The 102,164-nt window shown below is 43.3% G+C and overlaps 1 protein-coding gene across 5 annotated transcripts; it reads left to right on the plus strand.

Moving 5' to 3' along the window:
• The first annotated feature begins 16,669 nt into the window (after window positions 1-16,669).
• On the plus strand, window positions 16,670-99,059 carry LOC140410901 (bcl-2-associated transcription factor 1-like). 5 transcript variants are annotated; one of them, XM_072499681.1, is made up of 13 exons: window positions 16,670-16,791; window positions 23,757-23,846; window positions 47,992-48,145; window positions 50,538-51,464; window positions 52,391-53,134; window positions 62,042-62,214; window positions 69,464-69,569; window positions 70,053-70,137; window positions 73,242-73,414; window positions 73,920-74,100; window positions 93,033-93,188; window positions 93,997-94,212; window positions 98,610-99,059. In XM_072499681.1, the coding sequence occupies exons 3-13, from the start codon at window positions 48,036-48,038 to the stop codon at window positions 98,622-98,624; spliced, it is 2,886 nt and encodes a 961-aa protein (XP_072355782.1). In that variant the 5' UTR covers window positions 16,670-16,791; window positions 23,757-23,846; window positions 47,992-48,035; the 3' UTR covers window positions 98,625-99,059. The 5 variants fall into 5 exon arrangements, with proteins under 5 accessions (XP_072355782.1, XP_072355783.1, XP_072355784.1 ...); XM_072499682.1 differs by having other exon boundaries at window positions 16,681-16,791; window positions 23,760-23,846; XM_072499683.1 differs by lacking the exons at window positions 16,670-16,791; window positions 23,757-23,846; window positions 93,997-94,212.
• The last annotated feature ends 3,105 nt before the right edge of the window (window positions 99,060-102,164 follow it).

Consider the following 102,164-nt stretch of genomic DNA (forward strand, 5'->3'; position numbering starts at 1 on the left):
TAAGAAGTAGGCTGGTCAGGACATTGTTTGGAATCATTGTTTTATTCACCGTGAGGCACTGGCATCGAAAGGAATTCCATCCAATCTTGAAGTGGTGTTGGAAGGAATAGTGAAAGTTGTGAATTTCATTAAACGCAGCCCACTCAATACCAGACTTTTTGACACTCTGTGTTCCGATATGGGGGCTGAGCACACACATTTATTGTTCCACACAGAAGTAGGTTGGCTGTCAAAGGGTCGGGTGCTACTCAGAGTTTACAAACTGAGGTATGAAATCCACGCTTTCCTCCTCGAGAAATTGCGGCCTCTGGCTGATTTGTTTGCTGATGAAACTTGGATGCTAGCAATGTCTTACCTTGCAGACATCTTTTCAATTCTAAATGAACTGAACATCAAATTGCAAGGGAAGGATGATGATTGCTTTCGGCACTGTGAATAAATCGAAGCTTTCCAAAAGATATTGAACGTTTGGCAATTGCGAGTGCGAAGCCAAAACTATGACATGTTTCCCACACTGCTACGACACATTGAAGAAAACAGCATTAGTAAGGAAACTGTAAATGAATTGGCAAGCCTTATTGAGTTGCATCTGGCTGCCCTGATCGACAATTTTGGTCGCGACTTTCCAGAGGAGAAGTTTAAGATTCTGAGAGAGGAGGTGGGTGAAAAATCCCTTTGAGTTTGAGACCCCAGAAGCAGTTCTTAACTTGCAGCTGCCTCCAAAAGAAGAAATTGAGCTTATGCGTTTCAGCTGTGACAGCATATTAAAAACATGGCACAAGTCAATGAGGCTGTCAGCATCCTGGAGTCGCATCTGAGGAGTATCCGGAGCGGAGTAAAACAAGCATTTTGTTGCTCTTGCCCTTCACAACAACCTACATGTGCGAGGTTGGATTTTCCGTCCTCACAAAGATGAAGACGCCACAAAGGAACCGGCTGAATCTTTCACCCGATATGCGCATAGCCCTCTCTTCCTGTGAACCTGATTGGAGTGAGATCGTGAGGACCAAGCAGGCTCACCTCTCGCATTAACGGTAAGAGAAAATGGTGGGTTGCGAAGGTCGGCCGGCGTGGATCGCGAGGGTCGGCCATGGTGGGTCGCGAAGGTCGGCCGGGGTTGGGTCCCGAAGGTTGGCCGGTTGGTAAAAATTGGTCCCCGGAAAAAAAGTTTGAAGAACACTGGTTTAGTGAGCTTGTGGGTTTAGTGAAGTCTCAATTGTAAACTCAAACATCAGTCATACTCCAGATATTTGAATTTAATTCAAGGGTGAGAGCTCCAAGTGAATCAATCATGGCGCACATTGCTAAACTGAAGCAATTATCAGAGTAGTGTGTTTGAAGTCACCCTAAATGACATGGTACGGGATAGGTTAGTCTGTGGTGTGAACAACGACGTTATTCAACACCGTTTGCTTGCAGAGGTTGAGATTAATTTTAAACACTCAATGCAGATAACACTGGCCACGGAAAGTGCTGAAAAAGGTGCATGATAATTGCAGAGCACACAAAATTGCACTATTCATCACTTAGGGCAGGAATCTGCAGTCATCATGGCGTCAAAACCACTTAAACAGCAATAAAGTGGGAAACAATTTCACTCACCAATGAGACAAAAAAGGTACAGAATAGGCAATCAGTCAGTAATGTTTAAAGGGGAATAGTACCTATTATAGTAGGTAACCACACTCCTGAATCATGTCGGTTTAAGAGGCTGAGTATTTTTATTGTCACAAAAAAGGACATTTGATAAAGCAATGCAGAGCTAATTCAAGATCGTCACGTAATCGATCAATCAAGATGTTTCAATGTGGAAGAGTCTAGCAACAATGATTCTGCCATTTACTCTCTGTTTAATCTAAAAACTGCCTAGAAAGATCCTATTATTGTAATGCGCCGGGTAAATAGTAAGCTACTAAAGATGGAAGTAGATACAAGGATATCAGCAACTGTGATGGGCGAGCAGACATTTCAGTACCTAAGAGAGGGAGTCAACCATTGAACTTGGAGATAATTTCTGCCGAGTTGAAGACTATACGGAAGAAGCAATAAAATAAAAGGTACCACAATGGTACCTGGTTTTTTTTTGCTTTAAAAAATAAAAATTTAGAGTACCCAATTACTTTTTTCCAATAAAGGGGCAATTTTAGCATGGCCAATCCACCCAACCTGCACATTTTTGAGATGTGGGGGCGAGACCCACGCAAACATGGGGAGAATGTGCAAACTCTACATGGACAATGACCCGGAGCCGGGATCGAACCTGAGTCCTTGGCGCTGTGAGGCAGCAATGCTAACCACTGCGCCACTGTGCTGCTCTTCTTTCACCTGGACCAGGCCCACCAGGATGCCTGGGCTGCAGGATCCATTGCCATTGCTGGCATGCTTCAGGCCTAGAGAGCGATCGATGGAACAAATGTCACCCTCCGAACACCGCTTGACAGGGGGTGTACTTCATCAGCAAGAACGGGTTCCACTCCTTGAACATGTAGTTGGTGCGCAATGACCAGCAGCACATTATGCACGTGCATGTTTTCCAGGCAGCATACACAGCACTTTTTTCCTGGTGCACTCTGAGGTGCCCCGCACCTGTGGGGCGCTCCCTCGTGAGGGGTTGGTTAGTGGGTGACAGGGCTTACTTGCTGAGGTCGGGGCAAATGAAACCTGTCCAGAGGCCCCAGACTGAGGTAGAGAACCATTATAATGAAGCCCACTCAACAACCAGGAGTGTCATTGAGCGGTGCATCGGGCTGTTAAGGATGCGGCTCCGCTGTCTGGACTGCTCTGTTGGGATTTCACAATATAGTCCCCAGAGGGTCTCGCAGATCGTGCTGGCCTGCTGCGCGCTGTGCACCTTGGTGCGGCAGCTAGGCGATATGATGGAGCAGGAGGATGAGGAACATCAGGCCTCCTCGGATGAGGAGGACCATGAGGGCATCCATGAGGGTCCTGAGGAAAACCTGGAGCAGGCTTGGCAGGCTGCGGCCAGGGTCCTACAGCACCAGGGAGAACCTCATCGAATTGAGATTCACCAACTAGGAGGCCCATTGTCTGGCAGCTCCATCACCATCACCCCCGCATCCCAGTCCTCAAACCCTACCTACCTCTGTAACCCCACCTTCCCATTCACGTTTAACCTAATCCCCTATCCCACAATCTGTGCCCCCCTCCCCCACTCTAAGGGTCATCTTTACATCACACCAGTGTGATGAACCTGGGTTGCACTGTCAGTGGGTCTCTCCTGCAGAACAGAGGATAATGGTGACTCGCTGTGGGAGGAGCTGTGGTGCTCCTCATTATCTGAGAGTCTAAATCCTGTCTTTTTGATAACATTCCACTGACCCATCAGCGAATAGAGCAGGTGTCTCCATGACTGGTGCATGTGTATCCGTGACTGGTGTATGTGTATCCATAGATGATGCATGTCTCTCTGTGACTGGTACATATCCCTCTATGAATGGTGCACGTCCCTCTATGAATGGTGCATGTCCCTCTATGAATGGTGCACGTCCCTCTATGAATGGTACACGTCCCTCTACGAATGGTGCACGTCCCTCTACGAATGGTGCACTTCCCTCTATGAATGGTGCATGTCCCTCTATGAATGGTGCACGTCCCTCTATGAATGGTGCACGTCCCTCTATGAATGGTGCACTTCCCTCTATGAATGGTGCATGTCCCTCTATGAATGGTGCATGTCCCTCTATGAATGGTGCATGTCCCTCTATGAATGGTGCACGTCCCTCTATGAATGGTGCATGTCCCTCTATGAATGGTGCACGTCCCTCTATGAATGGTGCATGTCCCTCTATGAATGGTGCATGTCCCTCTATGAATGGTGCACGTCCCTCTATGAATGGTGCACGTCCCTCTATGAATGGTGCATGTCCCTCTATGAATGGTGCACGTCCCTCTATGAATGGTGCACGTCCCTCTATGAATGGTGCATGTCCCTCTATGAATGGTGCACGTCCTTCTATGAATGGTGCATATCCCTCTATGAATGGTGCATGTCCCTCTATGAATGGTGCATGTCCCTCTATGAATGGTGCATGCCCTCTGTGAATGGTGCATGTCTCTCTGTGACTGGTGCATTTCTCTCTGTGACTGGTGCATTTTCCTCTGTGACTGGTGCATTTTCCTCTGTGACTGGTGTATTAGATGGGATTTACCCCAGAATATTGAGGGAAGCAAATGTGAAAATTGCTGGGGCCTTGACTGACATCTTTGTGTCCTCATTGGCTACAGGTGTGATCCCAGGGGACTGGAGAATAGCTAATGTGGTACCGCTGTTTAAGAAAGGTGCAGGGATAATCCTGGAAACTATAGGCCAGTGAGCCTCACATCGGTCGTAGGTAAATTATTGGAGAGAATTCTCAGAGACAGGATTTATACCCAATTGGAAACAAATGGACTCGTTAGCAATAGACAGCATGGTTTTGTGAAGGGAAGGTCGTGCCTCACTAACTTGATCGAATTTTTTGAGGAGGTGACAAAGATGATTGATGAGAGGAGGGCGGTGGATGTTGTTTACATGGACTTCAGTAAAGCCTTTGACAAGGTGCCTCATGGCAGACTGGTATAAAAGGTGAAGTCACATGGGATCAGAGGTGAGGTGGCAAGATGGATACAGAACTGACTTGGTCACAAAAGGCAGACAGTAGCAGTAGAGGGTGTTTTTCTGAATGGAAGGTTGTGACTAGTGGTGTTCAACAGGGATCTGTGCTTGAGTCTCTGTGGTTTGTAGTATATATAAAGTATTTGGAAGAAAACCTAGCTGGTCTGATTAGTAAGTTCGCGGATGACACCAAGGTTGGTGGAGTGGCAGATCGTGTTGCGGATTGTCAGAGGATACAGCAGGACATAGATAGGTTGGAGACGTGGGCAGAGAAATAGCAAATGAGTTTTATCCGGACAAATGGTCTAACGTAGAGGGGAAATATACAATAAATGGCAAAACTCTTTGGAATATAGAAAGTCAGAGAGATCTGGGCGTGCAGATCCACAGATCTTTGAAAGTGGCAACACAAATCGACAAGGTAATCAAGAAAGCATACGGAATGCTTGCCTTCATTGGACGGGTATCGAGTATAAAAACTGGCAGGTCATGTTCCAGTTGTATAGAACCTTGGTAAGGCCGCATTGGAATGCTGCTCACAATTCTGGTCGCCACCCTACCAGAGGGATGTGGAGGCTTTGGAGAGGTTGCAGAGGAGGTTTACCAGGATGTTGTCTGGTCTGGGGGGTGTTAACTATATGGAGAGGCTGAACAGACTCGGACTGTTTTCATTAGAAAGACGGAGGTAATTTAGAACCCAAATGTGATATTTTGGGGGGGATGGGGGGTGGCTTGAAGAGGAGGAGGGGGAGGGAAGCAGTTCAGCGCCAGGGGCAAAGGCGATGTACCTAGGTGGAGAAATTTCTTCACCCAGAAGTGTTGAATCTGTGGAATTCATCACCACAAAAAGTAGTCAAGCCGAAAACATTGTGTAATTTCAAGAAGGAATTAGATATAGTTTAGGGGGCTAAAGGGATCAAACGATATGGGGGGGAAGGCAGGATCAGGGTATTGAACTTGATTATCAACCATGATCATAATGAATGGCGGAGCAGGCTCGAAGGGCTGAATGGCCTCCTCCTGCTGCTATTTTCTATGTATGTTTCCAGACACCTGGCTGTCTGGAAGCTTTTTTATTCTCTTTGAAAGTGAATAGAAGCCTTGCAGATCAAAAGATCTGGGGCGGGATTCTCCCAGCCCTGGGCTGGGCCGGAGAATCCCAGTGACTGGGCCACGTCTCCCCGACGCCGGCACGCGATTCTCCGCAGAGCGGAGAATCGGAGCCATTGGCGCCGGCATGGTTGCCGCGGTCACGGGCCACTCTACGCAGCCCCCAGCCCGGATGGACCGTTCTAACCTGCTCTGAGCCGGCGGAACCTCGGCGTTGAAGGTTCTGGTGGCGGCCAGTGGGGGGGGAGTGGGTGTCCGACCCCAGGGAGGGCCTCCGATGTGGCCTGGCCCGTGATCGGGGCCCACCGAACGGCGGGCCAGACTCTCTGGCAGGGGGCCTCCTTTCCTACGCGCCGGCTCCTGTAGCCCTATGCCATGTTGCGTCGAGGCCGGCGCATTGAAGCATGTGCACATTGGCGCATGCGCATGCGCGGATCCCGCGGCGCATAGTTCACACCGGGATCGGCAACTGGAGTGGATCGCCCGTTCACACCGTCGTAAAATGCGACGCCGTTTACGACGGCGTGGACACTCTGCCGCGGGATTAGAGAATCCCGCACCTGATTTAAAGCCTTGTGACGTGGTTTTAGCTTTCTATGAAGTAACAGCTGCTGTTTTCTACATTTCTGTCTGAGGCAGCAGGTGTAAGGAACAGGTGAGTGAAAAGCAGTGGAGTAGAGGGGTATCTGGAGTGAGATCCATAAGCCCTGCCACCTTCTGGGGCTGGCACTCATGAATACCCACAAGTGCCTGCATCATGGAGTTGATGCCCTGTGCCATGCAGTTCATGCCCTCGACCATGGAGGCCATGAATTGGGCATCCCCCGCCGTGGAGTGAACTTCATGCTCCAAGGTCTCCTGGCTGTGTTGGCCAGGTTGCTTCAGACAGAAGGTGCTGCAACTCCTCCAGGCCGCCTTGCAATCGGAGGAGGGACAGTTACATCCCTTCCTGATGTTTGCGACTCTGCCTTTGTAGTTCCTGCAGCTGAGGGATGATCGAGTCCAGATGCACGTCATCTGACTGGAGTTTAACATAGTCCTGACCTCCATCAATCCTCCAATGGCCAGATCCCTGGGACACCCTGCTGTGGATCGTGACGTGCTCACCAGCGAGTAACCCTGAAACCTGTCTACCAATGATGCCCGGCAAAGTGTGAGTCTCTTGGAGCGTGCGCGTGACAACTGTGACGCCTCTTCCATGTGTTCGTCCGAGTATCCGTCCATGGAGCTGCTCCCCTCGGTGGACTCCAGAACCCTACTGGAGGATGGACCGGGCTTCTCACCTAATGTACGTCTAAGGGAAGGAAGGTTGCATTACTGAACAAAGGACAAAGAAATGTACAGCACAGGAACAGGCCCTTCGGCCCTCCAAGCCCGTGCCGACCATGCTGCCCGACTAAACTACAATCTTCTACACTTCCTGGGTCCGTATCCTTCTATTCCCATCCTATTCATGTATTTGTCAAGATGCCCCTTAAATGTCACTATCGTCCCTGCTTCCACCACCTCCTCCGGTAGCGAGTTCCAAGCACCCACTACCCTCTGTGTAAAATACTTGCCTCGTACATCTACTCTAAACCTTGCCCCTCTCACCTTAAACCTATGCCCCCTAGTAATTGACCCCTCTACCCTGGGGAAAAGCCTCTGACTATCCACTCTGTCTATGCCCCTCATAATTTTGTAAACCTCTATCAGGTCGCCCCTCAACCTCCGTCGTTCCAGTGAGAACAAACCGAGTTTATTCAACCGCTCCTCATAGCTAATGCCCTCCATACCAGGCAACATTCTGGTAAATCTCTTCTGCACCCTCTCTAAAGCCTTCACATCCTTCTGGTAGTGTGGCGACCAGAATTGAACACTATACTCCAAGTGTGGCCTAACTAAGGTTCTATACAGCTGCAACATGACTTGCCAATTCTTATACTCAATGCCCCGGCCAATGAAGGTAAGCATGCCGTATGCCTTCTTGACTACCTCCTCCACCTGTGTTGCCCCTTTCAGTGACCTGTGGACCTGTACACCTAGATCTCTCTGACTTTCAATACTCTTGAGGGTTCTACCATTCACTGTATATTCCCTACCTGCATTAGACCTTCCAAAATGCATTACCTCACATTTGTCTGGATTAAACTCCATCTGCCATCTCTCCGCCCAAGTCTCCAAACAATCTAAATCCTGCTGTATCCTCTGACAGTCCTCATCATAATCCGCAATTCCACTAACCTTTGTGTCGTCTGCAAACTTACTAATCAGACCAGTTACATTTTCCTCCAAATCATTTATATATACTACAAACAGCAAAGGTCCCAGCACTGATCCCTGCGGAACACCACTGGTCACAGCCCTCCAATTAAAAAAGCATCCTTCCATTGCTACTCTCTGCCTTCTATGACCTAACCAGTTCTGTATCCACCTTGCCAGCTCACCCCTGATCCCGTGTGATGTCACCTTTTGTACTAGTCTACCATGAGGGACCTTGTCAAAGGCCTTACTGAAGTCCATTTAGACAACATCCACTGCCCTACCTGCATCAATCATCTTTGTGACCTCTTCGAAAAACTCTATCAAGTTAGTGAGACACGATCTCCCCTTCACAAAACCATGCTGCCTCTCACTAATACGTCCATTTGCTTCCAAATGGGAGTAGATCCTGTCTCGAAGAATTCTCTCCAGTAATTTCCCTACCACTGAAGTAAGGCTCACCGGCCTGTAGTTCCCTGGATTATCCTTGCTACCCTTCTTAAACAGAGGAACAGCATTGGCTATTCTCCAGTCCTGTGGGACATCACCTGAAGACAGTGAGGATCCAAAGATTTCTGTCAAGGTCTCAGCAATTTCTTCTCCAGCCTCCTTCAGTATTCTGGGGTAGATCCCATCAGGCCCTGGGGACTTATCTTAATATTTTTTAAGACGCCCAACACCTCGTCTTTTTGGATCTCAATGTGACCCAGGCTATCTATACACCCTTCTCCAGACTCAACATCTACCAATTCCTTCTCTTTGGTGAATACTGATGCAAAGTATTCATTTAGTACCGCGCCCATTTCCTCTGGCTCCACACATAGATTCCCTTGCCTATCCTTCAGTGGGCCAACCCTTTCCCTGGCTATCCTCTTGCTTTTTATGTACGTGTAAAAAGCCTTGGGATTTTCCTTAACCCTATTTGCCAATGACTTTTCGTGACCCCTTCTAGCTCTCCTGACTCATTGCTTAAGTTCCTTCCTACTTTCCTTATATTCCACACAGGATTCGTCTGTTCCCAGCCTTTTAGCCCTGACAAATGCCTCCTTTTTCTTTTTGACGAAGCCTACAATATCTCTCGTTATCCAAGGTTCCCGAAAATTGCCGTATTTATCCTTCTTCCTCACAGGAACATGCTGGTCCTGAATTCCTATCAACTGACACTTGAAAGCCTCCCACATGTCAGATGTTGATTTGCCCTCAAACATCCGTCCCCAATCTAGGTTCTTCAGTTCCCGCCTAATATTGTTATAATTAGCCTTCCCCCAATTTAGCACATTCACCCTAGGACCACTCTTATCCTTGTCCACCAGCACTTTAAAACTTACTGAATTGTGGTCACTGTTCCCGAAATGCTCCCCTACTGAAACTTCTACCACCTGGCCGGGCTCATTCCCCAATACCAGGTCCAGTACCGCCCCTTCCCTAGTTGGACTGTCTACATATTGTTTTAAGAAGCCCTCCTGGATGCTCCTTACAAACTCTGCCCCGTCTAAGCTCCTGGCACTAAGTGAGTCCCAGTCAATATTGGGGAAGTTGAAGTCTCCCATCACCACAACCCTGTTGTTTTTACTCTTTTCCAAAATCTGTCTACTTATCTGCTCCTCTATCTCCCGCTGGCTGTTGGGAGGCCTGTAGTAAACCCCCAACATTGTGACTGCACCCTTCTTATTCCTGATCTCTACCCATATAGCCTCACTGCCCTCTTAGGTGTCCTCCCGTAGTACAGCTGTGATATCCTCCCTAACCAGTAGCGTAACTCCGCCACCCCTTTTACATCCCCCTCTATCCCGCCTGAAACATCTAAATCCTGGAACGTTTAGCTGCCAATCCTGCCCTTCCCTCAACCAGGTCTCTGTAATGGCAACAACATCATAGTTCCAAGTACTAATCCAAGCTCTAAGTTCATCTGCCTTACCCGTAATACTTCTTACATTAAAACATATGCACTTCAGGCCACCAGACCCGCTGTGTTCAGCAACTTCTTCCTGTCTGCTCTGCCTCAGAGCCACACTGTCCCTATTCCCTAGTTCTCCCTCAATGCTCTCACCTTCTGACCTATTGCTCCCGTGCCCACCCCCCTGCCATATTAGTTTAAACCCTCCCGTGTGACACTAGCAAACCTCGCAGCCAGGATATTTATGCCTCTCCAGTTTAGATGCAACCCATCCTTCTTATATCGACCTGCCCCAGAAGAGCTCCCAGTGGTCCAGATAATGGAAACCCTCCCTCCTACACCAGCTGTTCAGCCACGTGTTTATCTGCTCTATCTTCCTATTTCTAGCCTCACTGGCACGTGGCACAGGGAGTAATCCCGAGATTACAACCCTAGAGGTCCTGTCTTTTAACTTTCTGCCTAGCTCCCTGAACACCTGCTGCAGGACCTCATGCCCCTTCCTGCCTATGTCGTTAGTACCAATATGTACAACGACCTCTGCCTGTTTGCCCTCCCCCTTCAGGATGCCCTCTACCCGTTCAGAGACATCCTGGACCCTGGCACCAGGGAGGCAACATACCATCCTGGAGTCTCTTTCACGTCCACGGAAGCCCCTGACTATAGAGTCCCCTATTACTATTGCTCTTCTGCGCTTTGGCCCTCCTTTCTGAACATCAGAGCCAGCCGTGGTGCCACTGCTCTGGCTGCTGCTGTTTTCCCCTGATAGGCTATTCCCCCGACAATATCCAAAGGGGTATACCTGTTCGAGAGGGGGACAACCACAGGGGATTCCTGCACTGACTGCCTGCCCTTTCTGATGGTCACTCATTTCTCTGCCTGCACCTTGGGTGTGACCACATTTATATAACTGCTATCTATGACGCTTTCCACTTCCCTGCATGCTCCTAAGTGCATCCAATTGCTGCTCCAACTGAACCATGCGGTCTGTGAGGAGCTCCAGTTGGGTGCACTTTCTGCAGATGAAGCCATCCGGGACGCTGGAAGCCTCCCTGACCTGCCACATCTCACATCAGAGCACTGCACCCTTCTAACTGACATTGTGTCAATTAATTAGTAAATTAAAGTTAATAGTTATAATTTTAAAAAACAAAGTTACTGTTAACTATCTGTTTCCTAGCACTAGATTTCTACTATAAATGTGAAAGCTAAATATAGTACTCGCCGATCTCTGGCTTAGATACCCCTCTAAATTATAATTAAGTAATTATATTTAATTAGTTACCAATGCTTAATTTTTTAATTTATTGTAGATTCCCAACCAGCCACTCAAGTCACAGCTTTTCTGTGATGTCACTTCAGTTTCCCCCCCCCCCCCACCCCCACACACAATTTGAAAAGGTAATAAAAGTAAAAATGAGTAATAATCACTTATTTACCTTCTGAGGGTCTCAGATGTTCTCAGGTTCTCTCCCTGCTGATTAAAAGTTACAGGCCCGAAGAAAGAGAGAGAACAAAGCAGTAGGGAAAAAGCACCTTCTCCCACTCTTCACCGAATTACTTCACTGCACGAAATTACTAAGTTTCAAATTCTCACTCTGTCTGTGTCTCATTCACTCAGGCTGTGTCTTCTTGACCTGCACAATGCTTACTAAGTGCGCTTTCTGTCTGTCTTTTATACAGACTTTAGGATGACTCACACTACTTAAACTTCAAAGAGAAGAATACAATGTGTACCTTTGTGCCCCTAAACAGGCCTCAGGAGACTGCCACATAACTGCCTCTCAGCAATTAGGGTGGGGGCAGCTTCAGCCAATCAGACACTAATCTACACTGCACTTTAACTGAAAAACAACAGAATTAGATTTATCACTTACCTTTCCTGGTTACCTCAATGCACCAAATTACCAAGTTTCAAATTCTCACTCTGTCTGTGTCTCACTCACTCAGGCTGTGTCTCTTTGACCTGCATGGAAGGGGCATAAGGATATGGGAGACATAACTTGGGGAGGCTGACCCTATGGCTGCATGTATTGAGGGTCCCCACTTTTGTCTCTTGCACCCACCTTGTCCTCGGCACAGGTGCGGTCCTGCTCCTCTCTGGCAAGCTCCAGGGCTCTCTCCTCGAAGGAAGTGAGCATTTTGAGCTTGGGCATCACATTGTTCTGCAGTGCTTTCCCCTTTCCATTGTGAGCCATCTCGTCTTGAAATGAGGCAGATGAGTAGAGTGTAAACAGGATGCGTGCAGGGTCAGATGGTAATGATGCCTGGCATGTGTGCTTCACGAGTGGGAGCTGGGACATGGTGAGGAAAGGAGCTGCAGGGGGACATAAAGAGGGGTGTGAGAGCGAGAGTGGTGGGACCCCGCAAGGTGGCAGTGAGTGAGCACCCAGTGGAAGTGTGATGGGTGTGTGAGTAGGTGCATGGTGACAAATGAAAAGGCTGCCTTACCCTGGCTGCACGAAGGAGGACATTCTTCCTGCACTGTATTGCATCCGCCTTGCAGTGAACTGGTGCTCCACAGCACTGCCACTGCATCCCATGTGGAGCTGGTGACCCGGCCTTCTGCCCATTTGAGGGCAGAGGATGTCTCGCCTCTGCTCCACCCCACCCAGTATCTTTGTGAGGGCTTCCTCAAAGAACCGTGGGACTGTCTTCCTGGCCGCTATCCCCCCGATTGGACTTGGTGCTGCGGAGGCGTTTAAATAGTACGCCTCCCTGATTGATGAGCTCAAGTGATGCAGGGCAGGTGAATCAGAGTCAGAACATCATGGCGTGAAACTTGTGCAAAAATAAATGTTTTTAAGTGCCTGAAGATAGGCCGTGATTTCTTGTCAACAATGCCAGTGGGGTACTCACCACCTTCTGAAGGGAAACTAGGGATGGGCAATAAATGCTGGCCTAACCAGCGACTCCCACATTCTGTAAATTAACTTTAAAAAATACTCTCAGGTTTTATCTCTGAAACTGACACTTACAATTCTGCCTAATGTGCTGTCGATTGAATGGAGGAGTTCACTCATATTGAGTCCATCTGGTGTAAAGCTCCACGGCACTGGAGTTCTCTGCATGTGTGACAGCTCGGGGTAGTTTTCAGTAGAAATGACCACCCTCAAGTGTAGCTGGGGCATCCTCCATGGATATTTAGGCTATTGCCATAGAAGGTAGGGGGGCGGCATCAGACTGAAGTAGATTCACTTCCATCATCCAAATGATTCGGGCTTTACTGATATCATTTTTACATTGTGATTTGTTTTCTTGCAGCCTTGTAGGAGGCAGGAGCATGGCAAAAAATGGCACAGAAGATGATGCGCTTAGGATGGCAACACATGCAGGCCCTCCATTTAGATAAGAAGAACTATTTAGTTTAGCACCACATTGGTATTCGTGGGATTTGATGGATGCAAATTGATTGTGACATTACAATAGTGGTTACCCCACTGAAAAAATATTTAATTGGCATCAAAGAGCTTTGGGACTTCCTGTGTTCACCAAAGGCATTATATAAATGCAAGTTTTTCTTTATCTCGTTATTTTGTTGTCTTTACATTGTTCCTTTATTTTGCTACCCTGGTGTCGCCCAAGGATCACTTCTTGGCCTCCTCCTATTTCTCACTTACATGCGGCCCCTCGATGCCATCTTCTGAAAGTTAAGTGTTAGTTTGCAAATAGAAAGCGAAGGTGCTGGAAAAGCTCAGCAGTATCTACAGAGAGAGAGACAGACTAAATGTTTTCAAGTCTAATGTGACTCACCTTCAGAACTGAAGAGATACGAAAATGTGATTGGTTTTATGCTGTTGAAAAGCGGGGAGGGTCAAGTGGAGCAAAAAGAGGTAGAACATAGAACATTACAGCGCAGTACAAGCCCTTCGGCCCTCGATGTTGCGCCGACCTGTGAAACCACTCTAAAGCCCATCTAGGGTAGGGGACAGGTGAGAAGGCAGGGGAGATTAAGTTACAAAGACTTCATGGAACAATTAAATACTCAGAAGATCAAATCTTTTGTCTGCAATATATATCTTATTTCCTGGCTATCAACACCGTCCCTCTCTTAACTGTCTGAGTTTGAGGTAGGCTTTTTGCAACCTTGGTGTCATATTTGACTCTGAGTTAACGTTTCAACCACACATCCATTCTATCACTTTCCACTGTGACATTCCCCAACGCTACCCTTTGCCTCAGTAGAAACCCTAATTCATGCCTTTGTTACCATTAGACTTGCTATTCCAATGCAATACATTCTGCCTGTCATACATTTACGGTCATTAAAAACGTTGTTGCCCATGTCCTAACATGTGCTACATCTTTGTTCTGCTGATCTACCCTGGCTCCCACCTTGGTTTTAAAATTCTCATTCTTGATTTCAGATCCCTCCAGATTTCACCCTCTCCTTACCTCTGAAAGGTTCTCCAGCCCCACAGCCCTCTGAGATATCTGTGCTTGGCTAATTCTGACCTCTTGTGTACCCCTGATATGAATTGCACCACCATTACTGGCCATGCTTTCAGCTGCCTAAATACCTTATAACTCTGGAATTCCCTCCCTACGTTCCCCACCTCTCTACCCCGCTTTCCTTCTCTAAGATGTCTACCTCCTAACTAAGCTTTTGGTTATCTTGCCTAAAGTTACTTATTGGAAAGTACATGTCTAGATGGATAGAGAAGCAAAGGGATTGCAGAATACAAAAATACCAATCACTAACGTTTACGTCACAGGTAGGTAAGGGCATAAAAAAACCACTAGGCTTTATTTCTAGCGGGATATAATTGAAAAGTAGTAAAGTTATGCTGAACCAATATTGAACCTTGTATGGACCACAATTACTGTGGTACAGTTCTAGCCACCATATTATATATTGGAAATAGCAGAACTGGAGAGGGTGCAGAGGAGATTTACAAGGACAATACCAGAAATGCGCGGGTATACATTTCAGGAAAGGATTAACAGACTGGGTCTCTTCTCTCTTGAAAAACAAAGGCCCAATGGATGACCTAGTAAAAAATAGTGACAGGTTTTGGTTTGATAGAGTGGATACAGAGAGAATGTTTCCTCCTGAAAGCTGCATATCTATACGTCATCAATGCAATAATAATAATCTTTATTATTGTCAGAAGTAGACGGACATTAACACTGCAGTGAAGTTACTGTGAAAATCCCCTAGTCACCACACTCTGGCTCCTGTTCAGGTATTCTGAGGGAGAATTCAGAATATCCAATTCACCTAACAAGCATGCCTTTCAGGACTTGGGGGAGGAAACCGGAGCACCTGGAGGAAACCCACGCAGATACGAGGAGTACTTGCAGACTCTACACAGGCAATGATCCAAGCCGGGATTCGAACCCGGGTCTCTGGCGCTGTGAAGCAACAGTGCTAACCACTGGCTACAGTGCCACCCAAGATAGCCAAGAAATCCAAGAGGGAGTTCAGAAGAAACGTTTTCATCCAAAGTTAGAATGTGGAACTTGTTACTACTACAGGGAGTAATTGAAGGGAATATTTATGAGGAAACTAGATAAGAATGAAGGGAATAGATGGTTATGACAGTAGATGAGAAAAGATGGGAGAATGTTCCAGAGGACCATAAATATCCGCATGGATTTGTTGAGTTAAATGGCCTATTTCTATGCAGTATATATACTACTGCCTTATGCACATCACATTTTGTTTTATAATGCTCTGTGAAGTGCCTTGGGAGGTTTTATTATGCCAAAGCCCCTAAATAGATTTGTTGTTGTTTATAATTGCATTCTGATATGTAATATTCTTGTCGGAGGGCCTGATTTATGTTGCAAAACACGGGTAGCTAAAGCTATAAATGATTTAACATTAACTGTGGGTCAAATACATACAAAACAACAGATGAATAACAATATGAATATGCACACGCAACCTCTCTCTTCTGCTTCCTCCAGCCAGTCTGAGGGGGTCATCTGACTCTAACATTCACTTATATGACGTGGACATGCCGGCGTTGGACTGGGGTGAGCACAGTACGAAGTCTTACAACACCAGGTTAAAGTCCAACAGGTTTGTTTCGATGTCACTAGCTTTCGGAGCGCTGCTCCTTCCTCAGGTGAATGAAGAGGTGAATAAGACGCTTGTGGGAAGACATTTGCTTCCTCCCACCGCCCCCCACCCCCCCAAAATAAACATGAGCATTTTATCTTGTCTGTCGGAGCATCGACTAATTTCCATTTTAATTTCATTCACCTGAGGAAGGAGCAGCGCTCCGAAAGCTAGTGACATCGAAACAAACCTGTTGGGACTGTAACCTGGTGTTGTAAGACTTCATACTGTATTCACTTATATACTAGTGAGACTCCTAGTGGTCAGTCGGTGAATTACAACACAACCATGATATCACTCCATGATACTTAACAAATGTTTGTCCTTTGCCACATTGAGGGCACTTGACTTTACATTTGGAAGACCCGGTTTGATCTTGACCCTGAGTCACTCTCTGTATGGAGTTTGCACATTCTACCCATGTCTGCATGGGTCTCACCTCCCCCCCCCCCCAAGCCCAAAATGTGCAGGGTAGGTGGATTGGCCACAAAATTATCCCTTAATTGGACAAATGTTTTCAAAAAAAATTACATTTAAAGCAAGAAAAAAAAATCACTCAATGCCTCAATGTTTTTAATTTAGCAGGACAGCACCGCGAATGGCAGGACCAGGGGGTGCTTTATGAACGCCGGGGACATCGCCCTCTAATGGCAGGAGCAGGGAGCGGCCTGTGAACGCCCGCGATAGCGCCACGTGCGGTAGGAATGAGAATCTGATTATAAAATGTCCTGCACAACACCGCCCCCTGTGGCAACGTGCAGTGGGCTGGGTGAAGGAGAAGCGATGCTCTTTGACCCTGTTTGCTCAGGAAACAAGATGGAGTCGGGTTGCGCCTGATAGATGTCGGCAGGTTTGCGAGTCGAGGTGAGGGGGAAAAGTAGATCGCAAGCGGCCGGGGGATGCGGGGCGGTACGAGCCGGTGAATGGGGCCGGGTTGTGGGGAAGAGGCCGCTCCCCTCCCCCCTCGGTCCGGGCGCAGAGCCGTGCGCTGCAGAAGGTTCAAAATGGCTTTTCCTTCGCAGCTGGGGCCTGAGCTTCAATAAAATAACCAGGATCTGGGCCCGTGCCGCACGTCCGGATGGGGAAAACGCCTTGAGCCCTCAATAAGACGCTTGTGGGAAGACATTTGCTTTCCCCCCCCCCCCCCCCCAAATAAACATGAGCAGTTTATCTTGTCTGTCGGAGCGTCGACTAATTTCCATTTTAATTTCAGCTGCGATGGCCCAGGCTTGGGGTTGGTCTCAGTTTAGGAGCTGATCGTAAATCACCTCCTGTTCTATTGGAGCCTTCCGCGACGTTGCTCAACAGACCAAAGTTGAAATGCTCACTTGCACTACCAATATATAAAATCTCCCAAATGATATTTCTTTTAAGTAAATCGATTGCGTTTTATTCGTCAGTCCTGATTGCCCGATATGAGTTCACTGAGACTGCATGTCATCTTTAGCGCTTCAGATTCGCTCTCTTGACGGTAAATATGATTTTTTTAAAGCTACTTGTATAATTCATAGACTAGCTCATGCCCTTACATGAATTGGCAGTCGTGAGCTGGTTTGTGACAGAAGTGATGATAAGCCAGCAGTCCCACCTACAAGTGAAAGCTCACATCGTGAAAATAAACTTGTATAACAAATGGGAAGGGTGTAATTGTGAAGGGAGTGATTGTATTAAAATAATATCATTTTCCCTGCATCGGGTATCTTTATTTAAAAAAAAACGTAAATTGTGACATACATTGCCTCCATCTACACTCAGCTGCATTACCATGTACTTACTATATCACTTTTAAATCAATTTTCTGTCACTTTTATGTTTTACAATCTTAACGCATTGAATCTTACTCTGGCCAATTTTGTCCAATAAATTAATGACTAGTTCACCTTTTATGTGTTTGTTGGTAAAAATAGTAAGCTGAAAAGCAATGTATGAGAATTTTCTTGAATGTTGTATGCAGTCCTTTGCTTACTGCAAATTAGTTACCTGCTGGAATGATGCCTGATGTGGGTGAAAATACTGGTCATGAGCACCATGGAAACATGAGCAACATTCTATGGAGAGGAAACTCATCATTATCGGTTAGACCAATAGGAACAACTGCTGCAGGCCAGCAGAAGAAAGTTAGATCAACCAATAAAGAACTGATCTTGGCATATCATGATCAGGAAAAAGCAACATTGAACTTCATTCTAGACGGAGAACAGCAGCAGGACTGCAGTGTGTCACTGAGTCAACATTCTCAACAATCTCCCTGATAAAGTCTTGTTCACAACTTTTGGACAAAAATGTTGAAGCTGCATGAATGTGTATGAATGTTTCTATTTTGCAGATATTTAATGTATAAACCCATACTGTACTGGGTAACACTGGTAGAATTACTTAAATAATAGTAATAAATACCATGTCAGAATTCCAAACTTTAGCGAAAGATAAAGACAGTTTTATAATGAATGGTGATAGATGTTAAGAAATATAAATGTGAAGTACAGTTACAGGTAATATGTATAAGGTGGTTTCTACTAAAATGTGCATGTCAATAAAATTGTGCTGTGGCAGTTTGACTAGTAGATGGTTATTAATTTCTATTGGACAATACTACTAGGATGTGATTCCACGGATGTAACTCTCCCTTTGGCACTTTCTCTATGGCTGTTATTTATGTGTGAACATTGTCAGTAAGAAGAACAGGCTGTTTAATTGTGGATCATTGCCCAGCCTAATTCTGTTTTCACTACATAAGGCAGTCACATGCATATTAGAGGTGGTCAGAAATTGATTTTGCCCACTAAACTCCCAAATCTCCTTAGTTTGTGAAAGTTTTTGATAGACTATTCTGGTTGGTCTTAGCACTACCCCTGTCTGGAGCAAAGTTGTAAAGGCCATTTCATAGATTTCATAGAATTTACAGTGCAGAAGGAGGCCATTCGGCCCATCGAGTCTGCACCGGCTCTTGGAAAGAGCAACCTACCCAAGGTCCACACCTCCACCCTATCCCCATAACCCAGCAACCCCACCCAACACTGGGCAATTGTGGACACAAGGGCAATTTAGCATGGCCAATCCACCTAACGTGCACATCTTTCGACTGTGGAGGAAACCGGAGCACCTGGAGGAAACCCATGCACACACTGGGAGGATGTGCAGACTCCGCACAGACAGTGACCCAAGCCGGAATCGAACCTGGGACCCTGGAGCTGTGAAGCAATTGTGCTATCCACAATGCTACCGTGCTGCCCACTGTATTTGAAAGCTCAAAAAAGCCAATGAAACAGATCCCTGCTGAAATTCTGAAACATGGCAGAGATACACTCCTGGCACGGCTATTCAATCTCTTATCCATCATTTGGGAAGAAGAGCATATGTCGGGAGCTGTGACCGGGACCATATTGAAGAAGGGCAAAAGACCGATAACGGTAAACACAGGTGTCTCCCTGCTCCTTGCTGTAAAAAAAGATGGTTGTGAGCATCCTCCTCGGCCACTTCCTCCTGTTGGCTGAAGAGCTTTTTCCAGAGTTGCCTGAGGAGGTTTTACCCACCAAGAGGCAGCTCAACCATTAACTTCACTGTCCAATGTCTTCAAGAAAAATGCAAGGAATAGCACCAATGAGTGCCCTTTTTTGACTTTGTCAACTCCCAAGAACTTGTGGAGTAGCTTTCTTAAAATTTGGCTGTCTCAGGTATTTGTCACGATCCTCTGCCTATTTTGCGATGATGTACAACCGTGATCCTCACCCATGGAATCACCACAGACCCTATGAAGACTGGGGTCAAACAAAATTGTGACATTGGGTCAATTTGTTTCTCCAATTTTCCTTGCTGCAGTACTGCACCTCACCACGAGCAAAATACCCATAGGTGTGGACAGGAAACCGATCAACCTATGCCATTTTGAATCCAAATTCACAATGATCACAGCCTCCGTCATTGAGCTGTGTGTGCTCACTCAGAAATTGAGCTCCAGGTTTTGATTAAACACTAGATAAAAGCAAATTACTGCAGATGCTGGAATCTGAAACCAAAGAGAGAATGCTGGAAAATCTCAGCAGGTCTGGCAGCATCTGTAGAGCGGGAAAAGAGCTAACGTTTCGAGTCTAACCGTTTTGTTCTCTCTGGGGACTGCAATTAGCACGCTTCCCCTTGGTTTCTGTGGCTATTAGCACCCCGTTTCCCTGGGTTTCTGTGGCTATGATTCATCTTTCATTCTCACGCCACAGTATAAATATTTCCCACCTTCTCTGTCTTTTAGCTTTGACTAAGGCTCATCTGGACTCAAAACGTTAGCTCTTTTCTCTCCCTACAGATGCTGCCAGACCTGCTGAAATTTTCCAGCATTTTCTCTTTGATTAAACACCCTTTCATTATACACCTGGGAAAACAAGGGTCCTCTTCTCACCAGCTCTCACAGCACAACACCGAGCCAAGATGAACGGCAAGATCCTGGAAAATGTGGGTAATTTTCTCTCTCTTGGGATTCGGTTCTGAAGGCAGCAATAGATAATGAACCCATTGAACTGGCATGGAAGCAAGACATTCCTGATTCTGAGGGACTGCCGAAGAGGAAAATATAAAATCGGGAGATCTTTTTAAAAAAAATGAATATCGAAATGATACACATTGAATTCATGTGAAGAAGATAAAAATGTGATAATTATATACGTACCTTCCAACATAAAGCCCCATTGAACAGGAATTGAGGTTACATCCTTCGAGGAGCATGTTAGCATTGTTGGTTGATCTGTCTACTTTTGTGCTCCAGTTGCTGTATTTCAATATATCAAATTACATTTTAAAGAGTAATCCATTCGGGAAATAGACCGTATAGGAGGCCCTGTCGCTGGCCCAGATGCTTCGGGTTTGAGTCCAATGTCAGGAGGGAGCCACGTTGGCCACGGAAGTATTCCTATCGCAATTCAACAGTTTGATAACTCCGGAATCCTGCCACCACTTACCCCACTACTTCCCCATAGGGTAAAGAAAAACTGTGGGTCTGAAGATGAATTAAAAAATATATATACAATGTGCTTTATTGTCCATATGTCAATTCTGGCAATCAATTGTACCTTCACTTCATAATCCTATCACGTTGGCAGCATGGTGGCGCAGTGGATAGCACCGCTGGCTCACGGCACCGAGGTCCCAGGTTCGATCCCGGCTCTGGGTCACTGTCTGTGTGGAGTTTGCACATTCTCCCCGTGATTGCGTGGGTTTCGCCCCCACAACCCAAAAGATGTGCAGGTTAAGTGGATTGGCCATGCTAAATTGCCCCTTGGAAAAAATTTATAAAATAAAAAAAATAATCCTATTTAGTTCAAAATCTTAAGTCCTATAAGTGCACTGTTCGTATAGTTAGTTCTTCCCAAAACACGTCACCCACATCCTTGCATCTGTAAAATGATGGACAATGCAGCAAGTCGAACCCATTGGGTATGGGGTCGCTTTGTGTAGTGCAGTTTCAGTGATGGCTGAAGAGACCAATCTGTGAGAGGCAAAGTCTACCACAAATTAAGTGGTTTTCAAGTTTTTTGTGGATTGTTATTTTCAGTGTTGGCACCTATTGGCAAACTGCTGTAGCCACTGATCACTCTGGTAGTGCATGCTGGCCTGTAGGTGATGTTGCCATTCTCAGGTGTGAAATATGTATATTTAAGGCTTCATGTCACACTAGCAAGCATCCTTGCAGAAGGGGGCATCCTACAGGTCTTCTGGCTCCAGTTACCTCGCCATGCAGAAAATCACCTTCCAGCTTGTGAATGTGCCCAAAATATATCCTTTCGCTGAATTTCAATGGATAATTTCTATAAGAAATGCATTAGGATATGGAATACTTAGGGAAAGAGTGAGTTCAATTTGTAGGTTTTTAAAATTATATAGCCATAGCCAATGTATTTCTCATCAAGTATACAAAGAACATAGCACAGGAACAGGCCCTTCGGCCCACCAAGCCTGCACCGATCCAGATTCCTTATTTAGACGTACTACTTATTGCCCAAACGATCTGCAAACCTCCAATCCCCGCCCCGGCATTAATTGTGGCATGACTTTAACATAATTACATAAAAATAGCACCATTGAGGTTTTTTTTTCTTTTTATGCAAATTTTGAAAGACGGTTAAACCTCTAATTGGAATCTCTCAAAGATAACACTGGAATATTTTGAAGTGTCTGGAATGGTCACAAATACTGTTTTCCAGTTGTAAATTCAACTTGTCCTTTGTTCTTCTGATTGAATGGAACTAGATTGTACCAGGAGTGGTAGTTTTCATTTAATACTGTGAATATTGATTTATAATGGAAAATCACTGAGCAGATAAAGTGTGTAACAATTGCAAACTTTCTTTTATAGTCTGTACGCTGCCCTAGTTGGCAGATACTTGTGATCAAGTTTTGAAATCCTACAGCATGGTCTGTAGTTATTCCTGTAGACTAATGATTAAGTCAGCAGCTATTAATCCTTTTTTTTTTTTGCTAAGGGATGGTTTGTTATAATGCTACCAAGTCCATTTCTTCTCATCAATCAATTGACATTTTTTTCACCTGGTTTTAACCAAGCTTGATAAGTATTCTCATTTGACATCATGCTCCTTCCAGAAAATGAATCTGGCCATTGTTATAGATTCTTCCCTGTGGTATCCCAAGATGGTGCAGTGCTCTCAAGTATTTGCTGATGTGACCTGAAAGCATCACATTCTTTGCCCCTTTAGTGGGGATTAATTATGGTGGCAAAAAAAAAATCATGCATGGGGATAAATTGATTGTGGGAGTGATGTTATTGGATTCACCCACCCTGCATGCTTAACAAATTGAAGTGATAATGAAGTCGCTTATGGATTTACATCAAATCATAGATAACTTCTCCGGAGTTCCTTTCAAAACTGGTTGTTCTCTGAACCGTTATTTAATGGAATCTACATATCGTAGTATTTCCCTTCAGTTTCTGTTGTAAGGAGTTTAATGAACATTGCTTACAATATGATGTTTTCATTTGAAATCAGTAGTGCTCATCAAATAAGTGGTTCAGGTCCAGTAAAAATTGAAAAACCACAGGGAAAGATTGTTTTGCCTCCAGTGTTGTTGCATGACTTGGTGGTCACAGTGCTTTGTGCTCCATCTTAGTAAATGGAAACAATTGTTCGCAAGCAAAAAGGATACTATTTAAGCTGACTTTCCGTTCCTAAACGGAATCTGATGATGCCTTCCAAGTTCTTTTGCCTCCGTGCTGCCTGAGGCATTCAATATGAAGGTCACATCTCAGTAATTATTGCAATGCTTGATATTGACCAATTGAACTCCTTCGAATGGTCAATGCATAATATAGCTTCAGTTGAAGGTGGTGGAAAGTGATTGGTGAATGCCCCTATATCGGAGTATACTGTTGGCTAATTTAAAGAAGACCATTCTAAGCCAGCATACTCTGAAAAGCTACACTGTACATGTAGATGTGATTAATTTAAAAAATAATAATGTAGTTTGAAGTATTCAGATGAAAATGTAATTGCACATTTTTGCTTTCCCATGTGATGTCTTGGACAAAGTGATATTTTGGTGACATGTCAGCCCATTTTGGTAAGTGGGGTTTCTATTTGATGCATTAGTTTTTTTCCACCGAAGAGTTAGGACTTGTAGCTGTAATGCCCTTGTTGTTTGTAATGCCCTTGTTGAAGGTAGCCTATTGTATTCTTTCTTAAATTGATAATGAGATGGAAGTGAAACGTAACTTAAATGGTGTAAAGTGGAAATGCAGACTGACCTATTGAATAGCTCAATTAGCTAGAAGCTTCTAATCATGTATCCCAGCTACAGAATTTAACTACAGAATTTAACTTTTTTGACAGAAGTAAAGGGAAAAGATTAAAAAGAAAACTGCCGAATTCTTCAAATTGGAGCAAAACATTGTGTGGATCTGCAATAACAAAATTAACCAGGTGTGTTGGAACTAACTTCTATCCAATCTGTGTGTTAATAACAGCTCTTCAGTGTTTCTAAAGTAAGAGAATGTCTCTGAGCCAAGCATGTAATACAATTATTGTGAAAAGCTCCATTCACTGCATTTTTTAGAATGATCCTTTTGAGCTTACTAAGAGTGATAAATCTTTCAAGGTTAAAGCAAAACTGAATTTAAAACTGAGGCTACAATACTTGTCATTTGGTGTGTCATTATCACTGAACAGGATTGAGTTTATGAGTTAACCATTTTAGTTTTGGAACAGTCTAACTGTTCCAGATGGCTGCATTTTGTTTTTATCTCTGTATTCCGAATTACATATAATTAAGCTGTGTGTTCTTATTTGGCAATTTTAAACCACTGGTGGAGCCAAAGTGCTGCAAAACTTCCTGAATTGTGATTCAAAGGACATCATGGTGAATGCTGATTAGGCCTGGTGCTAGCTTTGTTTCATGGCTGTTATACTTGTGTTTTGTCAGCTTATAGTGATGGAGTAATTAAGTTTCCATTTCTTTTCACTGAATTGGGGAAGCCAAAAATCAGGTCTCATCTGTTATTTGTGCAGTAATGTTTATTATTATGCTAAACAAAAGTTATGCAATGTGTTAATTTGGCCATGGTTTGCTATTATAAATGATTACAATTCGCTTCTGAATTTTTAATTCCCTATTTAGCTTTTTCTTATGAACAATTTAATGCACAATACTGAATTTGAATGTCAAGCTCACTTCCAGTTTTGTTGCTTCTGAAATCTATTTAGAATTTTAAACATTGCAAATTTAATAACCTTGCCTGTTTGTTTTTATTCATTCATGAGATGAGCATCATCTGGCAAGGCCAAAATTTGTTGCCCATCTCGACTTACACTTGCAAAGGTGTGACGGTGAGCGACTTCCTTGAATCCCTGCAGTTCACGCGGTGCAGGTATGCCCCCAGTGCTGTTAGAAAGGGTTCCAGGATTTTCACCCAGCAATAGTGCAGAAACCATAATAACTATTTCAAATCAGGATGCTGTTTGACTCCGAGGGGAGTTTGCAGGTGGCAGTATGCCCATGTGCTTGTTGCCTTTGTTTTTCAGGTGGTAGGCGGTCATAAGTTAAGAAAATACTAACAAAGGAGCATTGGCAGCTTGCTGCAGTGTATTTTGTACGTACTGATGCCAAGGTGCACCGGTGGTGTGAGGAGTGAATGTTTAAGGTGGTAACTGAATGCCAATCAAGAGGGCTGTTTTGTCCTAGATGGTGTTATGATCCTAGACTAGACCCCAAGGTTTTTGCAAGATCCTATTGGGTACTAATAATGTTTTCATATAAAGTAGACAAAGTTTGAGAATCAAACCACTTGCTCAGTGACGGCCACAAGATTCCATTGGTTTTGAACAAACAAAAGTACATTTCATTTAAACAATTTTCAATATCTATCTTGCATGCTAATATTCAGGTTTAATGTGAATAAACAAGCAAATTGTGGTGAACACACCACACTGCACAATAAGTGGCAGATGTGACCAAGACAGAGTTCACAGATTTCTCAACAACCCACCCAGAGATCAGTAACACTGAGTCAACCAATCTCTCAAGAAATTCTGACTCTCATGAGGGATTCCAGTCTTCACCTTCAAAGATCTAACCTGGGACTTCTCTCCAAAGGTTTTTCCCACTCAGCGGCATCAACAATAACCCATCTTGCAGGGTTCCTATCTCATCTTCCCAGATCCTGTTCCCTGGATTTCTGACTATGCGCCCAAGTGCCAAGTCACAAGCACTACTTCACAAACACAATTTCAGATCTTTGGCTGTGCGAACAAAACATTACTGCTTCAAAGGGGTACATTTGTCTCTGTGGACCATAGAATGCAGTCACTAACCTTTGGCTGCCTTCTTCATTTAAAGTGTGCTCTCTGCGGCCCTTTTCTGATTTTCAGCCTGTTTGCTGTCTTGGGGACCGTTTCCTATCCTTGTCCCCTCTCTGGACTCTTGGGACATCTCCTTGTCCCTTTTTTAGTTGCCTTCTGCACCCGGTCACCTGACTAGCATTTTTACACTTTTATGCACATGTACACTGGAGCCAAAGAACATAAAAATGTCAATTTGCAAGTTTGCAGCCTGCTTCCAGTCTGTACATGCGTAATAGCTCCATGGCCCATGAGGGACTGGTTTAGCACCGGGCTAAATAGCTGGTTTTAAAGCAGACCAAGGCAGGCCAGCAGCGCGGTTCAAATCCCGTACCAGCCTCCCCGAACAGGCGCTGGAATGTGGCGACTAGGGGCTTTTCGCAGTAACTTCATTTGAAGCCTACTTGTGACAATAAGCGATTTTCATTTCACTTCATTTTCAAAGTTCCCAACCTCTGCTTTAAATGAGATAAGTATAGTTTTTATAACAATGGTGTTGAACTTGTTGGATCTGCACTCGTCCAGGCAAGTGGAACATATTGAACACTGAACTTGTGCTTTGTAGATGGTAGCAGGCTTTTGGGGAGTCACAAGGGGAGCTACTCAGCATAGCATTTTTAGCCTCTGACTTGCTATTGATAAAATGCGATAGGCCAACTGCCAGAATTGGACACCGACGTTGTCAATCTATCTGACTTGCGCTGCCGTTTTGAAAGATTCTTATACACCATTTTTCTTCCCTGTTGCTATCTCTTGGAGGCAGACCAAGCAACTCTGAGTTGAAACATGTATGTCCAGCAGCCCAATTTAGCACATTTAAGGTAGAATAGGGCAGAAGTGGTTGAAGCAAATAATATTCATGTTTTGTTTTCCCATTCCCTTCTGTCAATTTAGATATTTTGTTCATGTCTTTATTTAGTTATGATGTTGACTGTGAGATAGTAATCAATTTTGTCAGGGAACAAAAGGTTAAAGTAATCAATATTTGCACTGTTAAATATTAGAAACCAAGTATGGATTTAATTGGGTTTAATTTAGTGTTTTGTGAAGAAAAGGGTACAACTCTAGTTGGATTCATGTTAAACAAAGGTGTTTGCATGTATGGGGGTTTTGGTTTCAGTTCAAAATATATTTCTATTGTGCTGATATCATTTTGTGACGTATGAAGTAAATAAGAGATTGGGGGAAATAGTTTTTTTAAATTTTTAACTGGAAGAGTAGAAGGGGCTTAGGAAGGAGAGGGGGAACATCTCTCACAGCTTTGCTAGAAGAAATGCAATACAATGGAGTAAGGGGCAAGGAAACAAGTGCCAGAAATCTAAAGTGGGGGATTGTCCTTGAAATTTGTGTACATTTGTAAAGATAAGGGGATTGAAGGAGTATTGATTATAGTCAAACTTTTCATATTTAATAGTTCTTTTTTGTTAACAGCTAATTGGCATTCCTGTGATTTCTGATCCTCCTTGTTTTCTTTAAAAAAAAAAGTTAAATTTAATTTTATAAATCTTTGTCACAAGTAGGCTTACATTGCAGTGAAGTTACTGTGAAAAGCCCCTAGTCGCCACACTCCGGCGCCTGTTCTGGTACACTGAGGGAGAATTCAGAATGTCTAGATTACCTAACAGCACTTCTTTCGGGGCTAGTGGGAGGAATCCGGAGCACCCGGAGGAAACCCACGCAGACGTGGGGAGGAGGTGCAGACTCTGCGCAGACGTGGGGAGGAGGTGCAGACTCTGCGCAGACGTGGGGAGGAGGTGCAGACTCTGCACAGACAGTGACCCAACCAGGAATCGAACCTGGGACCTTGGTGCTGTGAAGCCACTGTGCTAACCACTGTGCTACCGTACTGCCCAGTCCCTGGTTATAGATGTTTCAATAAGATTAGGGAGGGTGGTAAAAGAGGTGGGGGGGTGGCATTATTAATTAGAGATAGTATAACAGCTGCAGAAAGGCAGTTTGAGGAGTATCACCCTATTGAGGTAGTATGGGTTGAAGTCAGAAATAGGAAAGGAGCAGTCACCTTGTTAGGAGTTTTCTATAGGCCCCCCAATAGTAGCAGAGATGTGGAGGAACAGATTGGGAAACAGATTTTGGAAAGGTGCAGAAGTCATAGGGTAGTAGTCATGGGCGACTTTAACTTCCCAAATATTGAGTGGAAACTCTTTAGATCAAATAGTTTGGATGGGGTGGTGTTTGTGCAGTGTGTCCAGGAAGCTTTTCTAACACAGTATGTAGATTGTCCAACCAGAGGAGGGGCAATATTGGATTTAGTACTGGGTAATGAACCAGGGCAAGTGATAGATTTGTTAGTGGGGGAGCATTTTGGAGATAGTGACCACAATTCTGTGACTTTCACTTTAGTAATGGAGAGGGATAGGTACGTGCAACAGGGCAAGGTTTACAATTGGGGGAAGGGTAAATACGATGTTGTCAGACAAGAATTGAAGTGCATAAGTTGGGAACATAGGCTGGCAGGGAAGGACACAAGTGAAATGTGGAACTTGTTCAAGGAACAGGTACTACGTGTCCTTGATATGTATGTCCCTGTCAGGCAGGGAAGAGATGGTCGAGTGAGGGAACCATGGTTGACAAGAGAGGTTGAATGTCTTGTTAAGAGGAAAAAGGTGACTTATGTAAGGCTGAGGAAACAAGGTTCAGACAGGGCATTGGAGGGATACAAGATAGCCAGGAGGGAACTGAAGAAAGGGATTAGGAGAGCTAAGAGAGGGCATGAACAATCTTTGGCGGGTAGGATCAAGGAAAACCCCAAGGCCTTTTACACATATGTGAGAAATATGAGAATGACTAGAGCGAGGGTAGGTCCGATCAAGGACGGTAGCGGGAGATTGTGTATTGAGTCTGAAGAGATAGGAGAGGTCTTGAATGAGTACTTTTCTTCTGTATTTACAAATGAGAGGGGCGATATTGTTGGAGAGGACAGTGTGAAACAGATTGGTAAGCTCGAGGAAATACTTGTTAGGAAGGAAGATGTGTTGGGCATTTTGAAAAACTTGAGGATAGACAAGTCCCCCGGGCCTGACGTGATATATCCAAGGATTCTATGGGAAGCAAGAGATGAAATTGCAGAGCCGTTGGCAATTATCTTTTCGTCCTCACTGTCAACAGGGGTGGTACCAGGGGATTGGAGAGTGGCGAATGTCGTGCCCCTGTTCAAAAAAGGAACTAGGGATAACCCTGGGAATTACAGGCCAGTTAGTCTTACTTCGGTGGTAGGCAAAGTAATGGAAAGGGTACTGAAGGATAGGATTTCTGAGCATCTGGAAAGACACTGCTTGATTAGGGATAGTCAGCACGGATTTGTGAGGGGTAGGTCTTGCCTTACAAATCTTATTGAATTCTTTGAGGAGGTGACCAAGCATGTGGATGAAGGTAAAGCAGTGGATGTAGTGTACATGGATTTTAGTAAGGCATTTGATAAAGTTCCCCATGGTAGGCTTCTGCACAAAGTAAGGAGGCATGGGATAGTGGGAAATTTGGCCAGTTGGATAACGAACTGGCTAACCGATAGAAGTCAGAGAGTGGTGGTGGATGGCAAATATTCAGCCTGGATCCCAGTTACCAGTGGTGTACCGCAGGGATCAGTTCTGGGTCCTCTGCTGTTTGTGATTTTCATTAATGACTTGGATGAGGGAGTTGAAGGGTGGGTCAGTAAATTTGCAGACGATACGAAGATTGGTGGAGTTGTGGATAGTAAGGAGGGCTGTTGTCGGCTGCAAAGAGACATAGATAGGATGCAGAGCTGGGCTGAGAAGTGGCAGATGGAGTTTAACCCTGAAAAGTGTGAGGTTGTCCATTTTGGAAGGACAAATATGAATGCGGAATACAGGGTTAACGGTAGAGTTCTTGGCATTGTGGAGGAGCAGAGAGACCTTGGGGTCTATGTTCATACATCTTTGAAAGTTGCCACTCAAGTGGATAGAGCTGTGAAGAAGGCCTATGGTGTGCTCGCGTTCATTAACAGAGGGATTGAATTTAAGAGCCATGAGGTAATGATGCAGCTGTACAAAACCTTGGTAAGGCCACATTTGGAGTACTGTGTACAGTTCTGGTCGCCTCATTTTAGGAAGGATGTGGAAGCTCTGGAAAAGGTGCAAAGAAGATTTACCAGGATGTTGCCTGGAATGGAGAGTAGGTCTTACGAGGAAAGGTTGAGGGTGCTAGGCCTTTTCTCATTAGAGCGGAGAAGGATGAGGGGCGACTTGATAGAGGTTTATAAGATGATCAGGGGAATAGATAGAGTAGACAGTCAGAGACTTTTTCCCCAGGTGGAACACACCATTACAAGGGGACATAAATTTAAGGTGAAAGGTGGAAGATATAGGAGGGATATCAGAGGTAGGTTCTTTACCCAGAGAGTAGTGGGGGCATGGAATGCACTGCCTGTGGAAGTAGTTGAGTCGGAAACATTAGGGACCTTCAAGCAGCTGTTGGATAGGTACATGGATTACGGGAAAATGATATAGTGTAGATTTATTTGTTCTTAAGGGCAGCATGGTAGCATTGTGGATAGCACAATTGCTTCACAGATCCATGGTCCCAGGTTCGATTCCAGCTTGGGTCATTGTCTGTGCGGAGTCTGCACGTCCTCCCCGTGTCTGCGTGGGTTTCCTCCGGGTGCTCCGGTTTCCTCCCACAGTCCAAAGATGTGCGGGTTAGGTGAATTGGCCAATGATAAATTGCCCTTAATGTCCAAATTGCCCTTGGTGTTGGGTGGAGGTGTTGAGTTTGGGTAGGGTGCTCTTTCCAAGAGCTGGTGCAGACTCAAGGGGCCGAATGGCCTCCTTCTGCACTGTAAATTCAATGATAATCTATGATTAATCTAGGACAAAGGTTCGGCACAACATCGTGGGCCGAAGGGCCTGTTCTGTGCTGTATTTTCTATGTTCTATGTTCTTCTGAGCCAGGGTTCCATTCGAGGATCTCCCCGTTTAGTTATGACATTAACTGGGATCATAATTTAATGCTGTATTTTCACTTGTAATTCTATACAATGCACATGGTGGAGCGGAATTCCCTTTATTTCACTTTAATTTGGGCTCTACTTGGGAGAATTTTGCTTTTCCTAGTTTAAAAATAAAATCACAAGCAATTCATTAGTGTAGATTCAGAAGTTGGCTGTTTGAATAATGCAGGCTACTGTTAATGATGCATTGGGCTAAATAGCTGGCTTTTAAAGCAGACCAAGGCAGGGGCTGGTTTAGCACACTGGGCTAAATAGCTGGCTTTTAAAGCAGACCAAGGCAGGGGCTGGTTTAGCAGACTGGGCTAAATAGCTGGTTTTTAAAGCAGACCAAGGCAGGGGCTGGTTTAGCACACTGGGCTAAATAGCTGGCTTTTAAAGCAGACCAAGGCAGGCCAGCAGCACGGTTCAATTCCCGTACCAGCCTCCCCGAACAGGCGCCGGAATGTGGCCACTAGGGGCTTTTCACAGTAACTTCATTTGAAGCCTACTTGTGACAATAAGCAATTTTCATTTCACTTCATTTTCATAAGCAATTTTTATTTTCATTTAGTTACTAGGTAACATTGTAATGTTTTTATCATGATCATGCCAATAATATTTGAGCTTTGGAAGTTTAAAGGGCTGGCTTTCCTTACAAAGTCATATTTGCACTAACTCGTGGCTTGTTTCTAGTTGTATATTTTGTGCTCCGACTGGGACTATTTTGCTGTAGAACATAAGGATGTTATTTTAAATGTATTCATAAGGAGTAAGATCTATATTTGCATGCACTTTGTTTACTTTGGTTCAGATAATACACTATGATTCTATGAATCCAATGTTGCTGTCGAATAGACATTTCTGTTTTTTAAAAAAAAGTATGAAGTAACAAATGTAGCGATTTGCAGTATAGAGAAGAAAGTATCAACAGGAATGTCTGCATACTCTTATCTTTCCACAAATAAAGCCAAGGTCTGATCTCTAGTTGAATAGAAAATAATATTTGAAAGATAGCGCCCAGATTCTACAGTGACCTTGACTAAAGTATCAGTGAGACCTTGCCAATGCTTATCACCTCTTGGCACAATTTATCCAACACCATCTTGGGCTCCCAATTTGTCCAGGTCTCAGCTATTTGCATTAAACACTACCCATAAGCTCTCTCCCTTTTGATTTCTGATGGGTTTTCTCTCCATCAGAAACTGATCTGGACTAGCGATATAAATATTGTGGCTACAAGAGCAGGTCAGAGACTGGAATTTTGCAGAGAGTAACTCCCCTCCTGTCTCCCCAAAACCTGTTCACCATCTAAAAGGCACATGAGTGTGATGGAATGCTCTCCCCCTGCCTGGATGAATCCAGCTCCAACAGCGCTTCAGCATGACACCATCCAATATAACGCAGCCTTTTTGATTGGGATCCCACTCCCTGATCTTAACATCCACTCCCTCTATTACTGAGGCACAATGAGCACCAAGTTGCTTGTTCGACGGCACCTTCCAAACCTACAACCACTGCCACCTAGAGCAGCAGGTGCATAGGAACACCACCATCACCACCTGCAAGTTCTCCTCGAGGCCACACACCATCTTGACTTGGAAATATATCGCTGTTCATTGATTGTTGTTGGATCAAAATCCTGGAACTGCCTTATTAACAACATTGTGTGGGTGTGCCTGTGCCACATGTCCTGCAGCGGTTCAAGAAGGCAGCTCCTGACTGCCTTCTCCAAGGGCAGTTGGGGCTGGGCAATAAATGCTGGCCTACCCAGCAACTCCCACACCCTGTGAAACATTATATTAAAACGGTGCATTGAATGTAAATTGTTCCCCCTAATTTACAGCCTTTCCCATTACCCAAATCAAGAATTTTCAAAAGAAACGATGTGATGTGCGAAAAAATGTTTTCACACACAACGAATGGTCAGGTCTGGAATACACGACTGATCGTCATGATTTAGATTTATTGTCACGTGCATCGAGGTTCTGCGTGCAGCTAGGCAGATCATTCTATACATGAAAACTAAGGACAGACTATAAATACACACTGTAAATACAGGCATGCAAAGCTTTTTTTTTTAAGCCACCAGGGAAATCTTTTGGACAAGACCAATGGTCAAAATCCCCTTTGCTTGATTATGTCACTGCTGGAAAGAAAATTTCCAACAACTTCTCAACTGAATCCACAGTGGTAGTTTATACTTGCCAGGCTAGATCCTGTGGTTGAACCCATGGATAAACCACCAAGAAAGAGAGAGCTACAACAAGCAATCAAACAGTTGAAAAAAACAACAAAGCCTGCAACCTGGGTGTAATCCCAGCTGAGACCTTCAAACTGCAGTGCTTTTGCTTCCATCAAAACACCTTGCGCTCATACTAATGGTTTAGGGGAAAAAATAATTTCCTCTCCTGACTTCAGGAACGCAGTAAAGAAGGGAGATAAATCATGTTGTGGAAACTATCAAAGTATTTCCCTCTTGTCCCTAGCAGGGAACGTCCTGAACATGTATTCTGTGGAATCGTCGACTTCCTGTGGCTGAGAAATCCTTCCAGAGACAGTATGGCTTTTAACCTTCCAGAGGAATCTCTGACATGGTCTTTATTGCTATGCAAAACCAGGAACTTCGCATTGCATTCATCAACCTGATCAAAGCATCTGACTCAGTAAATCTTGAGGTTCTGTGGAATGTACTTCAGAGATTTGGATGCCCAACCTCACAGCAATCCTGCTACTGCTCCATGAGTGGACGATCTGAAACCGATGCCATCAAAATACGGTCTGATGTCAAGCAAGGCTGTGTGATCGCCCCCACACTATTCACAAAGACCAGCTGCCATCTGATGTGTGCATCAAGTACTATCTAGATGGAAAACTCTTAACTTCAGTTTCCTATCAAGTACTATCTGGATGGAAAACTCTTTTTTAACTTCAGTTTCCTCCATGCCAAAACTAAACTGAACTCCATGGATATGCAAGATTGCAGTATAGAAATGACTGAAGTGCCGTCGTCCACTCTGCACCAGATTTGCAAGCCATTCTTGATCACTTCAATTCTGCATACAGGAGATTTTAGCCTGACCTTGAATGTTGCCTAAACAAAACTCCTAATCAATCCAGACCTGGTCTGTCAAATATTCCACCTCCCATGTATGTTGAAAGGAGAGCCTTAACACCTGACATTGACCAGGAGATCCAATATCACATCAGCTGCGCCAGCTCAGTCTTCTACAAACTACGGCAGGGAGTGTTTGATAGCAGAGATTTCCTCCACAAGTCAACAAGTCCTAGTGTACAGTGCAGTTGTTACCACATTCCTGTACTCCTAAGAATGCTAGAGAATTTCCAGCAGTAATGTCTCTGCTGCATCCTCTGGGTTCATTGGAAGGACTGTCGAACAAACACAAACATGTCCACAAACATTCAGAGAAAATTCCTGCAAAATCAACTATGATGGACTAGGCTCTGTGTCTGGATGGCTGAAAAGCATTTCCCTCCAGGTCCTGTTCCTGTTTTCTCAACTCAAATGGCCAGTGTCCAGCGGAGATCTAAAGAAATGTATCATTGACAGTGAAGCATGGCAGCATTTACTCTTAAGGCCTGGGAGGAGCTGGCTCTCGATTGCCAAAAATGGTAACAGCTTGCCAATCAAGCACAATCTTGAGTCCAAAAGCCTGAATGATGCAGAAAAGGAAAGAAAAGAAAGCAAATCCTGCTCTTTGGGTCCCACTGCCTCATGGGATATCTGGCCCCACGTGCCCAAAGATCTGCAAATTAAGAATAAGACTGTTCAGTCACGAGACTCATGGCAGAAACTTGCGACCTGGAGTATACTTCATCCTCTAACTGAAGGCAGCTGATGGTGAGCCTATCCAATTTTGGCACCCTCAACCAGTCTTGCATCCCCTTCTTGGCTTAAGGTCCTCTGACTTTGGCCTGCTGTGCATTATGTCCTCCATCTGATATCCCTGTTTTCTGGAATTCTATAGTTTAACTTGTTTGCTTTTTCTCTCTCTGCCTTTTTAAATGCAAGTCTGTGCCCAAACTTTGCTGCTCAATTATCCCAAGAAGACTGAAATTCCATTCCTTCCTCCGTGTGAAGCACCTTGAATTTTTATTTTCCACTTTAAACATGTTATATGACTGGGGAGGTGGTGACGTAGTGGTAATGTCACTGGGCTAGTAATCCCGAGGCTCCGGCTAATTCCCTGGAGTCACAGATTCAAATCCCAATATGGCAGCTGATAGAATTTAAATTCAATTACTAAATTCGGAATTATAAGCTAGTCTTTGTAATGGTGACCATGAAATCCATTGTTCTAAAAACCTATCTGGGTCTCCAATAACCTTTTTAGGGAAGAAAATCTACTTGCTGTTACGACCAGGTGAGAATGGTTGAACTGGCTTTCCTCGATTCAACCTTCTCTGTCAATCACAACAAATATTTCATTTTTTTCCCCACATGGATATGCCTTTCCAAGAATGTATTTAACTAATAAGAATCCAGGATTATGGGGATAAAGTGGGAAAGTGGAGTCGTCATGATCTCATTGAATGACGGAGCAGATTCAGTGGGCCGAATGGTCTATTTCTGCTCCTATGCCATATGGTCTTATTTAAGCTGTGTGTAATTAGGAGCAAATCTCAAAAGAGAGAATTTATTAATCACAAAACCTGAGAAAAATAATAAAAACGTGACATCAAGTATTCGGCAGCCATTTGGGTGAGCACGTGCATCTGAAATAAGGGGAGTTAAGTCCAGTTTTAAAAATAGTAAAAGAATATGCAGTTGTGTCTTTTTATTTTTCGAGGTGTATATTTTTAAACATTGCGGCTGATTTGGTTAGTTGGATTCTTGGATGCCATCAGATATCGAAAAATGTTGCAATTACTGTGAGATCTCAGTTCATCAGTAGATTTCTGATAGTGTTGGCTCCTTGAACTGGTTATTCCAAGAGGGAGAGTGCAGCCTTCAGCCTGTTTCCTCTGCTAAAGACCTTTTTGACATCAGCTGTGTAACTTGGAAGTGTTTTGTATGAGGCTTTGGGTGAATCCGTCAGCCATCGAGTACTTTGCCTTTTTTTATGTGTTTTCCTTAGACAGTTATGAGTTTTAATGGGTGTCTGGTTATAGAAAGTGTCTCTCTCTCCACTCTCCTGAGGGTGATTTATCTGTTTCTCATCTTCACCTCAGAATGTGGTCTTGCATTTTTATACAACTTACTCTGTCTCCATGAAATTTGCAGCTATTGAAAGTTGAAAAGTCATATTTATTAAAAAATAAATAGGCATAGCCTCGTGACATTACCTGGCCTCGCCTACATGTAACTCCAGACCCCATCAATGTGGTTGACTTCACTGCCCTCTGAAATGGCCTAGCAAGCCACACTGTCAAACTGCTCCAAAGTCTAAAAGGAATGGAACTGAATGGACCAGCCAGTATTGACCTAGACATGGAAATTGCAACGCCGCAAACAGCCCTGTTGACCCTGCAACGTCCTCCTTGCGTCTTGAGGGTTTGTGCCAAAATTGGGAAAGCTGTCGCTGAGACTAGTCGAGCAGCAGCTTCACTCATTTATACCTTGCAGAAAATTTATACCTTGCAGAAAATGTACTATCCTTTCCTGGTAGGATAGACTTGCTAGAGATGGCGGTATAGAGGGATACAGTGGGGAGAGAGTTTCCCTGGGAATGGTACATCCACTCCAGAAAGTCTCATAGAATCATGGGAAATAAATCTCCTAATTGCCATGTACCATTCCCCCCTCACGTAATGAATCGGTATTCTTCCATGTTGAACACTGAAGTACGTGGCTGGCAAGGGCACAATGTGTCCTGGGTGGGGTACTTCAATGTCCATCACCAAGAGTGACTCAGTAGTACATAGCTGCTAGACTGCGTTTGTGGCAGATGATGAGGGAATCATCAAGAGGGAAAAAACAACACCTTTGCCTCGGCCTCGCCAATCTACCTGTTACGGACTTATCTGTCCACGATAGTTATTGGTAGGAATGACCATCATACAGTCCTTGACTTGAGGAGACGAGGTCCCACCTTTAATATTGAGGATTACACTCTATTGTGTTATGTGACACTACAACGTGCTTGATGGAATAGAATTGGACAGATCTAGCAGCTCAGAACTGAGAATCCATGAGGCATTGTGGGCCATCAGCAGCGGCAGAATTTTATTTTCCACAAACTATAATCTGGTCCAGTCTATTCCCCCTGTCCATCTATCATTTACCATCAAACTGGGAGATCAATCATGATTCAATAAAAGAGGCCTGGTGCTGCTCCATGCATGCCCTTCTGCACATGTAAAAATTGAGGTGTCAACCTGTGCCAAACAGTGGGAATAGCATGTGATATACAGCTATGCGATCTCACAATCAACAGTTCAGATCTGAATACAGTCCAGCCACATCCAGTAGTAAATGGTTATGGACAATTATACCATAAACAAGAGGAGGGGGTGCTCCAAATATCCCCACCCTCCATGATGGGAAATCCCAGCACATCAGTGGAAAAGACCAGGCTGAAGCTATTGCAAACAATCTTCAGCCAAAGTGCAGAGTTGGTGATCCACTTTTGCCTCCCCATCATGCATGCCAGTCTTAAGCCGATTCGACGCTCCACGTGATATCAAGAAATCATAGAATCATAGAATTTGCAGTGCAGCAGGAGGCCATTCGACCCATCGAATCTGCACCAGCTCTTGGAAAGAGCACCGTACATAAGCCCACACCTCCACCCTATCCCCGGAACACAGTAACCTCACCTAAACTTTTTGGACACCATTTAGCATGGCCAATCCACCTAACCTGCACATCTTTGGACTGTGGGAGGAAACCTGCACAGACACTGGGAGAATGTGCAGACTCCGCACAGACAGTGGCCCAAGCCGAGAATAGAACCTGGGAACCCTGGAGCTGTGAAGCAATTATGCTAACCAGTGTGCTACCGTGCCGCCCCAAATGTCTGCAGTTACTGGATACTGCAAAAGCTGTGGGCCCTGACAATATTGCAGCAACAGTACTGAAGACTTGTGCTGCCGAACCAAACTGTTCTGATACAACTACAAGACATCGGCATCTACTCAGCAATGTGAAAAATTGTCCCAAGTATGTCCTGTCCACAAAAAAAACAGGACAAATCCAACCCGGTCAATTACGACCCATCAGTCTACTTCCGATCAGCAGCAGTGATGGGCAGTGTCATTGACAGTGCCATCAAACAGAATTTACACAACACTAAACTGCCATTCAGTTTGTGTTCCACCGGCTACTTTATTCCTGACCTCATTACAGCCATGGTTTAGACATGGCTAAAAGAGGCAAGGTGAGATACTGCCCTTATGGAAACAAGTGTGGAATCAAGAAGCCCGAGTAAGTCAAAGAGATTCGGGGGCGGGGGGGGCTCTTCATTGGTTGGAACTATACGGAGCACAAAAGAAGCTGAAGGTAAAGGGAGCCCAACATCAAAGTTACCTTGACTGGAGGGATTGGGGAAATGGTTATAGTTTTGAAGGTCAATTATCTCAGCCCTGGGACATCACTGCAGGAATTCCTCAAAAGTAGTGTCCTTGGCACAAACAAGTTCAGCTTCTTCAACAATGACTTTCACTCCATTAAAGGTCAGAAATAGGGGGACTTCTGGCGGCGGCATGTAGGAGAAGGTCGCACGTTGGATGGCTCTTGCTCGAGGCTTGATTTTTTTTTTTAAAGAATTGAATACCCCCAGGAGCAATTTTTTGTTAAATAAGTGCAAGAAGACATAAGGAAGGAGGATGTCCAAAACTCAAAGGAAAGCTGCCGTGAAGAAGGGGGCGAATGATGGTTCGCCGTTAGTGGAACCATCTGTTGCCGTTAGTCTGTTCGGCAACTGGAAGGATGGCAGAGGCTGGGTCGCTGGGTGGGGCCGCACTGTTCGCGGCGGAAAAGATGACCAAAGTGATAGTTGTGGAAGGCAAAATGCATGGAGGTGATGAGGAAGCAGATGATGGCAGCATTGAAGGTGCTGGTGGAGGGGGCGATTGCCCCGGTGAAGTTGGCTGTGTTGAGGACGGGGAAACAGTGATTATTTGTTTCCGTAGGTACCGTGTGAAGGAGAAGGTCATGAGTTGGGTGAAGCAGAAGCGGGAGGTGCAGTGGGCTCTAATTAATATGCGTACATACCAGTTTTACTGTGGAGCTGGTGAGGCAGCCTTCGGCTGAGTGAAGACGGCATTGTATAACAGCAGGGCGCGGTTCAGCATAGTGTATCGAGGGTGACCCACCACTCCAAAAGATTGTTATTTCGAGATGGTGGAAGCGGCGGAGGCATATGTGAAGGCAGAAGGACTTGGGCAGAAGTGCGAAATGGGACTGAGAATTGGTCTTGGACTGAGGGTTGGGAGGGGGGGGGCGAGGGGGAGGGGGGGCGGGGTGGAGGGGGTTGGAGGAGTGTATGTAGCTCTATTTTGTATTGCATGTCGTTATATGTGCTAAATGAGTTGAAGTTGCCTATTTGGATAAGGTAGGAGTTGGGATTTTCTTTTGCAATGATGTCTCTTTGAGGTTTGTGGGTTTACACTGGGGTTGTGTATTGAAGGGGATTTCTTTGTTTTTCCTGGGACCGGGTTTGTGGGGGGGGGGGGAAATTGAAGGGGTGTGAGGCCTGGGCAGGGGCCGCCACACTGGCTAGCTCAAGCTGGCCAGTGAATGGGGATGTGGTGAGGGGAGGTGCTGTGGCCATCGGAGCCTGGTAGAACCGATTCCGATCAACCTAGATGTGAAAAGTGGGGGTAGGAGACCGATACTGGGTGAGGTGTTTTCCAGAAGAAGTGGATGGGGGCATTCTGGGAGGGGGAAGGGGCTCGATGGTAACAAGGGACTGGGCGGACCAAGCCCAATGGCAGGGCCCACAGTTGTGATGATGGTGTATTGGAAGGGATGGGGGGAATTAGAATAGGTACGTGGAATGTGATGGCATTGTTGGAGGGAGGTTATCAGGGTCATCTCGGGGGTAGTGCTTGTGAACTTGGAACCAGGGCCCTTGGAAGCCATTTTCGGGGGGGTTGGACCAGCTTGGGTGGTAGGCGGGTGCGGGGGCAGATGTTAGCCTTCGCCTCGCTGATTGCCAGGAGGTGGGTCCTGTCAGGGTGGAGGTTAGCTTCTCCATCCTGTGTCTCGACTTGGCGGGGGGGACCTACTTTAATTTCATTGACTCTCAGGAAGGTGAAGTTTCAGCTGAAGGGGATGAAGGAAGGGTTTCACAATTCATTGGGGTTGTTTATAATGCACTTCCGAGACTTTGTTGCCATTGAACATTTGTGGGGGGTTGGGGGGGTGGTTGGTGGTATTGTTGTTTTTGCTTACACTGTTATGGATTGGTAATTTGTGTTTTCTTTTTATCTGGAATGTATGGGTGGATGTTTTGGTCTGTATATTGAGCGGGGGGTGGTTTATGGGTGGGGGATTGTTATGGTATTTGTTTTTGTTTGTTTTTTGGATGTTTATTGATGATAAATGAGAATTAGAAGATTTTTTTTTAAAGGTCAGAAATGGGGATGTTCACTGTGCAATGTTTCACTTGCAACTCGGGTGCTGAAGCAGTTGTATGCAATAAGATCTGGATGACATTTGGGCACAGACTGACGAGTCGCAAGTAACATTCACCCTACAGAAGTTTCAGATAACGACCATCTCCAACAAAAGAGAATGTAACCATCTCCCCTTGACATTGAATTATATTACTAATACTGAATCCTCTACTATCAACAGCCTGGGCTTTACCATTAACCAGAAACTGAACTGGACTAGCCATATAAATACTGGGCTACCTGAACAGGTCAGAGGCTAGGAATTCTGCAACGAGTAACTCTCCTTCTGACTCCGAAACCGGTCCACCATGTACAAGGCACAAGTCAGAAGTGTGATGGAATATTCTCCACTTACCTGGATGAGTGCATCTCCGACAAGAAGCTGGACACCATCCAGGACAAAGCAGCCTGCTTAATTGCCACCACCTCCACCACCACCCTCAACGTTAATTTCCTCCAGTGGCAGCACCTTCTAACCTGTGACATTTGCCACCTAGAAGGACAAGGGCAGCAGATGCATGGGAACACCACCACCAAGTTCTCCTCCAAACCACATATCACCCTGACTTGGAACTATATTGTTGTTTCTTCACTGTCACTGGGTCAAAATCCTGTAACTTCTTCCCTAACAGCTCTGCGGCTGTACCTACAACACATGGATTACAGCAGTTTCAGAAGGCGGCTCACCAATGGCTTCTCAAGGGCATTTGGGGAGGGGGCTACAAATGTGGTCTAGCCAGTGACACCCACATTCCATGAACAAATTAAAAAATAATGTAGGTTATGGTTTTGAATTAAAATAGTTTTTAATGAAGGGAGACACAATTACACTTTGGTAGCTGCATTACATTGTGTAATTGTCCAGCTTTGTAAAACCGGGTCTGAGTTAGTTTGGCTAATTTGATCTCCGTTTTGGCTCTGGACTCATTATTATATGCTATGCTCCATTCTAGGATTTGTGAGCAGTACTGGGATATCATTGAAGTTACAGTCCTTTAGTTGAATTTAAGGTTTCACCAGCGTGTTCCAGATTTCCTGTACTAGTTGAAGAGGAGTACTGAATTACCCAGACTAGCAGCCTTTCTTTAACTAATTCCACCCCAAAATAACCAGATTTACTGTGTTGCAATTAGCTGTTGTACTATGTATCTGACAGGAGTAAATACTCTTCATAAGTTTTCAATGTTCCAGGAAATCTGATAGTAAGAAACACAAATATAATAATGTTAATACTCTGACTGTCACACTTAATACTGTCATATTGCAAAGTAAAACTATTTAAAAATAATTGGTGCTTCTAAACTGCAATCTGAAGTTGACAAGCCCTTTACAATCTGCAGGGGTTTCCTGACCAAATAGCAATTACGTTTTGAGATCTTGGGCTGTGCGTCCTCATATCAATTAGATTTTCTGGTCTTCAGGAATAGGTAAGTAAAACCAGCTCCAACTTAACAGCAGAATCATACAACATTTATCATTTACTGTGATTGGAGATGTATTATCCTTACCTGGTTCCCTCTTCTCAGCCAGAGAATCAATGGCTACAATGGCGGCACAGTGGTTAGCACTGCTGCCTCAGTGCCAGGGACCTGTGTTCAATTCTGACCTCTGGTGACTGTGTGGGGTTTGCATTTTCTCCCTGTGTTTGCATGGGTGTCCTCCGGGTGCTCCGGTTTCCCCCCACGGTTCAAAGATGTGCAGGTTAGGTGAATTGGCTATGCTAAATTGGGCCTCTGTGGAGTTACGGGGATAGTGTGGGGTTTGGGCCTAGGTAGGGTACTTTTTCAGAGGTTTGGTGAAGACTTGATGGGCCGGATGATCCCCTTTTGCATTGTAGGAATTCTGTGATTCTATGAATGGCTTTATCAATAGATTAGCCTTTGCCCATTAAAAAATGACTGAAAACTACATCAACTGAATGGGAAGTGGTCAAACAAGGGCACGGTGGAGGCTGAGAGAGAGACCAATATGGTTGGTGTCCAGAGCAAGGCGCCGACAGCCCAGCCTACAATGGAGCAGCTGCTACAGGCCATGCAGGAGGGCTTTTTAGCTCTGAAGTGTGATAATTTGGAGCCACTCCAGAAGTCGATGGACCGATTGGGGGAAAAAAGGCTGGATGATCAGACTGGGAAGCTCCAGAAGCTGGAGAAGATGGTGGAGGAGCAGGCAGACTTTCAAACGGTGGCAGACATGGAGATCCGGAGGCTGAGGGATCAGCAAAAAATGCTTCTGGAAAGGCTGGAGGACCTGGACAACAGATCTCGCCGGCAGAATGTAAGAATTGTTGGCCTCCCAGAGGGGGCTGAGGGGCTGGATGCCGTCGCGTTTGTGGAGGGAATGTTTCAGAAGCTGCTGGGGAACGAGGTGTTCCCTTGCCCGCCGGTGGTGGACCGGGCACACGAGTACAGGTGAGGCAGCTGCGACGAGGGGGTCCCGCACGAGCAATGGTGGTCCGGTTCCGCAGGTACCTGGACAAGGAGCGGGTTCTGCAATGGGCGAAGAGCACACTAAGCTGTACATGGGACAATAGCACCCTGCGTGTTTTCCAAGACCTGAGCACTGAGGTGGCCAGGAGGAGGGGAGGCTACAGGTAGGTGAAGGAGATTTTGTACAAGAACTAGGTGAAATTCGGGCTGCTTTTTCCGGCGCGACAGTGGGTTACGTATGAGAGCCAGCACCACTATTTTGAGGAACCCGAGGAGGCGATGGACTTTAAGAATCAAGGGCTGGCTCTGAGCTGAGGACTCTTGGACTCATGGTAGAACTTTTAAGTCTATTTTGTTTCTCTCTCGCTTTGAGAGATGCCTGCTGCTTGGATCCATTCTTTTTGTTTTTTCGACCTTTTTAGGTTGATGTATTTTGGTTGCGATGTGTTTTTCTTGTTCTTTTTCGTGGTTTCCCTAAATGTTTCCTTTTTGGGGTCTCTTGTTGGGTTGAAGGTTTGGTAGGGGGAAAATTAAAAAAAGAAAATCGCTAAAAAGGTGTGGCTATGATGGGGGTTTCGGGGGAATTTTTTGCAATCTTTTTCTGTGTGTGGAGGGGAAGGGCTGAAAGTGCCTGGTACTACTTATCTCTATCTTTGATCTAAATTGCACTATTGTAGGGGATGTCTGTGACTTGTATAGAGTATGTGTTTAAGCAGGACTGGTTTGGGGAAGTGGTATGGATGGGCTGGGGGGAGGGGATCCAGGGAACAATGGGTGAGAGACGTGCTGGCCCCGAAGAGGGGAGCCACCAGGCTAGCTGGGTGGGCTAGTCAACGGAAGCCAGGTGGGGGGGGGATTAATACCGTTAGACTAGAGCAGGGATTGGGTGGTAGGATGGTGTTACTAGGAGGGGGGGGGGAAGTTGATCTGCTGACGAAGATGGAAACTGGACATGGCAACAGTGAGGAGGTCATGGGTGGAAGCGAGCCAGAGGAAGCGCGACACATGGCTGGGGGGCTGGCCAAGGAAAGGGGATGGCTGATCGGCAAAAGTGGGGGGGGGGCGGGGAGTGCTCTCCCGACCAGGCTGATCACCTGGAATGTTAGAGGGCTAAATGGGCCAGTGAAGAGGGCGCGTGTGTTTGCGCATTTGCGTGTTCTGAAGGCGGACGTCGTCATGCTGCAGGAGACTCGCCTGAAAGTGGCAGACCAGGTTAGGTTGAGGAAGGGCTGGGTTAGCCAGGTCTTTCATTCGGGGCTCGACACTAAGACTAGGGGAGTCGCGATCCTGATTAATAAAAGGGTTCAATTTGAGGCGGAGGGTACAGTTGCGGACGGGGGCTGCAGATTCGTTATGGTTAGGGGTAAGCTCAAAGGGGTGAGAGGAGTCTTGTTCAGTGTGTGTGCCCCTAATTGGGACGATGTGGATTTTATCAGGATGCTGCTAGGGAAGATCCCCGACTTGGACTCACGCAAACTGATCATGGGTGGGGACTTTAACACAGTCCTGGACCCCAGCCTGAATCAGTTGACTTCAAAAACGAGCAGGTTGCCAGCGATGGCAAAGGAACTGAGAGGGTTCATGGAGCAAATGGGGGGAGCTGATCCGTGGAGATTTAGCCGGCCGTCGGCGAGGGAGTTTTCGTACTACTCCCACGTCCATAAGGTGTATTCCCGAATTGATTTCTTTGTCATGAGTAGGGACTTGCTGGCCGGGATGGTGGGGGCAGAATATTCGGCAATTACCATATCGGACCATGCTCCGCACTGGGTGGACCTACGGATTTGTAAGGATAGCTTCCAGCGCCCACAATGGAGGCTGGGAATTGGATTGCTAGCGGACGAGGCGGTGTGTGAGAGACTCAGGAGATGCATGCAGAATTACCTGCATGTAACTGATACCGGAGAAGTCTCAGTAGCGGTGCTCTGAGAGGCACTGAAGGCAGTGGTGAGAGGGGAGCTGATCTCAATCCGGGCCCATAGGGACAGAACAGACAGGGCAGAAACGGACTGACTGGTTCAGGAAATTTTACGGACGGACAGGAACTACGAGGAGTCCCCAAGGCCAGAGTTACTCAGGAAATGACAGAGGCTGCAGGCCGAGTTCGGGGTGCTGACTACAGGCAAGGCTGTAGAGCAGCTCAGAAAGGCAAAAGGCACGATATATGAGCATGGAGAGAACGCCAGCAGAATGCTCGCGCAACAACTAAGGAAGAGAAGCGGCTAGGGAGAAAGGAAGGATAGCGGAGGGGGAGGGAAATCTGGTGGGGGACCCGGCAGGGCTGAACAAGGTGTTTAGGGACTTTTATAGTAAGCTATTCACTTAGGAACCCCCCCCCAGGGGACCGGAGGGGATGAGATGATTCCTGGACGGACTGACCTTCCCAAGAGTGGGTAGGGCGTTGGTAGACGGACTGGGGGCCCTGGTTGGGATCGAAGAGGTACTGGGGAGCCTGAAGGTCATGCAGTTGGGTAAAGCCCCGGGGTCGGATGGGTATCTGGTGGAGTTTTACAAAACGTTTGCCGAGATAGTGGGGCCGGTGCTGGTCAGGGTTTTTAACGAGTCAAGAGACCGGTGCTGGTCAGGGTTTTTAACGAGTCAAGAGACCGAGGGGTCCTACCCCCGACGATGTCGCAGGCCACTATTTCGCTTATTCTGAAACGGGATAAAGACCCGGAGGCCTGTGGGTCTTATAGGCCGATCTCTTTGACTAACACAGACTGGCCAAGATCTTGGCGACTAGAATTGAGGACTGTAATTGCGGAGGACCAAACTGGGTTCGTAAAGGGTAGGCAACTGGCGGACAATCTAAGAAGGCTGCTTAATGTGATCATGATGCCCCCGGAGAGCAGGGAGGCAGAGATACTGGTAGCTATGGATGCGGAAAAGGCTTTCGATCTGGTCGAGTGGGACTATCTGTGGGAGGTGCTGGGAAGGTTTGGGTTCGGGGAGGGGTTCATTGACTGGGTTAGGCTGTTATACCAGGCCCCAGAGGCTAGTGTAAGGACGAACAGGACAACATCAGATTACTTATTTCTACACCGCAGGACAAGACTGGGTTGTCCTCTCGCCCCACTGCTGTTCGCGCTGGCCATAGAACCGCTGGCAATTGCTCTGAGAGCTTCAAAAGACTGGAAAGGGCGGGTCCGGGCGGGCGGGGGGGGGGGGGGGGGGGTGGAACATAAAGTCTCGGTATACGCGGATGACCTGTTGTTATACGTAGCAGACCCAATGGTGGGGATGGACGGCATCATGGAAATCCTGAGGGAATTTGACCGGTTTTCAGGATATAAATTGAACGTGGCTAAGAGCGAGTTGTTCGTAATTCAGGCGAGGGGGCAGGAGAGTAGGCTGAAGGGGTTGCCGTTCAGGCTGGTAGGGGAAAGCTTCAGATACTTGGGGATACAGGTGGCACGGGACTGGGGCAGGTTGCATAAGCTCCATCTGTCCCGATTGGTGGAATGAGTGAGGGAGGAGGTTCGGAGTTGAGATGCGCTCCCGTTGTCACTAGTGGGGAGGTTGCACACTATCAAGATGATGATTCTCAAGAGATTCTTATTCATATTTCAGTGTCTCCCCATTTTCATCCCAAGGTCCTTCTTCAAGAGGCTGAATAAAATTATCCTGGGATTTGTCTGGGCGGGGAAGTCCCCACGGGTGAGGAAGGTGATGCTCGAAAGGAACAGACGGGAGGGGGGGGGCTGGCGCTGCCGAACTTTAGCAACTACTACTGGACGGCCAACATAGCGATGATAAGGAAATGTATGGTGGGCATGGGGTCGGTCTGGGAGCGGATGGAGGCTGCTTCGTGCGGTCACACCAGTTTGGTGGCCCTGGTTACGGCGCCTCTGCCGCTCCCGCCGGCGCGGTACTCCACCAGCCTTATAGTGGTGCGGCTTTGGGGATCTGGGGCCAGTGGAGGAAGCATATAGGGAAAGTGAGAGCATCGGTGTGGATGCCAATCTGCGGCAATCACTGATTTGCCCGGGGGAACATGGACGGTGGGTATCGACTGTGGTGGAGGGCGGGGATTATGAGGATGGGTGATCTGTTCCTGGAAGGAAGCTTTTCGAGCATGAGGGCGTTGGTGGGGAAGTTCGGGCTGGCTGGAGGGAATGGCTTTAGTTACTTACAGGTGTGGGATTTCGTGCGCAGACTGGTGCCATCCTTCCCACGCCTCCCGCCAAAGGGGAGGCAGGACAGGATAGTTTCTAGGGGAGAGGTAGGTGAGGGTAGAGTCTCAGATATTTACAAAGAACTAATGGGAGCATAGGATATACAGACTGATGACCTGAAGCTTAAGTGAGAGGAGGAGCTTGGGGGTGGGGGGGGGGGGGGGGAGGAGAGAGAGGGAGAAGATGGAGGACGGTATTTGGGCAGAAGCTCTGGGCAGAGTAAACACGACCGCAACGTGTGCCAGACTCAGTCTGATCCAGTTTAAGGGTTGTGCAGTGGGCCCACATGACAGTGGCCCGGATGAGTACATTTTTTGGGCTGGAGGACAAGTGTGCCAGATGCGCCGGTGGGCCGGCTAATCACGTGCACATGTTCTGGTCGTGCCCTCGACTCGGGTACTGGCAGGGATTCGCAGACAATATGTCCTGGGGTTTGAAAACTGGGGTGGTAATGAGTCCTGAGGTGGCAATCTTTGGGGTGTCGGAGGACCTGGGAGTCCAGGAGGAGAAGGAGGCCGATGTCTTGGCCTTTGCTTCCCTGGTAGTCCGGCGCCAAATACTGTTGACATGGAGGGACTCAAAGCCCCGAAGACCGAAGCATGGCTATCGGACATGGCGAGCTTTCTCGATCTAGAAAAGGTTAAGTTCACCTTGAGAGGTTCACTGTCGCGGAGAATTAATCATCAGCAGGGGAGGGGGTGGCTAGGGTAGTGTAGAGTAGGGGGTGGTTTAGGCAGGTCCTTGCGCGAATGGAGTCGTGGTTTGCACTATGTGTTACTTGCTTTTCCTTTTGTACGGTACTATGCAATGTCATTGTTTTATATGCCAAAAATACCTCAATAAAATTGTTTATTAAAAAAAAAAGAAATTTATCACAACAGGAAGAGAGGTTAAGTGGATAGGAAGTGCATCCTGCAAATAATTTAATGTCACCCAGAGTTGAATCTTAAATTGGCATAATTTGAAGCATGTCAATATAAGATAAGTAGAGCTGTTCAATGAGATTATTTCAAGTACAGTGAAAGTTTTATTAAATGTGATTCTGAGCTCATTGAAGATAAGCAATTATAAAATTTTATCTTTTTCAGGATCTGCATTTTAAAAAAAAAAAAGGTGACATTTGAAGATCAAAATGGTTCGATCAAACTCTCGATCTCATTCGTCGAGATCAAGGTCTCGTTCTCGCTCCAGCTCTCGGTCAAGATCTCATTCTCGATCACGTTCCAGGAAAAAGAGATACAGGTAATGGTTTTGGATGCAGTTTACTCTGATGCAATATCTTAGTATTTTATCTCTATAGTAATTTGTTTTTGCAAAATATTTTTCTATGTACTATTCTAGTTTGTATACATAAAGGTGTGGATACTGAGAATAGAATGGCTTTGCATTTTCAGTGCTCAGGATCAGCATGAATACTCTTAAATCAGATACTGTACATACAGATGTAATTAACATTTCCATCTGCTCTTTCCTGCAATGCACAGTATGTCCAGAAGAATATTGCTGACTGAAAAACCTTGCTCGCAGCACAATAATGGAAGCATAATCAATAATTGCTTTTAAAAGCAAGGTGCATAAATATTTGAAACAGTAAAATGATGTATGGGGAAAAGACAGGAGCATAGAATTTAAAAACAGATAGCTCTTTTCAGGGAACTGGCATTGGCATATGGGACAAATAGTCCGTGATGTAAAATCAGTGATTCCAGCAATGTTCACTGCAAATGCAAGTGAGTCTGTTCATCAGTGGTTAGCTTCATGCTCTGGATTCAGACCCCCAAACAACTAAGTTTGAGACTGATTTCTGTAAGATGCTTAAGTCTGATCTGATGAGAGTGGATTCAAATATCGGTCCCAAAGGTGAAAGTCTCCACTCGTGTCATACAGTAACTTTTAAAATTTCAATTCACACAAACTGTTCTTGAAAAATATAATGATTATTTCTTCACATTGCATTTTTTTTAGAGTTTCAGTTTTTAGAGTTTCAGTTTTTTTTCTGTGATTCAGGAATATTTTTTAGGAATCAAATCAGTTTTTTTTTTTCTGTGATTCAGGAATATTTTTTAGGAATCAAAAAATAATGTCAGAATCCAAACATTTAAATAGTAATTTAAAACTCATCTGTTTGGTTAAGCACAGCAGTAGTATTTTGATATTTTAAGTCTTTGTTTCGTATCCAAAGCACCCAGGTTTTTGCACTGTTACTTTTGGTCAGAGGAATGTGTTGTAGTAAGTCGTTCTACTAGCTTTAATAACATTGAGACATCCATACATTCGTTTTTGTTAATTGTGTGAACATGAGTAGTATGGCATTCCTTATGTTAGATGTGCAATTGCCAACTTTTTTGTTGAATATTGTAATTTGAAGTATTACGCAAGTGCTCGTTGATTAAATTTGATTACGTTTATACTCTGATTCAGCAATGCAATAAGGAAGCTCTTTTAGCAATTACACCAGAATGTAATTTATTTTCATAGCTTTATTAAAGTTCACAGATTATATAATTGTGTGCAGTACATAATTTCCAGGATTGAAGGATAAATAGCATAGCGACTTGTGTTAAATGTTTGAAACTTTTTTTTAAACAGTCAATTCTTTGCAAAGTATAACCATGTTTGATCTTCACCACCTCACTCATTATTTTCAAGGCATCATACCCAATAGTTATATGAAAGGGCAAGAATAATAATGGTCATACTAGAAGCGAGCATTTGGTGGCATGAAAAGCCTCCAGCCGGGTGAGGTTTGTATTATTGGGTTTGCCTTTCTTTGAAAGTGTTTAAGCATGTAGAAATACTGATATTTTGTTTGTATAGTTGCTCAGGATGAAAAACTGGATCAATTTCTGTGACAAATCCAGTAACTTAGGTCTCAGTCAGCTGCCTTTCTCCTGTCTGTTTTTTTTTCCAGAAGTTGAATTTTGAAGATTGAGTGGGTTGAGTAGAATCCATCATAAAGACAAAAAGCGACTTGCATTTATATAGCATCCTATCACTTCTCTCAAACATCTTAAAGCACTTCATTTCAATGAACCACTTTTTGAAGTGCAGTGACTTCTAGGCAAATACAGCATCCTTTTTGTGCACAAGATCCCAGAAACCGCAGTGAATCTGATAGGCCAAATTATTATGCAGTCTGTGGAAGGAATGAGCCTGATGGTTTGAAAACAGTATGCTATTAAAACAAAATATATTCTTTGATTTAAAAGTCATCTTGTATTATTTTCACATATATTTGTTTTTGAATGTGTTAATTTATTTGAGTTGATTTTTCAGCACAATGAAAAGTTAAAAGTAATTTTTTTTTTTATACAACATTTTGGTTGCTGGTAGTATGTTGAATGAATGTTTCCCTGAGTGATTTAGCTGCTGTTCATCAAATTTCTCTGTAGTAAATCTGGTTAAGAACTTTCTCTGTACTTTAAAACATGTTTCTGTGACCGTTAATATTTGCAGCTTTTAATTGAGTTAAAAGGGGACATTTTTAAACTCTTAAATGAGCTTGAATTTCTGTAAATTCATTATACTGTAATAGAAAACTTATTGTTTTTTAATTAACATTTCTTTTTGTGATCTGGACTTTGTGGAAAAGATAGTGCTTTTGTTGTGACACTCTTTCTGTGCATTCTTCCAGTTCTAGATCTCGTTCCAGATCCTACTCTCGATCTCGCAGTAGAGATCGTAACTATTCAAGAGATTATCGGGATTATCGTGGTAACAGAGGAATGAGACGCCCATATGGCTATCGTGGAAGAGGAAGAGGATATTATCAAGGAGGGCCACGATATTATCGAGGAGGCTACAGACTTAACTGGCAGAATCGAAGACAGTCTCGTAGTCCACGACGAGGCCGTTCCAGGTCAAGAACACCAAAACGTAGATCAATATCACAACGTTCCAGGAGTCGATCTCGACAATCGCACCGATCTTCCTCTGCTCGATCGCGTGGCTCATCGTCTTCCCGTTCCTCATCTCGCCACAGTCGATCCCCAGTGACTTCAAAACGACGGAGGTCCTTGGACAAACGTGCAAAGAAAACCGAGGGCACAGTTTCCCAGGATGAACCTGGAAAGATCAAGCCAACGGAAAAAGATTTAAAATGTGAATCTGAATCCACTAAGGTGCACAGTGAGTTTCGTAAAACTCCTCCAATTCGAGGGGAAAGCTGGGCAGGACTTTCAACCTACAATGACAATAGTCCGAGATCTCATCACAGTCTATCTTCACTTCCCAGTCCAACTAGCCTCAGCCCAACACGTTCTGTTCCTTCCCATCACAGTTTGTTGCAGGCTGCGCCACTTCGGCTGAGCTCATCACAGACCAGTCCACCGTCCTCCAGTTTGCAACACAGTCCTGAACAGCATAGCTCCTCTGGGCATAGTGCATCACAATACAGCCCTTCTCAGTGCAGCCCAATACGAAAAAGTCCTATGAAGAAAAGCCCTACAAAGGTTGTTTCAACACAACACAGTATTCCAAGGGAAGAAGCTCGGCTGAAACTGTCTGCATTTTCTGGTGATACTGTGGATCAAGAGCTCCCTAAAGCCAAGTACCTGAAAAGGTAAGTGTATTTCTAAAATAGCTTTCTGGAGGCAATTATTGTCCTCAGCAGTAGTTTAAAAGATTAATAGTACTATTTGAGTAGTTGAATCTTCAATTTTTTTTAGAACAGAGTAACTGCATAAAAATTGCAAAGTGAGTTTGGAATTTGCCAGCCCCACACCCAGAGAGAAAGAATTGGCACTCTCCTCACGGTCCCCCGCTTTGCCAGATGGACTCAAGGGAGAGGGAGGTGGCACCTGAGGCAATATGAAATAAAGGGGTTACAGGAACTGAGATCGTGGAGCATGTATGTGCAAATCATTGATGGTGGGTAGGACAGATTACAAAAAGTGGTTATAAAGATTAGGAATGCGCTGACTAAGTGAGTGGTGGAAGCAGATTCAATTGTGATTTTCAAAAGAATTGAATAAACACCTGGAGAAAGAAAGTTTGCGAGGTTACAAGGAACTAGCAGTAGCTGAGTTGCTCTTGTGCAACTCTAACCCCTCATTTTGTTCTGCCATTGACCTCACTGGAATTCATACTAAACTTGATTTATTAAGTGTTAATATCTGTGGCTGAAATTAATCAAGTTACTTTCAACAAAAATGTATAAGATTGATCATTTGGTTTCAGCCTGTTTGGGAAAAATGAGAGAAGTTGACATGGCACCAAACTGGCAATGGAGAAGTTAAACTGGCTAAAGAATTCCATAAAATCACAGCAAATAAATAAAAAATCAATTCATTTTATAATTTTCCTAAACGCCACTTGTGGATAGAATACATGCTGATAATACTGATTTATAATAATAATATAATTTAGGAACATTCTGTTCTGGCGCTTCCTGTTTCAATAACAATCAAGATTTTCATTAAATTGAATATTCAATTGCAGAAGAGTTTTTTTTGTTGCATTTCACATTGTTTTTAATCCTCTAAATAGGTACACCGAGGATGAGGAGAGTAGGACTTTCGTTTTGGACAGAGGAGATGGAAGAGAGAAAGATCTCGAAAAGGAAAGGGCACTGGAGAAAGATAAGGCTAAGGGGCGGGACTGGGTGGATAAAGCAGGAGTTGATTATGGTAGTTCTAAAGGTGAGTACTTTAGAAAGGAAGCTGAAAAAATGTCATACTTAACTGAGTCCCCAGAAAGGCACAGACAGGGTGTTATGGATGCATTGTCTGATGAATTAGACCATTACAGACCTAAATATCAGTACAGTGTGACCAACCAAGCAGAGAAGGAAAAGGGCTATGGAATGGAGTCTCATTGGGATTTTGACTATGAGGAGAGTAAATATAAAACAAAAATTGTAGTCAAAGGGACAAAAGACCATGATAGGTATGTAGATGAGAGGTCTTACAAATTTAATGTGGCTAGCTTTTCATCTAGTACAGTAAAAGAGAAGCTTAGGGAAGAAGACAAATATGCAGAAAAGAAATATGAAGAAAGAACAGCACCAAAGAAAGAACCTGTCTCTCCTGAGCCAGTAAAAGGTGAAAAGTTCAAAGAGCTCTATGATCCAAGTTCCACATTGCCACAACAAAAGAACACCGATGTCAGAGAAAGGGATAAAACGTCTTTCACAGCGGAAAGTCCCCCCAGAATCAAGCCTCTAGCCACTACATCCTGCCAGCCTGAAGTGAAATTGAAAATGACTGCATCCCAGTTTGAAGATTCTATGCGGTAAGTTGGTGTGCATTTTGTGGTTTTGGTTCTTTGTAGAATATAGCCTTCTGTTGAACTGTTGTCTACGTGCTTTAAAATTTAAAAAACATTTAAAATTAATGTTTGTGATCTTGTACATAAGATTTGCTGCTAAGTCATAATGAGTGCATACAGCTCTCTCTCTCTTTCCCCCCCACCCCCATTAAAAAAAAAAAATCAATTTTCCAGATGAGGTTCCAAAACGCAAGTCAATTTTGTTATAAACAATGGATGCCTGAGAATGATATAAATGAATGCTTCTAATCCGTTGTTAATTTGTTTAATTTTTAAAAAAACTTAAGCTAACTGGGAAAGTACTGAAATATAATCTGTACCACATGATTGCAAAAGAAAGGTGGGTGATCTCTGGATTTGATCTGAATTATTCAATATCTTCTGTCCTCGCCATTCAGTGCTTCTGTATAAACATAAATTGACAGATCTCCCAACAATAATTTTTCTTGCTTGGCGTTTCAAAAATTACCCCCAGGCAATATAAAGCTAATTTGAAATCTACACAGATACAAAATTTAGTCGATTGGGCCCACCATACACCATAATAGCAGGCCCCAATCATGCCTGAACACTTTCTCCCCTCTTTTACTCCCACTCCCCCAAAGCCCTCCACCTCACTTCCTATGTAATCTGCTGGGAGAGGCAGTAGGGCCGAAGGGAAGAAACCGCTCGTAAAATTCCTCTCCGACTGGCTTTGGTGAATCTATTCAGCAGATCACAAGATGTAAATGTTTCTCATAAAGACACTCCTCTATATAATCCGATTTCAGTCAGGAACCCTGAGAGTCAGCAGCGTCAAACTAGCTGGCGGTGTAGTTTTGGAGGCTCTCTCTTAGAAAAGAAGAACTGCCTAATGTACATTCTGTTTCTGCTTGGTCATCCCCAATCTGTTAAATTGTCAATAGGGATGCCATCTTGTCATTGAATTATTTTTGAGATCTTCGGAATGAAATACTACAATTTTCTTTCTTGACTATTATGGGAAAAATACCTTTCATTAAAGCTTTTTGTCCTACACTCAGCACAATAATTGCAAGAATCCCAATATCAAGGGAAACAACAACTCTACACTGCATGAAAAGAGAGTGCTAATTGGTTGGCAAGTGGGACTCTGCTTGGTAGAGGCATTGTCATGGAGCATGCACCAGTTAATGTTATCTGTCAGCTAAATTGTCCTTGGTGTCCAAAAAGGTTAAGTGAGGTTACTGGATTACGGGGATAGGGTGGAGGCGTGGGCTTGAGTAGGGTGCTCTTACCAAGGGCCGGTGCAGACTTGATGGGCCGAATGGCCTCCTTCTGCACTATAAATTCCTATGATTCTATGACGGTTAGCTGCCAAGCATTGTTTGAAAATTCAGTCAACATTGACTGGTACAATCTCTATGGCGATGCTTCTACCAAGCAGAGTCCATAGAATACAATTCCCAAAGAATCCCTGCAGTGCTGAAGGAGGCCATTTGGCCCACCAATTCTGCACCGACCCTCTGAAAGAGCACCCTACCTAGGCCCACTCCACCACCCTAACCCTGTAACCCCCCCCCCATCGCGCACATCTTTGAACACTAAGGGTTAATTTATCATGATCAATCCACCTAACCTGCACATCTTTGGACTGTGGGAGAAAACCAGAGCACCTGGAGGAAACCTACACAGTCACTGGGAGAACGTGCAGACTTCACACAGTCACTTGAGGCTGCAATTGGATCTGGTGGTGAGAGGCAGCAATGGTAGCCACTGCCACCATGCCGCCCAATAAATCTGCACTGCTTTCTCACGGAGTATAAAGTTGTTGCTTCCCCTGACACTGGCATGTTTGTGATTGTCTTGATGTGCAAGACAATGAGCTTCAACAAAATTACTTTGTTCAGTATTAGTCAAGGTCTGTACTACCAAATTACCTTCCTTTGCAAATAAGTCAAGTAAGGCTTTGGAAGGCATCCTAATCCAAGGCAGCCAAGCTCCATTTCAAGTAGATTTATCGCTATGGTTTAAAAGATTCCAGATAGATTAGCATGATGATGTTTTGGACCGAGAAGCCTTGGACTAGCAATCCGAAGGCATGAATTCTATTATGAATTCTATTGGATAATTTAAATTCAGTAAATTAAATAAATCAGGAATAAAAATCTACTGGATGTTGTTCTCCAGCTGGTTTGCAAAAATCGTTTAGGAAAGGAAACCTGCCATCTTTATCCAGTCGGGCCTATATGTGACTCTAGATTGTTAAGTGTCCTTTGAAATGGCCTGTCAAAACCACTACGATGGACTGCACCTGTTAGCGAGTAACTTGCCCTCCAGGACAATTAGGGTGTCCAGTGATGCCCACATTGTGTGGATGAAAAAATAATTCAAGGAGGGAGTGACCGTAAGGGGCTAGAAATAAATGCCCTTCACTGCTTCAATAAATTCACTTCAGAGATTTTCATTGACTTCTAGTACCAGTGGAAACTGACGAGATGGTTCCTACTTTGGATGAATATAACTGCTCTTTTGAACATACATAGAACATACAATGCAGAAGGAGGCCATTCGGCCCATCGAGTCTGCACCGACCCACTTAAACCCTCACTTCCACCCCATCCCTGCAACCCAATAACCCCTCCTAACCTTTTTTTGGTCACTAAAGGCAATTTATCATGGCCAATCCACCTAACCTGCACATCTTTGGACTGTGGGAGGAAACCGGAGCACCTGGAGGAAACCCACGCAGACACTGGGAGAACGTGCAGACTCCGCACAGACCGTGACCCAGCGGGGAATCAAACCTGGGACCCTGGCGCTGTGAAGCCACAGTGCTAACCACTTGTGCTACCGTGCTCCCCCGTGGTGCATTGAATGGAGCTATTTTGTTCTCCGCTTCATGTCACACAGCCTTCTCATAAATTCAGAGCAGTTATTTCTTTGGGACGTTTAGTCTACAAAACTATTCAAAGAATTAGATGTTCTTGTGCTAAAATTTAGATAAGGCCCTAGAAAAACCTGGATTTATGTTACTATTCATTTAGCATTCCTGAAGGATGGGGAGATTCAGACCTATCCAGGAGATTTTGGCCACCTAAATGTTGGACATTGCAATATCAGTACTGTAAATATTTGTGCAAAATGATGGGGGCTGGTTGACAAATGTGGCTTGCAATTAATGTACCTCAAAATATTTTCCCCTTTGTTCTCAGTTGAATCAAATGGCGAAGGAGCAAATTAAGTAATGTTGATACCAAGCTACTCTCATGGTGTTGGAACAAAGAAGGAAAGTTTGCCTGTAATCGGAACCTTTCCAATTCTAAAAAATTAGTTCAATGACCAAAGCTGTTTTCCAATTATGTCTCTTCCCCCATGTTTTATGCCATAATATCTGCTTTTGTGCTTCCTTCATTACAAGAAGTTTTGGCATGGTTCTAGATGGTGAGTAAGACCAACTGACCAAAATGGCTGCAGATGTGACAAAATATTATTTCTTGCACATTGTGTTCCAGACATCTGCTTGGTAATCTGATGCAGGCAAGACACCATCATAGAAGGCCAATGATACAGTGAAATGGTGTGGCTTTTGCTTTCCAGTCTATCATTGGCAATTTAAAAACATTTTTGTTATAATCCTATCAGAAATCTATAACTTTTATAAAGAACTATACATTTTCCAAGATCGAAACAAAGTATTATACAAGATTTCAAATTTTAAGACTTTTGCAGTAATAAACATATTAAAATCAACATAGACTAAATATTCCAGGAAAGATATTCCCTCTTGACCCCTATGCCATGTCTATTTGTTATGCCACACTCTCAGCAGAAATGGAACTTTGTGTTTAGAAATCCCAAGCTCCTCCCAGCTTTCACAGGATTTCTTCTCCCTGGCCTGCCTAGGTAACTCTTCAATTGTCCTTTTGAACAAAGTTTCTTTCACTGAATCGTCTGTACATAATCAATGGATTTCTAATGGCAAAGTACCCTCTGGTGGTTCCTTGGTTTTTGACTTTTTTTTCTTTGGACAGAACTTCTATCCTCACTAGCACTTCACTTGGTGAGTTAATTCAAAAGCAGTTATTTTCTTCTACTTGGCAGAGCAGCACCTGCTTTTGGTCCTTCCCCCAAATCCTCCTATCTATAAGACAGAGAGTAGAGAGTCTGGGCAGCAGTAAGACCAGCTGCTACCTCCTTTTTTCCCCAAGTATTAAAACTTGCACCCCCAAACTATTCTATTTTACCTTGAAGTAAAGGAACATAGGAATTAAGAGCAGGAGTTGGTCATTCAGCCCTTTGAATCTGATCCACTATTCAATAATATGGCTGACTTGATTGTGGTCTCAACTCCACTTTCCTCTCTGCCTCCCATAACCCTTGACTCCATTCTCTATCAAAGATCTATCTAACTCAGTTTTGAATAAATTCAATGATCCAGCTTCCACTGCTTTCTAGGGAAGTGAATTCCACAGATTAACGACTCTGAGAGAAAAAAACTCTCTCTAATCTCCATCCTCAATTTTGTGTTCCCTAGTTCTAGTCTCCCCACAAGAGGAAACATCCTCCAATCCCATCATGACATTGTATGTTTCAATTAGATCACCTTTCATTCTTCTAAATTTCAACCTTTCTTAAGATAAGCCCTTCACCCCAGATATCAGTCAATTGAGCCTTCTCTGAACTGTTTCTAATGCAATTGTATCCCTTTTCAAATGAGACCAAAACTATACATAGTATTCCAGGTGTGGTCTCAATAAGGCATTGTACTGCTGCAGTAAAACTTCCCTATTTCATATTCTATTCCCCTTGCAATAAATGCCAACATTCCATTTGCCTTTCTCATCATACTTGTTGCACCTGCATACTAACATTTCGTGATTCATATACCAAGATGCCCAAATCCCTCTGTACCATGGAGTTGTGCAATCCCTCTTCATTTAAACTGTATTTTCTATTCTTCCTGCAAAGGTGGCAAGTTCACATTTTCCTACATTATACTCCCAACTGCCAAATTTTTGGGCACTCGCTTAACCTCTTTATAACCCCTTTGCAGATTCTTTACCTCATCTTGGCATCTTCCTTACCTGAGTTGGTGTCATCAGTAAATTTAGTACCATACATTCCGTTAGAGACGGTTCAAAACATAACTGACGTATAAAATCCAGGATTTGTAATTTGTTTGTGGGACATGAGCAGCACTGGTAAGGCCAGCATTTATTGCCTATCCCTAGATGCTCTGGAAAATGTGGTGATGCGCCACTGTTGCAGTGCATGTGTTGCAGATACTCTTGAGTGTTGTTCGGTAGGGAGTTCCAGTGTTTTGACCCAGCAACTTTAAAGAATTGACAATATTTTCCAAGTTGCTATCCTTAGAGGAGAATTTGCAGGTGGTGTAGTTCCCATGCACCTACAGTATCTCCACTTCTAGATGGTTGTGGTTACAGGTTTGGAAGATGCTATTGAAGGCACCTTGATGAGTTACTCCTCCACATTTTGTGTATGGTGCATGCTGTAGCCATGGTGAACCAGTGATGGAGTGAATGTTTAAGTTGCTGGATGGCATGCCAGTCAATCAAACTGCTTTGTGCTATATGGTGTTGTGTTTCCTCAATCTTGGAGCTGTACTCATCCAAGCAAATGGGGAGTATTCCATCAAAACTCCTGACTTGTAGGGCGCGATTCTCCGCTCCCAAGCTGGTTGGGAGAATCGCCTGGCGCGCCATTTTTCCCCGCAACGCCGGTCCGACGCCCTCCCGCGATGCACCCAAGCGGCGGGAACGGCCCCGTCGAGTTCTGCGCGGTGCAGGCCGGAGAATCGCCCGGGAAACCCAAAATGGCGATTCTCCGCTACACCCGCTATTCTCCGGCCCAGCTGGGCCGAGCGGCCTGCCCAAAACGACGGCTTCCTGCCGGCGCCATCCACACCTGGTCGCTGCCAGCGGGAACAGCGCAGGAACGCTGTAGGGGGGTTCTTTCACCGGGGGAGGACTCAAAAGGGGTCTGGCCCGCGATCGGTGCCCACCGATCGGCGGGCCGGCCTCTCTGAAGGAGAGCCTCCTTTCCTCCGCGCCCCGCAAGATCCATCCGACATCTTCTTGCGGGGCGGCCTCGGGGAGGACGGCAACCATGTGGGTGACGGCAGTTAGGTGGCGGGCGACTGGGCGCCACTTTTATGCGGCGCCAATGCCCGGCGCGCGCTGACAACGCTGCTTTAGCGACACGCCCCCCCCCGAGTTTCTCACGGCCCCGATCCTAGCCCATTTTCGGGCCCTGAATCGGTCGTGATCGGGGCCGTTTAGCACCGTCATGAACCTCGACGGCATTCACAATGGCGTGGGCACTTAGTCGCGGGAGCGGAGAATCACGCCCATGGTTTGTTGAGACACTGTTGAATCATGAGATGAATCACTTAGCAAAGAATACCCACTCTGAATGGCTCTTGTCGGACTGGATTCTCGGGTCTCGTCCATGGCGGGACCTGTTGTGAATGAGAAGGGAAAATTTGGCGTACCAGCCAAAACTCATTCATTCTCAGCAGCACCGGAAAATCCCAGCCGCGAACGAGGACGGAAGATTTCAGCCACTTTTATGTATTTGTCAGGTTCAGTTAAGATTCTAGTCTTTAGGGATGGATTTCCTATCTTCTGGTGTGGAAGATCTTGTCACATATGCAGGGCTGTTGTTTGACTGCTGATAAGATCTTTTATCTGTAATGACTTAATTGCGCAAGTGGTAATTGCCATAGTATGTTTGTTTAAACTTTGAATATAGGATGAAAGACCAAGCACAAGAATGTAGGATGTTGTAAAATGTAAATTGGGAAGTTGCGGTAAGAAATAGTGAGCATTGCTTTTAAAAACCTGAAGTGTCGGTGGAAGAAAATATTGAAGGATATAATTAATTCTATACAATTGAGGTTCTGTGAAACAAATGTGTTTTAGCCTTGTGTCAACGTAAGGAGCAAGAGTAGATTACCAATATGGATCTTGGGAAGGAACAAAACTTTTGAAATCACAAATTTCAGAAGGAAGGATGACAAGAGACTGTAAAATGGTACTTTTTAAAGGGGCTATAAGAACAAAGATCTGCGTTTTGCTTGCACACATCCTTGAAGATGGCAGAACAAGTTGATGAGGTTTTTTCGAAAAAAGGATACTTGAATTCCATGCCGCAGTTAAAAAATAAAATGAGGAAGTTGTACTAAATCTTTATACATTACTGGTTAGACATCAGCTGACACGTTGTGTCCAAATCTGGGCACCACACTTTGGGAAAGATAATGCCTTGGAGAGAGTGCAGAGTAGATTTACATGGAATGGTACCGGGGTTGGCAAACTTTTGGTTTGTGGAAAGTCGAGAATAGCTGTTCTTAGAGCAGAGAGGACAAGTGGAAGATTTAAATGGTGTTCACTATAATGAAATATGTTGGTAGTAGTGAATTGAAATGAATGGAAATGAAATGAAAATTGCTTATTGTCACGAGTAGACTTCAATGAAGTTACTGTGAAAAGCCCCTAGTCGCCACATTCCGGCGCCTGTTCGGGGAGGCTGGTACGGGAATTGAACCGTGCTGCTGGCCTGCCTTGGTCTGCTTTAAAAGCCAGCGATTTAGCCCTGTGCTAAACAGCCCCTATTTGGGGTGAAATTGCTGCCACTAGCAAGAAGGACAACCGCCAGAGGACATGGATTTAAGCTAATTAGCCAAAGAACTAGAGGGAATGGTGCAAACAGATTCACTGATGGTTTTCAAAAATGAATTGATATGTATTTGAAAAGGATTAATTTGTTGGGCAATAGGGAAATAGCAAAAGGTGTGGGAGTGATTGGCTAGCTCTTTCAAAGAGACAACACTGACTTGATGGTCCCAACGACAACCTGCAGTACTGTTAAATTCTATATAATGAGCAAAAATCAGAACAATATGAAAAAATTCACCAAGAAAGTGAGTTTGGAGGGTTGAGCTGGAATCAGCTGTTGGGCAACAAGCTTTTCTTGTATCCTATTCAGAAGAATGAGGATGTTGCAGAGCTTTCTTTATGCAAGTAATATTCAAGTCCTGAACAACTTAGATTTGACCAAGAGTTAACAGTTCGTATAACAAAATTGGTTTGGCTTAAAAAAACAAAATCTGGTTTCTTTGAAGTAGCTTTAGCGAAAGGTAAAAAGTGGAAGTTCTATTTCAGGTCAGAGGAGAGAGAGAGAGTTTTGAGAGGTGTGAAGTACTAGGTGGAGCGAAAAAAAAAAAAAAGAGGCTTGAATGTAAGTACAATTAACTTTAGGGAAATTTTCTCTTAGTTTCTTGCTGTGTAATATGAAATTAGTCTTATTTACAAATTAATGTGTTGCCTTTCTCAATTTTTGGTTTACATTTGCATGGCATATTCTAATAACTCCCATGTTCTTCTGGCTACCTTTCCTCCTCTGTTCCTCTACTGCTTCACCCAGGATAATGCAGTGTCACAACTTAATTCGCTCCATAAATGCAATTGGAAACAACATTTCTAAAAAATATTCTTGAATGTAAGTGACACCAGTAACTGTCCTTGCTTAGTTGCCCTGGGGCCATTTAAGGAACATCCCCATAGTGTGGCACGAGTCATGCATAACTCCATATCAGATGTGGGATGGCTGGTTCCCATCCTGAAGGGCATTGCTGACCTGAGTGAGATTTCATAGCAATACAGTTTTGTTGATCATAGCCCCTAAACTACTATCTTCTAGAATTCAATTTTGCAACTATGCATGGTGGAATTTGAATTCACAACCTCTGGATTGCTATTCATGTGCCAAATACACAAGTCTGCTGTGTGCCTCTTGTTCTTGAGTAAGGAGGAAAGTACATTGATTGGTATCTTTTCTAAGGACAGTGCACAGCAAAATGATTACAATGCAGTTTATCTTTCTTTTCAGACCCGGAAGCTCTTTGACAACGGAGAGACTGCTTTCCTGTGCTCTTGTCCATTCCAGCAAGAAAGAGTATGGATTCCGCTCTATCTTTGACCACCTTAAGTTGCCTCAGTTTTACAGAAGCTCTTCAGAGTCATTTATTCAGCATATCGTGGCCCTGGTTCATCATGTTAAAGGTACGTTGGTACCTGGATAGATGCATAATTGTAAAAAGCAGGCTAGAATCATATTGATGATTTGTTTGATAGTGTCTCCTGATTTTGAATCAGCCCAAGAGTAATATAACTAGATTTGTGCTGCCAATCATGGCATCTTTTTATTTCTTGGTGTACAGATTTGCAATTATTTTTTGAAAGATGCAAAACAAAGCTTTCAATTTTGATATTGAGAATTGTCCACTTTGTTCTGAAATATTACTGAACCCCCCAAAAATACTGCAATATAGAAATAAAATAATATTTCATTACTTGTATTTGTATTGAGTACAGTGACCTGACGATGGTTGTTAGGATAATATAATAGTAAAATTTACATACCTTATTGCTCAGAGCTTGGGGGTTAACTATGAAAAAAAAAAGAGCACTTTGTATTTTGCTTCTCTTCTCTCATAGTGCTGAATTTTAAAAGAATCCTGTTTCTGTGTTAATTTTCTATTTTTTTTTCTTAAAAATTATTGATTCAAATCAAGCTTGTTTCCATGGATCTGGACATCCTCCTTAACCCCACCCAAATTCCCATTGCTAACTTATAGGGAAATGCAGTACATCTTGGTAGGCTATTCTCTATGGGGGAAGGTGGGTGGGGCAAACTTATGAGTATGTGAACTTCTAGTAGGGGTTCCTGGTTAGTGAAATGAAGAAGGAATCTTAGTTGCCATTTTACCACCTACTCCTTCCTTACCAAGAGTTTTAAGGATAGTTGTAGTACAACTACAGATCGACAAATCCCTTGCCTGTCAAATGTGTACTATTTTAAACTGGTGAATCCTCAGAGAACCTTGAGTATTTAAAGTTTTTGTATGCAAAGTTTAAATAAGTAGTACAGCTGAACAGCATTGACCTAATAATGGAGGCTAAGCACTGTTGGTGTGTCTTTCCATTCTGAATTTTAATTGGCCCGTCAAAAGCTAACTTAAATTGAATACAACCTTTTTGAGGCAGTACTGTTTTATAGCTTTTTATCTGCAAAGAACTAGTCTTAATATTTACGGCATTTAATCATTTATAAATGGGGGGCATAAATCAAATCTGAGGCCTAAAAATCTTGAGATAGTATTGAAGTTTCAATATTGGGTACTTCAGTAATTTATTGGTGATGTGTAGACTTCAGAATGCATTGGTGTAGACTTCAGAATGCATTGGGTTAAATTGATTCAGCATTTCATTTCAGAAACATGTGCCAACTGTCCTGTGAACCAGCATCATGGTTGGGTCGTTGCACTTCCAAGCAGATAGAACTGTTCTTGGATCCTTGCAGATATTGTCAGTTTTTTTCCTAAATAGCTTGTTTAACACTGAGGGGAGAAGGTAATTTGAATTTTTTACTCCCTTTGTGGAGTAAAACGGGCTCAAACATTTCTCTCATGATCTACATATGTATAATTTAACTATCACACTTTGATGCCTTATTGTTTCAATTCATAGATAATCCATAAATGCTCTACGGTGCAGAAAGAGGCCATTCGGCCCATCAAGTATGCACCGACCCTCTGAAAGAGCACTCCACCTAGGCCCACTCCCACGCCCTATCCCTGTAATGCTGCTGCGCATTGATCATGGCTAATCCACCTAACCGCTCCTCTTTGGACTATGGGAGGAAACTGGAGCACCCGGAGGACACCCACGCAGAGAAATGCAAACTCCATACAGTCATCCAAGCCGGATTTGAACCCGGATCCCTGGCACTGAGGCAGCAGTGCTAACCACTGTGCCTAATTAATTTGTTGTTTTGAAATGGCATACTTTTTACTTCAAGGAAATTGATTTTGTACAGCAGAAATCAAGCTCCTGAGGCTCAATATTTGAAGCTAATGTTGAACTCTATTATGTGTAGTGATTTCACTTTTCCAACCCACAAAATCATAGTTAAAATAATACCATTAGATATATAATTTGCTATGATGGGCAAAAAGGTTACTTTATTACCAAAAGAAGTTAGTGCTATATGATAACGGCATTTTATGTGTCTTGTTAATAAAACAAAACAATATGATTTCTGCCATTTTAAAAAAAAGTTTCCACTTTTTTTCCAATTAAGGGGCAATTTAGTGTGGCCAATACACCTACCCTGCACATCGTTTTGGGTTGTGGGGCTGAGACCCACCCAGACATGGGGAGAATGTACAAACTCCACACAGACAGTGACCCGAGGCTGGGACTGCACCCGGGTCCTCGGTGCCGTGAGGCAGCAGTGCTAACCACTGTGTTACCGTGCTGCCCTACATGATTTCTGAGACTTAAGCATTCATCTAAGTCTTAACCATTCGGGGCAGCAATGTGGAAGTGCTTTATCTGACCTCTTGGGTTTATGTAAAAGATCCCATGGAAATATTTGGGAGGAAAAGCAGGGAAGTCTTGCAAGTGTGCTGGCCAACATTTATCCCTCAACCAACATTATAAAAACAAATCATTTGTTCATTTATCTCTCTGCTGTTCTGGAACGTTGCCGTCCATTATTGGCTGTTGTGTTTCTCCACAGTTAATAGAGTGTAATCACTGCTATAATATGATGTCCTTTGGGACACCATGAGGTTATGAAAGGTACTATAAAAATGCACATTATTTTCTCTGACAACAGGTAATAAACTAAAATGCCTCAAGTGGTGATTGCAACCTCGTGTAAATAATTTATAATAAATGAAAGAAAATCAGCATGTTGGCATTCATAACATACCACATGAAAATTATTTGATAAAATTAATGAGAAGCCCAAGGTTCTGTTAGCAATCACATTCTATTGGAAATAGTTTTGGCAACCTTTTCGCAGTATGCATTTTTGAAACAATTAAGTGGTGATTTTTGTTTCTGCTGTATCAAATGCTTTTACTATATTAATTGACCTCCAATTAGCTGCATTTCTAAGCTGTAATTTTCAGTTTTCCTCATTCTTCCCAGGAAAGTGACTTGAAATGGAAATATATGCTTTACATGAAATTGAAACTTTTGATTTGAAGCGTCCTGAGATGTACACTCAACAGGATGTGGGAAGAGCATAACCTTTCAAAGTATTTGTGTTCATAGAATTGCTAAATATAGTTTGAATATTTGTTAATATAATTGCCAGATATATTGAGCATCTGGGTACACGGCTGTAATTCATAATCATTCAGAGATGTTTGTCTTTTAAAATCAGTTTAGTTTTGTAATCTGAATAATTGACAGATGATTAGCTGGGAGTAATTTCATTAACGTTCAGAGGATAGATAGATAACTGGGTTAGCTGATTAATTACTCCCAACATTCTAAGGCTGGGGATATATTATTGGTACAGAGCAGAATGTGCTTTCCTTTGTATCTGAATACTTGATGCTGACACAAGTTGCTCAGTAGTAATACCATTTTGACTTGAAAAGGGAAGTACAGGAAATATTTAAAAAGCGTTAAAACTCAAATATATTATATTCCACCATCTGCACTCAAACATGACGTACCAACTTTAAATCCTTCCTGTTTAGCCATTATTTTTACAAGTGTGATTCTAGTTATGGGCCGGTGTCTTTCAGGGGGATGCTGACTCGTCCCTAACTATTGAACCTAGTGTAGCTGACATAAGATGTCTGCACTGCAAAATTTTTTTTGTTACAGAACTAGTGCCAGGTTTTTGAATGCTGATTCATATTTCATTAGCGGGAAATAAATCTGTATGTATTGTAATGTGATCCCTAGCTTCTGTTTAATTGTTTGTTTTCTCATTGATTCTGGGGATTCTTGATTGTTATTATTTGTCATTTTAAATGCCACAGCAAATTGTTCCTCCTCTTTCACTTGGCCCTTTGAAATGTCCATACATTTGTCCTATCTGAATATCGGAGGCCATCAATGTTAAACTTCGATATTGATACATCTTTGGTTTAAAGTGTGGTGCCATTTGTAGACACCCTCTTTTGTATATTTCTGAAGTTTTAAAGCTATCTTGTAGTAACAAGCTGTGTTCCACAGATTTTGCCATTGGTTTGATTAATACTGATACAGTTTCTTACACTTCCTTAATTCTCTACCAGTGATAAAAATTATGCATTTTCATGTAGAAATCCCTGGCTGCTACACACGGTGTATTGGTATACCCTTAAAGATAATTGCACATAGATTTTTCACACAGTCTAGAACTAAATTTTTTTACTTGGCCCAATGATAAATTAAGTTTGTGTTGTTTCATCTACTAGGTAAATCTTCATTCACAATGTTCTAGAGGCTATTGTATAGCAGGTTATAAGAGCTGAAAATTTAACTTGGTACATCTCATGCTTTTTGCAAACAAAACGGTAAGTTCCTGTGAGGTACTTTGTATGCAATACACATATCTGGACTTCTCTTTTAAACAGTTATATTTATTGCAGCCCTACAATATGTGCGCATAAATGCAAGTGATTCCTTTTTAAAATGTTAGAATATTTAAGTTAATTGCTATGTTACTATATGTGCATAAAATCACTAAGTAATCTCTGGGATTTATCTATAAAACTGCCATACAGCTTGATGTACTCTGCAATGTTTTGCTTAATATTATGCATAGTCTACAGAGCTAATCTGTGAGCTGAAATGCTTAAATCCATACTCAGCACCTAGTATTGCATCACAGATTGATCATTCTGCTTCATAAATTACTGAGAATATTAAATTAAGAATGTACATGTGCTTACTTCTAAAGAAAACGGTTTGCAGGTTTCTGAACATTTTCCTGGTTATGATTGGTTACAAGGACCTGAACAGTGTTCACCTGTATCCAGCACTTGATTTTTTTTTTGCACAAGATGAGGTGGACTATGTAGGCATCCAGTACTAAACTCAAACTTTCACTTTAATGGTGACACTAATGTAGAATAAATTACATTGTGCAATTTGCTTACTCATGCAAACTAGCAGCGTTTAATTGAGCAAAACAGTGTTCTATATATAGTGGATTCCTGTAATTTTCCACAATTTGTCATCTTAAACTGACACTTCACTGAAGTGATTGAGACTTCACTCCACACTCCATTGAAGTGATTGAGACTTCACTCCACACTCAGTATTAAAAGTTTTTAATACATTTTTATAGTTCATATATTTTATTTAGTGCTGTAGGCAAGTGTAACTGGAATGATAAGGAACTGATGACACACGTGGCTCAATTTCTAAATAAAAGTTGACCAGAATTGACTGATTTCAGTATAATTGTAATTGATTCTTGTAAGAGTTAGGTTTAAGGTAAAGAGCAAAAAAAATTCAACTGTCTTTTTAAAATTCACAGCTGTCGAGTAGTAGATCTTTGCATGCACTAAGTTGCAGAGAATTTCTTGTAAGAAACTGAAATGTAAACTCAAAGAACATCACAAAGTACTGTTTTTGCATTTTCAAATGTTGCTTTCTTTATCAAAATACTGCTGCTTGCATTTTAAATAAAAAGAAAGATAGTCTGGCAGTTTTAAGTGGTGCAACATACAGCTGTTAATTAGCTTCAGCCTGTATTGTAGTTTTAATGAGGAGGGTTGCTTATCTTGGGGTAAGGACTGTAGCGATCACTGTTCCCATGAATGAGCATATGCTTCATGGTGGATTAAGCAAGAACTGACTTTGACTCAATCTATGTATTTGGAGTGAGGTCTTTTTAACTTGAATATGGGAATGTGACTCCCATATTCTTAGGAGTGAGCTAATAATATTTTTTTTAATGTTTTGAAATAGCCAGAATGTAGCACTTTTTGTTTGGAATATGCTTTCTTTAAAGATTTACGAAACATTACTATAACTTTTGAGTGCCTGTGAAAGCTGTTCAACACGTGTTGCTAACTCGGAGAAAGGGGAGAAAAATTCTCATCCTCCCCTCTTTGCCACAATTATTGATCTTTTTCAATAGTGTAGTAATGTCCGGTTGATTGTTGGCAATTTTTAAAATTTATTTTATTTTTGAAAGTAAGTGTAACTTCATTCAGTAAGAAAAAAACAAGTTCTGATAAATCTATAACATCATGCAGTTTTGTTTCAAATGTAATTCAATTTAGCCATGAATTAGAATATCACCATATGCGCTTTATAACTTTGCTGTTTTTGAACATCATGCTTGACAAACTGTAAACCTACAGAAATGCAGAGAAAATTTGTACCTAAGAATTTCCCCATCTTTACCAGTATTATTAGTCAGAGAGGAATATATGTACATGAAATTGATTCTTAGAATTTTTGAAGTCCATCAGTCTTTAGTCACCATGATCATCTTTTAGTGAAAGAACTATGAAAATAAAATACATTATTATGTTAGTACACCAATACACTGTTACAGGTACAGTTTTTGTGCTGAGCTAAAAAGCCCAGTGATGTTTTCTTTTTCATTGCAAATAGGTCATGGCAATCCTGGGATGTGTTCATGTATTGAAATTCCAAGTCCCATGTTAAAAAATATAATAACGGTTGAAAGATACAGATGCAAAAAACACAGGCAAAGTTGAAGCTTCTGTCTTCCTGGAAAAAAGGCTTGTAACTGAATTGCTAACAACAAAATTCCTCTGCACTCCTTGTTGGGTTTCATGGAATTATGATCGAGGCACTACTGTTGTAGTGACCCATTGAAGTGTTTATGGTTGGTTGTGAGGCAGTTTCTGGAATTCAGGCGGTAAGTTTCCCATAGATATTGTACTTGTGATTTTATTAACCAGTTTCTTTCCATAGCCAAGTTTGAGACAGTTGAATAATTTTTCTTGTCAGATTGTTGATGAAATTGGAAAGGTCTGTTTGGCATTGCTAACTTTAAAAATCATCCAGGAGTGGGGAAAATTGTACATATAAATAGTCCAACTCCAAGATAAGCTTTCAGCAGTGTTTGGTGATAAAACTGTACCCATTGCTTCAAACTAGTATACAGTATGGGTATGGCAAAATACTTGTATTGTAAATAACTGTTTTGTTCACTAAAAATTCAAAATGCTGGAGTGTCACCTTACATAGTGCAGCAATTGAACTGAAGGCAGTTGTAACGCATATTTGCTGTTGCACTTAAGAGTTTGAAAATTGTACTGTCTTAAGGTGTATGAACATGGTTCAAATTACGACATTGAGTCTAACATGTATAGCTAAGAATGTAATCTTGCAGCCATTACATTTACTGCATGATTCCATCTATCTTTTACTTCTGCCAGGTTTCTTGAATATATACTAACATATCTTCTCAAGAATGGAGTATCTAATGTGAAAATAAATTAACTGAACAGTGTTTCTCCTCTAAAACCAACAGAGCACTATTTCAAGTCAACAGGAATGACCCTTAATGAACGCTTTACTATGTATCAGAAGACCGCAGAAGACCCCGGAGCCAGGCAGAAAAGTCCTGAAATCCACAGGTATACAGTTACATACTTTTACTTTTACCATTCTTAGCACTAAAATTTTAAAAGTCATTGGTATTTTCAACAGTAGTTAATTGTTGTATTAATCTGTCAGTATTTATCCAAGGAAGAAGTGTTTCGCATTTAAACTGCAGTATTGCACTTTTGTACACTGATGGGAGTAATCACCTTGAACAAGGTCTTTGTAAGATGGGGGAGGTGTGTGGATGAAATGAAATGAAAGTCACTTATTGTCACAAGTAGGCTTCAAATGAAGTTACTGTGAAAAGCCCCTAGTCGCCACATTCCGTCCATCGCCTGTTCGGGGAGGCTGGTACGGGAATTGAACCGTGCTGCTGGCCTGCCTTGGTCTGCTTTAAAAGCCAGCGATTTAGCCCAGTGTGCTAAACCAGGATGGATGTGGCGATATGAAAGGATGACTAACTTAATTTTTGCCATAACACTGAAGTCTCACAATGTATAATTGTTGACCTTTAGGAGAATTGATATTTCTCCCAGCTCTCTACGAAAGCATACTCTCATCACAGAGGAAGATGTAACCTCGAAAGAAGACAACCGAAAGGTGAACAATTACAATACAGACTTTCAGCTTTCAATCAGTTGTTTATTACATGATGTGTTCTAATTCTGTGTTTATTTGGTGGAGATTTTTTGAATGTATACTGGTAAAAATTGTTGGAACAGGCAAGGGTCATTAACCCAAAAATCCTGTCATTTTTCGGAGATAATCCAAGTTGTCTAAACCTATACCACCAATTATCTCTTCAACCCATTTATACTTTATGGTGTACTGCTCTTTCCTGTTGGCTTATTCCACAATCACTAGCATTTTGGTGGAAATGGTCTCCAAACTCCGGGCAACCAGGGATGGGCAATAACCTCCTGTGTTGCCTAAATTCCACATCTCTCGATCAAGTAATATTTTTTAAGAGGGCATAATAATAATAATTGCTTTTGTCACAAGTAGGCTTCAATGACGTTACTGTGAAAAGCCCCTAGTCGCCACTTTCCGGCGCCTGTTTGGGGAGGTCGGTACGGGAATTGAACCCGCGCTGCTGGCATGGTTTTGCGTTGCAGGCCAGCTGTTTAGCCCACTGCTAAACCAGCCCCGCCAAGCATACAGATGTTATCAATATGCTGTGTAACTTTGTTCCATTTAACTCCTATTCTTTGGTTCCTTACTGTTATTTATATTTAGTAAGCTTTCTTTTCATATCAAATAAAGGCTGAGCGCAGTGGAGTAGCAAAGGCTATGGGGTCTTGACAGCTTCCTGGCTGTAGTACTGAATAGGTACCACCAAACCTGCTGTGCCCCTAGCCAATCTGTTCCAGTACAGATACAACACTGGTATCTGCCTGACGGTGTGGAATATTGTCCAGGTCAGTCCTGTTCACAAAAGCGAAACATGCCCGGTTTAACTAATTACCGCCTCATCAGCAAAATAATGGAAGGTGTCGTTGATGGTGCTATCAAGCATCACTTGCTCACTAGTTATCTCACCCATACTCAAGTTTGGGTCTCAGTAGGACCACTTGGCTTCAGACCTTAATTCAGCATTGGTCCAAACGTGGATAAAATAATTGAATTCCAGAGGTGAAGTGAGAGTGACTGCCTTGACATAAAGCAGCATTTGACTCTGTGGCATCAACAAGGCCTGGTATAATTGGAGTAGAGGGAATGGGGGGTGGGGGGGGAAGAGAAAGAGGAAGACTCTTCCCTGGTTGAAGTTAACACAAAGAAAGATGGTTGTGTTTGCTGAAGGCCATTAACCTCAATCCCAGGTCATCACTGCAGGAGTTCTTCAGGGTCGTGCCCTAGGCCCTGTCATCTTCAGCTGCTTCATTAGTGACTTTCCTTTCATCATAAGGTCAGAAACGGGGATGTTAACTGATGATTGTACATTGTTCAGTTCTATTCACAACTCCTCAGATCCTGAAGTTGTCTGTGCCCGCCTGCAAGATGTGGGCAGCATTTGGATTTGGGCTGAAAAGTGCCACACAATTTCCTGGCAAAGATCATCTCATCAACACTGGATAAAAGCAAATTACTGCGGATGCTGGAATCTGAAACGAAAGAGAAAATGCTGGAAAATTTCAGCAGGTCTGGCAGCATCTGTAGGGAGAGAAAAGAGCTAATGTTTCGAGTCCAATGACTTTGTCAAAGCTTTGACAAAGAGTCATTGGACTCGAAACGTTAGCTCTTTTCTCTCCCTACAGATGCTGGCAGACCTCCTGAGATTTTCCAGCATTTTCTCTTTCATCTCATCAACATCCTGGGAGTAATCATTAACCAGAAACTGCCAGATGAATATGGGTATGAGAGCAAGTCAGAGGTTGGGTACTCTGTGATTGAGTACTCCATTCCTGACTCTCCAAAGCCTGTGCACCGTCTTCATGGCACAAGGCAGGTGTGTGATTGAATACTCTTCCCATCCCTGGGTGAGTATAGGTTGAACGACACTCAAGCTCTACACCATCCAGGACAAAGCAGCTCTTTCGGGTTTTTATCTCTTAACTTCCTTAAAAATTTACTCCTCCACCACTGATGGTGGTTGCAGTGTGTACAAGTTGCATTGCATCAACTCACTAGTGCTTCTTTGCTTGAACCTTCCAAACCTGTGACTATTACCACCTAGCAAGACAAGGGCTGGAGGTGCAGAGGAATATCACCAAATGAAAGCTGCCCTGCAAGTCGCACAATTTGAATTTGTTTATTGTCATGTGTACCGAGGTATAGTGAAAAGTATTTTTCTACAAGGCCCTCAAACAGATCATTTAGTACATGAAAATAAAAGAAAAAGAAAATACATAAAAGGGCAACACAAGGTCCACAGTGCAAATACATAGTTACCAGCATTGGGTGAAACATACAAGAGTGTATTATTGATCAGATCAGTCCATAAGAGGGCCGTTTAGGAGTCTGGTAACAGTGGGGAAGAAGCTGTTTTAGAATCTGTTTGTGCGTGTTCTCAGACTTTTGCATCTCCTGCCCGATGGAAAGAGTTTGAAAATTTTTGCTATTCCTTTGTTATTCGGGGTCAAAATCCAGGAACTCGCGCCCTAATAGTATTGTGGGAATACCTTCAATACATGGACTGCAGAGGTTCAAGAAGATAGCTCACCGCCATTTTTGCGAAGGCAGTTGGGAGTGGGCAGTAAATGACCTTGTCAGCAATGACCAGATCCTTCAAATTATTAAAGAAAAAGGCTTTTTTTAAAATATAGTTTGTCTGGCATTTCGTGAAATCTGCTAATTGCCTTTTCCCTCTTGACGGTGAAGTTGAGTGGGATGTAAGTAATTATGTTCTAACGCTGTCCTAAAATCCAGCTTGGGATCTCAATACCTGCTTTCACACTTGTTTATTGTTTGAAATTCTCTATTATTTGAGATTTCCTTTGCAAACCTGCAAATTATATCAATATAATTTACCATGCCTGTGTGGTTTTGAAAACATTTTCCATGTCTCTTAATGATTTGAAAAAAACAAAAAATTCTTCAGTAACTTTTTTGATACTGTATTAAAATTAAACTTTGTGGCGTGTTCATATATGTTTGCAAAATTATTATTTCAAATAATGCAACTGTTTAGCATCAAATTTATTCCAGCCACGTGAAAATTTTCTGTTGTTTATTACTTAGTCTCAGTTTTTTTGTAAAATAACTAGGCAGAAAAAAAATTGAAATGTGATCCAGTTGACTTGCGCCATGATATTGATCGGCGTAGAAAAGAGAAAAGTAAAGAACGTGAAGGTTCGCGAGAATCTACTGCATCAAAGAAGCTTTCCTTGGAAAAATCAGGGAAAGACCATAAAGATTACAAACTCTTCAAGGAAGAAAGGTGAGATTATCTTTTAAACTCTAATTTTGTTACTTTACTTTGATCAGTTTTAGATACTAATGCCATATTTAGCTTTAGTGAAAATATTTAATTTACAGTAGTAATTTGAGCATTTCTTTCTCAATAGCAACGTTTTCAGGATAAACAAAAACATGGACTTGTTCGTCAATTTTGAAAATGGAAAACTGACAAACGTTGACAGGGATTATATGAAAAGATGATTGACCTCAAATTTTTAATTACCTAATAGTGGTTTATGCAGTACAATACTTCATGTTAATAAGGTCAGAAGTCCAAATATTCCCTCATCAGCTTGCATTTATTTGTAGAAAAGGGAGGTGAAAGAAGAATGTTGTCTGCCTAGGTATTTTTTTCTTTTAACTGTTTCAGTTAGGTTTAACCTTTGATGTCTTATTGGCAACAGTAAGTGGATTGTCCAGCAAACAAACACTTTTTTTGGCTATTTGGTGTGCAGTAATAATTTTTATTAACATATTTCTTGTAGCAAGCATAAAAATAAAGATCGGGACCATTCCAGCTGCTCTTCATCTTCTTCTTCACCTGAACCCCACGAGGATAGAGAAGTCAGAAAAGAAAGGGATGACGGATCGAGTGGTTTTAAGTCGTTCCAGGGACATACAGATAATGCAGTTTTTCAAGGACGAGGAAGACCTAGGGGAAACTTTGTAAGTGCAGCATGATGCTGAGATTTTGCTTTTGAATAAGTTCATCAACTAATAAGTCAAAAAACTACTTTATTAAAGAAATATTAAATACTGAAGCAATTTGATACCTCCTGGTATCAGTTGACCGCTGAAGAACAAGATTGCTCCTATTTTCCTAATTAGGAGGTCACACTGCTGAATCTGACTGGCAGCATTTGATTTTACTAGTTGGGTTCTAGCTTTTAGAAATGATAATCTGGCACAAAGTTGGATATTTCTGGGTTAATTGGGGAAAGCCAGCACAGATTTGTGAAAGGCAAATCGTGCGTAATCAAGTCAGTTATTTGATTAGGTAATGAGGGTTGATAATGGTAATGCTGTTGATGTGGTGGACACAAACTTCTAAAAGGCATTTGAGAAATAGGTCTGCCAGCAAAATTGAAGCCTATGGAATAAAAGGGATGACTGCAGCATTGATATGAAGTTGGTTGAGTTACAGGGGTAAGCACATTGGTGAAATGCAGGATGGTGTACAAAGAGGTTCCTCAGGGGTCAGTATTAGAATAGCTGATTTTTCTTTTTTTTTTATATATATATATATATATATATATATATATAATATATATAAATAAATATATATATATATTTGACACAAACTTGGATGTACAGGGCACAATTTCAAAATTTGGAGATGACACAAACTGCTATCTCCAATGGTAAGGCGAATAGTTACAGACTTACAAAGGATATGGTTTGGCAGAATAAATGGATACATGGCAGACTTAAAATTACAGTAGTTAGACCTTATAAAAGGTAAAATGTATTGCAAAAATGTGTGAAGTGATACAGGGGGAGGGAATATAAACTAAAAGGGGGGGGTTAAATGGAGATACCTTGGGGTATATGTACACAGATTTGAAGGTGGCAAAGACAGTTTGAAAGATGGACATTGAGGCATAGGATGTTATAATAAACCTCTAAAACTGTGTTCTAACTCAACTGACATATTTGGGTACTGCACTTTATGAATGTATTTGAAGGCTTTGGAGAGGGTGTAGAAAGGTTTGAGAATGGTTCCATGGATGAGAAACCTCAGTTCTGTCAATAGATTGGAGAAACCAGTGGCGTTGTCCTTAGAGAAGGGAATATTAAGAGGAGATTTGATAGGTGTTTAAAATCATGACAGTGGATAGAAATAATTCCTATTGATTGAGAACCAGAGGACACCGATTCAAGGTGATTGGCAACAGAACTAAATGTGAAGTATGGGGAAACTTTTTTACATAGCAAGTGGTCAGGATCCAGAATACATTATCTGTAAAGGTGTTAGAGGCAGATTAATTTGTGTCTTTCAAAAGAGAATTGGAAAAACCTGGAGAGCCCCCCGCCCCCAAGATAGCACCTCCATTTCTTCCTACCTGTCTGCTCCCCCTAACCCCCACCTCTCTTAAGCTCACATACCCTCCTTCTCCCCCAAAACCCTGAATTGCTAGGATCCTTCGGCTGCCTTCTTAGGGCTGGTTGTAATCCTAGCAGCACCCACTAATAAGATCTTGGTGCTGCTGGGACTGCCAACAAATTGGGTTGGTTGACAGCTCTCATGGGTAGGACCTCTTTTCCATTGAGGGAAGGACGTCCCACTTGCCAGGCAATTTAGACTGCTGCAGCACCTTTTTGGTTGTGGAGCAGGCTGCCATATTTTCTTTCCAATATACAGCCCAGTGTTTTAAAAGAATATTGAGCAACACAACTTGTATTTATTAAGCACCCTCTAATACAGAAGTACATCCCAAGGTCTTTTACCTAAGTGTAATGAGAAAAATTGGATGCTGAACCAAAGGGGCATAAAAATTAGATGCTGAACCAAAGGGGCATAATAGCAGGCAAGGCAAGAAGCATGGGTGTGGGAATTAAGGATAATCTTAAATGAGAGAACAGAAGTTTTAGGAGACAATTCCAGAATGTGAGCTATAGATAAAAACTGAAATGTATTTAAGCTTTGTGTTTAAAGTGTTAGTTAAACTGGTAAATGCTGAACATCTATTTGTCATCTCACTAAGTATGTTTGAGTGTTACTTTAGGATTTTAGGTACTTTTATATTCTGCTACTGCTGTAGGATTCCTGAAGTAAGTGTTATACTGTATGCTGAAAGCTTGCTATAGAGTTGCTGGAACTGTCGAAGACCAATGGCCTTTGGGTTTTCTGGACAATCAGTAAGAGCTAGTCCTAGTAGTTTGACATTTTGGTTTGCACTGGATGTTGAAAGGCCTGCAGTTCTGGAATTCACTAGCACAGATCCATTACAGTATAAAAGTGCTGTACGTTTTTCTTGATTTATGATTATTTTTTAAATAATTCCAGTCTCCTAATGTAGTTAGGACTGCAGTGTGCAGTTTTAAGCATGCACAATGCCAGTATGTGGAGTATGTGTCCCAGTCAGTATGAAGTGTGACCACTAGCATTGTTAACAGTCAGTGAATTTGAGTGTTAATCGATAAGAGCATGGACCGATCTTGATATCAGACGGAGTTACATTCAACCTGCGTGGTGCTCACTGGCACAGGTGTTCAGGCCATAGTTACATTGGAGACTGAGTGATTTAAGATGGAGAAAACTGAGCTATTTTCATATTCAACAGAAGCCAAGAGTGTGTCTGGGGCTGGCTGCAAGCAGCTGTAAAACTGCTTGGAAATGCAGTAACATGTAAAAAGTTTAAACCTGTTTGTGGTAATAGCCAAGGATCTATTCAAGAAATGCTTAATAGGCAATTTATTTATGTACAAAATAAAATTATACTAAAATCGATTTTGTTTCCACTAACAACTTCTGCATCTCAAAAACTCTGCCACTCCACTGAACTAGCTTCCACGGCAAACATAATTGAAATAGAGATGTTAAGTTAATTAAGCAAATTATGTTTATATTATTGTTCATATTTTGATTAGTTCACCATTTCCGTATTTTTAGCAGTATTGAATCTGTGAGCCACCTCCAGTTATAAAGTGAAGCATTAATATGTAGCTTACTAACAAACCTATGGTTACAGATTTGGATCCAAATAATTATTTAGTTACACAAGCATGCAATATTACAGGAAATTATAGATGTGAACATTTTGGACCATTTTGTGTCACTTGGAGAGAATTAGTGTATTGTACTCATGGGACATCCTGCGTTTGCAGAAATTACCTTTTTCAAGAATAACGATTTGATTTTCTAAATTAAGGGTTTAAGAAATCATCAAGCCAGTCTGTAAAGATGAATCAAATAAGCGCTATAATAAAATGTACTTTTTTGAATCCTTAGATCTAGGTAAATGATTTTTAAACTTGACTGAGCAGACAAATATCGGTATATTGCTTGGTGACCCTGTCCAAATTTTTGACTGATATTGTCAGATATCCAACCAGCTCTTATGTTTCCAGAAAATATTTTTTTATCGAAGAGCCACAGAAATAATGTTAACCAAATCAACTACTACATTAGTGCACATCTCCAATGATACAAGGAATCTAGTTAGAAAACCCATGAATTTGGAGCACTGATGCTTTGAGTGTTTGTACACTTTGAAAGATTATATAAGTCTCAACATTAACATTTTATGGAAATCAAGAATCCTTGAAGTTCAAAATCATGTACAGCTTTCTCCTACAAAAACGGAATGCTATGGATGCTGGTACTCTGAAATAAAAACAGAAAATTCTGGAACTACTCAGCAGATCTGTGAGCATTTGTGGAGAGAGAAGCGATTAACATTTTGGGTCAATGATCGTTCCTCAGAACTGATTAAAGGTAGAAAGGTTTTGAGTAGGTCAAATGGTGGAGGGTGGAAAAAGAACAAAATAGTCTGCAATCAGGCAAAAGACCAGTGATGCTCTTCCTGAGCTTGTGCTAAGTTTCATTGAACGCTGCAGTAGGCAGAGGAAAGAGATTCAGCTCGAGAGCAAGGTGGAGAATTAAAATAGTCAGCCACTGGAAACCCAGGGTCACGCTTGTGTACTGAATGGTGGTGTTCCGCACATCGGTCACCCAATCTGTGTTTTGTCTCTGGTGTGGAGCTGACTATGTTGTGAGCAGTGAATACAGTAAGTAAATTGCTGTTTGACCTTTTGAGGAGAGAGGAAATAAAATTACAAGTTCAGGCTGTAATCTCTGCCCTCCCTATTTTGCTTCCCTTTGCATGATGCAGTTTTGATCTTAGATTTTCTTTCGCTTAGCAGCTGCTCATTATTCTGCCATTTATCCCTCCTTTGGAGACTTCTTTTATTTCTTTTCCCATTAATACTTTTCCCACCAGCATTTAATGTCTCCAATCTTCGACTTCCGGTGGTGGCCATGGAGGGGTAGGTCGCCCATTTGATAGCTCCCGCCTGTAACGGACCTTTGGACCTTTTTCCCCCCGGTTTTGTTCGGATTTTATGGGATAAATCAGTGAAGAGTGAGACAGTAAGGAGAAATCCCCCTCCAGTGTATGGAGAATTGGACCAGAAGTGGCCGGGTGAGATGACAAAGTCCTATAAGGGAGAAGGAAGCAGAGCTGGTAACACTGGACAGCATGGCGGAGGGCAAGGGCCGCGGGGAGACGGCGCAGTGGTCGACGGAGCAGCTGGTGACGTTTTTCGAGGATTGCTTCGCCAAGCTGAAGAAGGACACGCTGGACCCGATTAAGGCTTCGATTGATCAAGTGGTTCAGAACCGGGAAATCCACGGGAGAGCGATCCAGGAGGTCGAACAAAAGTTGTCTGAGCATGAGTATATAACTGTGTGCTGGAAAGCAAGGTGGGGATGATGAACGACCGCCAGAAAAGAATGCAGGAGAAGCTGGAGGACCTGGAGAATAGGTCCAGGAGGCAGAATCTCAGAATTGTTGGCCTCCCTGAAGGCACTCGCATCCGATCCCTCACTGCCTATGTGACGGACATGTTGGAGAAGTTGATGGGGACTGGGGCGTTACCTCGGCCCCTGGAAGTGGACAGAGTGCACAGAGCCCCGCAAGGAAGCCCAGAGCGAACGATCCGCCGAGGGCCATGGTGGTACGTTTTCACCGTTTTATGGACTCGGAACACGTTTTGAGGTGGGCCACGAAAGAACGGAGCAGTGGGATAACTGAGTTGTGTATTTATCAGGACCTGGTAGTGGATTTGGCAAAGAGGCGAGCTGGGTTCAATCAGGCAAAAATGACCCTCTTTTTAAGAAGGGGGTGAAGTTCGGGATGCTGTACCCAGCCCGTCTGTGAGTCACACATGAGGAAAAGAACTTCTACTTCGAAACAGCAGACAAAGTATGGACCTTAAGAAGCTGTAGGCGAATTAAAAGACATTTAAGCCTCTGAGACGTTCTGTGGCGGCGATTTGTGGTGGATTGTAAAAATTTAATTAGTTCTGTGTGAAATAATGGGCTGTGTGGATGGTTAAAGGTTGTTTTGTCTTGTTTGAGGTGGGGGGGTGGGCTTTGAATTTTGTTCTGCTTTTTGGGTGACTATTTTTCTAAAGTGTTTGTTTCTTCTTTGTTTTTTTTCTTGTTTGTTTACTGGGGAATGTGATTGTTAAAATGTTTATTCATGGGGGAGAGGAGTGAACAATAGGGAGACACTGCTTGGTGCCAGGGGTGGGGGGAGCTATCGAGTCAGCATGGATCAGCTGACTCTTGGAAGCGCAGTGGGGGGTGGACGGGTGTTGAGCTGGAGCTTGACTTGGGGGATTGGGTTTTTAGTGGTGTTGCTGGGGGGGGGGGGGGGGGGGGGGGGGGGGGGGGGGGGGGCGCGGAAGCTGCTTTGCTGACGGGGGAGGAACTGTTATTAGGAGACAAATGGGAGGTCGGGAACGGCGACAGCCCGAGGGGGGGGGACTCGAGGAAGTGGGGAGCGCGAGCTTGAGGCTGGCCTGAAAAGGGTGATGGCTAGTCCGGGGGGGGGGGGGGGGGGGGGGGGGGGGGGGGGTGGTGGTGGTGGTGGTGGTGGTAAGCCCCCTGTCCAGGCTGACCACATGGAACGTGAGAGGACTGAATGGACCGGTCAAGAGGGCTCGCGTGTTCGCCCATTTGAGGGAACTGAAGGCGGACATAGCAATGCTACAAGAGACTCACCTGAAGGTCACAGACCAGACGTGATTGAGGAAGGGGTGGGTTAGCCACGTTTTCCACTTAGGATTCAAAGACCAGGGGGGTAGCGATCTTGATCAGCAACCAGGTGGCATACGAGGCTGGGAGAATCGTGTCAGACAAGGGGGGTAGGTACATAATGGTGAGTGGGAAGCTGGTGGGGGTGCGGGTGGTATTTGTGAACATATATGCTCCAAATTGGGACGACGTGGAATTTATGAGGCAGGTGTTAGGCAAGATCCCAGACTTAGTCACATAACCTGATCATGGGAGGGGACTTCAACAGAGTCATTGATCCAGAATTGGACCGGTCAATATCCAGGACAGGGAGGAGGCCAGCTGCAGCAAAGGAATTGAAAGGTTTTATGGAACAGATGGGGGGTGTAGACCCATGGAGGTTTGCACGGCCGAGGACAAAGGAGTTTTCCTTTTTTTCTCATGTCCACAAGGTATACTCTCGCATTTACTTTTTTGTTCTGAGCAGGGCGCTAATACCAAAGGTGGTGGATACTGAGTATTCGGCTATTGCAGTGTCGGATCATGCCCCGCACTGGGTGGATCTACGGGTTAGTGTGGAGAGAGGGCAACGCCCGCTGTGGAGACTGGATGTGGGGTTGCTAGCGGACAAGGCGGTTTGTGGGCGGGTTAACAAGTCCATCCAGAACTACCTGGAAACAAATGATACGGGGGAGGTCTCTGCAGCGACGGTCTGGGAAGCTTTGAAGGCAGTAGTCAGAGGGGAGTTAATCTCGATACGGGCCCACAGAGAAAAGGTGGAACGGGCTGAGAGGGATAGATTAGTGGAGGAGATACTCCAGGTGGACAGGAAATACTCTTGAGGTCCCAGATGTGGGGCTCCTGAGGGAGTGGCGGAGGTCACAGGGTGGAGTTTGGGCTATTGACCACAGGGAAAGCAGTGGAACAGTTGAAGGCAAGGGGGGCGATTTATGAGTACGGGGAAAAAACAAGCAGAATGTTGGCGCATCAGCTCAGGAAAAGAGAGGCGGCTAGGGAGATGGGTAGAGTAAAGAGTAGAGATGGTAATACTGTCCTGGGGTGAACGAGGTGTTTAAGGATTTTTACAGTAAATTGTATGAGTCGGAACCCCCGGCTGGAGTGGAGGGGATGAGGCCGTTTTTGGATCAGTTGACGTTCCCGAGTGTGGAGGAGGACTGGTGGAGGGGCGTGGGGGCCCCAATTGAGATTGAGGAAATAATCAAGGGGCTGGAGGGCATGCAATCGAGCAAGGCCCCGGGGCCTGACGGCTACCCGGTGGAATTCTATGAGAAGTTTTCAGAGATATTGAGCCCACTGCTGTTGAGGACATTTAACGAAGCAAGAGAGAAGGGAGTCCTCCCCCCAAGAATGTCGCAGGTCTCGATTTCATTGATCCTGAAATGGGAGAATGCGGGTCATACAGGCTGATTTCTCAACTGAATGTGGATGCCAAACTGCTGACTAAGATACTGGCCACAAGGATAGAGGACTGTGACCCGGGGGTGATAGGGGAAGACCAGATGGGATTTGTTAAGGGCAGGCAACTTAAGGCCAATGTTCGAAGGCTTCTAAATGTTATTATGATGCCCTCAGAAGGAGGGGAGGCGGAGGTGGTGGTAGCGATGGATGCGGAGAAGGCCTTTGATTGGCTGGAGTGGAATTACTTGTGGGAGGCGCTGGGAAGGTTTGGGTTTGGTGAGTGCTTTATCGACTGGGTGCGATTGTTCTATCAGGCATCAGTAGCGAGTGTGCGTACGAACCGGCTGAGCTCGGGGTATTTTATACTACACTGAGGGACGAGGCAAGGGTGCCCCCTCTCCCCATTACTGTTTGCTCCGGCCATAGAGCCTTTGGCCATGGCATTAAGAGCCTCTAGGAACTGGAAAGGGCTGGTTTTGGGGGGGGGGGGTGGAGCACTGGGTCTCTCTCTACGCAGATGACCTGCTCTTGTACATTTCGCACCCGTTGGAGGGGATGGGGGAAGTAATGCGAATCTTGGGGGAATTTGGCAGTTTTTCGGGGTATAAATTGAACATGGGGAAGAGCGAGATGTTTGTGATCCAGACAAGAGGGCAAGAAAAGAGAGTGGGAGAGCTGCCGCTTAGAATGGTAGGGAAGAGCTTTTGATATCTGGGAATCCAGGTGGCCTGGAAATGGGAGGTACTACACAAGTTAAACCTATCCCGGTTGGTAGATCAAATGGAAGGGGACTTTAAGAGATGGGTCATGCACCTGCTATCACTGGCGGGGAGGGTACAGACCGTGAAGATGACGGTCCTCCCCAGATTTCTATTTGTCTTCCAGTGCCTCCCCATCTTCACCCCCAAGGCCTTTTTCAAGCGGGTGAATAAGATTATTTCGGACTTTCTGTGGGCGAGTAAAACCCCGCGAGTTAAGAAAGTGTGGCTAGAGCGCAGTCGGGGGGCGGGGGGGGTGTTGGCTCTGCCGAACGTCTGCAATTACTACTGGGCGGCTAATATAGCCATGATTAGGAAGTGGGTAATGGGGGAGGGGTCGGCATGGGAGCAGATGGAGGTGGCGTCATGTAAAGACACCAGTCTGGGAGCATTGGTAACGGCACCTCTGCCGTTGTCGCCGGCCCGATACTCCACAAGTCCGGTAGTAGTGGCGGCTCTCAGGATCTGGGGGCAATGGAGGAGATATAAGAGAGTGAAGGGAGCATCGATTTGGACCCCGATTTATAACAACCACAGGTTTGAACCGGGTAGGCTAGATGGCAGGTTCCAGAGTTGGCAGGGGGCAGGAATCAGAAGGATGGAGTTCCAGAGGTGGCAGAGGGCAGGAATCAGAAGGGTGGGGGATCTATTTATAGATGGGAGCTTTCCCAGCTTGAAAGCTTTGGAGGATAAATTTAAATTGCCACCAGGGATTGATTTTAGGTATTTGCAGGTGCGAGACTTCCTGAGAAAACAGGTGCCGGCCTTTCCGCTGCTGCTGCAATGGGGGATACAGGATAGAGTAGTTTCCAGTACCTGGGTGGGGGAGGGGAAGGTATCGGACATTTACCAGGAGCTTTCGGAGGCGGAGAAAACTCCGGTGTAGGAGCTTACAGGCAAGTGGGAGGATGAGCTAGGTGGAGAGATAGAGGTGGGTCTATGGGTGGATGCCCTAAGCAGGGTTAATACCTCCTCATCGTGCACCAGGCTTAGCCTGATACAATTCAAGGTAACCGGGCACACGACAGTGGCTAGGATGAGCAAGTTTTTTCGGGGTAGAGGATAGGTGTGCGAGCGAGGTGTGCTGGAAGCCCAGCAAATCATGTCCACATGTTTTGGGCATGCCCGAAGCTTAGAGGGTTTGGCAGGGTTTTGCTAAGGCAATGTCCACAGTGCTAAAAACACGGGTGGTGCCGAGTCCGGAGGTAGCGATCTTTGGAGTGTCGGAAGATCTGGGAGTTCAGGGGGCGAAAGAGGCCGAAGTTCTGGCCTTTGCATCCCTGGTAGCCCGGAGACGGATCTTATTAATGTGGAGGGACTCGAAGCCCCTGAGTGTAGAGACCTGGGTTAGTGACATGGCTGGGTTTCTCAGTACCGAGAAAATAAAGTTTGTCTTAAGCGGGTCAATGTTAAGATTCTCCCGAAGGTGGCAGCCGTTCGCTGACTTTCTCGGGGAAAATTAAAATGTCAGCAGATGCAGTATTCCAAGGAGGGGGGGGGGGAGACTCGGATTGTTGTTATTTGGTTGAGGTGTGTGAAGATTGGGTTGGGGGGGGGGGGGGGAAGAGAGAATGTTCATTTTGCCATGTGGATGTTATTGTTTTTGTTAATGTTATAAAAATTTTCAAATACCTCAATGAATATATTATTAAAAGAAAAACGTCTCCAATCTTCAGCCCTGCCACATTCTTTCCCTTTTTTGTTCTTTTTCCTCCCTGCCATATTTGACCCACTTAAAATCTATTACATTTTTAACTTTTCCCAGTTTTGATGGAATGTCTTCGATCCAAAATGTTAACTCTGCTTTTTATTTCAACAAATGCTCCAGACTTGAGATGGTGGGGTAGTGATAATGTCACTGGATTAGCTATTCAGAAGTACAGGCCAATGCTCTGAGGACTTTGGTTCAAATCCTACCATGATAGCTGGTGTAATTTAAATTCTGTTGTTAAAATCTAGAATTTCAAAAAAAAATGTTTTAATTAGTACCCAATTATTACTTTTTTTTCCCAATTAAGGGGCAATTTAGCGTGGCCAATCCACCTACCTTCCACAACTTTTGGGTTGTGGTGGTGAAACCCACGCAAACACGGGGAGAATGTGCAAACTCCACACGGACAGTGACCCGGGCTGGGATTCGAACCCGGGTCCTCAGCACCGTAGGCAGCAATGCTAACCACTGTGCCACCGTGCTGCCATAAAATCTAGAATTATAAAGCTATTCTCAATAATGGTGACCATGAAATTACCATCAATTAGCCATCTGCTTTACTAATGTTCTTTAGGGAAGGAAATCTGCCATCCTTTCCTCGTCTGGCCTACATGTGACTCCAGATCCAAGCTGTTGATTTTTAACTGCCCTCTGAAATGGCCAAGTAAGCCACTCGGTTCAAGAGCAATTAGGATGGGGAACAAATGCCGGCCTTGCCAGTGATGCCCATTTCTCATGAAAGAAATAAAAAAAATCTTGCTGAATATTTCCAATATTTTCTGGGGGGTTTTAATTCATCCATGTTTATCAAATTAAATATTCACATTGTAAATCCAAATAAATGTCTTCCTTAAACTCCTCTGTTTTGGCGAGAAGCAAATTGCACAAATGTGCCATCATCATAATTTCAGATTAGAGATTCCCCCCCCCCCCCAAGCTTTTTATGGCACAAAACCAGCTATCTGTGACTTGCATGTAAAGTTAGACATAACCATCACCATCTCTTTCCGAAAGAAGATTGAAAAGACAATTTTTTTGTTACGGTTTCCTATGAAAAAGTTAATTTGGGGTAACATATGTTTGAAATGGAAAATTGAAGAAGGTGGAGAGATGCTATCTTCTCATCTCTGTAACTGTTGGTACCAACCAGGCGATGTGAGGGAAGCAGAGCAGGTTGTGAATTAGAAAAAGTTGCATACATTTTGCATCTTTCACAACCTCAGGACATCCCCCAAAAATTTTTAGTTTAATTACCTTACTTTTGAGTTGTAATCACTGTTATAACGCAGGTATTGTAATACTTGTTATAGATGTTCCAGTCGTGGATGAGAATTTTGTTATGATCTGATTCACGACCAGTAGCTAAGTAGATGAAATTTGAAATTCCAGATATTTACTAAGGGAATAACACCTCAAGATTTCATGGTTTTAAACAAACAGAAGAAATGTAACTATATAAAAGTCCTACAACACCAGGTTAAAGTCCAACAGGTTTGTTTCGATGTCACCAGCTTTCGGACGCTGCTCCTTCCTCAGGTGAATGAAGAGGTATGTTCCAGAACCCCAGTCCAACGCCGGCATCTCCACATCATATAAAAGTCAGCAAAGCATGCAGTCGATGCTACCTAATACTCTAATATCCAGGAGGTAAACATGAATTCACAGGCGAGCTATGGTGGACACACCACAAACTACATTAAATGGCAGATGTAACCTAGATACGTCCTCTGAATTTCTCACCAAACCACCCAGACATTAGTGATCACTGAATCACAAAAATTCTTTAAACTCTTTTTCACCAAGCTGATATCACTTTTCACAACAATATTCTGTTACTTTGTCAGTCTTTGTTTTAAATTCTGATTCAACCAACTGTCCCAACTCAGCAGTAACTCCCGTTCCTCTTCAAAGCATTTTTGATGATACTAGAAATTTCTGTAATTTGAAGTCCCATCATATTTTAACTGAAGATCTATTTTTGAACTTGTTTCAACAGGTTTATCATGATCATATCCTCATTCAAGTTTAGTTGTTTTGTTGTAGAAGTAGAGGAACATTTCTCCCTTGGAGACAACACTTAACCTAATTTTGTCAGCATCCAGGGAAGAATCCCCATGACAATCCTGAATCCCCATCCCCCAATCTAGTAGGTTCTGAGGGCATGCGTTTCAGTTGGCTACCAGTTGCTCAATCTACTCTCCCGAGATTGCGTACCACTGGATTCACATGGGTGCTTCCCAGCATCTAATCGCTGGCACAATTCCAACTCTTTAGCTGCCTTGAGTAGAGCACCATTGCTCCTGGGCCTCCCTGAGCCCCAACACTCTGCAGCGCAGAGTTCCAGAGGCTCCCGGACTTCATTCCAGACCCCTCAGTAGGATGGTAGCACAGTGGGTAGCACTGTTGCTTCACAGCTCCAGGGTCCCAGATTCGATTCCTGGCTGTGTGGAGTCTGCATGTTCTCCCCATGTCAGCGTGGGTTTCTTCCCACAAATCCCGAAAGACGTGCTGTTTGGTAATTTGGACATTATAAAATCTCCCTCAGTGTACCCGAACAGGTGCCGGAATGTGGCGACGAGGGGCTTTTCACAGTAACTTCATTGCAGTGTTAATGTAAGCCTACTTGTGACAATGATTATTATATTATATTATTATCCAAGCCCCAGCTGGACATGGAGCTAATGACCGCATGTCAGCTGCCACCTCTTCAGCTCCCAACTAACCTGTCACATGGGTTTGTTTTTTGTGCCGCACACAGACCTTCTGGTAATTGTTTCACACCATTAGGAAGGTGCACTGCCCAATCCATGTAGCAGTCAAAAGTGCTGGAAACTGAAAATGCATGGCCTCTCTTCCTGCCTTTCTTTGTGCTTGCATCAATTTTGGCCCTCATCTCCCTGGCAATGTGTCATGGCAGCACCGACAGCAGGAGACACACTTGCTGTTGCCCCCACACCACACTCTGCTTGTGTTGGAGCCCCCGAAACATACAGAGTTCCTCACATAAGGTTTATACTGATCATGATACTGTGCAAAATGTTTTTTATTCCCCTTTTCAGTAGGTAGGTACAGCAGCCTACATTTCCGAAAGATGATACAGCTAACTTTGGGAATTGGCCATCAATATCACTCGAGAAAACGCCATGGAAATACTAATGGGATTTAAGGCTGACAATTTTCCTGGACCTTAATGGCTTGCGACCTAGGGTCTTCAAACAAGTGGCTGCTGAGATGGTGGATGCATTGTTTGTAATCTTCTAAAATTCCCTAGTTTCTGTGAAATTGCAAATGTTTATTCAAGAAAGGAGGTAGACAGAAAGCAGGAAACTATAGGTCAGCTCACTTAATGTCTGTCATTGGGAGAATGCTAGAATCATTATTAAAGAGGTATCAGCAAGGCATTTAGAAAATATTAATGCTCGGGCAGAATTAGTAAAGCTTTATAAACGAGAAATATTTGACAAATTTATTAGCGTTCTTGATGTAGCAAACAGTGTAGATGAAGGGAAACCAGTAGATGTAGTGCATTTGGTATGCCAAAAGGCATTCGGTAAGATGCCACACAAGGGTGATGCATTAGCATGGATAAAGGACTAGCTAATAGGGAGCACTGAGTCTGGATAAATGTCATTTTTAGGTTGGCAACCTGTGCCATAGAGATTAGCGCTGGGGCCTCAACTATTTGCGACCTATAATAATGACTTGGATGAAAGAACCAATCGTAGACAAATTTTCTGATGATACAAATATAGGAAAGCAAGTTGTGAGGAGGATAAAATAATCTGTAAAGGGATATAGAGAGGATAAGTGATTGGACAAAAAATTGGCAGGTGGTGTACAATATGGGAAAATGTGTGAACTTGTCCACTTTGGCAGGAAGGATAGAAAAACTGAATGTGTAAATGGAGAGAAACTGCAGAATGTTTCAGTACAGAGGGATCTGGGTGTCCTTGTACACCAATCATTAAACATCAGCATGCAGGTACAACAAGTAGTTAGGAAGGAAAATGGAATGTTGACCTTTATTGCAAAGGGCATGGAGTATTGTTGCGATCTGATTAGGAACTGTTCGCATTTTTAAAATAAAACATTTATTTGAGGCATTTGTGATTTTGTAACAATAACAGAAGAAACAGTGTACATACAAATATAAACATAGTGCAAAGGCCGTCTTCCTCTCTTACAGGTCCCACCTTTCTTACACACTAATCTAAAGCTTAAACCGCCCCCCTGCTGACGGTTAATTTTCTCTAAAGAAGTCGACAAACGGCTGCCACCTCCGGATGAACCCTGAACATTGACCCTCTGAGGGCGAACTTGATTTTCTCCAGACAGAGAAAGCTAGCCATGTCAGTGAGCTAGGTCTCTGACTTTGGGGGCTTTGAGTCCCTCCAAGCTAATAGTATCCGTCTCCGGGCTACCAGGGAGGCAAAGGCCAGAACGTCTGCCTCTTTCTCCACCTGGACTCCCGGATCATCCGACACTCCGAAAATCGCCACCTCTGGACTCGGTTCCACCCTTGTTTTTAACACCTTGGACATGACATCCGCAAACTCCTGCCAGAATCCCCTAAGCTTCGAACATGCCCAGAACATATGAACATGGTTCGCCGGTCCTCCTGCACATCTTGTACACCTGTCTTCTATCCCAAAGAAACTGCACATCCGGGCCACTGTCATGTGTGCCCGGTGAACGACCTTAAATTGTTTGCCGGCTAAGCCTGGCGCATGATGTGGACGCGTTGACTCTACTCAATGCATCCGCCCAGAGACCATCCTCTCTCTCCTCCTAACTCCTCTTCTCATTTGTCTTTCAGCTCCTCGGTCTGACCCCATGAGTCCCCTCCCCTCTCCCACCCATACTCTGGAAACTACCCTGTCTTGTATTCCCCCTTGGTGGTAAGAGCGGGAAGGTTGCGACCTGCCTGCGTAGGAAGTCCCGCGCCTGCAGGTACCTAAACTCATTCCCTCCCATCAATTCAAATTTCTCCTCCAACTCCCTCAGGCTGGGAAAGCTCCCCTCTATGAACAGATCTCCCATCCTCTCGATCCCTGCTCTTTGACATCTCCGAAACCCTCCATCCAGCCTCCCCGGGGAAAACTAATGATTATTGCAGATTGGAGACCAAACCGATGCTCCCTCCGCTCCCACATGTTTCCTCCATTGCCCCCAGACTCTCAGGGCCGCAACCACCACGGAGCTGGGGAGTACAGTGCCGGTGGGAACGGCAGAGGTGCCGTTACCAATGCTCCCAAACTTGTGCCCTTACATGATGCTGGCTCTACTCGCTCCCACACCAACCGACCCGACCCCCCTCATCACCCACATTGGAACTGTTCACATTGAGAAATCCAAACATTATAGGAAGATGTGGATGCTTTGGAGATGGTACAGGGGAGATTTACCAGGATTCCTCCTGGACTGGAGGGCATGATTTATGAAGAAAGGTTGAGGGAGCTAGGGCTTTCCTCACTGGAGCGAAGAAGGCAGATAGGTGACTTGATAGAGGCGTACAAGGTGATGAGAGGCACGGATAGAGTGGATAGCCAGAGACTTTTCCCCAGGGTGGAAATGGCTGTCACGAGGGGACATAATTTTAAGGTGATTGGAGGAAGGTAAAGGGGCGAAGTCAGAGGTAGGTTCTTTACACAGTGTGGAATGCACTGCCAGCAGAGGTGGTGGAGTCAGAGTCATTAGAGCATAGAACATACAGTGCAGAAGGAGGCCATTCAGCCCACCGTGTCTGCATCGACCCACTTAAGCCCTCACTGCCACCCTATCCCTGTAACCCAATAACCCCATCGAACCTTTTTGGTCATGAAGGGCATTTTATCATGGCCAATCCACCTAACCTGCACGTCTTTGGACTGTGGGAGGAAACCAGAACACCCGGAGGAAACCCACGCAGACACGGGAAGAACGTGCAGACTCCGCAGAGACAGTGACCCAGCAGGGAATCGAACCTGGGACCCTGGCACTGTGAAGCCACAGTGCTATCCACTTGTGCTACCGTGCTGCCCACAGGGATATTTAAGCAACTCTTAGACAGGCACATGGACAGCAGTAAATTGAAGGGGTGTAGGTTAGGTTGATCTTAGATTCGGATAAATGGTCGGCACAACATCGTGGGCTGAAGGGCCTGTGCTGTACTGTTCTATGTTCTATCTCGATTTAACCAATAGCTCCAATGTACAAGATTTCACTTTTTTTTAAAACAAAATACAAACTTTTGTACATAAAAGAATTAAACGAACAGTCTTAACACTGTTACAACTATGTATGGTGCACTCCGGTTTCCTTCTTACTTTCCTCAAGAATTCTCTTATAAGGCACATAAATGTTATTTAACTATAAAGTTATTTATAGGAACCACCCTATAAATATGCCACAGTCTCTGGACAATTCACCTCTGCTCCAGTGATCCTCAGAAGCATTACAGTACCTTTACAACAGTAATCCTCCCAGAACTAAATATTACCTCTGTAATAATATGAAGCATGAGCTAGATATTCATAACTGCATAGAAGTAGGGAAGTCTTGCTGCAACTATACTGGGAATTGGTGCACCTGCACCAAAGGTGCTGTGTACAGTTTGGATCAACGTATCTACAGAAGCAGATATTTGCATTGGAAGCAGTTTCGTGAAGGTTTGCTGGAGATTCCGGAGATGAAGGGGTTATATGAAGAAAGGTTGAGCAGGGTGGGCCTAAACTCATTGATGTTAAGAATGGGAGGTGATCTTACTGAATTGAATACAATTCTGGGGAGACATGATAGGGTAGATGCTGAGGAGATGTTTCCCCTGTGGGGACGCTCTCTTTTTCTCTCGTCGACTCCCTGTTCTTTCTCTCGTCGACTCCCTCTTCTTTCTCTTGCCGACTTTCTCTCGCCGACTCTTTCTCTCGCTAACTCTCTCTCTCTCTCTCGCCAACTCTCTCTCGTTCTCTCGTCCCGTCCTGCCCACTCAGGTGCTGCTTTCTCTCCTGAACCCAACTCTGAGCAACGGCTAAGGAGACAGTTGCCGAGAGTCGGGTAAAAGTGGCGAGAGTCTAACTGGGCAGCAGAAGAGCGTCTTCGGGAGTGGGAAAGACCGCTCTAAAATGGCACTGATCGGGTTACACCTGCCCATCAGCCCTGGTGAGAAGTGATTTCAACCCCTCAAATATTCATCTATGGTTGACTCTTTTTATGCCTAAAACTTTGGTCTCAAAAGTTCTACTTTTACACTATTATGTGTGGTAACCTGTCATCATTTCTAATTGTATCCAGCCTAACAAATAGTATTCTATAGTACAGCATTTCTGTTCTTGATTATGGAGAATTAAGTAATCAACAATATTGAAGAATTTACCCACCCCTTAAGATCTATTTGAGTAAGAATATTGACTACATTAAAGTTTCAGTGGCAATTTCCTGAAGAGCAAGTGAGGAACTTGATGCAGGATTATGTTCTTTGATCATGACTAGCATATAAACAATATGAAAAGTATGGCTACACATATTGAAAGATTTAAAAGTAAACACCTTTTCAGCTCATTACTATTCAAATCATGTTTCAAATTGTACCTGGGAGCAGTGATCTATACCACAGTCGAGCCTGCCGTGCCATTTTTGCTGGGTTATTTTTAATCGCTTGGGTTACTACTGAAAATGTGACCAGGATTATGAGCAAAGCTGAAGTATTTCATGAATATATTCATTTAAGATGTTGTTTCTTTGTTCTATGCTTCAAAGAGTTCATAATGTGTGTAGAAAAATATTTTTTGGTGGTTTAACAAAATGTAGCACAAGTGTTTTTTAAAAAGTTAGACGACCCAGACTGCAAGTGAATCTATTTAAAATTACTTTCTAGGTGCTTTCAGTTATACCAAAAACTGCAGTGATATTGAACATTTATTTTACTGTTGTAGGGTAATAATCTCTATTTAAAAACATGTTGTGATCAGTAGAAAGAAGTTATCAAATTATAAACCCAGATAGCCGCAGATGATTGTAGAGTGATAATTAATCCAACAGAGGGAATATATGCCAAAATCAGAAGGATCATCAGGTTGCCTGTATCTGCTATGTCTGCTCTTACAGGAATAACAAAGTGTGTCCAGGCCCTATGTAATATTGAAGTGATTCAATTTGGCGATTCATCTGGTTTACAATGTTTTCTGAAACTCTGAAATTGCTTTTTTGTAATCTCTGGTGTCCATTCTCTATATGGACACGGGCAGCACGGTAGCCTTGTGGATAGCACAATTGCTTCACAGCTCCAGGGTCTCAGGTTCGATTCCGGCTTGGGTCACTGTCTGTGCAGAGTCTGCACATCCTCCCCGTGTGTGCGTGGGTTTCCTCCGGGTGCTCCGGTTTCCTCCCACAGTCCAAAGATGTGCAGGTTAGGTGGATTGGCCATGATAAATTGCCCTTAGTGTTCAAAATTGCCCTTCATGTTGGGTGGGGTTACTGGTTTATGGGGATAGGGTGGAGGTGTTGACCTTGGGTAGGGTGCTCTTTCCAAGAGCCTGTGCAGACTCGATGGGCCGAATGGCCTCCTTCTGCACTGTAAATTCTATGAAAATACCTAGTTTCAGGTAAATTGATATCATGCAATTTTATTCAAGAATTAAATAATTTTGTGATAATCCTCACTGATGCAGGGTGACTTATAAACCACCACACATGATATCAAGCGCTATCATTGAAGTTATCTACTGATGTAATAGAAAATAAACATAATATAACGAAAGCCAAAGAAAGGAAAGTAATAGAAAGTTTTAAAAGCAGAAAATATGAAGTTTTGTTTGAATAAAGTTAAACTAGGTGATCAAAGTAACAGTGGTCTATATTTTCTCATTCTGCCATCAAGCCTCCTTGGCTAGCTTTTATCCTTTCCCACCCCTTTGATTTCTTACTTTCTAAAATACTTAAAGGAAATGCAGCTCAGAAAGCATCTAACAGATTCTGTGCTTTGAACATTTAGCAGTTTCGAATAAGAGGTGGCAGAGGGAGAGCCAGAGGAAGTTTCTCTGGTTCAAGTACTGTTCCCACCAGTACTACAAACCCAAATTTTCAAAAGCGATCCAAGGAGGAAGAGTGGGATCCTGAATATACTCCAAAGAGCAAGAAATACTTCCTGGTGGGTATTGGCAATCAGTCTATTCTACGAATTTGTTGTTTTTCCCCCCAGATTTGGTTATAGTGGTTTATCAGAAATAAGTGGGAATTTTGTTAGCTTTTATGCTAAATTATTATTGTAAATCTGCTCCCCCTGTTGTAATCGTTCTTCAGTCAAGGGGAAACAGTGCACATCACTATCATTAAAATAACTTTTAAATATCAGCTCAGAATCAACTGTTGAAGCTGAATTTGAAAAACATTCAAAAGTTTTGAATCATGTAATGAAAATTTAAAAAAAGAAATGGTTTCCCAGAATCAATGTTGCTGCTATTATGCATGGATCATCAAATAAGGCATGTTTTAAGTATGGCTAAAGTGCTGACAATTGTTAACTCTCCAGGTCTTTCTGATGAGACCATATTCTTGGCTTTGGCTACAGCTGTTATGAAATATTCTAATCAAGAAAAGAAGTAGTAGGTAGCTTCCACTCTAATAATTGACCTCACTGCTGATGCTTATCAAATTTTCAATGTTTAGTTCATGCCAGCTCCAAGACATCTGTTTAAATACTTACATTTGTTCAAATATAATACTCAATTGTCTCATCAGCTAAGATTGCTCATCTGCAGTGTTTTGCATAGTGTTTCAGATGGCTAGTCAGATATATTTGATAAAGTTCAGATTGTTACCCTAGCCGGAATACTTTTTAATGGCAGGTTTGCATGTGCCTGTTCTACTACAATCTGGTGGGGGAATTCCAGAAAAAAATAAAAATAATCTGATTAAAATGGTGAAGTATTTCCTGTTCTTTTCTCTCTTCATGGTAGCATGATGACAGAGATGATGGGGTGGATTACTGGGCCAAAAGGGGAAGGGGGCGAGGTACTTTTCCAAGAGGACGTGGGCGATTTATTTTCAAAAAATCGAGCAGCAGTCCAAAGTGGACACATGACAAATATCAGGGAAGCGATGAAAAGGAGGAGGAAGAAAATGGAGGAATAGAAGATGAAGAGGAGAGAAAGGACAGACACAAAGAGGAAAAGGTATATTTTTTTTGGCGAGAGCTGGATTAAAACTTAGATTTTCTAAAACTTGTGATTAAAGATGCTTAAACAAGATTTCTGTTTTCTCTTTGACTTCCCTTCACATTTTCTTCTGCAGCTGGGAGGGGAGGTGGTCCAACCCACAGTCCCACCCAGATAGCCACATTAGTAGCTGTTTTGATCAATGCATCAGAAGGCTATCCTGCTGAGGTAGAACAGTCTGTTTACCTAGAGTGCTTAATAAGCTGGTAGTAAGGCCAAGAATTGGGCATGGATGAATATAGACATCTAAACCCATGTTGTGATGATGCTGAACCACCCGTTTCTAATTAATTTTAAAATGTACTGCGTAGTGATCAGATATCCAGATTCAGTTAAGCATCTATCTGTTCAGGTAGTATTTTTATTAAAGTTAAGTAGTACAGCAATCTGTCTGCAGAAACACGATTGTAATCACATCCTTTTACACATCCTTTAGGCGAAAGTTTGCATAATGTCCTTACAAACCCAAAATTAAAGTGGCGCCAAATCTGTTGCTGTGAAGAATAGTACAGTTGAAAAAGTTTATTATCTCATCAATCTTTTGCCCGTGAGTTAAATATTAGAATGCTCTGTTCCTACCTTGAAACATTTGTTTCAAAAAGGTCAGACTCGTGTAATATCAGTTTCAGTAATTCAATGATCTGGTGAACACAAATCACAGCTGATTCTAAATGATTATTTTGACCATTATCAGTACCGACTACCTGTGGTAACTATCACGGTGTGTAAACTGAAATTGAAAATTAAATATGGGACGGGAGCCCTAAATATATGTGGGAATGATAATTTCTATATTGTGATTATTTGTTGGTCTGCCAGCATTATCTATTCATAGAAAAAACTTAATAATGCAGAGACATTTGTATCAATAACATTCCTGTGAATGTTAATAATAAGTGTTGAACTGTATCCGAGATCCAGATCAGAGTTGTCAAACTCAATTTATGTGGTGAGCTTGATCCAAGACCCTGGTAGTTTGCATGAGCCACTTTCAGCAAAATCTATTGGGACACTAAGACAGACATTGGTATGCATCATGCCTGTCTTGGGGGCGTAAGACAGGTTATGTATATAAACCTATGGGTGTGAGGTTCTGCACCTTGCCATTTACTCCACACTATTTTTAGGTCTACCAGATGTCTGGCTGAAATCCACGGTGGATCAATTTAAATAGGCAAAGAAGGATCCTGCACCTGTTTCGGGACTCTTCTGTAAACTGAAACTAGGCCAGAGTATGTGCTGTGCAAGTTCCGACTAGTTTTCCCAGCTCTACAACAGCCTGAATAGGACCATTGAGTAAATAGGACTTTATAAAATGTGTTCCTCACCCTCCGGCATCTCTCTCCTTCATGTACAGGAGCTTGTGTTGTTCCTTGACGAATGTAGAATCCTTGATTGTCACCTTCTTCATTCGCCCACCAGTGGAAACAGTATTTCACTGTTTACCCACAATAATATCATCTAATTCACTAATGCCTTTACCAACTGTTCCTTTCTCAGCACAACTCCCCCTCACTGCATTGCTGTCGCTGTTCCCGGCTCTGCAGATAATTTTGGACTTCTCCCACCCCACCTCACTCCACAGTTTCAATGTCTCACTCTCCAGCAACAAGATGGAGAGAGTTGATAGGGTGTCACTGCTGCAACACTAAATTTTAAAAGGCTCAGTTTTCCTGAGTTGTTAGGAAAACAGTAGCCCTCCGGAACATAAAACAGCTGGCAGCACAGTACATGTGAACCATATGCTTGACACTCCTTATTTGGTTTTACAATACTCAATCTCACTGCTCAATAGTTGAAATTTTCACAACTACCTCAGATGATTCTTTTCTCCTAATTGAAGATTTCTGTGTTTTGAAGCTAAGATTTAAACCTGTGTAACTTCATAGAATCATAGAATCCCAACAGTACAGAAAGAGGCCATTCGGCCCATCAAGTCTGCCCTGCCCTGTGACCTCACCCTAAGGGGCAATTTATCATGGCCAATCCATCTAACTGCACATTTTTGGACTGTGGGAAGAAACCGGAATACCAGGAGGAAACCCACGCAGACACTGGGAGAAGCTGCAAACTCCACACACATACTCACCCAAGGTGGAATCGAACCCAGATATCTGGTGCTGTGAGGCAGCAGTGCTAACCACTGGGCCATCATGGTTTCATTATTTTAGCCTCTTTACACTATTCTCTTTTATCAACTGAAGTTTTTTTTAAAAAATTGATTTATTTTAGTGGGCAAATTGAGGTACGATTAAAATGAAATGCCTGCTGTCCTAATTAATCAGAGGCTTAGTAGGAATACATATGTTGACAGTAAAGCTATATTTTAAACATAATACAGGCCAGCAATAATGTAAAATGATCGGCATGTATGAGAGAATTGGGATAATTGTGTATGGTATCATGTTAATTTCAAGTTGGACCAGGATTTTCTCTCCAACCAGGAGTAATTAATCACTTCTAATTTTATTTGTATACTTTTTATCTGCTTCAATGCATTAAAACTTAATTCTTATACAGACATTTGGACTTAAGTTTAGTTAAATATTTTTCTTGCGTCGCTTCACAAAAGACTGAATTTAGCTTGACTTGTTGCTCTAACTCCTGCCTTTTTAATTACTGTGGAAAATGAGTAGAGAAGGGACAAGTTGTATTGCATTATCTTCAAGTCTGTTGGTCTTTTTCTCTTCCTCCCTCCTTTTTCCACTTCCTTCCTCCTCTCCTGAAAGAGTTGACTGGGTAAGTTTCCATGGGCATTGGGGTCCCTCCAGTACCTCGCTCTAGAGGACAGTCATTATGTTTGAGGCTAGGCAAGGTATTGGCTGGTAATTTGACCATTTAGGAGGGGACAATAGGATTACTGTGTAACCTGATCTTGTTCTGTCCTAACATTTCTACGCGCACACACACACTTCCTACAAGAGTTGCTAGACAACAATTTAGAAATATGAATCCTGTTTTAATTTCCCTTAAACTTGGTTGCTAAGACCAAGACAGCGATTCTGTTGCTGTCCTGGTTGAGATCAACTAGCTTGCTGGCCTTTCTCCTTAGTTTGAATGATTTTCAAATTTATGGAAATGTTTCACTTGTTTGTTAATAGATATAGGATAACAATTACAGTATCTGAAGAACAGGTACATCACATGATTGGATGAGAGATTTACAGCAAAATTATGCTATGTCTCTTCTGTAACCAAACATCTAATGGTTATTAAAATACAGTGTACCTCCTAGCCTGGAGAATTTTAACAGTATTAAAAAAACTTCAGTACAGATTGTTGCATTAGTATATTTAAACCCTGATGTGCATGAAAATAGCAGATTTATGGTAAATCATGTATTACTAAATTTGAGATTTTATTCCATTACTATGATGGTGCAGTCGGTCAGTTACCCTTGTTAAACTGATAGTATCACCCTAATTTGAATTTGTTTTCCTTATTTCACAGAAGTGCAGTCAAATTGCATGTATGTTATGGAAAAAGGTTTTGATAATTCCTGAAGTTGGTTGGCTGAAGTTCTATAATTTAGTATTGTGCTTGTGATTGTAAGATTTCACACTAAAACAGTAATTACTAAACTTGTGCCAACCAGTTTAATTTGATTTAGTGATTTTGGTCATTTTATTAATTTATTTGCCGGTTTGGTAATGTTTTAAAAATAAACTAGAACCATGTGATTAGTTAGCAATACTGATCTTGTTTACTTTTAAACTGTAAACAGTGATGTTTAACCATTCAAATTTTTATATATTGACAAATGCTAATTTCAATAATGAAACACTGCCAAATAAGGCTCATTGCTGTAGTTAGGCCAGTCTCCATGATATAAAAATCTGGTTTGTCATTTAGTTCTGATTATCTCTGAGCGCACAGCAGTAAGAACTTATTTTGAAATAGTTAGAATTCGTTTGAAGATCACAGGAATGAGAGGGAGGATAGATGAACATTATATTAAAAATTGCAACGCTCTATATAGACTAATACATTTTATCATATAGCAGTCAAATATAATAGATGGGGGGGGGAAGATGATTTAAAATATTAGTGTACTAGTTTTTAAATTAATTGTAAAGACAGGGCACTAGCAATTTTAGTGCACGTGCTCCAGTAATACTGGTTGACAATACATTGTTAACCTATAGGGATATTGCTTTGTTTAACAGAATAAAAGCGTAATTACTAACATTTGAGAGTAAATGTATTAAATTTAGTTATTTCAAAATGAAAATATCATAGACTAGACTCTGAAAATTTAGTCGCAGCTTTTGAATTCTATCTTATGATGAGATACAGTTCTAGTTTTTGTATGATTTCTATGTGTTTTACAATTCATTTTTCCGTTTACTTCACAGGAACACCACGTTTGAAACTGTTTCCATCAGCAGAAATGAAATAAGCATCTCTCCTCATTTTTGTGTGGACTTTTCGTCAACTATTCTTTATTGGCCTTTGATTTATTGTCTGACATTAGCTTTTAATTACATTTTAATGTTGATCGGGGAAAATGTCTTGGTAAACCAGAATTAAATTCTTCTAATTTTGAAGGATACCACGTGTCTAATGTCTGATTTAATTGTTGGCTGTGAATTATCTATATTGAGTATATAGGCAGTATTTTTTAGATATTGATAACTGCATGGCTTATTGAAGTGATGACAAAAATATACTATAAAAAGCACAGTTTCAGAAAATAAACATCTTGTAATTTGAAGGAGTAAATTTTGTTTTTTTTCTTATTGTAGGTGTCTGTAATTTGTCATTTTTGTTCTTGGCTTCCCTCAAATAATAATTGCTTACTGAAATATTTGCCTTGTCTCTTTTTTTAAAATGAATTTTAAAATATACTGTTTCAGACTGAGTCCACGCAGTTATAAGAACTAGGAGCAGGAGTAGGGCATCTGGCCCCTCGAGCCTGCTCCGCCATTCAATGAGATCATGGCTGATCTTTTGTGGACTCAGCTCCACTTTCCGGCCCGAACACCATAACCCTTAATCCCTTTATTCTTCAAAAAACTATCTATCTTTATCTTAAAAACATTTAATGAAGGAGCCTCTGCTGCTTCACTGGGCAAGGAATTCCATAGATTCACAACCCTTTGGGTGAAGAAGTTCCTTCTAAACTCAGTCCTAAATCTATTTCCCCTTATTTTGAGGCAATGTCCCCTAGTTCTGCTTTCACCCGCCAGTGGAAACAACCTGCCCGCATCTATCCTATCTATTCCCTTCATAATTTTATATGTTTCTATAAGATCCCCCCTCATCCTTCTAAATTCCAACGAGTACAGTCCCAGTCTACTCTACCTCTCCTCGTAATCCAACCCCTTCAGCTCTGGGATTAATCTAGTGAATCTCCTCTGCACACCCTCCAGTGCCAGTCCATCCTTTCTCAAGTAAGGAGACCAAAACTGAACACAATACTCCAGGTGTGGCCTTACTAACACCGTATACAATTACAGCATAACCTCCCTAGTCTTAAACTCCATCCCTCTAGCAATGAAGGACAAAATTCCATTCACCTTCTTAATCACCTGTTGCACCTATAAACCAACTTTTTTGTGACTCCTGCACTAGCACACCCAGGTCTCTCTGCACAGCAGCATGTTTTAATATTTTACCATTTAAATAATCCCTTTTGCTGTTATTCCTACCAAAATGGATAACCTCACATTTGTCAACATTGTATTCCATCTGCCAGACCCTAGCCCATTCACTTAGCCTATCCAAATCCCTCTGCAGACTTCCAGTATCCTCTGCACTTTTTGCTTTATCACTCACCTTAGTGTCGCCTACAATTGTGGGCCCAACACTGATCCCTGAGGGACACCATTAGCTACTGATTGCCAACCAGAGAAACACCCATTAATCCCCACTCTTAGCCTTTGACAGGATTGGTTAATTAATAGAAAGCAATGATTGAATAGTGCTCTGGCTTGGTTACCCTGGATAACTCCCTACCAGCTTGTTTTGTAAAAACATACATAGGAGCAGTAGCAGGCCGTTTGGCCCCTTGAACCTGTTGTATATTCAATAAAATTGTGTATGATCTGATTTTGGATACAACTCCCATTTTCCTGCCTGCCCCACAAAAGCCTTGAATTCCTTACAAATACAAAAGCTAATTGAAAATCATTGAATTGCTGACCTGTTCCTTTTCCTGCTGATGGCCAATCAAATATTGTTTGGGTTTGTGTAATCAAAGCAGCTTACCTACTTCTCAGCTGAAGAATGATGTACAGTGAAGGGAAAAAGATTGAATCCAGTTGGATTATTCAAATATTGTTCAGCTTGGCTCAATTGATAGCACTTTAGAATTACAAGTTCACACCCCACTTCAGGGTTTAAAGTGCATTATCTTGGCTGACATGCCAGGGCAGTACTGTACATGTGCTGTTATTTCACTGAGATGTCAAATTGAATCATCTGTCCTAAAAGATCTCACCATGTTCAAAGAAAGAGGAAATTCTGTCATAACATATGAAATAAGAGCAGTAGGCCATTCAGCCCTTCAAGCCCACTCCACCTTTCAATGAGATCATGGCTGACCTCGTACTTGAACATCATTTTCCCCCATAACCCTTCATTTCTACTTTTAGTCATCTATTGATCTTGGTCTTGAACATATGCGATGACTGAGCCTCCACAGCTCTCTGGGCAGAGAATTCCAAAGATTTCCACCCTCTTGGTTTAGCTCAGTTGACTAGACAGCTTGTTCGCAATGCAGAGTGAGACCAGCGTGGGATCATTTCCATTACCAGCTGAAGTTCTTCATGAAGGCCCACCTTCTCAACCTTGCTCCTTGCCTGACATGTGGTGATCCCTCTGGTTAAATCACCAGTCGGCTCTCGCCCTTAAAGGGAAAAGCAGCGTGTGGTCATCTGGGACTATGGTGACTTTACCTTTACTGGTAAGGGATTCAAATGTAAGGGGACCAGACAGATGTTTCTGTGCCACGAAAGAGACTCATGATGGTATGTTGCCTCCCAGATGCAGGATGGTATGTTGCCTGCCAGGGTCAGGGATGTCACTGAACAGCTGCAGGGCATACTGCAGGGGGAGGGCAAGCGGACAGATATCGTGATATTAGTACCAATGATATAGACAGAAAAAGCGATCGAGGTCCTACAAGCAGAATTTAGGGAGCTAGGAAATAGATTAAAAACAGGATCCAGAAAGTAGTAATCTGTGGATTAATTCTGGTGCTAGTGAGTAGAAATAGGAGGTTAGTCCAGATGAATGTATGACGTGTGAAATGGTGCAGGGGGAGGGCTTTACATTCCTGGGACATTGGGACGCTTTTTTGGGGACGATGGAACCCGTTGAAGGCGGACAGTTTGCACCTGAACTGAAATGGGACCAGTGTCCTTGCAGGGAGGTTTGCTAGTGCTTTGGGGAAGGTTTAAACAAACTTGGCAGGGGTCTGGGACCCTGAGAGTTGGTTCAGCAGGGATAGATGCACATCCAAAATTAGAAGAGACATCAAGTGAATCAGGAAAGCATAAAATGTCTAGACCAGTTAAGTCATAAGGGAGTTTGGTAAGATTGGATGGTATTTATTTTAATGCAAGGAGTCTGAGGAACAAGGCAGATGAATTGAGGGCGCAAATTAAAACATGGGCCTATGATGTCATTGCTGTCACTGAGACATGGTTGAGGGAGGGGCAGGATTGGCAGGGTAATATTCCACAGGATCTTCAGGCCACGCTAAATTGCCCCATAATTGGAAAAAAAGAATTGGATCCTCTAAATTTATTTTTTAAAAAGAGGGACAACATCTTAGAAGGTTCTTCAACTGAAGCCATATGGGTAGAACTTAAAAACCAAAACGGAGCAATCACATTGCTGGGAGTGTTCTATAGGCTCCCTAGCTATCCGCGAGAAATAGAAGAGCAGATATGTAGACAAGTTCC

This window comes from Scyliorhinus torazame, chromosome 4 (genome assembly GCF_047496885.1).
Source record: "Scyliorhinus torazame isolate Kashiwa2021f chromosome 4, sScyTor2.1, whole genome shotgun sequence".
NCBI classification, from domain to species: Eukaryota; Metazoa; Chordata; class Chondrichthyes; order Carcharhiniformes; family Scyliorhinidae; genus Scyliorhinus; species Scyliorhinus torazame.

Excerpts from the sequence above, each read along its gene's own strand:
- LOC140410901 (XM_072499681.1), top strand. The coding sequence starts at position 48,036 with ATGGTTCGATCAAACTCTCGATCTCATTCGTCGAGATCAAGGTCTCGT. Across the intron at positions 53,135-62,041 it reads CAGTTTGAAGATTCTATGCG|ACCCGGAAGCTCTTTGACAA; the intron begins GTAAGTTGGTGT and ends CTTTCTTTTCAG. Across the intron at positions 74,101-93,032 it reads GAAGACCTAGGGGAAACTTT|CAGTTTCGAATAAGAGGTGG; the intron begins GTAAGTGCAGCA and ends TTGAACATTTAG.